General features: G+C 41.7%; 1 long non-coding RNA gene across 1 annotated transcript; it reads left to right on the plus strand.

The window, feature by feature from the left end:
- The first annotated feature begins 287 nt into the window (after positions 1 to 287).
- LOC138647249 (uncharacterized) lies at positions 288 to 118,561 on the plus strand. Its single transcript, XR_011314934.1, has 3 exons — positions 288 to 394; positions 53,759 to 53,808; positions 116,913 to 118,561. It is a non-coding gene; the product is annotated as an uncharacterized lncRNA (long non-coding RNA).
- Positions 118,562 to 144,179: the final 25,618 nt, after the last annotated feature.

Consider the following 144,179-nt stretch of genomic DNA (forward strand, 5'->3'; position numbering starts at 1 on the left):
TCTCCTTTTCCTTCCAGAGAGCCAGACATTAAACTGTTGTGATTTTGTAAGCCAAGTGGAACTTCTACAATGAGAAAATTCCTCCAGTCATTCTTCAACACACAGAAAAAAAAAAATCTTTAATAGGAGGATCCCCTGAGGCTCAGAGTTTTTAACTTGGCCAATGGTGCTGGCTTTATGTCTGTAAGTGCAGCCAATGTTCAGGCCTGGCCTGTGTCATGTGCTAGAATCCTCCCCTCCTCTCCTGCTGCTGCCTTTTCAGAAGACAGAAAAAAAATCTCCAGTTCATGTAAGGTCTGCAGTTCTCAGAGATGCACAATCTCAGTCTCCAGCAGACCATGGTCTTTTCTTAAATGCTGGAATGCCTGTCGATCATAAATGGACAGAATACATTGTAAGTACCATCCTTTAAATATCTTGTAGGTAGCTCATACTTGATAGTCATTATTTATTGGAAAGAGCTCTCTTATTATGCATGGATGATACAAAATCAGAGCGGGGCTCATTACAGAAGACTAACCCAGCCAGTGTATGAACATCAATGGAACATTGTTTCCTTAACTCATTTCCTAGCAGGTTGGCCTATAGTACAGAAATGAGCTATTTCACCACCGAGTACATCAGGGTTGATCATTATTATATTTCTGTATTCCTACTATACATAATTAATCCTAAATTTAAATATCATGTCGCGGCAGATTGAGAGTTAAAAGACTGAATTGATATGTTTTATAAGTATATATGAATAAATAAATAATATATTTTACTTTTGCCTTTACATGAACTTTACTATATGCTACATGTGCTTTTTTATCTTTCTCCTTTTATAAGATGACATTGAATCCTTGTGAGCAAACTGTGTAGGGGTGTAGAACGGTATGGTACATTGTGATACAAGTTGCATGTGGGCGTAATGCAGCAACAATGAGTCTGGGTTGTTTTTTTTTTTTGCTTATTCACTTTATGGCCATGACTTCAGAATCAAATATTTACATTTAAAACCCAAATAGCATGAAAAGAAGACACAAGCAAAAAGTCTTTAAAAGTAATTCCAAGACTTAATTGATTTAACTAACATATAGTCTATAAGTTCAGGACAAGGTTACAATCGATGGCCAATTGGCAGTTTAAAGTAGATCGATTCCGGTTCTGGTTGTTTGTGACATACAGCAGTTTGCTGATACTGTATCTTGTTCTTTAAGAAAGTATTACTTTGTGTAGGATTTTGCAATTCATTATTTCCGTCAAGAATCGGTGCAAAAATATTTCTTGCGTCAACTTGGCTTGTTTATTGTGGCAAAGGTATCAATGGGATAGTGAGATGGTATTACTCGCTGTGTATTGTTGTTTTATACCTTACAAGGGCTTCAAGGAGATCAATTGAGAACATGATGTAATATAGGGAGTGGTTGCATTGAGCAATGATGGAAATTGTAAGACCTGTGGAAATAATGTGGCAGAAATCAGAAAAATTAGGATATTTATGCTTGTCATTTTACATGAGAATTACACATATGTACACAAAAATATTTAGAATTGAGAGTCCTCAGTGGTTGATACCTTTTAATGGCTAACTGAAAAGATGGTAACAAATTGCAAGCTTTCGAGACTACACTGTAACATATGTACACAATGATCTGTGCACGTATAAGACAATTATAGCATCACGTGGACGAAATCACATTTTCAATTGAGGTCCTCATATTGATGAACGTGCTTGAAAAAAAGAGAATGATGACTTAAATCCCAATATTACAGCTCCCTCCTCTTTTCTTTGTCTGTTTAGTGTTACCGTCTGCCTTCCCCCACCCCCTTCCATCACCCACTATGTTGGAGACACCTGAATGCCGACAGAGTGATCCGTAGAGGTTCAGACTGTCTGGAATGTGGCCATGCACCCAGACTTAATGTGTAGCCATAAAGCAGACAGTGCTACAATGCCTGCCTGTGAATCCTCACATTGTACCTACATTACAAAGCGGGATTTCGCACTGCAATCATGTTGGCCACTATCTTCTATTCATCGAAAATATATATTTATATTTTTTGTTTCGGTGGGGAGATGATCGGAGATGTATAGAGACAAGTAAGAATAAAAAATGGAGCAGCACTTCCAAGGCGAAGTGAAAGAAAGATAGTGAAGACTTATTCGTGTGTCCTCATAGGGATCAACTTTCTTTTTTTATTCTTGCAAAGCCTACAAAGTGCTACCTCTTTTTTTTCTTATTCACTGGATAGTGTCCTTAGCAAGAGGCTCTTGGGGACTTTACACTAATACTTGGATACCTGCTTTCTTCATTTTTTTTATGATAGATAGATAGATAGATAGATAGATAGATAGATAGATAGATAGATAGATAGATAGATAGATAGATAGATAGATAGATAGATGGATAGATAGGTTTTAAAGTCACACTTTAACATGCAAAGCTGAGTTTAAAGCTCCCAAGCCAAAACCCAAAACCTCTGACATGCAAAACTACAAAAGATGGAGGCAACACTCCAAAGTCAGATACTGAGAAAAAAAATGATTTTAAGAAGCCCATGGGATGTTTTGGCTAAACAAGGCAGAGGTCTGTCTTTGACTGCCATTTTTAGCCAAAATGTGGCATGGGCTGATTAATATTACATTTTTCACCATTTTACTTTGAAGTGCTGCCAACATCTTTTGGAGTTTTTTGCGACATAGATAGATGGATGGATGGGTAGATATAGATATCAGAATGCAAAAATGAAGCAGCCTTGGCTCCAGCAGTAGGTGCAATCACCCAGCTATCCATCAATGTATCTTATTGCCTATATTCCAAAAAGGGAGCTGCCCTCTTTCTTGTTAAACTACATATATATCGCTAGATGGATGGGTGGATAGATAGATTTTCTTTTTATGTATATGTGCCGCTAAATTACTTTGACCCCCTAATGATCATATGAATATTGCTCCTCCAGAATCTCCTTTTGAGGTGTCTAGAATTCTTAGTTTACTGTTCGGATTTCTGTCATTAATCTCCAAACTAAATTACTGTAGTCCAGCCAGGTCTTTTGTGTCTGTGTAAAGTTAGACACAATTGGTGAAGGATCCACTTGTTTGCTTTGTCTTTACCAGCAGCATGAATAGCTCCCCTGCCTTTCTTCTTTATTGGCCTGGAGTCTGGACGACTTGGATCTTTGTTTTAGACAGACACATTTGATTGGAACATCTTTTCCTCCTTGTTGTACTAAGTACAAGTCATGTATGTATTTTTCTCTAGCACTAAGTGCTCATTTGTTGCAAGTAAGTGAGTGTTCTTGTATCTGTGTGCGTTCGTGTATCTGTGTGTGTTCTTGTATCTGTGTGTGTTCGTGTATCTGTGTGCATTCATGTATCTGTGTGTTCCTGTAAATGTGTGTGTTCGTGTATTTGTGTGTGTTCATGTATTTGTGTGTATTCCTGTATCTGTATGTGTGTTCCTTTATCTGTGTGTGTGTTCCTGTATCTGTGTGTGTGTTCCTGTATCTGTGTGTGTGTGTTCCTGTATCTGTGTGTGTGTGTTCCTGTATCTGTGTGTGTGTTCCTGTATCTGTGTGTGTGTTCCTGTATCTGTGTGTGTGTGTTCCTGTATCTGTGTGTGTGTTCCTGTATCTGTGTGTGTGTTCCTGTATTTGTGTGTGTGTTCCTGTATCTGTGTGTGTGTTCCTGTATCTGTGTGTGTTCCTGTATCTGTGTGTGTTCCTGTATCTGTTTGTGTGTTCCTGTATCTTTGTGTGTGTTCCTGTATCTGTGTGTGTTTTCCTGTATCTGTGTGTGTGTTCCTGTATCTGTGTGTGTTTTCCTGTATCTGTGTGTTGTCCTGTATCTGTGTGTGTTCCTGTATCTGTGTGTGTTCCTGTATCTGTGTGTGTTTTCCTGTATCTGTGTGTGTGTTCCTGTATCTGTGTTTGTGTTCCTGTATCTGTGTGTTGTCCTGTATCTGTGTGTGTGTTAGTGTATCTGTGTGTTAGTGTATCTGTGTGTGTGTTAGTGTATCTGTGTGTGTGTTAGTGTATCTGTGTGTGTTAGTGTATATGTGTGTTAGTGTATCTGTGTGTTAGTGTATCTGTGTGTGTGTTAGTGTATCTGTGTGTTAGTGTATCTGTGTGTGTGTTAGTGTATCTGTGTGTGTTAGTGTATATGTGTGTTAGTGTATCTGTGTGTTAGTGTATCTGTGTGTGTTTTAGTGTATCTGAGTGTGTTAGTGTATCTGTGTGTGTGTGTGTTAGTGTATCTGTGTGTGTTAGTGTATATGTGTGTTAGTGTATCTGTGTGTGTGTGTTAGTGTATCTGTGTGTGTGTGTTAATGTATCTGTGTGTGTTAGTGTATCTGTGTGTGTGTGTTAGTGTATCTGTGTGTGTGTGTTAGTGTATCTGTGTGTGTTAGTGTATCTGTGTGTGTGTGTTAGTGTATCTGTGTGTGTGTGTTAGTGTATCTGTGTGTGTGTGTTAGTGTATCTGTGTGTGTTAGTGTATATGTGTGTTAGTGTATCTGTGTGTGTTTTAGTGTATCTGTGTGTGTTAGTATATCCGTGTGTGTTTGTGTATCTGTGTATGTTCGTGTATATGTGTGTTTGTGTATCTGTGTGCATGATCATGTGCGTTTAAATGCATGTATGTGTTTTCATATATATGATTGTGTATGTTAGTGTGTATCTTTGTGTGTCTGTGTCGGTCAGTATGCAGGTAAATGCCTTTGTGTGTATATGTATGTTTGTGTCTTTAAATGTATATGTCTGATGATGTCTCTACATGTATGTGTTTACACGTGTCCACTTGCATGCATGTGCGTATCTGTATATGTATGTTTTTATCTGTGTGTATGTGCATGGATGTGTTTGTGTGTATGTCGGTGTGTTTAATGCATGTATATGTAGGTATGTTCATACACATAGGTGTGTGTATGCCCTTGTGTGTCAGTGCATGTTTATATCTGGTAGGGTATGTCCTTGTGTGTGTCTGTATATGTCTAAATTAATATGTTTGTACTTATGAATGTATGTTTTTTGTTTATGTCCATATACAGGGTGGAGCGCGGTAATTTGCTGATTTGGGAATGAAATAAAAAAATTATGATCATTACAAAAATTTATTTTATATTTTAATTATACTGAACAGTAATGGAATTTTTAAATTACATGGTTTTAAATAGTGTATCTGGCAAATGTCGACCTTCGCTATCCACACACTGCTGCATACGTTTTCTGAAGTTTTCATGAACTCTAACAAGCATGTCCACTGGTATTCTGCCAATTTCAGCTTCAATATTGTTCCTTAGGTCTTCCAAGGTGTTGGGACGGTTGATATACACCTTAGACTTCAGGTAACCCCAAAGGAAAAAATCGCATGGGGCTAAATCTGGTGAGCGTGCTGGCCAGTTCACATCTCCCCTCAAAGAGATAAGCCGTCCAGGAAACATTTGCCTCAAACAATTCATGGTAACCCTCGCTGTGTGTGCAGTGGCACCATCCTGTTGGAACCATGTATCCTCTAGTTCCATTGCCTAAAGAGCCGGCTGAAAATAATCCTGTATCATAGACAAGTACCGTTCGGAGTTCACAGTTATGGCACGACCATTATCCTGAAAAAAGTAAGGACCAATGATGCCTACTCGTGATATGGCGCACCACACAGTGACGCGGTCCGAATGCAGAGGTCTCTCGTGAACTTCTCTGGGGTTTGTTTCACTCCAGTAACGCATATTTTGTTTGTTTACACACCCACTGAGGTGAAAATGTGCCTCATCAGAAAAAAACACAATTGCGTCACGGGGTATCGTTGCTAACATGTCTTCACAAGAGGTCCGCCGTGTCAAATAGTCCCATGCTGACAAATGTTGGACCACGCACATTTTATACGGGTGAAAATTCAGTTCATCATGAAGAATCCGGTGGAGAGAACGTCTTGAAATGCCAAGAGCAAATGATTGCTTCCGAGCAGAGCGTTTCGGAGATTGCAGTACTGCTGCTCTAACTCTCTCGATGTTTTGTGGTGTTGTAATCCTTCTCTCAGGTCCCCTTCGTACACATGACACATTCCCTGCTGTTCTGAATGCATTCACCCAATTTACAATTGATTGCCATCCAGGAACACGTCCGCGTGGAGGAACAGCGAATTGTAAACGAAAAGCACGCTGCACTGCAATGATCGAGTGGGCATTTGAAAAATACGCTTCAACACAAAATGACCTCTCCTCACGTGTCCACTGCATGATGGCAACTGAAAGGCAGAGGAATACAAATCTCCCATCAGCCACTGTAAGCCACACCCACTCTCCCCTCTCTTCGACCGACAGTGCCGCCACAGCATGCAGTGCAAAAAAGCAAATTACCGCGCTCCACCCTATATATCAATGGATTGGAATGTTTTTGTATGTGTTTATATGTTTATCTGTGTGCATATGTGTATGTATAAACATGTGTGACTGTGTATATGTGTATTTGTATCCAATGGCATACTATATACCTAAAAATGTTTCATATCAACTACTTTTTAAAACTTTACTACATTTTTATTGTGCTCTATATATATGAACAGAATTCTCTTTGTCTAAAGCACTTGGTATGTACAAGGTAAGTTGATAAGACAAAAAGAAATAGAAAATCCTTGATCCAGATATAGTTTGATTTTACACACCCTCCATACCTGGTCTGATCATTGCCAGCACTATGTCTGTGCCTTGTTACACACGCATGTACTGTACCGTACTCTGGATTAGGGGACTGGGTGTATTTTGCACCATTCCGATATAATAGTGCTAATATCAGCATCTAGGAACGTTTTTCCAGATAAATAAGGTGCTACCAGATGCCGTCTTGAAGCACTTTATGGTGTCAATTTAAATATGAAGTCCTTTCATCCCCAGTCTTTTGTAAGTTCTTCCTTTATCAAATGATTACATCCAGCCAGTTTTGCTGCTCGAAGATTGAAGCAAGAGGCAAAACAGAGCCAGATGACTTTTCTTACTGCTATGATCTCATTACTCTATGCCTGCTAGGTAGAATTTAGCAAGAGAGGGAGAGATGGAGAAGACATTGGTAGAGAACACAACGACGCTATGGGACATCAGAAAGAAACCTATTGTGTCCTTGTTTGATTGTGTAGGCTGATGTATGCTATTGAATATTCATAACGAAAAGATTTAACCCACAAAATACCATTAGAACTTCACATTTTTTTCCAGGCAATGTCACACCCTAAAAATCTATTTAAATGCAACCTGTTTCGCAATGGCAAATATTTTGTTTCATTTTAATATGTGTTAAAAGCTATGGCCCATGGCCATTTTATTCACTTCTGTAAACAGCTGCTGCTTCTGGGATAAATGGATTTTCTTGCTGCTTATGAAAACGAAGTACCAAGTGCCTGAACGGTTTACGAGTTCATTACTTGGATGATTTTGATCCTGAAATGAAGTTGAGGTTGAAGACATAGACTTAGTAGACAGTGCTTGCTTTGGCAATTGCTCTTTTTGAATAATAAAAAAAAAATCCGATATAATATTATTTCCATCATCTCAAGCATAAGACGTGCCCAGATTATGATATTTTCTGATGTATTATTGTTATGGAGTCTGGAAAATAAGGAATGGAACATGGGTAAAGGTGATTCAAATATAAGTATTGAAAACGGTTCTTTACCAATAAGTATCGGCCAAACAAGTGTTCATAGGACCGCATGCTCCACGTAAACATGCCACCAATATATCAGCTAATTTGTGTGGGCTTAACAAAATTATAGATTGACAGAGCATCTAATATAAATAAGGGTGGGATTGCACGAATCACCCTCCAATCACTGGTCTCCACTCAGTGTCAATTAGTGTCCTATAACCTTAATCTACCCATTACAGGCTGTTTATCTGCCCTTGTGAAAGGACTCATAGGGTAATAAAACTCATGATTAATTATATCAATAGTTATCACTAACAATGATGATTACTTGTAATCACTTGAAATATCTCAACTGGTTTGTGGGTCAGGAAAAATTCCCTCCCCACATAATACCTACAGGGGGTCAGTGGTAGAGATGAGCGGATCAATTCCCTGGGCTCCAGTACATCGTCCAGGTCATTGGTACCTGGCCACAAGACGAGAAACCTGCAAATTTCTTACCTTCTGGTGTTCCCAGCGCGGCATCTAATTAACCAGGGCTGATATGACATCATCTTAGTGACGTGACGCACAGATGACATTGTGTCAGCCCTGACAAATCAAATGCCGCATCGGAGACGCTGGAAGGTAAGAGATTTGTGGGCCTCCGGTCTAGTCGCAAGGAACCACTGAACTGAATTCTGGACTGGAGTCGCAAGAAATAATTAGCTAAACTCTAGTCAGTGGGTTTAGTTTTGCCTTCCTCTGGATCAAAGGACTAGCTATGAGGTGAATGTGATGGGCAAAATTCTTTTTTCAAGCAAGGTAATTTTAGTCCTGAACTATGACTAAATGTCAATGAAAGAAACAGATATTTTACCTGTGTAATATTGGACAAATAAGGCTAAACTCACTAAAAAGGTAATAAGCCTCAAAGAAACCTATAACTGCTATCCAAAATATGCTACTGGGAGGTACGGAGAACACGTAAACAGAGGGTTGATGCTTCCTAACTATTCAATTCATATTGTCACCGTGTCACTGTAGTTGGGTTTCTTTGTTACACTGTTCATTGCTGACATCAGTGAGGAGAAATTTTGCAGTTGTAAGGCACAAATCAAGATGATCGTATTTATGGCATACTAGATGGAGGCCCAATGCTATCGCATCGGGAGGGTGGTAATGTCACGATGGGAGCAGGCTTTGCAGCTTTAAGAATCCCCCCCCCCCCACCCATGTGGTGCCTTTGCTGCTTTCCTTCCATTGTCATTGACATACTTTTTAGGAGGAACCATGTCGGCATTTATATTTGCTTTTTAAAGGGGTTTTCCCACGAACAAAAGTTAATTTTAAAAATTGTCTGTTTACGGCGCATAGCACATCTCCTGGGCAGGGGAGGAAGCAAAAGACAATACTGACATTACAGCCGGAGATCGCAGAGGATACATTTTGTGAGGTAAAATATTGTTTAAAAACAGTCAGTGAAATATTTTACCTGACAAAATGAATCCTCTGTGATCCCCTGCTGTAATGTCAGTATTGTCTTTTGCTTCCTCCCCTGCCCAGGAGATGTGGTATGCTCCGTACACAGATAGACACAGACAATTTTTAAAATTAACTTTCATTCATGGGAAAACCCCTTAATGTGACCGGTTTCCTCTGCCTGTACACACATCGTGAATCTGCCGCCGGGATCAGCCGAATGATTCACTGCACCTGTGCGGAATTCACGCAGGCACAGTAAATCAGACCACCGCCATCTTTGTGCAGACAGATAGCGGCAATCACATTAAAACTGTGCATGCGCTCCTCCTGTACAAAGATGGCGGTTGTCAGTGAACGTTTGTGTTTCTGTGGGGGGTGCGTATGGAATATACAGTGTGTGTGTGTGTGTACTGCGTACGGCGTATACCGTGTGTGTGTGTGTGTGTGGTGCGATGGAGTTCCGCTGGTGGTACCGCGCAAGAGGCTAGTACCACCAGCAGTTTCCATATTGAGACACCCATCACTTGGGTGTCCCAATATGACAGTCGATGAACTTCCGCGCTTGGAATTCTGGGATCCGGACACATCTGGATGGAACAGGATGTGAAGACATTACAAGGTAAATATTTATATTCCATATGTACTACAATTCTATGGCGGACAAGTAAAACTGCATTCTAGATTTGTAGACATCCAAGACAAAACGTATTGCATTGCAATGCAGCCATTGTGTCCACAAGTATGCAACCTAGTCATGTAGACCCATCTTAATGATGTTGTTTAGAAAAACCCATTTTCAAATGTTAATAAAAAAATTCATAAGGTAAAAAGTGTAGGCTCTTTGTCCAGAAACCATTTCTTTTAGAAAGACTGGACTTGGGCTACAAAGAGCATCACTCATCTGGAGGTCACTGCATACATGTATTATATGAGCAGTTCAATAAATACTCAATTTCCTCTAGGATGGCGCTGCAGGAAAATCAAAAACTTATTGTTAAACAGATTGAGATCCCAGAATGCTGTGACCCATCTATAATGTAATGACATTTCTAACTAAACTTCTACAACCCCTCCAAGCATGTCATGGCTGAGGTTAGCGCAGCAAAGCAGACAAATGGCGAAGTTCAGAATTTCCATTATTGTTCCCTGGAAATAACTCATTGTAGTGTAACCTTCAAGTTTAGTACAGAAAAGTTAAGGATTAGACTGAATTTTTTTAACACAACTAATTGAAGAATATACTTATATTACTGGTAAAATCAGATAAAATCTTTCAATTTCAGAGTCATAATCTTTAGTATACAATGGCTAAAAATGGGTGTGAGAATCAAATCTGAACACAGCAGATCTATCATAGTAACTCACATAAGGTTGTGAAAGACAACCCAGTACACCGGGATGTGTGTTGAGGCACCGCTTCAGTGGTTTTTTTATTTCATGGCTGTCGTGGTGCCACTAATCTAAGTTTCCTGCCCCAGCTGCCATCTTGCTCTGATATTGGAGCCAGTTCGGTCATTGTCCTGAAGATTTTAACCTGTTGGATCGCTTTAGTGTTTGCTGGGCTATCCAGAAGTCACAAATCAATTTAAATCTATGAGTGAGGGACTCTTCAGCGTTTGTGACTAGGGATGAGCGAATATACTCGTTACTCAAGATTTCTCGAGCATGCTCATGGGTCCTCCGAGTATTTTTTAGTGCTCGGAGTTTTAGTTTTTCTGATAGCCAGCATAAGTACATGTGGGGGTTACCTGGTTGCTAGGGAATCCCCACATGCACTTAAGCTGGCTAACAGATGTAAATCATTCAGCTGTGGCGCTAAAAACTAAAACTCTGAGCACTAAAAAATACACAAAGGACCCCCGAGCATGCTCGAGAAATCTCGAGTAACGAGTATATTCGCTCATCACTATTTGTGACCATTGCCTTTGACTTCCAGTGTATAGATTTTTCTACACCATTGCATGGAATAGTGTATTGGAAAAGAGAATAATCCTGTTAACTCTATAAAATGAGTTACTTTACTTGAATTCCATTAAAAAATAATCATAGCAAAGCAGTAGTAAATGTTGATGCGTGCAGACTAACAAAAGACTATTCTTAAACGTCTGACAATTTTTTTATGGAATTCAAATGAAGCAACTAATTTTATGAAGTTACCAGTCTTATTCTCTTTTCTCATGGACTATTTGCCTGGCTTGCAGGTTCTTTGAGTTTTCATATGCAATAGTGGAGACATCCACTTGGTGAGTAGAAGTCTTTTAATTCCATGCATGGAATAGTGCAGTTCACTATTTATTTTACTCACTTATATAGCGCCATTAATTCCATAGTGCTAGATTACCTAACACTATGTCTTTGGAGTGTGGGATGAAACTGGAGAACCTGGAGGAAACTCACCCAAACACAGAGAGAACATACAAACTCCTTGCTGATGTCCTTGGTTGGGTTTGAACCCAAGACCCCGGAGCTGTAAGGCCCATCCCTCTTTTCTTTAGATTACACTTTCTTGGTCTCTGTCTGACGCATTCGTTGTATTAATCTTGAGATTTCAAAGTTATTTGCTAAACTTTTTTAGTTTAATTGTATTCTAAAACGTACATGGGTGTGGAGTCTGGTGAAGATCTTTTTTTCTGTTGGAGGTTTTTTTTGTTAACTCAACATCTGCAATAATTTTTAAGCAAACAAGCATTTGAAACTGGAAGAGTCTGCCTCGAAAGACTCATGGACATAGAAAAATACTGACACCTGGACTCTCGTAGGACTTATGGCGAAGTAGCCACATAGTGTTTGAAGGTGGGATTAGTGGCTACGTTTTTGACAGATCAGCTTTAAAATTCTATTTTACAGATCTATAAAGACCTTACTTGATGGCTTATTATAACAATAAAGATATGTGTCCAATAGAGAGTACAGACTCAGTACCCAGGTGGACTCAGTATACCTGGCTCCTATCTAGCACAAAAACCTTAAGGGTATGTGCACACATTAACATAGTTAGTAAGGCCGAAAAAAGACATTTGTCCATCCAGTTCAGCCTATATTCCATCATAATAAATCCCCAGATCTACGTCCTTCTACAGAACCTAATTGTATGATACAATATTGTTCTGCTCCAGGAAGACATCCAGGCCTCTCTTGAACCCCTCGACTGAGTTCGTCATCACCACCTCCTCAGGCAAGCAATTCCAGATTCTCACTGCCCTAACAGTAAAGAAGCCTCTTCTATGTTGGTGGAAAAACCTTCTCTGCTCCAGACGCAAAGAATGCCCCCTTGTGCCCGTCACCTTCCTTGGTATAAACAGATCCTCAGCGAAATATTTGTATTGTCCCCTTATATACTTATACATGGTTATTAGATCGCCCCTCAGTCGTCTTTTTTCTAGACTAAATAATCCTAATTTCGCTAATCTATCTGGGTATTGTAGTTCTCCCATCCCCTTTATTAATTTTGTTGCCCTCCTTTGTACTCTCTCTAGTTCCATTATATCCTTCCTGAGCACCGGTGCCCAAAACTGGACACAGTACTCCATGTGCGGTCTAACTAGGGATTTGTACAGAGGCAGTATAATGCTCACATCATGTGTATCCAGACCTCTTTTAATGCACCCCATGATCCTGTTTGCCTTGGCAGCTGCTTCCTGGCACTGGCTGCTCCAGGTAAGTTTATCATTAACTAGGATCCCCAAGTCCTTCTCCCTGTCAGATTTACCCAGTGGTTTCCCATTCAGTGTGTAATGGTGATATTGATTCCTTCTTCCCATGTGTATAACCTTACATTTATCATTGTTAAACCTCATATGCCACCTTTCAGCCCAAGTTTCCAACTTATCCAGATCCATCTGTAGCAGAATACTATCTTCTCTTGTATTAACTGCTTTACATAGTTTTGTATCATCTGCAAATATCGATATTTTACTGTGTAAACCTTCTACCAGATCATTAATGAATATGTTGAAGAGAACAGGTCCCAATACCGACCCCTGCGGTACCCCACTGGTCACAGCGACCCAGTTAGAGACTATACCATTTATAACCACCCTCTGCTTTCTATCACTAAGCCAGTTACTAACCCATTTACACACATTTTCCCCCAGACCAAGCATTCTCATTTTGTGTACCAACCTCTTGTGCGGCACGGTATCAAACGCTTTGGAAAAATCGAGATATACCACGTCCAATGACTCACCGTGGTCCAGTCTATAGCTTACCTCTTCATAAAAACTGATTAGATTGGTTTGACAGGAGTGATTTCTCATAAACCCATGCTGATATGGAGTTAAACAGTTATTCTCATTGAGATAATCCAGAATAACATCCCTCAGAAACCCTTCAAATATTTTACCAACAATAGAGGTTAGACTTACTGGCCTATAATTTCCAGGGTCACTTTTAGAGCCCTTTTTGAATATTGGCACCACATTTGCTATGCGCCAATCCTGCGGAACAGACCCTGTCGCTATAGAGTCCCTAAAAATAAGAAATAATGGTTTATCTATTACATTACTTAGTTCTCTTAGTACTCGTGGGTGTATGCCATCCGGACCCGGAGATTTATCTATTTTGATCTTATTTAGCCGGTTTCGCACCTCTTCTTGGGTTAGATTGGTGACCCTTAATATAGGGTTTTCATTGTTTCTTGGGATTTCACCTAGCATTTCATTTTCCACCGTGAATACCGTGGAGAAGAAGGTGTTTAATATGTTAGCTTTTTCCTCGTCATCTACAACCATTCTTTCCTCACTATTTTTTAAGGGGCCTACATTTTCAGTTTTTATTCTTTTACTATTGATATAGTTGAAGAACAGTTTGGGATTAGTTTTACTCTCCTTAGCAATGTGCTTCTCTGTTTCCTTTTTGGCAGCTTTAATTAGTTTTTTAGAGCTTCAATGGTGCCATCCTGCTTTAGTAGTGCAAATGCTTTCTTTTTACTGTTAATTGCCTGTCTTACTTCTTTGTTTAGCCACATTGGGTTTTTCCTATTTCTAGTCCTTTTATTCCCACAAGGTATAAACCGCTTACACTGCCTATTTAGGATGTTCTTAAACATTTCCCATTTATTATCTGTATTCTTATTTCTGAGGATATTGTCCCAGTCTACCAGATTAAAGGCATCTCTGAGCTGGTCAAACTTTGCCTTCCTAAAGTTCAGTGTTTTTGTGACTCCCTGACAAGTCCCCCTAGTGAAAGACAGGTGAAACTGTACAATATTGTGGTCGCTATTTCCTAGATGCCCGACCACCTGCAGATTTGTTATTCTGTCAGGTCTATTAGATAGTATTAGGTCTAAAAGTGCTGCATACTCAATACATTGAGTATTTCCATTGGCTTTTTCTGCATCACAAGCATAAAAAAGGCTGCGTACAATACATCCATTTTTTGTGTTTTTTTTCACTTGTTTTTCCCCCATTATTTGAAAGAGTTAAAAACATTGTAAGGGTAGTTGCACATGACAGTTTTCTCGCCATCCCCCCCCCCCCAAAAAAAAAAAATTTCTGATCGGAGTTTGATCAGAGTGGGATCAGTTTTTCTCACAGGTGGATGAAAAAAAGTTTTACCATCTTCTCCATTTTGTCAGTCCATGAAAATTGGACCACTCGTTTCAATGAAAGAATCGGACATATGCACAGTCCCATAGAATTACATTTGAAAACCATGGAGAGCACTCGTCTGATATAATTGGTCATGGGCACAAGCTCTAGAAATGCTGAAAGAATTGAAGTGCTGCATATTTGAAAAAAATGCATTGATTGTTAAAATCTGCAAAGGAAAATGTTTTTACACTTGAAAACGTGAAAAAAAATCAATGTGTGAACAAGCCTTGAGAATTAAGGAGGATAAATCTTTTTAAGGCTATCGAGTTGCTATGTTTTTGCTCCTATTGCCCAGGTGTTAGATTATCAGAAGGGGCATTTGCAGAATAGAGTACTTTTTTATACTAATTAGTGGACATAATTAGAATTAGTAGACATGTTCTTGTAAAATAACGCATTGTTATGTTTTTTGGGAATGAAATGTGTTAGCACATGTAAAGGGAAATTGAGAAAATTTGTGGCAAGAAAAATAGTTGTGCACTATCTCTAGATGCAATGAAGCTAGAAAGTTCACATCTTGAATGGGAGGAGTTGAATGAATATGTTTAGGCTTCGTAGACGTAGGGGAACTGGAAGAATAATAGGGAGCTTGTTCATTTGCTGTATTCCGCGCATAAAATGAATCTGCTAAAGTTTATTTGCAGTGGGCCATAAAAGATTAAAATGAGCTCTTTCTGCTGCCTCAGCAGTCCTGCTCCTCGCTGTCTGTGCAAGGGACACTTGCTCTTTTATTCCCTGCAGCTTGTTTTTTTTCACTTTGTGCTTCACTGGTGCAAGGGAAACAAAGATTTCAGAACCTTCGTAATTGACGAAGGCGGACTTTTCATTTTAGATCATGGCGACTGTTTTAGGTAACGGAGTATTTCTTTGCACATATTGTGAACTTTTGCAGAGTGCTATAAGTACGTGACACATTAAATATCAAATGCAAAAATGTGTCTTCTGTTTTTATAACAGATGGCTGCTGTAAAGTGTCGTCTGTTTAAAAAAAAAAGAGCGAATGAAATGGTGCATGTTTTTTAAAATGCCATGTATTGTAGGCACAAATTGGGTTTAGCATCCATTCTGAATATTCCACTGAAGGCAGTAAAAATGGCGCTATAGGGCCACTAGAATATAGGGAAACACACCTGTCTTGGCTTAAAGCCCCCCACCATTAGACCTGGATGGGTGAATATTGATCATTCCTAATGTATAGTTATCATTTATATCATTACTTTATCACTTTGCCATGAAACACCTACATTTAACCCCTTAGCGACCGCCGATACGCCTTTTAACGGCGGCCGCTAAGGGTACTTAAACCACAGCGCCGTTAATTAACGGCGCTGTGGAAAAAGTCCATAGCGCCCCCCAGAGGCCGATTTTCTCCGGGGTCTCGGCTGCCGAGGGTAGCCGAGACCCCAGAGAACATGATTCGGGGGGTTTTTAACCCACCCCGCATTTGCGATCGCCGGTAATTAACCGTTTACCGGCGATCGCAAAAAAAAAAAAGCGATCTTTTTAATTTCTCTGTCCTCCGATGTGATCGCACATCGGAGGACAGAGAAAAGGGGTCCCAGGTGGCCCCCCAATACTCACCTAGCTCCCCCGATGCTCCTCGTGTCTCCCGGTGGGCGCCGCCATCTTCAAAATGGCGGGCGCATGCGCAGTGCGCCCGCCGGCCGGCACCGGGAGAATCTTTGGGGTCTCGGCTGCCGGGGGTAGCCGAGACCCCAAAGAGCATGATCGGGGTCGGTATTACCGACCCCTGTTTTGCGATCGCCGGTAATTAACTGTTTACCGGCGACCGCAAAAGAAAAAAAAAAAAAAGTAAAGTGTAATTCTCTGTCCTCTGATGTGATCGCACATCAGAGGACAGAGAAATAGGGGGATTCGGGGACCCTAGCATACTCACCTAGGTCCCTGGATCCTCTTGCTGCTCCTCCTGGCCGCCGGCAGCAGAACATGGCGGACGCATGCCCAGTGCGCCCGCCATCTGTCTCCATCTGCCGGCCGGCAGGAGAACAGCAGTTGGGGCTAAAATTAGGGTTAGGGGTAGGGTTAGGGTTAGGGGTAGGGTTAGGGGTAGGGTTAGGGATAGGGTTAGGGCTAGGGTTAGGGCTAGGGTTAGGGTTAGGGGTGGGGTTAGGGGTAGGGTTAGGGGTAGGGTTAGGGGTAGGGTTAGGGCTAGGGTTGGGGCTAAATTTAGGGTTAGGGTTGGGGCTAAATTTAGGGTTAGGTTTGGGGCTAAACTTAGGGTTAGGCTTCTTTCACACTTACGTCGGTACGGGGCCGTCGCAATGCGTCGGCCCGACATACCGACGCACGTTGTGAAAATTGTGCACAACGTGGGCAGCAGCTGTAGTTTTTCAACACATCCGCTGCCCAATCTATGTCCTGGGGAGGAGGGGGCGGAGTTACGGCCACGCATGCGCGGTCAGAAATGGCGGATGCGACGTACAAAAAAACGTTTCATTGAACGTTTTTTTGTGCCGACGCTCCGCCAAAACACAACTGATCCAGTGCACGACGGACGCGACGTGTGGCCATCCGTCACGATCCGTTGGCAATACAAGTCTATGGGCAAAAAACGCATCCTGCGGGCACATTTGCAGGATCCGTTTCTTGTCCAAAACGACGGATTGCGACGGATGCCAAGCGACGCAAGTGTGAAAGTAGCCTTAGGGCTAGGGTTAGGGTTGGGGCTAAAGTTAGGGCTAGGGTTGGGGCTAAAGTTAGGGTTAGAACTGGGATTAGGGTTAGGGTTTGGATTAGGGTTGGTATTAGGGTTAGGGTTGGCATTAGGGTTACGCTTGGGATTAGGGTTAGGTTTGGGATTAGGGTTAAGGTTAGGGTTGTGATTAGGGGTGTATTGGGATTAGGGTTAGGTTTGAGGTTAGGGTTGAGATTAGGATTAGGGGTGTGTTGGATTTAGGGTTTTGATTAGGGTTATGGTTAGGGTTGACATTAGGGTTGTTTTGGGGTAAGGGTTGTGATTATGGTTAGGGTTAGTGATTAGGATTATGGATGAGGTTGGGATTAGGGTTAGGGGTGTGTTGGGGTTAGGGTTGGAGCTAGAATTGGGTGGTTTCCACTGTTTAGGTACATCAGTGGGTCTCCAAACACGACAGCCAATTTTGCGCTCAAAAAGTCAAATGGTGCTCCTTCCCTTCTGAGCTCTGCCGTGCGCCCAAACAGTGGGTTACCCCCACATATGGGGCATCAGCGTACTCGGGATAAATTGGACAACAACTTCTGGGGTCCAATTTCTCTTGATACCCTTGTGAAAATAAAAACTTGGGGGCTACAAAATCTTTTTTGTGAAAAAAAAAATATTTTTTATTTTCACGACTCTGCATTCTAAACTTCTGTGAAGCACTTGGGCATTCAAAGTTCTCACCACACATCTAGATAAGTTCCTTGGGGGGTCTAGTTTCCAAAATGGGGTCACTTGTGGGGGGTTACTACAGTTTAGGTACATCAGGGGCTCTGCAATTGCAACATAATGCCCACAGACCATTCTATCAAAGTCTGCATTCCAAAAAGGCGCTCCTTCCCTTCCGAGCTCTGCCGTGCGCCCAAACAGTGGTTTACCCCCACATATGGTGAATCAGTGTACTCGGGATAAATTGGACAACAACTATTGCAGTCCAATTTCTCCTGTTACCCTTGTGAAAATAAAAACTTGGGGGCTACAATATCTTTTTTGTGGAAAAAAAAATATTTTTTATTTTCACGACTCTACATTCTAAACTTCTGTGAAGCACTTGGGCATTCAAAGTTCTCACCACACATCTAGATAAGTTCCTTGGGGGGTCTAGTTTCCAAAATGGGGTCACTTGTGGAGGGTTTCTACTGGTTAGGTACATCAGGGGCTCTGCAAACGCAACATAATACCCGCAGACCATTCTATCAAAGTCTGCATTCCAAAACGGCGCTCCTTCCTTCCGAGCTCTGCCGTGCGCCCAAACAGTGGTTTACCCCCACATATGGGGTACCAGCATACTCAGGACAAATTGGACAACAACTTTTGGGGTCCAATTTCTCGTTACCCTTGTGAAAATAAAAATTTGGTGGCTAAAAAATCTTTTTTGTGGAAAAAAAAATATTTTTTATTTTCACGGCTCTGCATTATAAACTTCTGTGAAGCACTTGGGCATTCAAGGTTCTCACCACACATCTAGATAAGTTCCATGGGGGGTCTAGTTTCCAAAATGGGGTCACTTGTGGGGGATTTCTACTCTTTAGGCACATCAGGGGCTCTCCAAACGCGACATGGCGTCCGATCTCAATTCCAGCCAATTCTACATTGAAAAAGTAAAACGGCACTCTTTCTCTTCCAAGCTCTGCGGTGCGTCCAAACAGTGGTTTACCCCCACACATTGGGTATCAGCGTACTCAGGAGAAATTGCACAACAACTTTTGTGGTCTAAATTCTCCTGTTACCCTTGTGAAAATAAAAATTTGTGGGCAAAAATATCATTTTTGTAGAAAAAATGCGATTTTTTTTTTCACGGCTCTACGTTATAAACTTCTGTGAAGCACATGGGGGTTCAAAGTGCTCGCCACACATCTAGATAAGTTCCGTAAGGGGTCTAGTTTCCAAAATGGTGTCACGTGTGGGGGGTTTCCACTGTTTAGGCACATCAGGGGCTCTCCAAACGCGACATGGCGTCCAATCTCAATTCCAGCCAATTCAACATTGAAAAAGTAAAACGGCGCTCCTTCCCTTCCAAGCTCTGCGGTGCGCCCAAACAGTGGTTTACCCTCACATATGGGGTATCGACGTATTCAGGAGAAATCGCACAACAACTTTTGTGGTCTAATTTCTCCTGTTACCCTTGTGAAAATAAGAATTTGTGGGCGAAAAGATCATTTTTGTGTAAACAAAAGCGATTTTTTATTTTCACGGCTCTACGTTATAAACTTCTGTGAAGCACTTGGGGGTTCAAAGTGCTCACCACACATCTAGATAAGTTCCTTAAGGGGTCTAGTTTCCAAAATGGTGTCACTTGTGGGGAGTTTCCACTGTTTAGGTACATCAGGGGCTCTCTAAATGTGACATGGTGTCCGATCTCAATTCCAGCCAATTCTGCATTGAAAAAGTCAAACGGCGCTCCTTCACTTCTAAGTTCTGCGGTGCGCCCTAACAGTGGTTTACCCTCACATATGGGGTATTGGCGTATTCAGGAGAAATTGCATAACAAAATTTATGGTTACATTTTTGTTTGTACACTTGTGAAAATAAAAAAAATGGTTCTGAATTAAGATGTTTGCAAAAAAAAGTTAAATGTTCATTTTTTCCTTCCACATTGTTTCAGTTCCTGTGAAGCACGTAAAGGGTTAATAAACCTCTTGAATGTGGTTTTGAGAACCTTGAGGGGTGTCACACTTCATTATTTTCTATCATATAGACCCCTCAAAATGACTTCAAATGTGATGTGGTCCCTAAAAAAAAATAGTGTTGTAAAAATGAGAAATTGCTGGTCAACTTTTAACCCTTATAACTCCCTAACAAAAAATTTTGTTTCCAAAATTGTGCTGATGTAAAGTAGACATGTGGGAAATGTTATTTATTAACTATTTTTCATGACATATCTCTCTGATTTAAGGGCATAAAAATACAAAGTTTGAAAATTGCAAAATTTTAAAAATTTTCGCCATATTTCCGTTTTTTTCATAAATAATCGCAAGTAATATCGAAGAAATGTTACCACTAACATGAAGTACAATATGTCACGAAAAAACAATCTCAGAATCAGCGGGATCCGTTGAAGCGTTCCAGAGTTATAACCTCATAAAGTGACAGTGGTCAGAATTGCAAAAATTGGCCTGGTCATTAAGTACCAAATTGGCTCTGTCACTAAGGGGTTAATGAACATCTGTCTTATTGAAGATTCTTTACAAAAGATTGAAATGGCCACTGTTTCCTTAACAACAGTATATAGTGCCAAATCTCTGACTGACCCTAAGGAGCAACCACGAAAACTGCAAAATTGCAAATGCTCATGAAATAAATCTCGATGGGATTGTATGATCCCTTCTGAAATCACTTCTGTAATTATTGTATTAACTCTAAGGAATCGTACAATAGCCACACCATAGAAAATGTGTATTTTAGCTAAAGCTGCTAAAACATAACCAATCTAGATTCCAGAATCCCATTTTCCTCATAAGCCCACAAGCAAAAATTCAGGGTTGCCCTATTGACAACTTGAATAGATAATAAGTTATGTTAATCATGTTAACTATTCTGATTACTTATTTCGGACTTGTGCTCCACAGAAACATTGCACTGTCCGCATGTCATGGTAAATTTGGGGTTCTTGGGCGACTTACTTTTTACAGTGAATCAGTAACTGTGTTTATATGTTTGTTTATTTACCAGTGTGCTGTTATTGTAGTTCTATTGAGTCCACTCATGACGGTGGCAATCCCATATGAAGTACGTGTGAACAGTATGTGATATATAATTTCTTTACTTTTTGAATCATGTTCGTGTACATATGGTGCAACATTTTTGTAGTTACCAAAGGTATTGTTTGATGACAGTTCCATTGTCTTTAAAGGGAACCTGTCACCCCGTTTTTTCAGTATGAGATAAAAATACTGTTAAATAGGGTCTGAGCTGTGCGTTACTATAGTGTATTTTGTGTACCCTGATTCCCCACCTATGCTGCCGAAATAACTTACCAAAGTCGCCGTTTTCGCCTGTCAATCAGGATGGTCTGGTCAGATGGGCGTGGTGACATCGCTGTTTCTTCCCCCAGATCTTGCATACATTTCCGTTGGTGGCATAGTGGTTTGCGCATGCCCAACTTCTGAATCCACTGCGCAGGCGAAGAAAAAACGCGCGATCTGCGCTATTTCCCTGGTGATCCGTGGGGGCGGCCATCTTCCTGAGGCCGGGCGTGCGCATATGGAGTCCTCTGCTGCCCAGGGCTTCAGGAAAATGGCCGCAGGATGCCGCGTGTGCACAGATGGAGATCGCGGCGGCCATTTTCCTGAAGCCGAGTTCGCATCTCGGCTTCAGGAAAATAGCCGCCGCGATCTCCAAGGATTAATACTTGTAAGCCATCTGTATGGGCATGCAGGTCCTATGAAGCTGAACAAAATGATACCTTGTTATCTGTGACCCAATTTCTTATTCTAAAAGAAATACACTTTTCTCTTATATGCAAATGACCTCTTCCAGGCTATGGGCGGACACTGATCTGTATGAGATATAGAAGACCGGGCACACTCTCTTGAATGCAGTGACAAGTGGTGGACACCGCGTAATGCAGTGACAAGTGGTGGACACCGCGTCCCGAGGCATATACGCCCCGTCACATTTTTGATCCTCCATATGAGGTAACCGTCGTGCCACCATTATACACGTTCTATTGCCTAACCATTACATTTGTGCCTACTGCACATATCAAGGCTAATCTATTTGAACACTGATGAAGGTCTTGACAGATCGAAATGTTTGTGATATGACTACTGTATGTATTGTACATTAAAATTCTTCACTTCATTCAAGAGAGTGTGCCCGGTCTTCTATATCACATTCTAAGGTTTGGGAACCTACCGGAGGCACCTACGTCTCTGACTGTGCTAGCAATTTTCCTGTTGTATAACTGATCTGTATGAGTCTCTGCCTCCAGAGATTATCGTAAACAAAAGGGACATTACCAGTGTGAGACAACTAACTAACACAGAACAGGAGAACTGAACTTTGTTTCCTTACAAACACATTTTTTGCTTCTTTCTGAACTCTGCTGAATTGTAAAAATATTGCACCACTGTCTGCCTGTGAGCTGGAAGCTGAAGCTGAGAGGAACCTGCACATGTCAGGTATAATAACACACAGCTGTGCAGTGAGACCAGGAGAGCAGACTGTCTGTCATTACTAGTCTCACACTTGTAACTCCCCCTTTTAATTATAATAATCCCTGGAGGCAGATTCTCATAGAAATCAGTGTCCGGTCCATAGTTCTGAACAGCTCATATACATATAAGAATAATGTTGATTTATCTGGAATAAGACATTAGATTGCAGATATCAAGGTATATTTTATTTAGCATCCTATAATCTACATGCCCATATAGACAGCTTAGCAGGATTTATGTATTTGCATTTATAATGCTATTACAGGCATTATCGGCACTGTCCCTATTGGGGCTCACAATCTAGATTCCCTATCAGTATGTTTTTGGAGTGTGGGAGGAAACTGTCATACCCAGAATGTAACAACGCAAACACAGAGATCCTTGGTGGGATTTGAACCCAGGACTCAGCACGTCAAGATTGCGGTGCTAACCACTGAGCCACCATAATGCCCAGTTAAATCCTACTGACAGATTCATTTTAAAAAAGGGAGAACTGTTTTGAGCAATGATTGTCTTCTGTTTTTTGTTATCTTGCCCAATTTCCCCAGACCATGATATAAAAAAAAGCGACTATTAAGCGATTCTCTATAGTGTTGAGCATTCCGATACCGCAAGTATCGGGTATCGGCCGATACTTGCGGTATCGGAATTCCGATACCGAGTTCCGATACTTTTGTGGTATCGGGTATCGGTATCGGATCCATAGTAATGTGTAAAATAAAGAATTAAAATATAAAATATTGATATACTTACCTCTCCGGAGGCCCCTGGACATCACCGCTGGTAACCGGCAGCCTTCTTTGTTTAAAATGAGCGCGTTTAGGGACTCCCATGACGTCACGGCTTCTGATTGGTCGTGCGCCACTCATGTGACCGCCACGCGACCAATCAGAAGCCGCGACGTCATTCTCAGGCCCTAAACTCCTCATTCTAGGAATTTAGGACCTGAGGAATGACGTCGCGGCTTCTGATTGGTCGCGTGGCGGTCACATGAGCGGCACGCGACCAATCAGAAGCCGCGACATCATTCTTAGGTCCTAAACGCGCTCATTTTAAACAAAGAAGGCTGCCGGTTACCAGCGGTGATGTCCAGGGGCCTCCGGAGAGGTAATTATATCAATATTTTTTATTTTAATTCTTTATTTTACACATTAATGTGGATCCCAGGGCCTGAAGGAGAGTTTCCTCTCCTTCAGACCCTGGGAACCATCAGGATACCTTCCGATACTTGGTGTCCCATTGACTTGTATTGGTATCGGGTATCGGTATCGGCGATATCCGATACTTTTCGGGTATCGGCCGATACTATCCGATACCGATACTTTCAAGTATCGGACGGTATCGCTCAACACTAATTCTCTACTATTCTTTCTTCAGGCGTTGAATATTTTTTTTTAGCAATGATTGTATGAGTCCTATCCTTACAAAGTGACTATAGTGGAACTTTCTTACTATTGCATTTCCTATAAATGGCCAGACTCATCTGTGAAGGATGTATTCAGGGGAATTTGATTGCTTGCTGGGGTTCCAAAGCATTAAACAATGTAAGAGTTTTTCACGTTACAAAGATGGTGAACTTTGTGTTTATTCACTTAGCAGAATGATTTTAGATCACATTATTTTTCTACAATGCAAAACCCATAAGAGCCGGAACCTCTAGAATTAGACCTTCCCCAGCAGGATTTATAATGATCATTTATGATCATATTAAGAAAAAATATCTTCTATTCAGACATCTCATCTAATCTGTATACTCTTTTGATTTTACAGAAGTATATATTTTTTTTGGTTTATTTTTGTCTGATTTTTTTTTTCTGTCGCGCTCAGTTTTCCTTTTATGAAATGACGACTCCCCAATGACAGCTTATGTCTTATTCACATGAGAGAGCTTGGTTCAATGACATCTTTCTTCGTGAACTTATTACAGATTCAAATGCATTAAATCAACACCACATTTTCAATTCTAATTGGTCTTGTGTGGAGGGTTGAAGTAGGAAAATAAGAGTTCTTTGTAGGCTGTCTGCCCTGAGTCAATTTTCCTTTGTCCTTTTTGTGTAGTTGACATGATTTAATACAAATTAATAACATAAAGCAAGTCAAATGCAATAAATGATATAGAGGGGAAAATAACTCAATACAAAAGAAGAGATATTAGTAATAGATACAACTTTTGACAAGATTGAATGGAAGCTAAGTTGACTAAGTATAATTTGGTTAAGAGGCAGCTGTAAATAAGATAACCTTTTTCCCACTATATGAACAAGTTCTCTTTATGAACATCTTATAATGCTGATATTGTATTCCTGTGGTGCATGTGATAAGATGACGTGGTATTTCATTTGTGTTTGCCAGGGACTCGTGAGACCATCTGTAGTTGTTAACCTCTAGAAGCATTTTATTTTTGGCGAACCGTTTTTGTAAACTCTCTGAGCTCATTTATCAATGTATGTTCCTGTGCCTTAATATTGGGTTGTAACCACTATACTGCATTGCAACCTGTTCTGTGTGTACCTACCCTAGAAACTATATATAATAAACGTCAAAAGGTTGGAAACAAAGAGACAGAAATGGTGGCAATCTGGTGTTAAAATTTAACACAGTCTAAGATTTCTTTGAGGTTTCAGACACCTCCAACTTTGAATTTAGAAAAATATTAACTATGTTTATGGCAAAATATGACACAGAAGAAAAAAAACGAGCAGCTGAAATAGTAAAAGTTTAACTCAGCAAAACTTTTAGCCTTTAAAAAAAAAAAAATCAGCATTTCTGTTTCTCATACAACATAGGATCTAATGTACAAATACTTGTGCATACAAAAAGTATTACTTAAAGCAACCTCTGCAGTCCCTGCTATCGTTTTATAGGGACTCTGTCACCCCAATAATCGTATCTGAGCTAAGCCCACCGGCATTAGGGGCCTATCTACAGCATTCTGTAATGCTGTAGATAAGCCTCTGATGTAACCTGAAAGATGAGAAATAAAGGTTAGATTATACTCACCCAGGGGCGGTCCCGGTGCGGTCCAGTCCCATGGGCATCGCGACTCAGGTCCAGCGCCTCCTATCTTCATTTGATGACGTCCTCTTCTTGTTTTCTTGCAGCGACTCTGGCGCAGGCATACTTTATCTGCCATGTTGAGGGCAGAGCAAAGTACTGCAGTGCGCAGGCGCCGGGAAATGTCAGAGAGGCCCGGCGCACTGAAGTACTTGGCTCTGCCCTCAACATGGCAGATAAAGTATGCCTGCGCCAGAGCCGCTGCAAGAAGACAAGAAGAGGACATCATCGAATGAAGATAGGAGGTGCTGGACCCGGATCGCGACACCCATCGGACCGGACCGCACTGGGACCGCCCCTGGGTGAGTATAATCTAACCGTTATTTCTCATCTTTCAGGTTACATCGGAGGCTTATCTACAGCACTACAGAATGCTGTAGATAAGCCTTTGATGCTGGTGGGCTTAGCTCCAATACGATTTTTGGGGTGACAGGTTCCCTTTAATGGTGGCATTTATTCCTTATTCAAAGAAAAGGTAATAAATATGTAATAGCTGGTGCTCTCACCTCTGGGATCACCACTGATCACTGGAACTGGGTTCCAGAACTCTGTTCTTCCAAGTTGTGATCAGGACTGAGTGCTTACATTTGCTTGACTTAGATGACAGAGTACTGTGCTCGACTATTTCCATAAGTCCTTTAGATAATGAATGGATTGGGAGCACATGTCTGAAATATAGCTGCACTTTTACATTTTAACAAGAGTTAGAGAAAAGTAGAACTCGGAACCTCCATTCTAGTAACTAGTGAGGGTTCTAGGAAAGGGACCCTCAGCTGCATGATTGGAGCCAGTTATATCTGTCACTGAAACTCCGGCATACAGAAAATAAATAAGAGCCGGTCTGGGACCCTAAGAATAAACAAGACGAGACTAGTGCCGAAATTGGCCAACTTATCCAATCAAGAGATCTGTCAATCTCCTGGAGCAACGCTGGGACTATATGGCCAGGGGCGGTGTCGCTATGGTTTCTGGCCAAAACATTTATTTTCTCTCAATTGGTGGAACATGATTTGGGAAGTATGAATCAGTTGACAGATTACCTTTAACACCTATTTTGCGGATAGATGATAAATGGTATTCGTGGGAAACACCCTTTGATTTGGATCTTTAAAAATAAAAGTGAACTTTTTACAGATCACTCTGGGTAAGAACTCAAGTTCTATTATTTGCTTTTTATAATCCTTGATGCCCAATGTAAATGTATATTTGTGTAACAAAATTATGAATTTGGATATGTTGAAATAGGACTCGTATCAGACATAGGGTTTAGGGCTTGTAATTCGAAAGTTGGTTTTCCAAAGAAAATAATAAACTTGCATAGAGCTCAATATCACATTGCCACCTTCTGAAATTATTATCACAGGGGACTAAAAAAGGCCAGTCTCACATGGCCACCAATCAAAGTATGAAGCTTTTGAGTTCAGGCCAGTCCAATAGTCCATACATCATGGTCCGTATTTGGCCTGTAAATGTTGTACAGGTGAAACCAGCTAAACAGAGATTTCAGGTGATTTATCTTTCCTGTGATATTGAGGAAAATAATATGCTGCCGTTAAAGGCAACCTGTCACGTGAAAAAACACTATTAACCTGAGGATATGGGGCTTATCTGCAGGCTAATGGCATTCTGAACCTGGCCAGCACTTAGAGCCCCTCTGCTGGAAGGAAATTAACTTCACTCCTCCTGGCAGCGTTCGGGTTTCAGTTATGGGGGCAGCATTCGCATGGTTTTGGTTGACGGCTGTATCCACACCCTTGACAGTGACTGACAGCTTGCACTAATGCTGTGCAAGAAGTCCAGGCACCAGGCAGGTTCAGAACGCTATTGATCTGCAGATTAACCCCATATCTGCAGGTTAGTAGTGTTTTTTAATGAGACAAGTTCCCTTTAACAGTGTTGGTAGACATTACAGAAATTTCTGTGATTACTGCAAAGATTTAAATTTGCTGAAAAATTTGCATTCAGATGTTTGGCGCAAAATTTTCAGTAACAGAAATGTCTGCAGTAAATTTGTCATGTGTGGATTAATATAAAGGAACTATTTTGTTAGTCTCGTAAAACAATTTACTGCTTACATCCCTGTATATCATTTCCATGTTTACAAGACTTCTTTGTGATGGTAGATGAGAAAGATAAAAGGGGGTTGATTGCATTTAGATTTGAATTTTCATCTTTCAGGTTTGACGTTACCTTGCCTGCACTTCCAAAATATAATTTGCATCAAATTGCACTTATGCAAGGTGTTACTGAACAAGTTCTGCATGTAAGATTTATTAAAAAATGTATCCCAAAGAAAACTGTCTTTGCTCATAGCTACCACTTTTCACCAGAGCAAGTGCATTCCATAGCCATGGAGCTGTTCCCTTACAATTTTACGAACACATATATTCTATTTGCCATTCCATTATTAAAACAAAAAAAAGCAATAATAATATATTGAAATATTGAATTGTTTATCATTGTCTATATACTAGCTCACATTCTATTGGGTACATTAAAGGCAACATTATATAAAATGTTGAAAATGATGCTGCTCCAACGTTATTAAATTACGTGGTAGTTGGCATTTTAGAAAGCAACTTTTCCACTGAGGTTAATTCAGGCAAACTTTTCCTTCTCATTTCCTGCTCTTTTCAGCTTCTTATCTTCTTCACACTGGGTTGCATATGCTTTTCTTGTCTTTGTTTAACTTCTTAATCAGCATGGATTTGCATGTGGCGGCCAGGCCTGGTGATTTCATTTAGAATACATGTGATGAGAATTAGCATACAGAGTAGGACACGTGGATTAAAAGATCATGTCATATATGCAATGGGGTCCTAGATAAAAGTGCACAGACAAAAGTGCCAGGCCCATAGACGCTTCTATCATTTCCAGAGGAGATTTGGAGAAATTATCTGCAATATGCCCGGTAATTTTGTTTTAAAAAATGAAGGACATTTCTTATGGACTCCACTATACTTCAACATCTCTTATTTTTGGACATCGCGGATATACTCAACATACCAAATTTACTTTATATTTTCTATGCAAATTTTAACCAAGGTGTGACGCTAGTCACTACTCACAGACAGGCCGTGAGGCAGAAGAGTCTGACGTTCTGGGGTCAATATTGAGAGAGTATGTAGATAACCAAGGGAAAAAGAGGAAGGTGCAAGTGAGGTCACAGTCCAGGGTCAATAACAAGAGATAACGAATCAAAAGCAGAAGGATAAGACAAAGGGATAGGAAAGGCTCTGACTAGCGGTGGATACCGCGTCTTTGCCTGCCACGCCGGCACGCTGCTCTCCCTGGGCTCCTATTTACTACCGGTTATCCGGTTTGGACATTTCCCATTCTTGCAGATTCACTCTGCTACAGTGCTGATGTAGGACACTTTTTCATGCATTCATTATCGCATATCTCTAACCCTGCATATTGTTACTGAAGGAGGCCATCTATTGTGGCCGAAACGTTTACTTTGATGACTACATTAAATCACAAGCTCTGCATAAGTTGAATGCCTGAGTTTATTTTCTCTTGATATATGGTGTGGGATCCTACTTGGGCACCTCTTCGGGTAGTGCATACGGTGTTGTTCCTTAAGACAAAGGGATAGTCAGAATACGATCCAAAGGGTCAAGCAGCAGAAGATCAGAACTTAGAGCAACAGAATCAGGCTAACACTCACCAAGAAGCACAAATTACGTCTGTCAGACAGCTCAGTTAAGTAGCTATGCAATCACGAGAACACTGAACACCTGCATAAAGTCCTGCACATCCCAGTCTCAGATTGGGCAGCAGAGCTGTCAATCAAGGTACCGATAGCTCAGCAAGCCCATCACAGTATTGGACAGCCAGGCTGTCAATCAAGACACAAACAGCTCAGCAGGACAGTTTCCATAGAACAGCATAGCAATTATTCACTTAATGGAGGAATCGTGACACAAGGGGTAACGTTTCCCCTTGCTGAGAGTGACATGTTAAGGATGCCGAGAGTGACATGTTAAGGATGCCGAGATGAGGAGACTTAAAGCTGCAATGCTCCTATGGGAAATGTGCAAATTGTCTCTTCAGAGAGGAAGAAGACTAAAACTCTAATGCCACCAATGGGAAGTAGCAATCCTAAAAGTCATAACTGCAAGTCCCTACCTTACTAATGACCTAAAGATGCATCATAGATCACATAGACTTCCTTTAAACTCATTTATTTCAGCCTTGTCAAACAGTTTCAAAATATTCTCTGAATTTTTAAAAAATGTTTGTAGAGCATTTTTTACTGTTATTTTTTGGTGTTTTTCTTTTTTCATACATTTCAAACATTCTTTGGTTACTTTTAAAGTCTTAACCCTGATGTTCTGTTCGGGTCATAGTGACCCGAACAGACTTTTTGCGGCCCTGTAGATTTTTTTCTGTAAGTATCTAAAACTTGAGATTCCTTGACTTTTCCTCATTTGGGGGGACCTACCTATGAGTATTTTTTATTTTTTTCGTTTACTTTTTGCTACACGCAAAAAGTTACACTTGTTGTGTTCGGGTCATAGTGACCCGACATCGTTTTTTACAGCTGTGAGGCCATATTTTCAGTGAAATAAAGGAGTTATAACCTCAGTTGGGTCTATTTATTGCATCTACTATTGTATATCAATTGATTTATTTCCTAAATTATTTCAATGGGGTCGTACACGCGCTCTACCGGGGGTATGCATTGAGATCTGCGCACCATAAAAATGGCTTTATATTGATTATTTTTGGTGCGCAGTCTTTTCTAAAATGTAGAGTGCATCTGGAGAGATCACTAGGTGTGCACTACACGTGTATATTATGCGCAGAACGGACTGCTCAGAACGCGCTGTCTAAGATGTTTTTTTTTGTAAAGTAAGTCTGTCTTCCTGGCTTATCTGCTTGTTTTCAGAAGGGTTCTTATCTTCTCTGCTCTTATCAGTACACATATGCTAGCCCAGACATGTTACCTTTCAGTTTCTTTGGAGAGCAGCTGTGTACATACCACTGTTCCAGGATATCTCTGTTCCAGGCAGTATCTTTGTTTTCTACAGGTATGTTGCTTGTTATGCTTTTACTAATCAATTCTATTGATAGATTGTATATTGTAAAGGAATACTTTTATTTTATTTTATTACATGTAATTAGTGTTATTACTGTGTGATACACTGCTCTACACTTAGCATGATAGATTGCTGGATATTGAGCACTGGTATGCTTTGATGAAGTATAGAAGAATGGAGTTAGAGTGTCTAAAATCAAGGTTTAATAAGCCGGGTCATAGTGACCCGGAACACTACAAGTGTATAGTAAATGCGAACAAAACAGCAGGGTTAAGAGGAGATTATGGTAAAGAAACGTAACAAAATTCATTATACCTACGGTACATAAAGTACATCATGCTTAGGAAATACAACAGTGAGACATGCACATGTCCAGTCACCTTTCCATTGATTCCCCACCGGGATACTGTAGCTGCTGGCAACATATAGATTTCTGATTAAAGGGTTTTTCCAGGACTAAGTTTTTTGGCTCATAATGAAAAATAATTAACAGAAAGTAGTTGATGGCTACCTGCCTGTTCTATGTGGTGCTGATTTAGAGCGGTAACTGACCAGTCCTGTCGGCGATTCAGCCGCTCTACCTCAACACAGCAGATTTTTCTCTGGGCTGCTCTGTCAACAGGACATGACTGCTAATGTCACGGTGGTTGACAGGCGGCTCCCCACATTTATGCAGCAGGGAGCCAGCTGTCAATCAGCATGACAAAAGTTACGCCATGACAATGGAGCAGAGCGGAAGAGAAGTCACTACTTTGTCGACATGACGTCAGGGGAAGCAGAATTGCAGGTAGGAGCGGTCAGTGACCACTCTGTGCTGGCAGAGATTGGCGCTGGGCACAACAAACAGGTAGTAGGTAATTACCTGACTGTTAGTTCTTCGGCCCATAGTGAAAAAATATAATAGTCATGGATGACCCCTTTTAAAGGACACTCATTCTTCTTATGGCCCCTAAAGGTTATAAGTGGACAGAGGTTGTGAACTTACAATCGGCAGGACAGATATTAGATGACATCATCCTGGTGGTCGCCAAATGATGGCGCTATTTTACTTTTCAACTGTTGCATGTACTGTACATCCCATACAGTGTGATACATAGAACACCTATATGCAGAGTCATAGGGGCTGGATGAGAGGTATCAATGTCCCATTGAGGCCCAGGAACATGAAACTAACACCCTGGTCACAAAGGACTGCTGTACGTATGTGGAATAATTGATCCCTTATCAGTAAATACACAGGTTAAAAATGTATTTATTGCAGAGATAAATATGAAGATCGTAGATGATTTATTTTGCTGATGTGATCTTGCTTGCGCTGCTGCTTTCCTTGCACCATCCACTGGTCACCTTGTTCTTCCATGCTGTCACCTAGATGTGATTTCGACACCATCATCAATCAGACAGATGAGCCACAACAGTTTACTTGCAGGCATTCAGCTTCTTCCAGATAAAGGTCATCCTTTTCCCACTGCATTCAGATAACCCAACCAGTCAATATAATAGAAGCAAGAAATACAAACATTGCAGAGGAGAGGATCAGACCCCTCGGTTTTTTTTTCCCGAGCAGAAGGGTTAAGTGCTGGGTCTAGTGCATTCTGGGTAACACTCTGGTGAAAGAAGGGATAGACAAGGAATAAGGTAACACCCTGCAGGGATTCTGTCTGCCAAAGAAAGGCCTGTTTATTCTGTATTTTAATGCCTAGGCTTGACCTCTGACCTCGCTGTCTTTGTGTAGCCAGGTGCAAGTTTCAGTGGAGGTTCATGCACAATTAACTCTTTAATTTCCAGAAACTCCTGCATTGCTCTTAAAAGATTTACCATTCCTGGTGGAGATTGGTGCCCTTTTATGTTCTTGACCCATGTAAAATCTGCAGGAAAATGACATGACTACATGTTGTGTGTTTTTTAAAAGGATTACTGCAATATTTTCTATTTTTCTATTAACATTTTACTGATTACATTTTTTTTTTTTTTTTACGTGATCACCTGCATGGTTGAAGATCCACACTGCCGGTCATTAGATGTAACAAAACCCACCATGTGTTCAGACAGCTACATAGGATCTGGTTCATTATGGTTTATATTATGTGTCTGAACTTCTACTTCAATAGATCGGTAATTATCATAAAAGGATCAAAGGCAAAAACACTTCTCATATTCCAGATTTCTGTTTAGTCATCGTAAAATAACCAAACAATGTATCAATCTGCGGATACAAAGCAGACGCCTTGAAACTTTTATGAAATTGAATGGAAGCACAAAGTAGATTAGAAAGTCTTGCACTGAACTTATTAGTCTTTATCTACGTAATACTGGACAAACACTTTAATGCTGAAGGATGTGGTCAGATCAGAATTTCATTTTTGGATGAAAATGTTACACTTACCTTGACCTTTTAACAGCAGTAAATTTGTATAAAAGAATCTTTCTTAAAACTGTTTGAATTTTTGATTTTTTTTTTTATCTTTATGCACTAAAAATCTTTAATTTATAAAAAATTGAATAGTTTCCACTCAAAATAAGTGCACTTTGAGTAATCACACTGCACACTGACCAATCTGATTCAGTTCGGCTTTTTGGATGACCGTTTCACAGCAAAATCACAGCATGCACTATTGTCTGCAGTATATTGGATAAGACTCGCCTATACAGGCCTATGGATCTGAAAAAAATGGGAACTTTTATGGATCATATGTTTTGCATACTATATTTATAGACACATTGCCATTATTAACACAGGAAACTATATTTGATCAGATACAGTTTAAATGCTGATGTATAAATGGAGAAGTCGCATGGATGACACTCGCATGTAAAATACAAAAGCAGGAATGATACATGGATGACAATAAAGATGAAAATCTGGTGAGTTTTATGGATAAAAAGTAGACAATTTTTCATACATTCAAAGGACCTTGACCTAAACTATGGCCCTGATCGAATAAGGGGGCATGCTGTAGTCAGATGCTCATGGTTCATTAAGAGGCGTATGCCTCTTAGTGAAATCAGGGCGTCTGACAAGAGGCATGCTCCTCTGTGCAAGCCATTAATCTTACTCCAGTCAGGGATTGGAGTAAGATTTCCTGCATAGGGAATGCCACAGCTCATCATTCATTTTAACAAGCTGTGATGTCACGCCCTCCTTCTCGCCCCAGCACCACCCGTTTCGTGTAGCTAGGTGAAAGTGGTTTGAAAACACCTGAAGTTTGAAATGCACTAAAATTTAGCGACTTTTCCAAGCAATTTATACCAGGATTCTGGTGTAGTCGATTTCATTATTTGGGGCCTATGTGTGCATGTTAATGAGCAACAGCTAAGTAGCCTAAAACTTAAGGAAACACCTATAAAAAATGGAAATGGCTGGCACATAGTTATTCAGTTTTTAGAACTTAAGCTAATGGGAAAGTGTGAACTTGTTGTAGCAGCTTGAAGGGCGCCATCTTGGATTCAACTTCAGTTTTTCAAAAGTGAAGGTAAGTGTGAGACATCAATCTTTTAGAGAGAAAGAGGACTTGAACTCTATAGCGCCACCTGTTGGAAAAAGCATATTAAATTTCCCAGAGGAGCATTGCACAGCGAATAAGCCTCCTTACCTTGACAAGCCAGAGCTGGTATGTCTCTCTCCACAAGGAGAAACTTTACCCTTTAGACCGCAATCTTTTAGAGAATTACACTAGAAAAATAGTGATAAACTTCGTGTTAATGTAACTTTATTCTTTCATGTGGCGTTGTGATGGAGTGGCCTTACCCCAAACATAACTTGGTGAGATTGTAATTATTTTTAGTGAACCGATCATTACAGAAGATCTTAACTAGTAACCAACATCAAGCAAAGAAGCCACCATTATCAACGGCCAATATTGTGTCATTACCAAACAGCACCTGATAGGGATAAAAAAAAGGTTTATCTGAAGTTGCTGTTACTCGCAGTCTGCAAATTGTCTGGGTCGTCCTTAAACTGACCAAAGACAAATAATGGCATAGGGATTTTTGTAGGTTTCCTCCCAGACTACTAAAATAAGCTGAGAGCTTAATTGGTTTGTTCTGCATATGCCTGAAATAAGGAAATTATTAAATTATTAGCCCCATTACGGAGAAGAACTAATATGAATAATAATCTTTATTTATATAGTGCCAACATATTCCACAGCGCTTTACAGTTTAAGGCTCCTTTCACACTAGCGTCGGATTCGGCCCGTCGCATTGCGTCGGGCTGAGATTCCAACGCTAGCGTTTGTTGTGCCGCACAACGGGTGCAGCGGATGCATTTCTCCGGCGCATCCGCTGCCCCATTGTAAGGTGCGGGGAGGTTGGGGCGGAGTTCCGGCCACGCATGCGCGGTCGGAAAAAGCGGTCCGTCGGCTGCAAAAAACTTTACATGTAACGTTTTTTGCTCCCGGCGGTCTGTCACAACATGGCGCAACCATCGCAAGATGGTTGCGACGTGTGTCAATACGTCGCAATGCGTCGGTAATGTAACTCTATGGGGCAAAAAGGCATCCTGCAAACAACTTTGCAGGATGCGTTTTTTCCCCTAAACGACGCATTGCGACGTATTAAAAAAAACGCCAGTGTGAAAGTAGCCTTACAGTTTCAAATGCAACAGTCATAAGTAACAACGTTAACAATACAAAAATTAAAGCAAAATAAGACGACCCTGCTCGTGAGAGCTTACAATCTACAATGAGGTGGGGGAGATACAAAGTACAGGTATGTATTTACAATGATGCATTTACAATGATGATCCAGCCATCTTCAGGGGGTGGGGAATAGATGGATATAGTGAATTGGACTGCACACGCTTACACATAAAATGACTTTGATTAGGGAACATGATAGGCCGCTCTGAACAAATATGTTTTGAGGGAGCGCCTAAAACTACACACATTGTGAATGGTTCTAATTTCTTGGGGTACAGCATTCCAGAGGATTGATGCAGTGTAGAACAAGACTTTGATTCGGGAGTGGGAGGTACGGATTAGTGCAGAGGTTAGTCAAAAGTCATTTCCAGAGCGTAGCTGTCGGCTAGGCCAATAGACAGAAATGAGGGGGTGCCACACTGTGGAGAGCTTTGTGGGTGAGAACAAGTACTTAGAATTGGATCCTATAATGAACGGGCAGCCAGTGTAATGAGTGTTGAAGAGCAGCTGCATCTGAATACCGATTAGCCAGGTAGATGACCCTGGCTGCTGCATTAAGGATAGAATGAAGAGTGGAAAGTCGAGTGAGGGGGAGGCCAGTTAATAAAGCATTAGGGTGGGTTCACATTGCGTTAACAGCAGCCTGTTCAACACGTGCATTAATGGGCTGCTGTTAATCCAAGTGCCGATTTGTCATCGCGCTAGCGCAGATAGAGCTTGCAGATGCTCTATCTGCGCTAGCAGTGATGGACCCGGGAACTCTGCAGCCCACGTCCCAGGGTCGCCCCATTGTGGGCATGCGCTAGCGATGCGTCCGACATAGGAGTTAATGGCGGCGTTAACGGACTACGTTACACCATGGTGTAATGTAGTCCATCTAACGGACGTCCATAACGAAGTGTGAACCCAGCCTAACAGTAGTCCAGGCGGGAGTGTATCAGGGCAACAGTGAGGGTTTTTGTTGTTTCCATGGTGAGAAAAGGGCGGATTCTAGAGATGTTCTTTAGGTGTAAGCGGCACAAGCAGGCAAAAGATTGCATATGGGAGGTGAAGGAGACAGCGCACCTGCTGCAGGGGTGTTATTATGGTGCCACCCACAGAGAAGTCAATGTCAGATTTAGGCAGGTTAGTAGACAGTGGGAGCAGAAGAAGTTCAGCTTTGGAGAGGTTAAGTTTCAGATAGAGAGCGGACATGATGTTGGAGACTGCGGAGAGACAGTCACTGGTGTTCTGTAGTGCAGCTGGGTTAAGGTCAGGGGCTGACGTGTATAGTTGTGTGTCATCAGCATAAAGATGGTACTGAAAGCCAAATCTGCTGTTGGTCTGTCAAATTGGGGCTATGTAAAGAGAGAAGAGAAGTGGGCCAAGCACTGAGCCCTGAGGTACCCCGACAGTGAAAGGAAGAGGGGACGAAGTGGAGCCAGCGAACGATACACTGAAGGAGCGGTCAGAAAGATAGGAAGAGAATCAGGAGAGAGCAGCATCCTTAATGCCTGGTGACTGGAGCCTAGAGGGTAAAAGATGGTGGTCAACAGTGTCAAAAGCTGCAGAGAGGTCGAGCAGAATGAGCAGAGAGTGGTCACCGTTACACTTTGCTGTCAAAAGGTCAGTGGTCACTTTAATGAGTGCAGTTTCTGTCGAGTGTAGTGGGCGGAAGCCAGACTGTGAAGGGTCTAGGAGGGAATGAGTGGAGAGGTAACGGGTAAGGTGGGAGTGGACCAGGCGCTCCAAGAGTTTAAAGATGAAAGGGAGATTGGAGAGTGGTCTGTAGTTATTTGTGGAGGATGGATGGAGAGAGGGTTTCTTTAATAGTAGAGTAATGAATGAATGAATGGTGACAATTTATAAAAATGATAAAAATAAGTATCCTGTTTCTGTTTCTTAAACATTCCACTATTGCTGACAAACTTAGATTAAACTTGTGATGCGCAGGATAATTTTTCATTATTCAATAAGAATATCATTACAAGCAAATTTTTGTTGCTACACCAAGACACAGCATGAGCAGACATATATATATATTGATATGTACATCATGACTTTTTATCTTTTATATTTGTCATCCAGTCTCTCAATACTAAACAGGGATTGTGGTGGGGTAATGCAGACGGGGTAATGCAGACATGCCTACGCAGCAAATTACTGTTGGCAATTAGGGGTTAGTATGCACAGTGTGCTGCTGAGAGATAAGCATCTGCTTGACGCCAGACAGTAATAGTGGTAATGAGCCACTTTGGAAAAAGTTCTGTCAGTTCTGAACAAGTTAACATTTTCAATGCCAGTCTGTCTGCTTTTAAAGTAGGCAAAAGTTTCACAGCGTGATGCCTTCATTTATAAATATACTCATTCATAGAATTGAAATGTGTTCTGTGCTTTGATGGTTTCTTGCCTGCAATCCTATATTTCAATTAATGATGTTATCTTTGTACATTGTGCAGCAAACACTCCTCTCTACATTTCGACAAAACTCAGTGAATTTTTAGCAGTTATTTGACACTCACCTGTTTGGAATGATAAGTTGCCTCTAGATAATTTTTATGGGTATTAATCATCTATTTTCCTATTATATATTCATATAAAATATATTACTATATACACTGCAATGTTTAGTTTCCTTGCCCGCGAAATTGTAAATTGCTGCGGAATATGCTGGCTCTAAATAATTCTTATTATTATGTTCATCGCTTGCTATTAATTATATTTATCTACATCAGTAGGGAGTTTGATCTCAGACCCACCATACTCTCAGACTATGGCCGGGATCACACTTGCGAGAAACTCACACGAGTCTCGCATCTCAACACCCGGCACTGCCCCCGATACTCGGGACCGGAGTGTGTGGCTGCATGTATTTCTATGCACCATGTATTTCTATGCAGCTGAGCGCTCTGGTCCGAGTGCCGGCGGCAATGCCGGGTATTGAGATGCGAGACTCGTGCGATTTTCTCGCAAGTGTGATCCCGGCCTAAAGAACATTTTATCCTTACCCTTCTTGTGATCAAAATTGCACAATATGACTATTTTATTTTAAGACTACATAAACCAAACACCTTTTACCCCCCCCCACAGGTTTTGGAAAAGCACCGCTGGAATAGTAGACATTACTGGTCGGTTCCCTTTACGATTATGATTAAAGGAAACCTGTCACTTGATTTATGCAGTCCAAACCATGGGCAGCATGAATCATCAGAGCTGCTCAAGGTGATTGACGGGTCTCTCACTAATAAATGAGCTGATTGATTGTCCACAGCCATGCTGATGTGATGCCAGCACTGCAGACATTAAGATCAGTGGTGGGGGAAGAAAAGCAAAGTTTATTTTTTTTAAACAAACTTCAGCCAAAATAAAGGGATTTTCTAATTCTGGAAAATCCCTTTATGTACTTGTTCTTCTGACAGATGAGAAAAAAAAATAATACTGATGCACTGTGTAATCGCTAAATGAGAATCATCAGAGTGACACTTGACATAGGGAATCTATCTTTCATGTTGTATCATGTACCGTGCCAAAGGTCCAACATAGTCTGTCAGATTAATGCTAAACGTTAGTTCATTTATTACCACCCTTAACTAATGACCAGTGTAACCAAGCATCTCACTAAGCTTCTCCCATTGAACTCATATGTTAGGCTCAATGTGTGTTAGATCCCTACCTGGATGTCCTCCAGCAATCACAGTCTCTGCTGCCAGGTGCCTCCTGCAGGCGACACTTGTGATGAAGGGAGTGGCATTGCCCATATCACTGGGTGGGGCAGGCACTGTCCTATACTGATGTGGCTTTGACTTGCTAGGGAGAATAGGATGGCTTGCTGTCTGCTGACCAGTTGCTCAGCAGATGTAATCAGCTCCCTGCTGCAGCTTAACCCCTTCCCGACCTTTGACGCATACGCTGCGTCATGAAAGTCGGTGCCATTCCGACCCATGACGCAGCATATGCGTCATGGAAAGATAGCGTCCCTGCAGATCGGGTGAAAGGGTTAACTCCCATTTCACCCGATCTGCAGGGACAGGGGGAGTGGTAGTTTAGCCCAGGGGGGGTGGCTTCACCCCCTCGTGGCTACGATCGCTCTGATTGGCTGTTGAAAGTGAAACTGCCAGTCAGAGCGATTTGTAATATTTCACCTAAAAAAATGGTGAAATATTACAATCCAGCCATGGCCGATGCTGCAATATCATCGGCCATGGCTGGACACACTAATGTGCACCCACTCCACTCCTCCGATCACCCCCCCAGCCCCCCGATCTGCGGTCTGCTCCCCTCGGTCCTGTGCTCCGCTCCCCCGTCCTCCTGCCCGCTCCCCCCGTGCTCCAATCACACCCCCCGTGCTCCAATCAAACCCCCCCGCACTCCGATCCCCCCCCGCACAGCGATCCCCCCCCCGCACAGCGATTCCCCCCCCCGTGCTCCGATCCACCCACCCGCACAGCGATCCCCCACTCCGTGCTCCAATCCACCCCCCCGTGTTCCGGTCCACCCCCTCCGTGCTCCGACGCCCCCCCCGTGCCCTGATCTCCCCCCCTTATACTTACCTGGCCTCCCGGGGACCGTCCGTCTTCTTTACTGGGCGCCGCCATCTTCCAAAATGGCGGGCGCATGTGCAGTGCGCCCGCCGAATCTGCCGGCCGGCAGATTCGTTCCAGAGTGAATTTTGATCACTGAGATAGGTTATATCTCAGTGATCAAAATAAAAAAAAAAAGTAAATGACCCCCCCCTTTGTCACCCCCATAGGTAGGGACAATAAAAAAAATATTTTTTTTTTCCCACTAAGGTTGGGGTAAGAACTAGGGTTAGGGTTAGGGTTAGGGGTAGGATTAGGGGTAGGGGTAGGGTTAGGGGTAGGGGTAGGGTTAGGGTTAGGGGTAGGGTTAGGGGTAGGGTTAGGGTTTCGGTATGTGCACACGTATTCTGTTCCTCTGCAGATTTTTCCGCTGCGGATTTGATAAATCCGCACTGCTAAACCGCTGCGGATTTATTGCGGATTTACCATGTTTTTTCTGCGCATTTCAATGCGGTTTTACAACAGCGATTTTCTATTTGAGCAGTTGTAAAACCGCTGCGGAATCCGCAGAAAGAAATGACATGCTGCGGAATGTAAACCGCTGCGTTTCCGTGCAGTTTTTCCGCAGCATGTGTACAGCGATTTTTGTTTCCCATAGGTTTGCATTGAACTGTAAACTCATGGGAAACTGCTGCGGATCCGCAGCGTTTTCCGCAGCGTGTGCACATACCTTTAGAATTAGGCTATGTGCACACGGTGCGGATTGGCCGCTGCAGATCCGCAGCAGAGTTCCATCAGGCTTACAGTACCATGTAAACATATGGAAAGCCAAATCCGCTGTGCCCATGGTGCGGAAAATACCGCGCGGGAACGCTGCGTTGTATTTTCCGCAGCATTTCAATTCTTTGTGCGGATTCCGCAGCGTTTTACACCTGTTCCTCAATAGGAATCCGCAGGTGAAATCCGGACAAAAAACACTGGAAATCCGCGGTAAATCCGCAGGTAAAACGCAGTGCCTTTTACCCGCGGATTTTTCAAAAATGGTGCTGAAAAATCTCATACGAATCCGCAACGTTGGCACATAGCCTTAGGGTTGGGTTGGAATTAGGGTTGTGGTTAGGGTTAGGGGTGTGTTGGGGTTACGGGTGTGTTGGGGTTAGGGCTGTGATTAGGGTTACGGCTACAGTTGGGATAAGGGTTAGGGGTGTGTTGGAGTTAGAATTGAGGGGTTTCCACTGTTTAGGCACATCAGGGGGTCTCCAAACGCAACATGGCGCCACCATTAATTCCAGCCAATCTTGTATTCAAAAAGTCAAATGGTGCTCCCTCACTTCCGAGCCCCGACGTGCACCCAAACAGTGGTTTACCCCCACATATGGGGTACCAGCATACTCAGGACAAACTGCGCAACAATTACTGGGGTCCAATTTCTCCTGTTACCCTTGTGAAAATAAAGAAATGCTTGCTAAAACATCATTTTTGAGGAAAGAAAAATGATTTTTTATTTTCACGGCTCTGCGTTGTAAACGTCTGTGAAGCACTTGGGGGTTCAAAGTGCTCACCACATATCTAGATAAGTTCCTTGGGGGGTCTAGTTTCTAAAATGGGGTCACTTGTGGGGGGTTTCTACTGTTTAGGCACACCAGGGGCTCTGCAAACGCAATGTGACGCCCGCCGACCATTCCATCAAAGTCTGCATTTCAAAAGTCACTACTTCCCTTCTGAGCCCCGACGTGTGCCCAAACAGTGGTTTACCCCCACACATGGGGTATCAGCGTACTCAGGAGAAACTGGACAACAACTTTTGGGGTCCAATTTCTCCTGTAACCCTTGGGAAAATAAAAAATTATGGGCTAAATAATTATTTTTGAGGAAAGAAAATGTATTTATTATTTTCACGGCTCTGCATTACAAACGTCTATGAAGCACTTGGGGGTTCAAAGTGCTCACCACACATCTAGATAAGTTCCTTTCGGGGTCTAGTTTCCAAAATGGGATCACTTGTGGGGGGTTTCTACTGTTTAGGCACATCAGGGGCTCTGCAAATGCAACGTGACGCCCGCAGAGCATTCCATCAAAGTCTGCATTTCAAAACGTCACTACTTCAATTCCGAGCCCCGGCATGTGCCCAAACAGTAGTTTACCCCCACATATGGGGTATCACCGTACTCAGGAGAAACTGGACAACAAATATTGGGGTCAAATTTCTCCTGTTACCCTTGGGAAAATAAAAAATTCTGGGCTAAATAATTATTTTTGAGGAAAGAAAACGTATTTATTATTTTCACGGCTCTGCATTATAAACTTCTATGAAGCACTTGGGGGTTCAAAGTGCTCACCACACATCTAGATAAGTTCCTTTCGGGGTCTAGTTTCCAAAATGGGGTCACTTGTGGGGGGTTTCTACTGTTAAGCCACATCAGGGGCTCTGCAAACGCAACGTGACGCCCACAGAGCATTCCATCAAAGTCTGCATTTCAAAACGTCACTACTTCACTTCCGAGCCTCGGCATGTGCCCAAACAGTGGTTTACCCCCACATATGGGGTATCAGCGTACTCAGGAGAAACTGGACAACAACTTTTGGGGTCAAATTTCTCCTGTTACCCTTTGTAAAATAAAAAATTGCAGGCTAAAAGATCATTTTTGAGAAAATAATTTTTTTTTTTTATTTTCAAGGCTCTGCGTTATAAACTTCTGTGATGCACTTGGGGGTTCAAAGTCCTCACAACACATCTAGATTAGTTCCTTTGGGGGTCTAGTTTCCAAAATGGGGTCATTTCTGGGGGATCTCCAATGTTTAGGCACACAGGGGCTCTCCAAACGTGACATGGTGTCCGCTAATGATTGGAGCTAATTTTCCATTTAAAAAGCCAAATGGCGTGCCATCCCTTCCGAGCCCTGCCGTGCGCCCAAACAGTGGTTTACCCCCACATATGGGGTATCAGCGTACTCAGGACAAACTGGACAACAATACTTGGGGTCCAATTTCTCCTATTATCCTTGGCAAAATAGGAAATTCCAGGCTAAAAAATCATTTTTGAGGAAAGAAAAATTATTTTTTATTTTCATGGCTCTGCGTTATAAACTTCTGTGAAGCACCTGGGGGTTTAAAGTGCTCAATATGCATCTAGATAAGTTCCTTGGGGGGTCTAGTTTCCAAAATGGGGTCACTTGTGGGGGAGCTCCAATGTTTAGGCACACAGGAGCTTTCCAAACGCGACATGGTGTCCGCTAACGATGGAAATAATTTTTCATTCAAAAAGTCAAATGGCGCTCCTTCCCTTCCGAGCCTTACCATGTGCCCAAACAGTGGTTTACCCCCACATATGAGGTATCGGCGTACTCAGGAGAAATTGCCCAACACATTTTAGGATCCATTTTATCCTGTTGCCCATGTGAAAATGAAAAAATTGAGGCTAAAAAATTTTTTGGTGAAAGAAAAGTACTTTTTCATTTTTACGGATCAATTTGTGAAGCACCTGGGGGTTCAAAGTGCTCACTATGCATCTAGATAAGTTCCTTGGGGCGTCTAGTTTCCAAAATGGGGTCACTTGTGGGGGAGCTCCAATTTTTAGGTACACGGGGGCTCTCCAAACGTGACATGGTGTCCGCTAAAGAGTGGAGCCAATTTTTGATTCAAAAAGTCAAATGGCGCTCCTTCCCTTCCAAGCCCTGCCGTGCGCCCAAACAGTGGTTTACCCCCACATATGAGGTATCAGCGTACTCAGGACAAATTGCACAACAACTTTCGTGGTTCAGTTTCTCCTTTTACCATTGGGAAAATAAAAAAATTGTTGCTAAAAGATAATTTTTGTGATTAAAAAGTTAAATGTTCATTTTTTCCTTCCATGTTGCTTCTGCTGCTGTGAAGCACCTGAAGGGTTAATAAACTTCTTGAATGTGGTTTTGAGTACCTTGAGGGGTGCAGTTTTTAGAATGGTGTCACTTTTGGGTATTTTCAGCCATATAGAACCCTCAAACTGACTTCAAATGTGAGGTGGTCCCTAAAAAAAATGGTTTTGGAAATTTCGTTGTAAAAATGACAAATCGCTGGTCAAATTTTAACCCTTATAACTTCCTAACAATATGCAAACTCTAGTTCAATTGGTCTAAAGGTACCGTCACACTAGACGATATCGCTAGCGATCCGTGACGTTGCAGCGTCCTGGCTAGTGATATCGTCCAGTGTGACAGGCAGCAGCGATCAGGCCCCTGCTGTGATGTCGCTGGTCGGGGAAGAAAGTCCAGAACTTTGTTTCGTCGCTGGATCTCCCGCTGACATCGCTGAATCGGCGTGTGTGACACCGATCCAGCGATGTCTTCTCTGGTAACCAGGGTAAACATCGGGTTACTAAGCGCAGGGCCGCGCTTAGTAACCCGATGTTTACCCTGGTTACCAGCGTAAAAGTAAAAAAAACAACCACTACATACTTACCTACCGCTGTCTGTCCCCGGCGCTCAGCTTCTCTGCACTCCTCCTGTACTGGCTGTGTGAGCACAGCGGCCGGAAAGCAGAGCGGTGACGTCACCGCTCTGCTTTCCGGCTGACCGACGCTCACAGCCAGTACAGGAGGAGTGCAGAGAAGCTGAGCGCCGGGGACAGACAGCGGTAGGTAAGTATGTAGTGGTTGTTTTTTTTACTTTAACGATGGTAACCAGGGTAAACATCGGGTTACTAAGCGCGGCCCTGCGCTTAGTAACCCGATGTTTACCCTGGTTACCGGCATCGTTGGTCGCTGGAGAGCTGTCTGTGTGACAGCTCTCCAGCGACCAAACAGCGACGCTGCAGCGATCCAGATCGTTGTCGGTATCGCTGCAGCGTCGCTAAGTGTGACGGTACCTTAAGAACTTGTGTCCAACTTTAGAAATCTGCTCAGTCTCAAGCCTCTACAAAAGCTCCTTTGTCCATTTCTGAACTTTAGTGGGGTATTCCATTCAGCCAGGTCCTATCCCAATATGTAGTAAGTATATTATCAAATACCTCCAGTTAGAAATGTAGTATAGTTATGATTCGCTATGTTTTTTTTTCTGAACTGATTCCTAGTCTTGATGAGGATGTATAGATTTCTATCCTCTATATCTGGCTGAATTGATCCATAGTTCTCAAAATTTAGTTGAGGATAATACTCTCAAACAATCTCTTAATCTAGATCTTCTGAAAGTCCTACAGTAATCAGTCACATGATTTAGTACTCACTTGTGACCCTGGAATAAATACCATGCTTCAAATCATAGCAAAGACATTTCTGGTAGGCAGTAATGGTTAGACACTATGAGGAATGTGTTCTCACCTGCTGAATCTGTGCCTGAGACAAAATACTCCAAACTTGTTCAGTCATTGCTCTTGTAATATGTTTGGTGTAATGGCTCTGGTCACCAATATGGCTGGGTTGATCGTCTTCATTTGTCTGAATTTTCAATTAATAAGCAATATCAAGAATTCATCACAACTTCTTTATTCTTACATAATCTTGGGTATCATTTTCATTTTGTTTGTTTTTTGACTCCAGAAGCCGATAGATCACAAGATCACAGATAAAAGCTCATCTGGTTTGAACCCAAAGAGAGTTTGATTTAACTGAAGAGTAGACAGACCTCATCTGACACTAAGAGACATTCTAGTGGGCCAAGATTTGGTACTGGAGTCAAGGTTTGGTCATCCACTAAAAGCAGCATACAACGTATTTCTACAAATTTATTGGTCCACAATTGAGGTTGTTAATCCTGCAGCTTTCCATCTGAAACTTCCTCCATCCTTATGAATAACTAATATACAGCTCTGGCAAAAATTAAAAGACCACTGCAAAATGATCAGTTTGTCTGATTTTTCTCTTTATATGTATATTTTTTAGTAAAATGTAAATTGTTATTTTATTCTATAAACTTCTGACAACATGTCTCTGAATTTCAAAGCAATACATTTTGTGTTTTTTTTTTTCTGAAAAGGAGAGATGGCCCAAATGTAAAAAAACAAAACAGTGCTTTCAGACCTCAAATAATGCAAAGAAAACAAGTTCATAATCATTTAGAAACAACAATACTAATGTTTTAAATCAGGAAGAGTTCAGAAATCAATATTTTGTGGAATAACCATGATTTTTAATCACAGCTTTCATGAATCTTGGCATGCTTTCCACCAGTCTTTCACACTGCTACTGGCGCAAAAATGTAAGGAATTTTTTGTTTGATGGCTTGTGACTATCCATCATCCTCTTGATTACATTCCAGAGGTTTTCAATGGGGTTCAGGTCTGGAGATTGGGCTGCCCATGACAGGGTTTTGATGTGGTGGTCTCTTAATTTTTGCCAAAGCTGTATAACAAGTTGACCAGTGTTGCATTTGCAGTATACTGTAGTTGATGGCTGGTGGAGCAAGACTGAGGCAAGAGTAATCAGACAAGCCATGACTTTGACTGAAGAGACAGAATGGAGGATAGAATCTCAAGACAAAAAAACGCAGACCAAGAAATTACTGAGGTCAGATACCAGGTCAGTAAAAAGCAAAGTAATTTGAACTGGCATCCAAGTCAAGAGGGATTACAGAACAGGCAAATGAAGGATCAAGCCAGGTCAGATTTAGAATAACAGCAGATATACTGTAGCTCCAGAGATGTAAAATTCTGATACAAAAAAATTTGATTTCTGAACTCTTCCTGAGTTAAAACATTAGTATTGTTGTTTCTAAATGATTATGAACTTGTTTTCTTTGCATTATTTTAGGTCTGAAAGCACTGTTTTAATTTGGACCATTTCTCCTTTTCAGAAAAAAACAAAATTTATTGCTTGGAAATTCAGAGACATGTTGTCAGAAGTTCATAGAATAAAAGAACAATTTACATTTTACTCAAAAATCTACCTATAAAGAGAAAAATCAGACAAACTGAACATTTTGCAGTGGTCTCTTAATTTTTGCCAGAGCTGAAAATTCAGATCCCTATATAGGGTTTGACCGCTTTCAAGTCGCAATCAATTTCCATTTTCGCATTTCTGTTTTTTCCTCTCCTTCTTTTCAGAGTCATAACTCATTTCTTTTTCAGTCCACATAGATACAGTGGGGCAAAAAAGTATTTAGTCAGTCAGCAATAGTGCAAGTTCCACCACTTAAAAAGATGAGAGGCGTCTGTAATTTACATCATAGGTAGACCTCAACTATGGGAGACAAACTGAGAAAAAAAAATCCAGAAAATCACATTGTCTGTTTTTTAACAAATAAAATGTTAAAAAAACAGACAATGTGATTTTCTGGATTTTTTTTTCTCAGTTTGTCTCCCATAGTTGAGGTCTACCTATGATGTAAATTACAGACGCCTCTCATCTTTTTAAGTGGTGGAACTTGCACTATTGCTGACTGACTAAATACTTTTTTGCCCCACTGTATATGAGGGCTTGTTTTTTGACACCATTCATTTTATGTCATAGTGTACTCAAATACGGGAAGAAAATTCCAAGTGCTTTGAAATTTTTACATTGTTTTTAAGGGATTGTTTTCATGGTGTACATTTCGTGGTAAAAATGCAATATGATTCTTCTCAGTAATACGATTACAGTGATCCCAAACGCGTCCTTTTTTTTGTATTATTTTAGTGGTGAAAAAAAATCAGGAGTTTGCAAAAAAAATTGTGTTGTCATTTTCTAAGACCCGTAACATATTTTTTTTCAGCCAGTGGAGCTGTGTGATTTTTTTTATTTTTTGTGGTGTGAGATGAAGCTTTTATTAGTACCATTTTCAAATAGATGTGACTTTTTGATCGCTTCTTACAGCATTTTTTGTAGAACTGCCGCAACAACGTAATTTTGATGTTATTGATTTTTTTCAGTTTATGGTGTTTACAGATCAGGGTAATTGCTATATTTTGATAGATCAGACTTTTTTGAATGCGCCAATACCACTTATGTGTATTTTTTACATGTTTTAAAATATCTTTACTCTCAATAGGGGAAAAGGGGGTGATTTGAAGTTTTAGGTTTTATTAATTTTTTTTAAACTTTTTTTTACCGCTTTTGTTAGCCCCCTTAGAGGACTTGAAGATGCAATCATCCAATCGCTTGTGCTATATACAAACAATGCCACAGCATTGTTGCATAGAGCAGAAATCACGGTCTCCTTTGAAGCCCCACCAAAGGCAATGGCAAGCATGGGGTCATCAGTTGATCCCTGACTGTCATGACAACCCATCTGTGAACCATGATCATGTCACAGGCGTGCCCAAGGGAGGAGTTAATGTCATGTGTGCACATCGGCGAGTGTTAAAAGCTGTCAGAGATTGACATTTTGCGGCATTTTGACAACAAAAAAACTCAGTTTTGGAGTTTTTATTTTTTTTTCTCTTCACAATGTTAATTAATTTGAATTTTATATTTTGCTAGGTGAAACGTTTATAAACTTAGCAATATCAAGTAGATGTATGTATGTATGTATATATGAGGTAATTCAAATTTTAAAGTTGTAATCCTTTTTTTATTTTTACAAGGGTAACAGGAGAAAATAGACCCCAAGATTTCTTGTGAAATTTCTCATGAGCATGCTTGCAAACCATATGTGGGGGGTGAGGAATGGATGTTTGGACACATGGCAGGGCTCAGAAGAGAAGGAGCATCATTTGGCTATTTGAATGCAAAATTTGCTGTAATCATTAGCGGACTCCATGCTGCCTTTGGAGAGCCCTTGATGTGCCTAAACAGTGAAGTTCCCCAGGTATAGTGAAGATTTTGACATGGGTGCTTTCCAGAAACCAGAAGTGGATGTTGCTGAGTGAAAATTGCAAAATACCGTTGTAGTGCCCAGTACATTGTAGTCACCAGTAAATTGTAGTGGCAAGCTCATGCCTCTGGAGACACGCACCTGTAAATTAGGTGGGCTGTCATCGCTATAAAAATGCCAAACATGTAGACACTAAATGTGATTTAGGCGCACTCTGGGGCTTAGAATGGAGGGGACATTTAGATTTGGGAGCACAGAATGTCCTGAATTTCTTTTTTGGGGCAAGGAGCCCAAAGCTATTGTACTACCAGTAAAGTGGAAGCCCTATGTTTCCATTAACAGATGAATGACCTGAGGTGCTTTTTTGTGGATTGAGTTGAAGCTTTTGTTGGGAACATTTTACAGATTCACATTTTAGATTCACATTTGCGGTCTATGTTGAGCACTTATATCAGGTGTGAGGGGGTGACATGCTGAACTGCTCTTCGAGGAAGACACAGGACCACGTTTGGTTAAAGACTCTTGTTGGTTTATTGCATCATAAACCAGGAACCCAAACTGGTAACAGAAAACAGCTTGTCTGGTTCAAAAGAAAGTAAAAAGTTCATACACAGTCTTGCCCAGTACTTCTGGGACAACACCTATGGCAGCTCTCACAGGAGCTTCAGTATGGAGAATTCTTTTCTCCACACAACTCAGAGAACAAAAACTGTCTGGACATTTAACTCCCTGCAGCCAGACCCTGGAGGTGGAGATATGGTGGGTAGACATCCCGCCCATCTCTGACCTATCCACCATGAAATCCAGGCCCATGTAACGACTGGATTTCTCTCAGCACACATCATGCTGGAGAAATCACTTATGACTTTCACATCACGCAGGAAAACAATCTTATGTACGACACCAGTGACCCTGTCACACAAGGTTTCCATCTAAATTTATGAGTGACGTGATTCAGATGAAACCTCCGATTGAGCCACTCACTATAATAAGGCAGCAGTTACTTTGGACTCTGTCTGGCCTCTATTCAGCCTTGTACTTCTTCTCAGAAGGGCACAAAACTATGACCGATGGCACTTTTATGCAGTCCTAAAAAGACGGACACCGCCGGATCACAGCTCAGACGGCGTCCACTGTGCCTCTATCTGCCTCATTATAGTGAATCTTCCATCATTGGCTCCTTGTCAATCACATATTTCAGAGATTTGAGATTTATATGGAAACCCCGGCGTAAGCGTTCAGCATAGAGTGCAAGATATATGTGAGCCGAGCCATACTGCAATCTTTGGGAGTCAGAATGAAAAAATCAACAGCAGGTGAAGAATTGGTCTTATTTATTCTTTATGCCATTCTTCATTCAGTACAAGTGATTACATTACTTTATTCTTTGGGTTGGTGCAATTACAGCGATACCAGATTTATATAGTTTATGCTTGGCTGCTGTCACACAGTAAAAGATACTTTTTATTGCTTTTGGAATTGTCATATTTTGAGAGCTATAATTTTTCCATATTTCAGCTGACAGGGTCATGTGTTTTTTGCGTGACAAGATAAAGTTTTTATTGGTACTATTTTAAGTCATATGACATTTTTTGATCGCTTTCTATTCTGAATTTTGGAAGGCAAAATGAACAAACACCAGCAATTCAGGAATTGTTTCTTTTATGCTGTCCCATATGTTTTAAAATTGATAGGGCAACTTTATTCTTCTGGTCAGCATGATTACAGCAATACCACATTTATATCTTTTTTTATGTTTTGGAGCTTTTACACAAAAAAACTTTTATAGAAAAAATAATTATTTTTAATAATTATAACTCTGAGAGCTATAGTTTCTTTAATTTTCCACTGACAGAGCTCTATGGTAGCTTGTTTTTTGTAGTACAAGATGACGTTTTCAGTGATACCATTTGTATTAACATTTGTCTTTTACATCACATTTTATTCCACTGTTTATTCAGGGGGTATGATGACAAAGCATAATTTTTTGCCTTGTTTTGTATTTATTTTTTATGTTGTACACTGAATGGGTTAACTAGTGGGATAGTTTTATAGGTCGGATCATTCCAAATGCAACGATACCAAATATGTCTACTTTTCTTTGTTCATTTTTGTTTTTACATCGATTTATTTATTTATTGGATTAATATTTTTTTCATTTTTGTGTTTTTTTTGTATATATTTTTTACAAATTTTAATAACTTTTTTTTTTAACTTGTTTACATTGTTCCAGGATGGGAAATCAACTTTCCCTGCTCTTGCACTGCAGAGAATTAGATCTGTGCATTACAGGCAGGAAGGAGCTGTGTCAGCTCCTACTCTGAGCACAAGCTTACAGACCACCATATTGGGTGACCCCACAGCCATCTTTCGACCTTGGGTCACCATGTAGACTATTGACACAAAGCAATCGCATTGTACAATGAGAGCAGAGAGGGAGCTCCCTCCCTCTGCGATGTCCATCTAAGTCGCTGTCACTCTTGACAGCGGCATCAGGGAGGTTAATCGGCCACAATTGGTGCTAGCACTGATTGTCGGCATTGCTGCAGGGTGTTAGCTCTCATACAGAGCTGACACCAGTGCTTTATCACTGTGGCACTCAATGTGTGCCCACTTGACTGTGAAGCAGTAAATGTATGGCGGTTTGGGAGAATGCAGCTCCCGCAGCACAGTACATATACAGCACATGTTGGGAAGGGGTTAAGGAACTTCAGCTGACCGCTTATACAGTTCGTCTGATTTCTCATACAGCAATACTTCAGTATTACTGTGTATAGCAAGAATCACAGTCTCCTATGAAGTCCATCCAATGTCTGGGTATACAGGCAGCACCATACTGGCAGGCATATGAGACTTCAGCAGGCCCCTGGTTACTATGGCAATCTATCAACTCCCCCTATTGCACCATGGAGGGTCTCATAGCCATGTGGAACGATGCGCCCCCAAACTGCACTCCTTAAATGCCACTGTCAGAGACTAAAGGGTATTCCCACCTCCCAAGATCCCACCCCGATATGTAGTAGGTGTAATGATAATATTAGGGAACACCTCAAATTAGAAATGTATTATAGTTCTTCTGATTTGCTGTGTCACTTACACCATGTGCAGGGCACTATAGAAGCTTAGGTATCATTGGTAACACCCACTCATGTAGCGACAGTTAGTTAAATATTTGTTTAGTGATCGTAATCATGGATATCTAAGGGTACCGTCACACTATACGATTTACCAACGATCACGACCAGCGATACGACCTGGCCGTGATCATTGGTACGTCGTAGTGTGGTCGCTGGAGAGCTGTCACACAGACAGCTCTCCAGCAACCAACGATGCCGAGGTCCCCGGGTAACCAGGGTAAACATCGGGTTACTAAGCGCAGGACCGCGCTTAGTAACCCGATGTTTACCCTGGTTACCAGCATAAAAAAAAACAAACACTACATACTTACATTCCGGTGTCTGTCCCTTGCCGTCTGCTTCCCGCACTCACTGACTGCCGGCCGTAAAGTGAAAGCACAGCACAGCGGTGACATCACCGCTGTGCTCTGCTTTCACTTTTCGGCCGGCAGTCAGTGAGTGCGGGAAGCAGACAGCAAGGGACCTGACGGACACCGGAATGTATGTATGTACTGTTTGTTTTTTTTACATTTACGCTGGTAACCAGGGTAAACATCGGGTTACTAAGCACGGTCCTGCGCTTAGTAACCCGATGTTTACCCTGGTTACAAGCGAATGCATCGCTAGATCGGTGTCACACACACTGATCTAGCGATGACAGCGGGAGATCCAGCGACGAAAGAATGTTCCAAACGATCTGCTACGACGTACGATTCTCAGCAGGATCCCTGATCGCTGCTTCGTGTCAGACACAGCGATATCGTATGGATATCGCTGGAACGTCACGAATCGTACCGTCGTAGCGACAAAAGTGCCACTGTGTGACGGTACCCTAAGCTAATGCATTGCCCTGCACATGGGGTAAGCGACATAGATAATCAAAAGAGCTATACTACATTTCTAATTGTAGGTTTTTGTTAATATTGTTACTATTACACCTATTACATATTCCCATAGGATCTTGAATATGAGAATGGGAAGTTCTATAAATGTAATGCCTAGATCATGGACCCATAGCTTTCTCTGGTTTTGTCTCTTTAGTGGTCAGTATGAACATGCATCTACACCACGCATGTATACCAACTAATACTCTAGTTCACTGCTTTCAGTTTTCCTTTAGGTTTTTGCATTTAGTGCACACAACGGTGTTGCCTCATCTTTTTTGAGCAGGACATTTAGCTTCCCAGAATCCCATTGCTTGGTGTCCATAATTGGGCCCCGTTCCTGCTTGGCCCTCATTCACATTAATGTCACTTTGACACATTGTAATGTTTTAAAACTGGAAGTTAGGACTGTACTGACTGGGAACACCTTGGTGCTAGTGGGATGGCTTTTAAACTTTTGTAAATTAATAGCGGTGTTTACTAAGTACCCTATGTTGTTACCATGCACTACTGCGCTGCACTCACTTATAGCAGGGCATATGTTCATTTTGTTTCTGTCTTAGGTTTTGCCTCTTCCTGATAAAATGAGTGGTTTAATGCTGTAATAGCTTAATAATTAATGCAGAATACCTTCAAACAGTACATAAACTTTATTTGCAATGATAATTAATCCTTTAAGAGTGAATTGTCATTTTACAATTATGTCCGCATCAGTCATCAGTTAACGTTGTCCTAAAATTAGAGTTGGTCACAGTCATCATTATGGGTCTTCCATCACAGCTTGATAAGAGCTGAATATATTTTACACCTCACGTCACCATTGACTAATTAAGCACTAATTTTCTACTTATTAAAGTGTAACAACAGACTCACTACTGACAGGCATTTTTAGGGCAGGTTCCCTCAATGAGGTTTTGGTGAGTTTTTCACGCTGCGCATATTTGCTGTATCAAAAACGCTTGCAGTTCCCGCAAAGTGGATGAGAGTTATACAAATCTCATGCCCACTGCTTTTTTATACTAAGCAAAATTTAACCAGTGAGTTTTTGAAATCTGCAACATGTTAATTTTCCTTGTATGCTGAGTTTTACGGTTATATACAAACTAAACACATCATCCTGGACAAGGACAGAAGCAGATGTGAACAGAGCCATAGTATTATTCTTGACATTTGTAATTAACTTGAGTTGAGCTTTCAAACACAAAAACTGAGAAAATGTAAAGTCTGAAACAAATATCCATCCTGTGCTACAAATGCTTGACTGACTAATATGTTTCTCTTTCTAGGTAAAATTCTGGTGAAAACTTGAAATACAATCAATGGCAGATTACTTGAGGTGAGCACTATACACTTTCTGTATTTCACATTTTATTTAGAGCTGGAAACAATAAATTAGCATCATAGTTTGTAAAGATGAAGAACGACTTAGGTCCATCCAGTCCGGCCTACTTTGTTGATCCAGAACAAGGCAAAGAAAAACTTGAGGCATGAGGCAAAAATCAAATTTCTTCATTTTCGGAAAAAAATCCTTACCAACTAAAAGATAAGGAATGAGAATAAATTTGTGTATTCCCCTATCCAGACATCTAGTAACAGTAAGTAACAAGGCTTCCAGGGTTTCCAGGCCCCTTTTGAACTCTTTTAGTGACCTCACAATGATAACTTCCTGCATTGTCTCTCTCCATTCTCTCACTCCATTGTCTCACTGCTTTTACTTATTCCCATGGACTATTATGGATTTCTTCATCTATACCCATGAAAACGAGTAAGCATAATACCCAGGCCCATATTCCCCACAAGGGAGTGGGCAACACTTCACATAATGCTACAACATACTAGTCCCACAGTTAATCAGACTGTGGTCAAAGAAGTGCTACATAAAAATATTAAAATGCTACATATCTTTATTACAAATATTAAAATACATACAAATACATAAATACACCATAGACAAGGTGCCTCAAACAGACCAATAGAAAATGAGGTCAACTGGGGCAAGACAATTTATCAATACACAGGGAATAATTTATATGAATATTGCACATGCTGTGGTGTTGGAAAAATGACAGTGAGACTTCTGCCAATAGGCCATAAAGAATCAATAGAATGTCAATATTCCTGTTATGTAATACCAGGGCAAAACATATAGATTGGGCCAGACCTATCAAAAGTAGATGCATATGATTCAATGCAATCTTGCCAGTAATATAATACGGCTAACACGAGACCTGGACCATAGATCTATCATAGTATAAACGCCCTCAATGTTTCATACCGTTATAGCCATAGAAACATTTAAATTCCAACCACGATCCGCCATGTGCCTATTACCTGGATCTGTGTTGCTCTCAAAAGTACTCTGCCGAGTGGCACGCTGTACCTCCTAGCCCGGACGCGCGTTTCGTGTGTTTTAATCTACACACAGCATTTTTTTCAATCTTGATACATGCGGTCATTACAGACCAATGCTGTCCAGTGGGTGAGGCTAGCGTCTCTGCCATTGTGTATGAGATTACTTGCATGGGCAGTTTTACTTGCATGGGCAGTTGTGACGGTCCGGTTATTTTTAGACCTATTGTAAAGTATGTGACTTCTTTCGGGGGTCTCTATGGCAGTTCTGTTCTTTCATAGCACATACGCACCCGCACGATTCCATCCTTTGTACCGGCAAATATGAGAACTTGGCACTTTTGGGCGTATAGCTCCCAGCAGGTTTCAAACTGAGTGGGTGGCTACCCGATGACGCATGCCCTATTATCCCGCCCCTAAATCTTAGGGGCCACACGTCTGCATAAATTGTATGATGCTCACTGTATAGACACACCCCCTAGAAGAAGCACATGTGAAACGCGCACCGGGGCTAGGAGGTACAATGTGCCACTCGGCAGAGCACTTTTGAGAGTGACACAGATCCAGGTAATAGGCACATGGTGGAGGGTGGTTGGAATTTAAATGTTTCTATGGATATAATGGTATGAAACATTGAGGGCGTTTATACTATGATAGATCTATGGTCCTGGTCTCGTGTTAGCCACATTTTGTTACTGGCAAGATTGCATTGAATCATATGCATCTACTTTTGATAGGTCTGGCCCAATCTATATGTTTTGCTCTGCTATTATATAACAGGAATATTGACATTCTATTGACTCTATCTGTCTTTATGGCCTATTGGCAGAAGCCGCACTGTCATTTTTTTTTACACCACAGCATGTGCAATATTCATATAAATTATTCCCTGTGTATTCATAAATTGTCTTGCTCCAGTTGACCTCATTTTCTTTTGGTTTGTTTGAGGCTCCTTGTCTGTGTATTTATACAGTTGTATGTATTTTAATATTTGTTATAAAGATATGTGGTATTTTAATATTTTTATGTAGCACTTCTTTGACCACAGTCTGATTAACTGTGGGACTAGTATGTTGTAATATAAAAACGAGTGTATGTGTGTATGTATTTGTATATCAATGATTTCATAATGGTTACCATGGCGACGATGATATCATAAAGGTTGCCATGGCGAAGATGATGTCATAATGGTTGCCATGGCGATGATGATGTCATAATAAGTTGCAATGGTGACGGTGATGTCATAATGGTTGCTATGGTGAAGATGATGTCATAATAGGCTGTAATGGTGACGGTTATGTCAAACTGGTTGCCATGGTGACGATGATGTCATGATAAGTTGCCATGGCGACAATGATGTCAGAATGGTTGCAATGTCAAAGATGATGTAATAATACCGGTAGGTATATGGGCACGGAGCTATGGGGTGGAGGATGTGTGATGGGTATATGGGCAAGGGACTGTCGGATGGAGGATGTGCATGGGTATATGGGCATGAGACTATGGGATGGAGAATGTGTATGATGGGTATATGGGCACGGGACTATGGGATGGAGGATGTGTATGATGGGTATATGGGCACGAGACTTTGGGATGGAGGTTATGTATGATGGGTATATAGGCACTGGACTATGGGATGGAGGATATGTGTGATGGGTGGGCACGGGACTATGGGATGTAGAATGATCATTATAATTTGTTATAACTAACCACAGTTAGTTACTATGCCTGGGCAACGCCGGACTCTTCAGCTAGTATTTAATCAAATCAAATTGCTCTAAATTGAATCTCCTGTAAGGTTCATATCTGATATTTGTTTCATCTGTTCAATGTAAGTTTCTGTTTTTCACTTGGGATGAGACGGAAGCTGAAACAGAGTGTGTAAAATGATAAGAGTAGCTGGAACTTACTGGAAGATTTTTACTTATTAAACTAATGCGAATGTCTTACAGGACTTGTAATTACATTTTCTGTTATGTCGTATTGAAATTGGCATCTTTCTTAGAGTAGAGATAGTAAAGTGATAACACCAGTAGACACCACTCTCCAACAGTCAGCTGGATGGTGCTGTATTGATGATTATGTTCAGCTGCCATCAAATTCTCGTGTGTAATCATGCCCCTCTCTTACTTGACTTGTTGCCATGGCGACAATAATGTCAGAATGGTTGCAATGTCAAAGATGATGTCATAACAAGTACAGTTATATGAAAAAGTTTGGGCACCCCTATTAATCTTAAGCTTAATGTTTTATAAAAATTGTTTTTTTTGCAACAGCTATTTCAGTTTCATATATCTAATAACTGTTGGACACAGTACTGTTTCTGCCTTGAAATGAGGTTTATTGTACTAACAGAAAATGTGCAATCTGCATTCAAACAAAATTTGACAGGTGCATAAGTATGGGCACCTTTATCATTTTCTTGTTTTAAAGACTCCTACCTACTTTTTACTGACTTACTAAAGCACTTTTTGGGGTTTTCTAACCTCATTGAGCTTTGAACTTCATAGCCAGGTGTATGCAATCATGAGAAAAGCTACTTAAAGTGGCCACTTGCAAGTTGTTCTCCTGTTTGAATCTCCTCTGAAGAGTGGCATCATGGGCTCCTCAAAACAACTGTCTAATGATCTGAAAACAAAGATTATTGAACATACTGTAGTTGTTCAGGGGAAGGATACAAAAAGCTGTCTCAGAGATTTAACCTGTCAATTTCCACTGTGAGGAACATAGAAAGGAAATGGAAGAACACAGGTATAGTTCTTGTTAAGGCCCGAAGTGGCAGGCCAAGAAAAACATCAGAAAGGCAGAGAAGAAGAATGGTGAGATCAGTCAAGGACAATCCTCAGACCACCTCCAGAGAGCTGCAGCATCAACTTGCTGCAGATGGTGTCACTGTGCATCGGTCAACTATACAACGCACTTTGCACAAGGAGAAGCTGTATGGGAGAGTGATGCAAAAGAAGCCGTTTCTGCAAGCACGCCACAAACAGAGTCGGCTGAGGTATGCAAAAGCACATTTGGAGAAGCCAATTTCTTTTTGGAAGAAGGTCCTGTGGACTGATGAAACCAAGATTGAGTTGTTTGGTCATACAAAAAGGCGTTATGCATGTGGTCAAAAAACACAGCATTCCAAGAAAAACACTTGCTACCCACAGTAAAATTTGCTGGAGGTTCCATCATGCTTTGTGGCTGTGTGGCCAATACCTGCATCGGGAATCTTGTTAAAGTTGAGGGATGTATGGATTCCTCTCAGTGTCAGCAGATTCTTGACAATAATGTTCATGAATCAGTGACAAAGTTGAAGTTACGCAGTTAATGGATCTTTCAGCAAGACAATGATCCAAAACACCGCTCCAAATCTACTCAGACATTCATGCAGAGGAACAATTACACTGTTCTGGAATGGCCATCCCAGTCCCCAGACCTGAATATCATTGAACATCTGTGGGATCATTTGAAGAGGGCTGTCCATGCTCGGCGACCATCAAACTTAACTGAACTGGAATTGTTTTGTAAAGAGGAATGGTCAAAAATACTTTCATCCAGGATCCAGGAACTCATTAAAAGCTACAGGAAGTGATTATAGGCTGTTATTTTTGCAAACGGAGGATCTACTAAATATTAATGTCACTTTTCTTGCGGGGTGCCCATACTTATGCACCTGTCAAATTTTATTTGAATGCAGATTTCACATTTTCTGTTAGTACAATAAAACTCATTTCAAGGCAGAAACATTACTGTGTCCAACAGTTATTAGATGTATGAAACTGAAATAGCTGTTGCCAAAAAAAACAATTTTTATAAAACATTAAGCTTAAGATTAATAGGGGTGCCCAAACTTTTTCATATAACTGTACATGGGCATGGAACTATGGGATGGAGGATGTGTGATGGGTAAATGGGCAAGGGACTATGGGATGGAGGATGTGTATGATGGGTATATGGGCACGGGACTATGGGATGGAGGATATGTATGATCGGTGGGCACGGGACTATGGGATGTAGGATAATCATTATAATTGGTTATAACTAACCACAGTTAGTTACTATGCCTGGGCAACGCCGGACTCTTCAGCTAGTATTTAATCAAATCAAATTGCTCTAAATTGAATCTCCTGTAAGGTTCGTATCTGATATTTGTTTCATCTGTTCAATGTAAGTTTCTGTTTTTCACTTGGGATGAGACGGAAGCTGAAACAGAGTGTGTAAAATGATAAGAATAACTGGAACTTACTGGAAGATTTTTACTTATTAAACTAATGCGAATGTCTTACATGACTTGTAATTACATTTTCTGCAATGTCATATTGAAATTGGCATCTTTCTTAGAGTAGAGATAGTAAAGTGATAACACCAGTAGACACCACTCTCCAACAGTCAGCTGGATGGTGCTGTATTGATGATTATGTTCAGCTGCAATCACAGGCTCGCGTGTAATCATGCCCCTCTCTTACTTGACTTGTTGCCCGCTTGGCACAGCTAAAGCTGAACTTACACACCAAGTTGGCCATTAATCACGTGAGCATTATCACAACAGATAATGTGATTACATCCATGGCTAGTCACCACTGCAGAACCTCCCAGAAGACCATTGCAGAGCCATCCATAACAGTAATATACCTTTGCTTTCAGTCATCTTGGAGAACTACTAGAGCTTATCAAAAAGGTATCGTTAAACTATTTAACATGATATTAGTTATCAAATGACATAACCTCTGCAGACAGGTTCCCTTTAAGCTTCAAAGTGCTGCAAGTGTGCAACAGCAATGTTGTTGTGCACCAATGTCATTTACATGGCACAGTGCTGCTCATTAAACAGGTGGTCCGAAAAACAAAGTAATTTTCATCCTTTATCTCTATCTACAGTATTTGCTGCCATAATGTTAATTATATTCTAATATAAAGCAACCAAAGAAATGACAGTTCGCTCTCATCTACTCAGATCAGCTTTAATGAGTCGGCAGCAGAGCACACTGTCAGTGCACTCTGTCAGAATACCTGGTGTGCAGAGACCAGTGCTGCCCCAGAAAATGTTACGTGTGGGGGCGGGGCTCGTTTCTGCACGCCGCCCAGGATTCTGACAACGTGCACTGAACGTGTGTTTTCTTGCCAGCTCGTTACTGCTGCTCTGAGCTGGGGAGAGAAAGTGTGTATCCCATTCAGGGATTCTTAAACAAATCTTCAGCACAAAGGAAGTGCAGTTAGGGAGGATAAGGACATATTTAATTTGAGTAGATTAGAAAATAGTTTAGATTATGGCATTAATTAGACAGGAATTTTAGATGAATGTTATTGTGTATTTTGGACCACCCCTTTAAGAATAAATAGTGGTCATGCCTCAGTCAGCTGCTATTTCTTAAACTATAGCTGATTGGTATAGGTGTCACAAGTCAGACCCCCAGTGACAGGATGTTGCTGGCATTTTTTTTCCAATACCTGTAAAATAATGCCTAAAGCTGGATGTATGGTAATTCTTAGTTCAGCTATATACTAATAGCCTCTTTAGAGAGGAAGAGGACAGGAGCTGTAGTGCCACCTATTGAAAGTAGCAATCCTAAAAATCAATATCGACCCTTTTATGAGTCTTGACCCATGAATTAGGAAGCCAAACCAGACACTCAATTTACAGACATGTTTTCGGGCTGTTTGCCCCTCCTCAGTGCAAAACAAGAGGTCTGATATGGCTGGATGAGAGGCCTCTGATAAGGTCTAAGGCAATAATAATAATAATTTTATTTTATAGTGCCACCATATTCCGCAGCACTTTACATTTTAGAGGGGACTTGTAAAGACAATAAAAGACATTACAGAATAACAATAATCACATAAACAACAGATACTAAGAGGAATAAGGGCCCTGCTCGCAAGCTTACAATCTATGAAGATTTAGAGGAGACACGAAAGGTGGATGGTAACAATTGCTTTCAATGTTCGGACCAGCCATATTGTAAGAAATCGGGTGTTCATGTAATGCTGCATGAATCGGTTATCAACCAGTATGTATAAAAGTACAAACACAGAGGGCTATTAAGTGCATAAAGCATGTGAGAACATGATACGAGGAACCTGGTTATGAAGAAAATTATGAATGGGCCACACAGGGATAGTTAGGTTAATGCGTTGAGGCGGTAGGCCAGTCTGAAGAAATGTGTTTTTAGGGCATGCTTAAAACTGTGAGTATTGGGAATTAATCAAATTATCCTGGGTAGTGCATTCCAAAGAATTGGTGCAGCACGCGAGAAGTCTTGGAGATGGGAGTGGGAGGTTCTGATTATAAAGAAAGTTAACCTTAGGACATTAGCAGAACGGGGGGCACGGGTAGGGTGGTAGACTGAGATGAGGAAGGAGATGTAGGGTGGTGCTGAGTCGTGGAGCGGTTTGTGGGTGAGAGTGATAAGTTTAGATTGAACTCTGGAGTGGATAGGTAACCAGTGCAATATCTGGCACAAGGTAGAGGGATCGGTGTTGAAAGTAAGAAAAGGTCAAATTCTAGAAATGTTTTTGAGGTGCAGATTACAAGAGCATGCAAGTGATTGGATATGGGGGGGGGGGGGTGAACGAAAGCTCTGTATCAAGTATGATCCCAAGACAGTGGGCATGTTCTGGGGAGTAATGGTAGAACCACACACGGAAATGGCAATGTTGGGCATAGGTAGATTATTAGAGGGAGGAAACACAAGGAGTTAAGTTTTTGACAAGTTCAGGCACTAAAATATATACTTATTATTTTTATAATACAGAAATTCTGCCTGTATTTACTGAATGCACAACATTTCTTGGCCAGAACATACTGGAATATTTAGATGCAAAAGTAATAACATTCTGAATTGCTGCTTTGGAACCATGTTAAAGCTACTTGAAGCCATTTCTCTACTATGCACATGATTCATAGAAGCAATTTGCAGTGTAGTCCGATTATACTTTTCCAAGGGGAGCCCTGATTTATTGCTCACGATAATTAATTTGCTCTCCTATAGCTCCAGATATTCAGAACTACATTAGTTCATACAGTTTATAAAGACATAATTAAAAAAATATTGTGTTTAAAGAATAGAGGGGATATAGGGGGAAGAACAGAAATATTTTTGATGTTTTTTTAAATGGCAGAAGTAATAATCTAGGTAAATCTACCTTCCACCCTGGGACTGAAAGGTGACTATACTTTCTTATGCAAGGTTACCCTTTCTGCCTACTCTGACCAGATCTATGGATCTATCTCTTATGCTTCCAAGATGGCTGTAGCAGTGGCATTGGGGATGTCATAATAAGTTTAAATCACACCTACCTTGCCTTACCTATCTCACAGCACAGGAAAGACCGAAGAATGGTGGTTTAGACTCACCCCTGCACTCCTCATTACAACCATCTTGGAAGCAGGAGGAATAGAACACAGATCTGAGCAGAGGAGGCAGAGAAAGGAAACATAGGGCACCAATTGGAGTAACTAAACATGTGAAATGGACCAAAACGGGGCACAAGAGTTAAGAATCAGTTTTATGACATACTCTATAGCGTAGACAGTATTATCTGATGACTTAAATAATTATTATGTGTGATAATTAGCAGTGAAAAGTTAATATTCACTTAGAAGAATGACTTCTATTTCTTTAGGATCCAAGATATATCGTTTCTCGTTGCGGAGAGTGACATGATAAGCATGTCGAGGTGAGGAGACTTAAAGCCGCAATGCTCCTCTGGGAAATATGCAAATTGTCTTTTCAGAGAGAAAGAGGACTAGAACTCTAGTGCCACCTATTGGAAGTAGCAATCCTAACAGTCAATGTCGACTCTTTAACGAGCCTTGTCACATGACTTAGGATAATAACCAAACCTTTTCTATTTCTTTATTAATGTTTGGGGGAAATTAAGATACTGGTCACTCATATACAGAAGGCATGTACATATAAAGTCTGCATATATATGTGTGTGTAAGTAAATGTAACTTTTCTTTGCATCTGTGTAGTCTGGGGATAAAAATTGGGGTAGGTCTCAAAATGCAATCTTTTTGCACTTATAATGGAAGTTTATCAGCAATGTTCTAGTTGTGCAACTTGCTTAGTCGCAGCGCATTTGCATCCACACCTTTTAAACTTTTTACTATGTATGGTAGTATCGTGTGACCACCAGTCCAGAACATTATGCTCATCTGTGTTAACAGGATGTCCGTCTCTGACTTCCTGTCAACATCACCTATCAAAACACTCCTGGCAGCTCTCAAGCTCCTGCCTTGCCCACCAAGCTACAACCCCTTGTTTTTCTGCAAGTCTTTTTCTGTTGCTTAAAGGGGTTGTCCACTACTTGGACCACTAACCACTTCTCAATCACTATGTTTCCCCCAAGTAAAAAAAAAAAGCTGTACTCACCTCTGGTGCCGGTGTTGTTCCATTGGTGTTGGCGCTGGTCTCCCAGGGCTTGCATCACATTGTTGTCACACGATTCTTGTGGCCAATCAGCAATTGATTTCCTACAGACAGATATCACTTACATCCAAAGGAGGTGAGAATGCTGCTGTGCTGTCATGAGAGCCCCAGAAGAGCCCTGGTACAGCATCGGCATCAGAGCTGGGTATAGCTGTTATTACTTTATTTGGAGAAAGCATAATGATTGAGAATAGGTTGTCCTAGTAGTGGATATTCCCTTTAAAGGAAACCTATCACCTCCAAAATACTATTTACCTGCTGATATATTGGTAATCTTCAGGAATATAGCAGTTAAATAATATCTAGTAGGCTCACAGAAGTAGCAGCTACAGGGAGAAAATTAACTTATTATCCTCCCTGCAGCCGCTTTTTTTCTTCCAGTCATAGTGGTGGTGCTGGGGGTTGTTACAGTCACCGCACTATGATTGATAACATGAACTCCAGTGTATGTGTGTGCAGAGCAAGAAGACCATCACTGTTCCAGGCAGTGAATACAGCACGATCACTGTGTAGTGTTTGTAGTGTTTGTATAACCTGTCCCTGCACCAATGACAGGGAGATACAGGGAAAATAAAAATATTTTTTCTCTCTGCAGCTCCTGCTCTAGATAACCACTACACAGGAATTAGAAAAATGCTATTTACCTGCAGTTTAACCCTATATCTGCAGGCAATATCCATTTGTTATTCATGCGAGAAATGGGTTGAATTAAAGGAACCATTTTAGAGGGGGAGAAAGAATCAATAAGGAAAACAACCAAGTAAAACAACTATAGGGAAGATATATAGTCTAGTCTCTACATTGCTTATGTTGTACAATATAGATTAAAAATGGTGTGCTGCTTTAAATTTAACAGAAACCGCTACTAGTGAGTTGTTGTTAATTTAACCCTGCATTTTATGCTTACGCTCAAGACAGTTTAACAGTCTCATACTCTTTAAAAACTGCATCTAGATGCAAGAAATGTTAAATATTTCTTGAAACTTTTTCCTCCTTAGGTCAAAAGAAATAAACATGTGTATTACAAAATGTATAATTTCAATAATTTTGTGGGAGAAATACTTCATTTTCTGGAACAATTTTAAGAGTGCTAACACTTTTGGCCATATGTAACCCAACCAGTAGTTTTATATATTTTTTTTCACATTGATATAAAGAATCATATTGTCTCTTCATTTAGCCTAATCTCCTTCTCTAAGGCTACTTTCACACTAGCGTTTTTTTAAATCCGTCACAATGCGTCGTTTTGCAGAAAAAACGCATCCTGCAAAAGTGCTTGCAGAATGCGTTTTTTCCCCATACACTTCTATTGACGACGCATTTGCGACGGATTTGCACACTTTGCATCCGTCTTGCGACGAATGCGTCGTGCTTTGGCGGACCGTCGGTAGAAAAAAAACCTACATGTAACGTTTTTTTCTCCCGACGGACCGCTTTTTCCGACCGCGCATGCGCGGCCGGAACTCCGCCCCCACCTCCCCGCACCTTACAATGGGGCAGCGGATGCGCCGGAAAAATGCATCCGCTGCCTCCATCGTGCAATGCAGCAAACGCTAGCGTCGGAATCTCTCCCCGACGCATTGCGATGGGGAGATTCCGACGCTAGTGTGAAAGAAGCCTAAGCCACATAATAATGTAGTCACTTGCTCACAGTGAACCTCATTAACCGTTATGGGCATGACCTGCTGTTGTAACAGTTCTTGAGTGAAATGCATACTTTCCTCCCTGCATCCTCCAGCCCGATACTGTGCAAATTCCACGGATGTGCAATAATCTGCTCATTTGAAATCACAAAATATTCCAGCCGATTCGTTAGCAACAGAAAATCTTCCTTCCTTTGATATATTGTAGAAAGTGGTTTTCTGATGTTCCTGACATGCCGTACGAAAGCCTTCAATAATGAACTGATCTTATCGCCCTGTCAGGTTGGCTGGCCTGTTCAGCATCCGCCCCCCTCCATCCCTAATCCTCTTCCCAATTAATCCCATACGCCCCTCTCAGAACATTATCTGACTGCTCGCAGCGAGGAAGCTGGCTTTATCTCATCAATGCAGTTCCACTTCATAATATATTCACTGGGAAAAGAGATGGGAGGAATTTAGAAGAGGGGGTGTATTGTTCATTAAAAAGAAAAAAAATACAGTTAAGGGATTAGTTTCAAGTATGAAAATTAGAATGAACACGGAAAGTCGTCCATTTCTCAATTAATAGGGCTTGTTCAATAATGAATTTTATGAAATAACAGATGCTTTTTACCGCTAATCACTTATTGTGACAAAAAGAGAATGTATGTTGCTTTTGTAACACGGATTGTAAAAATGAAGCAGAATTGTTAAGTGGAACTCTATTCCATTTTTCACAACTTATTCTTTTATGATAAATTCCTATTGGGAATGATCACATGGATACAAAAATCAGACACCGCATACGACATAGAACCAAATACATAATTTATCAGATTTTTAACATACCGTACTCTACTTCAAAAATCCTTAAAGGGAACCTGTCACCCCGGTTTTTCAGTACGAGATAAAAATACTGTTAAATAGGGCCTGAGCTGTGCGTTACTATAGTGTATTTTGTGTACCCTGATTCCACCCCTAAGCTGCCGAAATAACTTACCAAAGTCGCTGTTTTTGCCTGTCAATCAGGCTGGTCAGGTCAGATGGGCGTGGCGACATCGCTGGTTCTTCCCCCAGATCTTGCATATAATTCCGTTGGTGGTGTAGTGGATAGCGCATGCCCATCTTCTGAATCCACTGGGCAGTAGAAGAAAAAACGCGCGATCGGCGCTATTTCCCTGGTGATCTGTGGGAGCGGCCATCTTCCTGAGGCCGCGCGTGCGCATATGGAGTCCTCTGCTGCCCGGGGCTCAGGAAAATGGCCGTGGGATGCCACGCGTGCGCAGATGGAGATCGCGGCGGCCATTTTCCTGAAGTTGAGATGCGAACTCGGCTTCAGGAAAATGGCCGCCGCGATCTCCATCTGCGCACGCGCGGCATACCGCGGCCATTTTCCTGAAGCCCCAGGCAGCAGAGGAGTCCATATGCGCACGCACGGCCTCAGGAAGATGGCCGCCCCACAGATCACCAGGGAAATAGCGCCGATCGCGCGGTTTTTCTTCTCCTGCCCAGTGGATTCAGAAGATGGGCATGCAAAAACCACTACGCCACCAACGGAAATATATGCAAGATCTGGGGGAAGATACAGCGATGTCGCCACGCCCATCTGACCTGACCAGCCTGATTGACAGGCGAAAACGGCGACTTTGGTAAGTTATTTTGGCAGCATAGGTGGGGAATCAGGGTACACAAAATACACTATAGTAACGCACAGCTCAGGCCCTATTTAACAGTATTTTTATCTCATACTGAAAAAACGGGGTGACAGGTTCCCTTTAATTACCGTCTTTGAATGAAAGAAGTCTTATTACCAATAGCAAATGGTCAATAAATCAATGAGCATTCTATGTAGACAGGGACCCTTCTGTTATGGTAACATACAGCCATGCATCCAAGGTGGCATTTGGACAGGGGTTATTTTGAATCAACTAGACTTTTTGGCATTTGTACTTTGGTTTTAATTGGCAATTTTTTTTAAAACTGTGTCGAACCTGAGTAACCTGGACCCATTAGAGGTATTGCTTTTGAAAGTTCACCTTCCATCAATGAAGAATGTTCAGTTTAGTTGTACATAACCATTGACAGAAATTAAAATGTATATAATATAATCTAAAGTGGGTACGGAAAGTATTCAGACCCCGTTAAATTTTTCACTCTTGCAGCCATTTGGTAAATTCAAAAAAGTTATTTTTTTTTCTCATTAATGTACACTCTACAGCCCATCTTGACTTAAAAATACAGAAATGTAGTAATTTTTGCAAATTTATTAAAAATGAAAAACTGAAATATCACATTGTCATTCAGACCCTTTGCTCAGTACTGAGTAGAAGCACCCTTTTGAGCTAGTACAGCCATGAGTCTTCTTGGGAATGATGCAACAACTTTTTTCACACCTGGATTTGGGGATCCTCTGCTATTCTTCCTTGCAGATCCTCTCCAGTTCCATCAGGTTGGATGGTGAACATTGGTGGACAGGCATTTTCAGGTCTCTCCAGTGATACTCAATTGCGTTTAGGTCAGAGCTCTGGCTTGGCCAGTCAAGAACTGTCAGAGAATTCTTCTGAAGCCGCTCCTTTGTTATTTTAGCTGTGTGTTTAGGTTCATTGTCTTGTTGGAAGGTGAACCTTTGGCCAAGTCTGAGGTTTTCATCCAGGATATCTTTGTACTTGACTCCATTCATGTTTCCTTCAATGACAACCAGTCGTCCTGTCCTTGCACCTGAAAACACCCCCATAGCATGATGCTGCCACCACCATGTTTCACTGTTGGGATTGTATTGGGCAGGTGATGAGCAGTGCCTGGTTTTCTCCACACATACCGCTTAGAATTATCTCCAAAAAGGTCTATCTTTGTCTCATCAGACCAGAGAATCTTATTTCTCATAGTCTGGGAGTCCTTCATGTGTTTGTTAGCAATCTCAATGCGGGCTTTCATATGTCTTGCACTGAGAAGAAGCTTCCGTCGAGCCACTCTGCCATAAAGGCCCGACTGGTGGAGGGCTGTAGTGATAGTTGACTTTGTGGAACTTTCTTCCACCTCCCTACTGCATCTCTGGAGCTCAGCCACAGTGATCTTGGGGTTCTTTACCTCTCTCACCAAGGCTCTTCTCCCATGATTACTCAGTTGGGCTGGATGGTCAGGTCTGGGAAGACTTCTGGTGGTCCCAAACTTCTACCATTTAAGGATTATGGAAGCCACTGTGCTCTTAGGAACCTTAAGTACTGTATAAATTCTTTTGTAACTTTGGCCAAATCTGTGTCTTGCCACAATTCTGTCTCTGAGCTCCTTGGCCAGTTCCTTTGACCTCATGATTCTCATTTGGTCTAACATGCACTGTGAGCTGTGATGTCTTATCAGTTTAATTAAACACAGCTGAACTCCAATGAAGGAGTAGAACCATCTCAAGGAGGATCACAAGGAAATGGACAGAATGTGACTTAAATATGAGTGTCTGAGGAAAGGGTCTGAATACTTATGACCATATGATATTTCAGTTTTTCTTTTTTTAATACATTTTCAAAAATGTCTACATTTCTGTTTTTTTTCCCATCAAGATGGGGTGCGGAGTGTACATTAATGTGAAAAAAAAATAAACTTTTTTCAATTTACCAAATAGCTGCAATGAAACAGAGTGAAAAATGTAAAGGGGTCTGAATACTTTCCGTACCCACTAATATGTCAATTATTCTGCCTTTTACTGTATATAAAATAATGCTGCCATATACTGTAAACATAATAATACCATACACTGCTTGCTTTAGTCATAAGAAATGAAAAGATGGGTTATAAATAATCTAGTGATAATGCCTAATTGGTCAAGAAAGGTTGAACTTGATAGTCCTACCTCGTATATATATTTTTACAAATAATATAACTATTATATTTTTACAGTACTGTTGATCCCATAGTGCTGTAGATGTGAAGAGGGTTTACCTACAATACACATGAGTTATAATGCACAAACTACCAGTTAAATATGGACAGAGAAAGGGAGAGGTCCATCCCTTAAGGAGCTTACATTCTACATGGTAATTGGAAAAGAGACACCAGGTTGGGTGGGTTACAGCAGCACGATGGTAGTGAGGTGACAGCGAGGTCATTGCAGGTTGTAGGCTTTCCTGTAGACATGAGTTTTCAGGTTGTGTCTGATGGTTTCAAATGTGGGAGACAATTGGAGGTGATACGGTACTGAATTTCAAGGGATAGGGGATAGGAGATGCTCGGGTTAAATCTTGAAGGTGATTGGGCGAGGAATGTACAAGAGCAGAGGAGATGAGGAGGTCTTTTGAGGACCAGAGATTACCTGTGGGGAAGATATCAGGAGATAAGATTGGAGATATCTGGAGGATCCCGATTAAGGGCAGCCTTGTAAATCATTAATAGTAGTTTAGACTTGACTTGTTGGAGAATTAATAGCCAGTGAAGAGATTGGCTGAGGGGAGAGTCAGAGAAGAAGCGAGAGGAGAGGTGAATTAATCAACCACAGATGAGGATGGATTGGAGAGGTGCAAAAATGTTAGTTTGGATATACTATATCTACTTTCACGATATAACTACATAATATACCTGTTATGTATAAATATCTCTATGTATAAAATACAGAAAAAAGGTGAAAAAGCAGTACAAAACTAGTTATAGGGTGCAAAGCTTCCCAGGCATGTACCAATCCCAGTAAATATAGCCACAAAAATTGGAAGCAGCACACCATAGTCAAATCACGTGCAGTTTAATTGCCCATCTGGCGACATTTTGGTCCCTTTTTTGGGACCGAAATGTCGCCAGATAGGCAATTAAACTTCACGTGATTTGACTCTATTATGGTGTGCTGCTTCCAATTTTTGTGGATATATGTATAAAATACTCTATATCTCGTTTACACCTCTGGTATTGTACACATAATATCACTACAGTACAGTATGAATTAATGATGCCGCTATACTGCTATGGCTACAGCCACATGTATGTAGGATAGGCGTCTAAAGGAAGTAATGTAAGAAGTCTGACAGCTTTTTCTATTGTTTTCCAGTCCTTCTTTCAGCGGTCATATCCCCTCATCCATTCCTATAATAGCTCTTATTTTTCTGTGTCCTGGTCTAAAGGTACCGTCACATTTAGCGACGCTGCAGCGATCTAGACAACGATCCCGATCGCTGCAGCATCGCTGTGTGGTCGCTGGAGAGCTGTCACACAGACAGCTCTCCAGCGACCAACTATGCGAAGTCCCCTGGTAACCAGGGTAAACATCGGGTTACTAAGCGCAGAGACGCGCTTAGTAACCCGATGTTTACCCTGGTTACCAGTGCTAATGTAAAAAAAAAAAAACACTACATACTCACATTCTGGTATCTGTCCCCCGGCGCTCTGCTTCCTGCACTGACTGTGAGTGCCGGCTGGCCGTAAAGCACAGCGGTGACGTCATCGCTGTAATCTGCTTTATGGCTGGCCGGCGCTGACAGTGCAGAAAACCAGAACGCCGGGGGACGCGACAGACACCGGAATGTGAGTATGTAGTGTTTGTTTTTTTTTACATTTACACTGGTAACCAGGGTAAACATCGGGTTACTAAGCGCGGCCCTGTGCTTAGTAACCCGATGTTTACCCTGGTTACCAGTGAAGACATCGCTGAATCGGCGTCACACACGCCAATTCAGCGATGTCTGCAGGAGATCCAGCGACGAAATAAAGTTCTGGACTTTCTGTCCGACCAACGATGTCACAGCAGGATCCAGATCGCTGCTGCCTGTCAAACTGAACGATATCGCTAGCCAGGACGCTGCAACATCACGGATCGCTAGCGATATCGTTGTGAAGATGGTCAGTGTGAAGATACCTTAACAGTTGGCTCTGGCTGTTGTAACCTACTATAGAGGAGAGTGGGGGATACAGAATTTGTCTTGTCAGATAGGAATTGTGATCCATAATTTTGTAAAAGGGAGGGGGATGTCTTATCTTGCATCCTTCCTCCCTACAAATACCACTGGAAAAAGTTGGGGCAATTATTTTGGTAGGAAAAGTGAAATGAATTGGCGGAAAACAATGAAATCAAGAACACAAGAAATGCTCCATATAATGCCAAATAGCTGTGTTCAAAATCAGAAAAATGGATTGGCAGCGTCCAGCTGCTGTCTCACCTAAAGTTGTTACAAGGACCTAACAGAAGTAGCTGCATTTGTATGAAAGGGCACTTTGCAGGGTAGCCTGGCACTCCGTAATTATCATCAAAAATTGACCTATTGTTTAACCTTCGTCAGGCTGCATAATTTTACAATGTTAACAGGCTGCAGAGGTACAATTGTACCTTCATATATATTTTATTGAAATTTGGCCAATATATTCTGGACCAAAACTGCAGAGATGTCACGAAATTTCAGCCCTCTACGGCCCGAAAAAAAAGTTATGGCAAATTTTAAAACGGAATAGTTACAATTGTACCTACTCAACCGGACGAAGGTTAAATCAGGATTTTATGTTTAATCTTTTTTTTTTTAAAGAAAAAAACATTTTTGGGTATTTTCTTTTATTTTCCATATCAATAGCTAGCTAGTTAAAAAAAAAATCAGGAATCTTGCAATTTTTACACTGCCACTAAGTCTAAAATTAGGCCCATACTACTTGTTCTATACAGATCACTTTTCAACAGCCACATGGACATAGACAGCTATAGAACGGCTCTGACTCAGCTTCTATTGGAGAGATACAGTACCTTGTAATCATTCCAATAATAATAATAATAATAATAATAATAACCAGGGAAGAGTCATCTGTACAAAACACGGTCTCCTTGTGCAAAGTCCATAGACAGTGAGCTGCCTATCACAGGAGGGGGTGTGGGACCAGGGCTCACTCAACCAACTAGTCACAGCAATGATAAGCTACTGGTGTTAAACCGATCACTGTAAGCTAACAAAACCCCAGAGCTTGATAAGAGAGGCATCTCTGAAATCTGTGTTAACCCCTACAACATGCTGTCTCAGATAACGCAGCAAAAACCTGCTGATAGATTCCCTTTAATGAGGGAGATGGGTATTGGACTATTACTAGTTTGATACTAATGACCTAAAAAAAAAATCTAAAAAAGGCAATCCCATTAAAAATTGATATTGTAGTTAGGCATTTGTTGCTAGAGTCTACTTTTTATGGCTTATTTCCAGAAAACTTTAAAGCTATTAAATATGATATTAAGAATAATAATGATCTAAATAAGAAAGGAATTTTAACTGCTTGATTTTCCGTGCTGGAGACTACTCCCTTTTTATCATATGAAACGTAGAAGCAAAATTGACAATATTAACAGTGAAATGGTCGCTACCCTCCTCTCTGTTGAGCCCAATGAAGCACAGTCCATTGTCCTGTGGTTTGGGATGTGGTCATCTCTGTCTCTGGGGCTCAGAAGCTTCAGGTTATACCACTGAAAATGAATTACTGTTCAAACTAATATGACTTCTTCAATGAATGATAGGAATAAGGTTAAGTAACTTCGCATTTAAAACCATTAAAAATTCCTAAATACCTTGCTGTGGGAAACTGGAATTTTAACATTTGCTATGTCTTAGGAAATTAAAAAAAGCCAAGTCTCTAAAATGTAACACAAAGAGCCTATTTACAGAGTCTTAAAATATACACCCAGGCTTCTGACCCAGTAGGGAGCTTCCCCTGTAACTAGATTTTTGGCTTGGATGTGTAAAGTTAAATAGGGGCAGGACGCTCTTATGAGAAATTAGTAGCGCCTGTGTCTGAACTAAAATAACAGTTAAAATATAACCTTCAACCACATAGTAATTTTGTGTAGCTGACATGGCACATTTGAAGATAAAAGTGACATTTATTGCTTTTATTGAGGAAAACCAGAGACATATTATCTTCAGGGCTCCGCTGTTGTTTAGTTACATCTCTGGGATGGGATTTCATATCACTCCTTTAATATATTTCACATATACAGTAAGTGTTAACATTAACGATAACGCAGAGCGCAGCACAATGATTTCATTATGAGAGGTCTGGATGTGGCAATGGCTGCTGAGAAGAAAGACTTTTTACTATAATAGCTAAAACACTTATATTAATAAATACAAGTTCTATACATGATTTCAATATCATGTTTAATATATACAATTAGCGACCAATTAAATGGACCATAAGCCATGGGATGATTTCCAAAATTAAGCCCTCCTCCTTGATCACTGCTTTGCCATGTAGTATCTATGATCCACACTGCCTTTCTCTTCTAGCATTGACAACTGAGTATTACAATTATATCATATTAATTTATTTTAAAAAATCAGACAAATGTATATTTGCTCAATAATAATAAAAATAATCTTTATTTTATATAGCGCTAACATATTCCGCAGCGCTTTACAGTTTGCACACATTATCATCGCTGTCCCCGATGGGGCTCACAATCTAAAATCCCTATCAGTATGTCTTTGGAATGTGGGAGGAAACCGGAGAACCTGGAGGAAACCCACGCAAACATGGGGAAAACATACAAACTCCTTGCAGATGTTGTCCTTGGTGGGATTAGAACCCAGGACTCCAGCGCTGCAAGGCTGCAGTGCTATCCATAAATATTTTATTGAGATACACAATTACACAAATAACATAGTAACATAGTAACATAGTTATTAAGGTTGAATGAAGACTTTAAGTCCATCTAGTACAACCCATAGCCTAACCTAACATGCCCTAACATGTTGATCCAGAGGAAGGCAAAAAAAAACCCATGTGGCAAGAGTAAGCTCCACTTTGGGGAAAAAAATTCCTTCCCGACTCCACATACGGCAATCAGACTAGTTCCCTGGATCAACGCCCTATCAAGGAATCTAGTATATATACCCTGCAACATTATACTTTTCCAGAAAGGTATCCAGTCCCCTCTTAAATTTAAGCAATGAATCACTCATTACAACATCATACGGCAGAGAGTTCCATAGTCTCACTGCTCTTACAGTAAAGAATCCGCATTTGTTATTATGCTTAAACCTTCTTTTCTCCAGATGTAGAGGATGCCCCCTTGTCCCTGTTTCAGGTCTATGATTAAAAAGATCATCAGAAAGGTCTTTGTACTGTCCCCTCATATATTTATACATTAACATAAGATCACCCCTTAGTCTTCGTTTTTCCAAACTAAATAGCCCCAAGTGTAATAACCTATCTTGGTATTGCAGATCCCCCAGTCCTCTAATAATCTTGGTCACTCTTCTCTGCACCCGCTCTAGTTCAGCTATGTCTTTCTTATTCACCGGAGACCAGAACTGTGCACAGTATTCTAAGTGTGGTCGAACTAGTGACTTGCATAGAGGTAAAATTATGTTCTCCTCATGAGCATCTATGCCTCTTTTAATGCATCCCATTATTTTATTTGCCTTTGTAGCAGCTGCCTGACACTGGCCACTGAATATGAGTTTGTTATCCACCCAAACTCCCAGGTCTTTTTCATTGATGGTTTTGCCCAAAGTTAATACTAAAAACAAAGAACTAAGAAAGGAAGAGGAAGCAGATGAGAGACACAAACTAATTAAAATGATATTACAATACCAAGGGTATCCATCAGATGGCAGATACTACCTAGGAGTAATGATAATATCTACACTACCGTTCAAAAGTTTAGGGTCACTTAGAAATTTCCTTATTTTTGAAAGAAAAGCACAGTTTTTTCCAATGAAGCTAACATTAAATGATTCAGAAATACACTCTATACATTGTTAATGTGGTAAATGACTATTCTAGCTGCAAATGTCTGGTTTGTAATGCAATATAGAGGCCCATTTCCAACAACCATCACTCCAGTGTTCTTATGGTACTTTGTGTTTGCTAACTGTGTAATAAGGCTAATGGATGGTTAGAATACCCTTGAAAACCCATGTGCAAGTATGTTAGCACAGCTGAAAGTAGTTTGGCTGATTAGAGCACCTATAAACCTGACCTTCCTTTGAGCTAGTTGAGAATCTGGAGCATTACATTTATTGGTTCTATTAAACTCTCAAAATGACCAGAAAAAAATAACTTTCATGTGAAACTCGACAGTCTATTCTTGCTCTTAGAAATGAAGGCTATTCCATGCGAGAAGTTGCCAAAAAACTGAAAATTCCCTACAACGGTGTGTACTACTCCCTTCAGAGGAGAGCACAAACAGGCTCTAACCAGAGTAGAAAGAGAAGTGGGAGGCCCCGCTGCACAACTGAGCAACAAGACAAGTACATTAGAGTCTGTAGTTTGTGAAATCAATGCTTCACAGGTCCTCAACTGGCAGCTTCAGTAAATAGTACACGCAAAACGCCAGTGTCAATGTCTACAGTGAAGACGCGACTCTGGGATGCTGGCCTTCAGGGCAGAGTGGCAAAGAAAAAACCATATCTGAGACTGGCTAAAAAAAGGAAAAGATTATATGGGCAAAAAAACAGACATTGGACAGAGGAAGATTGGAAAAAAGTGTTATGGACAGACGAATCCAAGTTTGAGGTGTTTGGATCACACAGAAGAATATTTGTGAGACTCAGAACAACTGAAAAGATGCTGGAAGAGTGCCTGATGCCATCTGTCAAGCATGGTGGAGGTAATGTGATGGTCTGGGGTTGCTTTGGTGCTGGTAAAGTGGGAGATTTGTACAAGGTAAAAGGGATTTTGAATAAGGAAAGGTATTACTCCATTTTGCAACACCATGCCATACCCTGTGGACAGCACTTGATTGGAGCCAATTTCATCCTGCAACAGGACAATGACCCAAAGCACACCTCCAATATTATGCAAGAACTATTTAGGGAAGAAGCAGGCATCTGGTATTCTATCTGTAATGGAGTGGCCAGCGCAGTCACCAGATCTCAACCCCATTGAGCTGTTGTTGGATCAGCTTGACCGTATGGTTGCAAAAAGTGCCCATCAAGCCAAACCAACTTGTGGGAGGGGCTTCTAGAAGCATGGGGTGAAATTTCTCCAGATTAAGTCAGCAAATTTACTGCTAGAATGCCAAAGGTCTGCAATGTTGTAATTGCTGCCAAGGGAGCATTCTTTGACGAAAGCAAAGTTTGAAGGAGAAAATTATTATTTCAAATAAAATTCTTGTTTTCGAACCTTGTCAATGTCTGGACTAGATTTTTCAATTCATTTGGCAGCTCATTTGATTAATAAAAGTATGAGTTTTCACGGAAAACACAAAATTGTCTGGGTGACCCTAAACTTTTGAACGGTAGTGTATTTATAGGCACATGTACATGCAGGTATGTATATTCACAAAGTTAATTACAATGCAACTTTACATGTTAGATATACAGAGATTTGGTGCAATGTAATGGACAAAAATAGAATCAATAAATCAATAGTGAACAAATAAAAATACATTATCAGACGCACCCCAAAAATTTGATAGCCTGTGTCACCACATTGTCTTTCACCTCAGACCCCGACACGCGTTAAGATTCCACTTCTTCTGGGGGAGTATTACAATTGTCCTTTTCAAAAGGCCGTGACCCAACATAATGACAGTGACTGTCTATCATACTAGTAAAAACATCCTCTTGAGAACAAGAATATAAATTTTATGTATACTTTTTATAAATGCTCTGATTTAGTGACATCTTTTCTAACTGTACATGTTTTCTTTTCTTCGTCATCTGGCCCTGACCATCATAATGATTTCTCCTGACAATTGCAGAGTTTACTGCCAAGACATCTATAACGTCTTGCTTCTTCAGCCATCCTCAGCTTCTATAGCGACAGAAATAAATTCAGACCTGAAATAAGATTTCAAAACATTTTCAGACCCCTGTCTCCTTATTTGGAGATCAGACCTTTAAAAAAAATTCATGATTTCATGGCATGAGCTGACACATTGAGTTTTCTTAAAATCTTCTGGCAAATGGCAAAATCAAACGGGGGAACAAATTAACCAAGCTATTAGGAAACATTGATTCTTTTTTTGAAAGACTTAAAGACTTAAAGACTTAGCAAATAGAGCCAAAGATTTGCTTTAACTGTAGAAAATACATGGACCGCAAATCCAAAAATGATACATTGATTTATTGCAGCTAAGCAAAACTTACTTCTAAAGCAGATAGATGAAGCTGCAACCCATAATGAGGTCCTGGTTATGGGGGACTTTAACTACCCGGATATTAACTGGGAAACAGAAACCTGTGAAACCCATAAAGGCAACAGGTTTCTGCTAATAACCAAGAAAAATTATCTTTCACAATTGGTGCAGAATCCAACCAGAGGAGCAGCACTTTTAGACCTAATACTATCTAATAGACCTGACAGAATAACAAATCTGCAGGTGGTCGGGCATCTAGGAAATAGCGACCACAATATTGTGCAGTTTCACCTGTCTTTCACTAGGGGGACTTGTCAGGGAGTCACAAAAACACTGAACTTTAGGAAGGCAAAGTTTGACCAGCTTAGAGATGCCCTTAAACTGGTAGACTGGGACAATATCCTCAGAACTAATAATACAGATAATAAATGGGAAATGTTTAAGAACATCCTAAATAGGCAGTGTAAGCGGTTTATACCTTGTGGGAATAAAAGGACTAGAAATAGGAAAAACCCAATGTGGCTAAACAAAGAAGTAAGACAGGCAATTAACAGTAAAAAGAAAGCATTTGCACTACTAAAGCAGGATGGCACCATTGAAGCTCTAAAAAACTATAGGGAGAAAAATACTTTATCTAAAAAACTAATTAAAGCTGCCAAAAAGGAAACAGAGAAGCACATTGCTAAGGAGAGTAAAACTAATCCCAAACTGTTCTTCAACTATATCAATAGTAAAAGAATAAAAACTGAAAATGTAGGCCCCTTAAAAAATAGTGAGGAAAGAATGGTTGTAGATGACGAGGAAAAAGCTAACATATTAAACACCTTCTTCTCCACGGTATTCACGGTGGAAAATGAAATGCTAGGTGAAATCCCAAGAAACAATGAAAACCCTATATTAAGGGTCACCAATCTAACCCAAGAAGAGGTGCGAAACCAGCTAAATAAGATTAAAATAGATAAATCTCCGGGTCCGGATGGCATACACCCACGAGTACTAAGAGAACTAAGTAATGTAATAGATAAACCATTATTTCTTATTTTTAGGGACTCTATAGCGACAGGGTCTGTTCCGCAGGATTGGCGCATAGCAAATGTGGTGCCAATATTCAAAAAGGGCTCTAAAAGTGAACCTGGAAATTATAGGCCAGTAAGTCTAACCTCTATTGTTGGTAAAATATTTGAAGGGTTTCTGAGGGATGTTATTCTGGATTATCTCAATGAGAATAACTGTTTAACTCCATATCAGCATGGGTTTATGAGAAATCGCTCCTGTCAAACCAATCTAATCAGTTTTTATGAAGAGGTAAGCTATAGGCTGGACCACGGTGAGTCATTGGACGTGGTATATCTCGATTTTTCCAAAGCGTTTGATACCGTGCCGCACAAGAGGTTGGTACACAAAATGAGAATGCTTGGTCTGGGGGAAATTGTGTGTAAATGGGTTAGTAACTGGCTTAGTGATAGAAAGCAGAGGGTGGTTATAAATGGTATAGTCTCTAACTGGGTCGCTGTGACCAGTGGGGTACCGCAGGGGTCAGTATTGGGACCTGTTCTCTTCAACATATTCATTAATGATCTGGTAGAAGGTTTACACAGTAAAATATCGATATTTGCAGATGATACAAAACTATGTAAAGCAGTTAATACAAGAGAAGATAGTATTCTGCTACAGATGGATCTGGATAAGTTGGAAACTTGGGCTGAAAGGTGGCAGATGAGGTTTAACAATGATAAATGTAAGGTTATACACATGGGAAGAAGGAATCAATGTCACCATTACACACTGAATGGGAAACCACTGGGTAAATCTGACAGGGAGAAGGACTTGGGGATCCTAGTTAATGATAAACTTACCTGGAGCAGCCAGTGCCAGGCAGCAGCTGCCAAGGCAAACAGGATCATGGGGTGCATTAAAAGAGGTCTGGATACACATGATGAGAGCATTATACTGCCTCTGTACAAATCCCTAGTTAGACCGCACATGGAGTACTGTGTCCAGTTTTGGGCACCGGTGCTCAGGAAGGATATAATGGAACTAGAGAGAGTACAAAGGAGGGCAACAAAATTAATAAAGGGGATGGGAGAACTACAATACCCAGATAGATTAGCGAAATTAGGATTATTTAGTCTAGAAAAAAGACGACTGAGGGGCGATCTAATAACCATGTATAAGTATATAAGGGGACAATACAAATATCTCACTGAGGATCTGTTTATACCAAGGAAGGTGACGGGCACAAGGGGGCATTCTTTGCGTCTGGAGGAGAGAAGGTTTTTCCACCAACATAGAAGAGGATTCTTTACTGTTAGGGCAGTGAGAATCTGGAATTGCTTGCCTGAGGAGGTGGTGATGGCGAACTCAGTCGAGGGGTTCAAGAGAGGCCTGGATGTCTTCCTGGAGCAGAACAATATTGTATCATACAATTAGGTTCTGTAGAAGGACGTAGATCTGGGGATTTATTATGATGGAATATAGGCTGAACTGGATGGACAAATGTCTTTTTTCGGCCTTACTAACTATGTTACTATGTTACTATGTTACTATGTTACTATGTTAACAAAAAAGAACACAAGGTTCTTAGTTTAACATTCTGATCAGACTATGAAGCCCACTGCCATGTCAGGGTGAACATCTCAGTGAGTCCCTGACCTAAAAGGTGCGGTGTTATGTGTCAAGTTTCAACCAATGTTAATGCAGCAGTGCACCTGCATGGGGGGCAACCTGGTACCCCACAGCACAAAGATTCCCAAACTGTAACATTCAATAGATGTAGGAAACTAAGTGACTAGCTTGTTAGGGGACAGTTTAAAAAAAGTCAAGACTGATTATTTTACGGCACTCATCCCTCCTCATAACTAAGTGTGTACATTGGTCCTACTTTAAATTTATGTGTGTCCAGGCAAATATGATGTTTGCATTCTCCACAATAGTTTATATCCTATCAGTGTCATCTTTTTGTTTCTCTGGGTTCTGTTATGTTTAGAAAATTAAACAATTTTAAAGATCAATTGTATTCACTGAGCAAAGACGAGTGATGTACTAAATGCCTTAATCACATGAAGGAAATAAATAGTAGGCATTAAACATCCCTCTCATTTGCAGGGTAATTTAGTAAAGATTGAATTATAAACCTATGTCAGTGTGAGACTAATTATTATTCCAGCAGAGGCGCTAGGACACTTGGGTATCAATGAAGGAAACAAACTATCTTTATTCTTACAATAATTTCTTAGTCTCTTCACAAATGATTTGCTTTGTTTTTACAATGATAAACATTTTATTGATGATTTCTAGTATTTGTAGCTATACACTGAATGCATTGTGTAGCTGAGGACATAAGTGAGATCTTACAGCAGCCAGTGAGGCCTTGAAAAAGAATCATTGTACATGAAATGGCCATCCACAGGATGAGTGATAAATGAATGATAGCTGACGGTCTGGCTAATGAGACCCTCTATTAATCCTCAGAATGGGAGGAAATAATTCCTTTATGGGAATGAAGCATTCCGAGTATGTGTAGTCATTGCGCAAATAAAGAGAACCCGTCAAATACTATTAATCTGCAGATATAGCGTTAATCTATAGGGTAACAGCATTACAAAGCTGTCCGGCCGACGTACTGAAAGTGTGACTACCAACATAAAGCAAACTTTATTCCTCCTGCAAGCCGCCAGCTTTCAGTCATAGAGACATGCGCGGAGCAGCTACAACCACTACTCGGTGCACAGTGAATGGCGGCTGTAAGCACATCCCAGCCGTGTGACCAACAGCTTGCTCTGCAGCACATCTGTGCAGAGAGAGCTGTGATTCAAAGGGACGGGTGTGCTCACAGCAGCCGTTCACTGTGTAATAAATGGTGACTGAAGCCGCTATGGACGCCCCTGGAGGAAAAAAAGTTAATTTCCTCATGGCGGCTCATGGGAGGAAAAAAAGTTCATTTTCTCCCAGTAGCTGTGACATCATTGCAAAGATAATAACCTGCAGATTAACCCTAAAACTGCAAGTTAACAGTGTTTTGGGACATAAGTTTTTTTTTTCACTATTTATAACACATTTAGACAGTGGATAGTTAATGTAGCCATCACAACACATAGTCATTAATACAATATGTATTGCATCCCTTTAAAGGTGGCCAGCATTATGCCTCATGGGGGTCATTAATATGGATGCTAGCAAGGATGTTATAATCTCCATGACTAATTAAAATGCACAACTATTATATTATGATACAAGATGACAAGCTATATAATATATATTTTATGCTGCATGCCAAAATCCATAATATTGCAGTAGAACTTTTATCCCAAAATAAATATAGTAATAGAATATAACCTAATGCAATTGTGCCAATTAATGAGAGGAACATTTTCAAAGCCACCTGTAACTATTGGCAATTGTTCCCTTGGCAGTAAAACAAGTAACCATAGCAAAGTTTAAAAAAATGAACTTTTAATGTCAATTCTAAATATCATATGTGTAGTGTCACAATGGCCAGAGATAACAACCGAAATTCATACAGATCATGCTGGAAAATCCAGTCTGATGAAAGCTATAAGCTTTAAATCTAACGGAAGTTCCAGCAAATTAGCTGTCATGTACAGACTATGTATGGCTATGTAAGGGAAGTGGTATTATTATTGTTCCTTTTTCTCCCCTACCCCTGTTTGCACTTTGCCTTTAATTAATGTGTTCATGTATTATGTGATACTGCTACATTATGTAAATGTATTATCACTGTCTATATTGAGTACTGCTACGCATAAAGCGTGTTACTCATGTTATATTTATATATGCCACATGTACACCACTGTTGTTAGGGAAAGTAAGCGCCCCGGGCCGGTATAGTGTTAGGGGAGTAGTATCTAAAGTTGGCCACTAGATTGGGGCATCATAGATGTAAGGTATAGCATAGGGAATAATTAGGATAGGAGGGGCACGATGGGGATAAAATAGTGAGAGCTTCCTGCTTTAGTTCAGTTGGGGTCTGGGTGCCCGCACAGCACACAGAGGGCTGGCTGGCCCAGGGCACATCGTGCCCCGTAACGTTCTTCTAGGAAGAATGGACCCAGCAGTAGTATCCAGGGGGCCAAAACTAACAACAGAGAGAACAGCAACTACAGGAACAGCAGAGCAGTAATAGTGAGACTACAGCTGCTGGACAGAAGAAGGCCGAGCAAAGTGGGAGAAAGTGCGCCAAGATGTGGCAGGTTTTTGCATGGGTCGCCATTCTCAGGACCGGGCGAAACAGCAGGGAATGCCCCCACGAAAGGCAGAAATACTGGACATTGAGGATCATATAGTATGGACCGTCCCGAACGCAGGCTTAGCGACAGGCAAGGGTCAGAGACACCGATGCCCGATGCTGTATCAGTGTGTGCCCTGGATGACAAGTTGATGTGTAAAGATGTTGAAGTTGAAGTGAAACTGGACTGTGACTATTCTTGGAATCGTCTGCAGAGGTAACTGACCCGTACCGTGAAATCCTGATGGCGTAGAGGACCAGCGTCGATACTTTAAAGGGACCAGCAGGTGATACAGTGATTACTGTTGGCCATGTCTGCCTCCCTGGCCCCGGACCCTCACAGCTATACCGGACACAAGTCCTGTCACCTAGTCATAGGCCTGAGATCTGCCCATATGGGAATACATTAAATTTAATGAAGCAGAAAATCTGTTGTTCCTTTGTTCATATGTCCTCATCATGTCCCAGTGTGACAGAACACAATACGCTACTATGATTGAACCTGAGAGCTGTATAATGTAGAATTTTTTTTTTGTTTTACCTTATATAAACCAGTCATTGGGCTGAAGGCCAAGATCAGGCTGAAAGGACCCCTTTCTGCCTTTTGCAGACAAAAATAGTTAGGAATTGCATCGTAAACCGCAACCCTCTGGTGCCAAGATTAACTCAGCAACTTAAACCCACTTCAATTCATATTCAGTTTATATTGCTGCAGGCTCAGTGTACATGAACTTAAGTAGAAAAGTAGGGCTCCAGCACATTTATTGGTAATATTTCACAAATATATTTATCTTTATTAGTTATTCCTTAAAGAAGCACTCCCATCAAAATTTTTATTCTCTTAATATATTGCAATCATAATAGTATATTGCACTGAGTGCTTACAATTGCTCATTTTGCCTTTCTACCAAGCTAATTCGTCTCTATTCTTTGCTGTATGTAGAAACAGGAAGTCTCTTGTCCCCTGCATTTATCATTCCCTTTTTTAGCTCCTCACCCAGCTGCTGCTCCTCCCTGGACTTTTGCAGTCAGTTATGACTCTTACAGTGAAAATTAACCTTCTATTTCTACATAAAGCTTAGAAGGATTCAGCTGGTCAGTTGTTAATCATGTGATGTCATAGACCTGATGGAAAAGAGAAAAAATAACTGGGTAGAAAGGCAAAATAATCAATTGTAAGCACTCAGTGCTATTTAATATTATGACTGCAATATATTAATAGGGAACAAATTTTGATGGCAGTGCTTAAGAACATGAGACAAAACAGGACAAATGAGTGTTTTGGTTTCTGCATTAGTTCATGTAATCGCTATTGGTATTAATCTAATATATAATTGCCTAGAATACTACTTCCTGCAATTTGTGCCAACTTCCGTGGCTTTGTCCGGAGCTAATGTCCGGAGCTAATGTCCGGAGCTAATGTCCGGAGCTAATGTCCAGAGATAAGTGACGTCAACAGTGTCCAGTGTCTGATTGGTTGCCGCCTGCTGCAAGCGACCAATCAGAAACGTGCCGTACTGTGACACACTCCGCCCGCCATTTTGGTGTGATTTTTGAATTTTTACCTCACAGCAAGTTTCTACTGCGTGGAGGCGGGCCCAGTGACGTTGCTCTTCAAGCTCCTGCCGAATTTCGTCAAAAAAATGATAATACCATTTACCAAAACTATATATATTTAGTTGTGAAGTGGTTCAGTGACATTTTCACACCAATTTTGAACTTTTGTTTGGTGTTTTCTCCATATACTGCCTATTATTTTTGTTCTTTCTTACTATTATTTATTAATTGTATTATTCTTACATTTGAATAAATAAAGTATATATGGATTCTAGACTCCCGATTCTTTAGAATCGGGCTGCCATCTAGTCACATATAATCTAACAACTGGTGATGTTATTCTTCATTATTAGCACCTTTCCAAGTGTTTGATTAAATATGTATTTTCTATTGACAGCTGCTTCAAAGGGAACCTGTCACCAGAGTTTTTCCACCTAATCTGAGAGCAGAATGATGTAGAAACAGAGACTCCAATTCCAATGATATGTCACTTGCTGGGCTGCTTGATGCAGTTTTGATATAATCAAGCTTTTCTCAGCAGATTATCACTAGAGGACTAGTAACCCTTCTGCCATGTAGTCCTCCAGCTCTGTATAACCCCTCCCTCACCACTGATAAGCAGATTTCTGTGTACACTGAACATAGGCAAAAAAAATGGTAATCAGCGGTGTGGATGGGGTTATACAGATATCAGCAGTCAGAGAACTGGAGAATGGCAGCAGATCAACCACTTATTTTATCAAAATTACAACACGCACCCAAGTAAGGCTGGTTTCACACTTGCGTAGGGCAGAGGTGCGGAGGACTGCGTAGTTCCTCTGTTAAGCCCCACCCACTGCCACACCTCTTCCATTCAGCTCCGCCTATGTCAGCATGCGTCCTGGGTACCTATCTTTAACATTGGGTATGCAGGCCATGCAAATGTGTGCGGATGCCTCTGCATGCGTCATTTTGACACTGTGCTGAACCATGTAAAAACCCAACATGTTGCATTTTGTTGCAGTCGGCGCATTGCATTCTCCTCCCAGAGGTAAACCGCCGGCCGACATGTCCGCTGACAACTTTCTCATAGAGGACTCCTGTGCATGGCCAGCTTTCTCTCCAGGAAGTCTGACTGTGGATACCTAATTTCTATTACAGCAACAATAAAAGTTGATAAGGTACAAATGACAAATGGCACAAATGCGATACATGCACTCCGGTAAATGCGCTGTAAAGGTACCGTCACACTAAGCGACGCTGCAGCGATACCGACAACGATCCGGATCGCTGCAGCGTCGCTGTTTGGTCGCTGGAGAGCTGTCACACAGACAGCTCCCAGCGACCAACGATGCCGGTAACCAGGGTAAACATCGGGTTACTAAGCGCAGGGCCGCGCTTAGTAACCCGATGTTTACCCTGTTTAACATCGTTAAAGTAAAAAAAACAACCACTACATACTTGCCTACCGCTGTCTGTCCTCGGCGCTCTGCTTCTCTGGTCTGGCTGTGAGCACAGCGGCCGGAAAGCAGAGCGGTGACGTCACCGCTCTGCTTTCCGGCTGCCCGGCTTGTTACTTGTTACGGCTTGTTACTCTGATCCTCACTATCTACAGATTACGTCTTAATGTGAGAATTACAGGCATTTAGCACTTAAAAACTTTATCATTTCTGTTGTCAATAGGGCTCTTGTTATCTTAAGATACTTTGATCTTCATTGATGGAAATTTGATTTTGAAAAACTTAAAGTAGTGAAAACAAGTTATCTTAGATGCAGAGGCTAGATATTAAGTTGGTGAACTATTACAACCCCTGGCAAAAATTATGGAATCACCGGCCTTGGAGGATGTTCATTCAGTTGTTTAATTTTGTAGAATAAAAGCAGATCACAGACAAGGCACAAAACTAAAGTCATTTCAAATGGCAACTTTCTGGCTTTAAGAAACACTAAAAGAAATCAAGAACAAAAAATGTGGTAGTCAGTAATGGTTACTTTTTTTTTAACAAAGCTTAGGGGAAAAATTATGGAATCACTCAATTCTGAGGAAAAAATTATGGACTCACCCTGTAAATTTTCAGATCCAAAAATAACACCTGCATCAAATTAGATCTGCTCGTTAGTCTGCATCTAAAAAGGAATGATCACACCTTGGAAAGCTGTTGCACCAAGTGGACTGACATGAATCATGGCTCCAACACGTGAGATGTCAATTGAAACAAAGGAGAAGATTATCAAACTCTTAAAAGAGGGTAAATCATCACGCAATGTTGCAATAGATGTTGGTTGTTCACAGTCAGCTGTGTCTAAAATCTGGACCAAATACAAACAACATGGGAAGGTTGTTAAAGGCAAACATACTAGTAGACCAAGGAAGACATCAAAGTGTCAAGACCGGAAACTTCAAGCAATATGTCTCCAAAACAGGAAATGCACAACAAAACAAATGAAGAATGAATAGGTGGAAACTGGAGTCAATGTCTGTGACCGAACTGTAAGAAACTGCCTAAAGGAAATGGGATTTACATACAGAAGAGCTAAATGACAGCCATCATTAACACCTAAACAGAAAAAAAAGGTTACAATGGGCTAAGGAAAAGCAGTTGTGGACTGTGGATGAAAGTCATATTCAGTGATGAATCACGAATCTGCATTGGGCAAGGTGATGATGCTGGAACTTTAGTTTGGTGCCGTTCCAATGAGATTTATAAAGATGACTGCCTGAAGAGCACATGCAAATTTCCACAGTCATTGATGATATGGGGCTGCATGTCAGGTAAAGGCACTGGGAGATGGCTGTCATTACATCTTCAATAAATGCACAAGTTTGTGTTGATATTTTGAACACTTTTCTTATCCCATCAATTAAAAGGATGTTTGGGGTGATGAAATCATTTATCAAGATGATAATGCATTGTGCCATAGAGCAAACATTGTGATAACATTCCTTGAAAAAAGACACAAAAGGTCAATGTCATGGCCTGCAAATAGTCCGGATCTCAATCCAATTGAAAATCTCTGGTGGAAGTTGAAGAAAATGGTCCATGACAAGGCTCCAACCTGCAAAGCTGATCTGGCAACAGCAATCAGAGAAAGTCGGAGCCAGATTGATGAAGAGTACTGTTTGACACTCATTAAGTCCATGCCTCAGAGACTGCAAGCTGTATAAAATCCAGAGGTGGTGCAACAAAATACTAGTGATGTTTTTGGAGTGTTTTTTTGTTTGTTTGTTTTTCATGATTCCATAATTTTTTCCTCAGAATTGAGTGATTCCATAATTTTTTCCATATGCTTGGTTAAAAAAAAGTAACCATCACTAACCACCAAATTTGTTGTTCTTGATTTCTTTTAGTGTTTCTTAAAGTCAGAAAGTTGCCATTTGAAATTACTTTAATTTTTTGCCATGTCTGTGATCTGCTTTTTTTCTACAAAATTAAACAACTGAATGAACATCTTCCAAGGCCGGTGATTCCATAATTTTTGCCAGGGGTTGTATAGCTGAAATGGATTGACAGTGCACATGCTGGACCACTGCTTCATGCAGTTAATATGGGACTGCACTTGGCTTTTTCTGGCAGCCATGTAGAAGACGGACGAAGCGGTGGTTGGGTATCCGTCACGCCTCTCCATATTGTAACCAGGATACAAGTTCCGTGGCTGGAATGAAAATTCTCTGATCTGCCGATCAGTCAGGTCTCATTGGTGGGACACTGGCCACAAGAAATCACCTGTCCTATAGGTAACTCCTTTAAGTGTTCTAGCTATGTAGCATTCCTCCGTGTCAATGTTGGTCTAATCCCGATAATTTCTTTCAACAGTTCAACAGGAATTCATTAGGACAGGAATGAGTCCTTCCTTCCATTCCTTCTTCCTTCCTTTCTCTTTCTCTCTCTTTCTCTGTGATATACAACCATGTTTGCTGTATACATTTACTAAACCCAAATCGCCTGCCCATCATTAACTTTTGTGGGCCGACAGCCAGTTCTGGCCTTGTCTTGTCCTTGGTTGCCCTGTCAGTAGACATCTGTCTGATAATCTAGTTAGGAATGCAGCTGTTTATATGGAGTCCATATGCGTTCTTTTCACACGGTTCATGGCATTTTAACCGTTGCTCTAAATCTACTGAACTGAAGAGCAGATGTTTCCTGTCTAACATCATAGCATATTTAATATAGATATAAAACCTCCTGCCTGAATTCGCTGCACACATCATAGGCGCAGGTGATGTAAAACACACCAAACCAAACACTTCAGAATACTGCATGCACCCCATGGTCTCAAACCCACACGTCTCCGCAATCAGATTCATTTATTGCCGGTAGTGTTGGGATCTCTCGGTCATTTCAAAAACATTTAGAACATTGCTCAGTGACATCTGTGGTCCATATAGATGGATACAGGCTGTTGTTTCTCTAGAGAGACATTGATATAAAATAAAAACCCGTATAAAGCATCTTTTTAATATGACAGAACTTTTTAGAAGACTTCCACTGAGAGCTGTAATGAAGACTGATGGAAGTAATGTTGTCAAAACCATTAGTAATGGTGAGAAGAATAGGGTTCCAATTGCACAGTTTATGAGATGTCTGGAAATAGCTGAGCAATGCACTCGGCTTTCTCTGGCAGTTCCATAGACAAGAAATGGAGCCGGTGCTCATGCTGGACCCACTCTCTATTCAACCAGAGCCAATTTCCAGATCATTTGGAGGTCCTATCAGTCAGCTCCCCAATATAAAGTAACCCCTATTCTGTTGATATGGATAAGGGTTAACTATCAAACTTGTGAAAACATCTTTTAAGAACACCAAACAGATGTAAGCAGATTACTCGGATGCACCAGTGCAGACAATGAGGAGACAGTGGTACTTAGCCAACACTATTTAACTAACGCAAAAAGGAAAATCTATGCTAAGTATATATACAAGTAAGCACTATATGGTGGGTAACATGTAACAGGGTCAATACAGTATATTATAACACAGCAATATGGCGAAATACAATATTTGTGCAATGTTCTATAACATATTCAGTTCTTGTTACCTAGCAGTTAAACGATCGTTGATGCCCTTCACGTCAATCTCATGGGCATCACTCTCAGTCCTAGGCCCTTCTCTGTCATCACTATAAACACCTCTGCTCGTTACATTAGCCCTAGCAGAGGTCACTGGTATTTTCCAGCTAGGCCGCAAGTCCTAGACAGGCGAGTCACTGGGTATACATTGTGCTTGTCGCACTGGCCATCTCCATTTCCTGAAGCATGGCCCAAGCCCACACCCTGTTCTGTACATCTGTGCTGGAAGTAATGGCCAAAAGAAATGGTCCTCTGCTAATGCTGGAACATCTCCCAAGCCTTGTTCCGATCTGGTCATGGACTTATACTGGTGCTGCTTATGGATCTTCTACTGGCGCAGGGTCCAAATCTTCTACTGACACTGGGTAAGGATCTTCTACTGACTCTGGTCATAGACTTCTACTGACTCTGGAGGCAGACCTGATGGTCTGGTCACAGACTTCTAGTGGCACAAGGCCTGAATCTTCCTCACAGCTCAGGCCTTCTCCAGCATAGGAGTTATTTTGTAGGCTTTATATGTACTTTACTCCCATTTGACTGATTGACTCCTTTGGTCATCTCTGGCATCTGACTGCTCTCGGATCCTTCTGGTGATGGTGGCTGTAAGCCCACCTAATAGCCACACAAGCTGTCCTGGTACAGGTTTAGATGCCAATTGCCTCTTCTCAGCCTAGCCAGGCCTTTTATGATTACTAACTGCTACACCTAATCTGGTGTCGTCTTCAAAACTCTTACTCTGGTAACATAGGTTCTCACTAATTGGTTCCTACTAGAGTTGAGCGACCTTGACCTTTTTAGAGTCGAGCCGGGTTTTGCGAAACCCGACTATGTCCAAAGTCGGGTCGAGTGAAATCGGCCGATTATGACGTAAAGTCGGGATCGACCGAAACACGAAACCCAATGCAAGTCAATGGGGCAGCATAGTCGGCAGTGAGTGGGGGCCAGGAAAACACCTAGAGTGCCCATTTTAATGTCAAAACCATCCATTCTTCTTAATGAAGCTTGTCAAGCGTAATTTACCTTATAATAATTGGAAGGCATTTAAAATTGGGGGTCATTTGGCTAAAGTTGTGGGGGGTAGGGCTGGTTCAAGTAATTAGTGGGCCCAGGAAATCTGGACCACGTCACGGCAGTGGAGCAGGGAGAGGTAAGTATTTCAACTTTGCAAGTGCTGTGAACCTGAGCAAGCAGGGGGGGCCCACTCGTTGGCATTGGCACTGGCACAGGGCCCCTCAAAGTACAGCGGTGTGTTTGCACGGCGGGGGCGCCTCCCACCGGCAGCAACACTTTTGCGTACTATGAGAGGCCCTGTGCCAGTGACGTCGCCAACTAGTATTCCTCCCCCCACCTGATGAAGGAACCTGCACTTTCATCTGCACCTTCCTCTTTGTCCCCGTGTAAGGTGGTATGGTATGCGGGAAGAGCAACCTGACTTTCAGCAGGGTCACAATGTTGTTGTGTAGCGTGCACGGGGAATGTTGCGTTATGGGTCAATGTACCAGCAGACTCATCTATCACTGGCTGGGCAATGGGCACGATGAAGTGGAAACACAGATATAGGCCCAAAGAAGAAAGTGGGCTAAATGCAGTTCAAAATTGGTAACACAGGAATAACCAGGGGGCATTGCAGTGGAGGACAACTGGAATGAGAGGCTGACACAGAGAGTAGGGCCAAATCAGTAAGTAGTCGAAATGCAGTTCAAAATTGGCAACCGTAGTAAACAGGCGGCACAGCTTTGTTCAGTGGAGGAGAACAGCAAGGAGTGGCAGACACCGATAGTAGGCCCCAACCCAACTAGTAGGCCAAATGCAGTTTAACATTAACAACTACTTAACGAGAGGCTGAAAATGGAATTTCAGGACAGGAAACCAGGAGAACAGCAAGGAGCGGCAGACACCGATAGTAGGCCCCAAACCAACTAGTACGCCAAATGCAGTTGTTCCATTTAACCACAATTTAATGAGAGCCTGAAGATAGAAGCTCAGGAAAGGCAACCTGGTGAAAACCTTGGAGTGTAACACAACCTGTCTCTACACCCCATACCAAATTTGTAGGCCTAATGCAGCGTAGTTTCCACCAACTACTAAACGAGAGCCGGAAGATCGAAGCTCATGAAAGGCAACCCGGGGAACACCTTGGAGTGTAACACAACCTCTCTCTACACCACGAAAGGGCTGATTCTTAGGAAGGAAGGCTGTTGTAAATAAGCATTGCGCGTCCGAGGGTGATTATATTCTTATTCGGTATCTACTCACCCTCGGACGCGCCATGCTTCTTGATTTGTAATTAATGTTTATTTGCAATGTGCTTTTGACTTACTCAATTATTTTTTTAATTATTGATTTTATTAAATTAATAGTTTAACATCTTATTGGAAATAATTTAAAGGAGACGCGACAGGACAACACTCGGTGGATGCCATATCTGTGTTAACAACTCCAAAAAACTTTCAGTTAACTTCTTGCAGGAGAAAGAAATTGTAGCTGTTGGACCTTTGTAGTACAGTTCCAGATATTTGTTGTGTGTTTGTTTTGATTGTTAAAATGTCTGCATTTGAGATCTCAACACGATCTTATTTTTTATAATCAAATTAATTTTTTAAATATTTTATTAGGTTGGTTCAAGGGGTACACGGGCCGCAGTAGACAGGTCAGTGGAGGCCTAGTGGAAGGAGGGACCGCAGATGCGCCACTGTTTCACCCATACACAATTAGTAGGCCTAATGCAGCGTAGTTTCCAACAGCTACTAAACGAGAGCCGGAAGATCGAAGCTCAGGAAAGGCAACCTGGGGAACACCTTGGAGTGTAACACAACCTCTCTCTACACCACGGAAGGGCTGATTCTTAGGAAGGAAGGCTGTTGTAAATAAGCATTGCGCGTCCGAGGGTGATTATATTCTTATTCAGTATCTACTCACCCTCGGACGCGCCATGCTTCTTGATTTGTAATTAATGTTTATTTGCAATGTGCTTTTGACTTACTCAATTATTTTTTTAATTATTGATTTTATTAAATTAATAGTTTAACATCTTATTGGAAATAATTTAAAGGAGACGCGACAGGACAACACTCGGTGGATGCCATATCTGTGTTAACAACTCCAAAAAACTTTCAGTTAACTTCTTGCAGGAGAAAGAAATTGTAGCTGTTGGACCTTTGTAGTACAGTTCCAGATATTTGTTGTGTGTTTGTTTTGATTGTTAAAATGTCTGCATTTGAGATCTCAACACGATCTTATTTTTTATAATCAAATTAATTTTTTAAATATTTTATTAGGTTGGTTCAAGGGGTACACGGGCCGCAGTAGACAGGTCACTGGAGGCCTAGTGGAAGGAGGGACCGCAGATGCGCCACTGTTTCACCCATACACAATTAGTAGGCCTAATGCAGCGTAGTTTCCAACAGCTACTAAACGAGAGCCGGAAGATCGAAGCTCAGGAAAGGCAACCTGGGGAACACCTTGGAGTGTAACACAACCTCTCTCTACACCACGGAAGGGCTGATTCTTAGGAAGGAAGGCTGTTGTAAATAAGCATTGCGCGTCCGAGGGTGATTATATTCTTATTCGGTATCTACTCACCCTCGGACGCGCCATGCTTCTTGATTTGTAATTAATGTTTATTTGCAATGTGCTTTTGACTTACTCAATTATTTTTTTAATTATTGATTTTATTAAATTAATAGTTTAACATCTTATTGGAAATAATTTAAAGGAGACGCGACAGGACAACACTCGGTGGATGCCATATCTGTGTTAACAACTCCAAAAAACTTTCAGTTAACTTCTTGCAGGAGAAAGAAATTGTAGCTGTTGGACCTTTGTAGTACAGTTCCAGATATTTGTTGTGTGTTTGTTTTGATTGTTAAAATGTCTGCATTTGAGATCTCAACACGATCTTATTTTTTATAATCAAATTAATTTTTTAAATATTTTATTAGGTTGGTTCAAGGGGTACACGGGCAGCAATAGACAGGTCAGTGGAGGCCTAGTGGAAGGAGTGACGGCAGACAGGCATCAAAGGCCTAACATTGGGCTGGCTGTAGGCAAGTTAAAATTGGTTCCAGGGGAACACGGCCATCAGTGGCCTGGTCAGTGTAGTTGTAGTTGAAAGAACGGGACGCAGACAGGCTTCGAAGGCCTAACATAATAACATAGGGCTGGCTGTAGGCAAGTTAAAATTGGTTCCAGGGGAACACGGCCATCAGTGGCCTGGTCAGTGTAGTTGTAGTTGAAAGAACGGGACGCAGACAGGCTTCGAAGGCCTAACATAACAAACTTGGGCTGGCTGTAGGCACTTTTAAATTTGTTCCAGGGGTACATGGGCAGCAGTGTATGGTCAGTGGAAGTCTAGTGGAAGGAGTGACCGCAGACAGGCTTCCAAGGCCTAACATAACAAACTTGGGCTGGCTGTAGGCACTTTTAAATTGGTTCCAGGGGTACACGGGCAGCAGTGGTCTGGTCTGTGGAAGTCTAGTGGAAGGAGTGACCGCAGACAGGCTTCGAAGGCCTAACATAACAAACTTGGGCTGGCTGTAGGCACTTTTAAATTGGTTCCAGGGGTACACGGGCAGCAGTGGTCTGGTCAGTGGAAGTCTAGTGGAAGGAGTGACCGCAGACAGGCTTCCAAGGCCTAACATAACAAACTTGGGCTGGCTGTAGGCACTTTTAAATTGGTTCCAGGGGTACACGGGCAGCAGTGGTCTGGTCAGTGGAAGTCTAGTGGAAGGAGTGACCGCAGACAGGCTTCCAAGGCCTAACATAACAAACTTGGGCTGGCTGTAGGCACTTTTAAATTGGTTCCAGGGGTACACGGGCAGCAGTGGTCTTGTCTGTGGAAGTCTAGTGGAAGGAGTGACCGCAGACAGGCTTCGAAGGCCTAACATAACAAACTTGGGCTGGCTGTAGGCACTTTTAAATTGGTTCCAGGGGTACACGGGCAGCAGTGGTCTGGTCAGTGGAAGTCTAGTGGAAGGAGTGACCGCAGACAGGCTTCCAAGGCCTAACATAACAAACTTGGGCTGGCTGTAGGCACTTTTAAATTGGTTCCAGGGGTACACGGGCAGCAGTGGTCTGGTCTGTGGAAGTCTAGTGGAAGGAGTGACCGCAGACAGGCTTCGAAGGCCTAACATAACAAACTTGGGCTGGCTGTAGGCACTTTTAAATTGGTTCCAGGGGTACACGGGCAGCAGTGGTCTGGTCAGTGGAAGTCTAGTGGAAGGAGTGACCGCAGACAGGCTTCCAAGGCCTAACATAACAAACTTGGGCTGGCTGTAGGCACTTTTAAATTGGTTCCAGGGGTACACGGGCAGCAGTGGTCTGGTCTGTGGAAGTCTAGTGGAAGGAGTGACCGCAGACAGGCTTCGAAGGCCTAACATAACAAACTTGGGCTGGCTGTAGGCACTTTTAAATTGGTTCCAGGGGTACACGGGCAGCAGTGGTCTGGTCAGTGGAAGTCTAGTGGAAGGAGTGACCGCAGACAGGCTTCGAAGGCCTAACATAACAAACTTGGGCTGGCTGTAGGCACTTTTAAATTGGTTGCAGGGGTACACGGGCAGCAGTGGTCTGGTCAGTGGAAGTCTAGTGGAAGGAGTGACCGCAGACAGGCTTCGAAGGCCTAACATAACAAAATTGGGCTGGCTGTAGGCACTTTAAATTGGTTCCAGGGGTACATGGGCAGCAGTGTATGGTCAGTGGAAGTCTAGTGGAAGGAGTGACCGCAGACAGGCTTCCAAGGCCTAACATAACAAAATTGGGCTGACTGTAGGCACTTTTAAATTGGTTCCAGGGTAACACGGCCAGCAGTGGCCTGGTCAGTGTAGTAGTTGTAGAAAGAAGGGACCGCAGACAGGCTTCGAAGGCCTAACATAACAAAAATGTCAAAACAATGGTATTGTCAGTGCCAGGCATTGAAGGATGTCAGCGCCTAGACTACACATTGGTGAAGCTGTGAGAGATAATTTTGCTAGTGGTAGAGCACTGTTTGAGCTGGGGGGGGAACTGTCTTGTGGCCGGCGGTACAGGCACAGGGCCCCTCATATTACAACGGTGTGTCTGACGTTGGGTGCGCACCACCACCGCCAGAGACACTTTATTGTACTATGAGGGACCCAGTGGCAGTGCCGTCGACCAAAAGCGGCCACACCCACCTCTTCAGACAAACAGCACTCTCAAGGGTCCAAGCGCAAAGTGGCGATAGCACGGCCCCGTGTGGGGAGTTTGGCCATTTCGTGAGGTGGAAACATGTCGTATGCTGGACAATCAGGTGAAGAAAATTACGAGATTGGAAAAGTCATTCAGAATAGTCCACAGGCAAGACCTTTTCATAGGAAAGCTAGGTGTCAGCCGGGCAGGGTGGGGCAAAAGATTTTGAAATCCAGTTGTGGTTCATTTTAATGAAGGTTAGATCATCTACATTTTGGGTAGCCAGACGAGTCCTTTTTTCTGTTAGTATTGAACCTGCAGCACTGAATACTCTTTCTGATAGGACACTAGCTGCCGGGCAAGCAAGCTCCTGCAATGCATATTCTGCCAATTCTGGCCAGGTGTCTAATTTGGATGCCCAGTAATCAAATGGGAATGACGGTTGAGGGAGAACGTCGATAAGGGATGAAAAATAGTTTGTAACCATACTGGACAAATGTTGTCTCCTGTCACTTTGAATTGATGCTGCAGTACCTGTCCTGTCTGCGGTCATAGAAAAATCACTCCACAACCTGGTCAGAAAACCCCTCTGGCCAACGCCACTTCTGATTTCTGCCCCTCTAACACCTCTGGTCTGCTGGCCCCTGGAGCTCGTGTGAGAACGATCACGGGCGCTGTGTGCAGGGAATGCCAGAAGCAAACGGTCAACAAGAGTTGATTGTTTTGTTGCTAATATTAGTTCCAAGTTCTCATGTGGCATAATATTTTGCAATTTGCCTTTATAGTGAGGATCAAGGAGGCAGGCCAACCAGTAATCGTCATCGTTCATCATTTTTGTAATGCGTGTGTCCCTTTTGAGGATACGCAAGGCATAATCCGCCATGTGGGCCAAAGTTCCCGTTGTCAAATCTGCGGTTGTGCTTGGTTGAGGGGCAGTTGCAGGCAAATCTACGTCACTTGTGTCCCTCAAAAAACCAGAACCCGGCCTTGCCACGCCACCAATTTCCCGTGCCCCCGGGAAAGCTTCCTCATTAAAAATATACTCATCCCCATCATCCTCCTCATCCTCCACCTCCTCTTCGCCCGGTACCTCGTCATGTACACTGCCCTGACCAGACAATCGCTGACTGTCATCAAGGCTTTCCTCTTCCTCTGGTGCAGACGCCTGATCCTTTATGTGCATCAAACTTTGCATCAGCAGACGCATTAGGGGGATGCTCATGCTTATTATGGCGTTGTCTGCACTAACCAGCCGTGTGCATTCCTCAAAACACTGAAGGACTTGACACATGTCTTGAATCTTCGACCACTGCACACCTGACAACTCCATGTCTGCCATCCTACTGCCTGCCCGTGTATGTGTATCCTCCCACAAAAACATAACAGCCCGCCTCTGTTCGCACAGTCTCTGAAGCATGTGCAGTGTTGAGTTCCACCTTGTTGCAACGTCTATGATTAGGCGATGCTGGGGAAGGTTCAAAGAACGCTGATAGGTCTGCATACGGCTGAAGTGTACAGGCGAACGGCGGATATGTGCGCAAAGTCCACGCACTTTGAGGAGCAGGTCGGATAACCCCGGATAACTTTTCAGGAAGCACTGCACCACCAGGTTTAAGGTGTGAGCCAGGCAAGGAATGTGTTTCAGTTGGGAAAGGGAGATGGCAGCCATGAAATTCCTTCCGTTATCACTCACTACCTTGCCTGCCTCAAGATCTACAGTGCCCAGCCACGACTGCGTTTCTTGCTGCAAGAACTCGGACAGAACTTCCGCGGTGTGTCTATTGTCGCCCAAACACTTCATAGCCAATACAGCCTGCTGACGTTTGCCAGTAGCTGCCCCATAATGGGAGACCTGGTGTGCAACAGTGGCAGGTGCGGATGGAGTGTTTGTGCGACTGCGGTCTGTGGACGAGCTCTTGCTTCTGCAGGAGGACGAGGAGGAGGAGGAGGAGGAGGGGGTGCGAACGGCTACAGACAACTGTTTACTAGACCGTGGGCTAGGCAGAACTGTCCCAAACTTGCTGTCCCCTGTGGACCCTGAATCCACCACATTTACCCAGTGTGCCGTGATGGACACGTAACGTCCCTGGCCATGCCTACTGGTCCATGCATCTGTTGTCAGGTGCACCTTTGTGCTCACAGATTGCCTGAGTGCATGGACGATGCGCTCTTTAACATGCTGGTGGAGGGCTGGGATGGCTTTTCTGGAAAAAAAGTGTCGACTGGGTAGCTCGTAGCGTGGTACAGCGTAGTCCATCAGGTCTTTGAAAGCTTCGCTTTCAACTAACCGGTAGGGCATCATCTCTAACGAGATTAGTCTAGCTATGTGGGCGTTCAAACCCTGTGTACGCGGATGCGAGGCTAAGTATTTCCTTTTTCTAACCATAGTCTCATGTAGGGTGAGCTGGACTGGAGAGCTGGAGATCGTGGAACTAGTGGGGGTGCCGGTGGACATGGCAGACTGAGAGACGGTGGGAGATGGTATTGTTGCCGCCGGTGCCCTAGATGCAGTGTTTCCTACTACGAAACTGGTGATTCCCTGACCCTGACTGCTTTGGCCTGGCAAAGATACCTGCACAGATACAGCAGGTGGTGCGCTAAATGGTGGTCCTACACTGCCGGAAGGGATGTTGCGTTGATGACTAGCTTCATTGGCCGAGGGTGCAACAACCTTAAGGGACGTTTGGTAGTTAGTCCAAGCTTTCAAATGCATGGTGGTTAAATGTCTATGCATGCAACTAGTATTGAGACTTTTCAGATTCTGACCTCTGCTTAAGGAAGTAGAACATTTTTGACAGATGACTTTGCGCTGATCAATTGGATGTTGTTTAAAAAAATGCCAGACTGCACTCTTTCTAGCATCGGATACCTTTTCAGGCATTGCAGACTGAGCTTTAACCGGATGGCCACGCTGTCCTCCACCAGGTTTTGGCTTTGCCACGCGTTTTGGGCAAGATACGGGCCCGGCAGATGGAACCTGTGGCGATGTTGATGCCTGCTGCGGCCCCTCCTCCTCCTCTGCTTCAGAACTGCTGCCGCCTGCACCCTGTTCCCCCAATGGCTGCCAATCGGGGTCAAGAACTGGGTCATCTAATAACTCTTCTTGTACCTCCTGCGCAACTTCGTCTGTGTCACCGTGTCGTTTGGTGGTATAGCGTTCGTGATGGGGCAACATAGTCTCATCAGGGTCTGATTCTTGATCAGCACCCTGCGAGGGCAATGTTGTGGTCTGAGTCAAAGGACCAGCATAGTAGTCTGGCTGTGGCTGTGCGTCAGTGCACTCCATGTCAGATTCAACTTGTAATGGGCATGGACTGTTAACTGCTTCACTTTCTAAGCCAGGGACGGTATGTGTAAAGAGCTCCATGGAGTAACCCGTTGTGTCGCCTGCTGCATTCTTCTCTGTTGTTGTTTTTGCTGAAGAGGACAAGGAAGTGACTTGTCCCTGACCGTGAACATCCACTAACGACGCGCTGCTTTTACTTTTACCAGTTTCACGAGAGGAGGCAAAAGAGCTAGAGGCTGAGTCAGCAAGATAAGCCAAAACTTGCTCTTGGTGCTCCGGCTTTAAAAGCGGTTTTCCTAATCCCAGAAAAGGGAGCGTTCGAGGCCTTGTGTAGCCGGACGACGAACCTGGCTCCACAGCTCCAGACTTAGGTGCAATATTTTTTTCCCCACGACCACCTGATGCTCCACCACTACCACTACCCTCATTACCAGCTGACAATGAACGCCCCCGGCCACGACCTCTTCCACTAGACTTCCTCATTGTTTTAAAAACGTAACCAAACTAACGTTATTTGTTGCAGTCACACAACTTACACGGTGAGCTATAACTTCAGTATGATTTAGCTACCCCTTTACAGGTTGGTGAGACCACAGCGAAAATCAGGCCCAATGTTACACACTCTGTTTTTGGTGGCTGCAAATTAGAGAGATGCCCCACACGCAGGACTGTCACTGAAGCACAAATGTTAATATTAATGTCACACTATTATTTTTTTTTTATTTTTTTTTTTTTCAGGAACACTTTAGAAACACCAAAAAAAAAAAAAAATAGATTTTTGCAGGGAGAATTTAGAAAACAAATGTAACAAACTATATGCTTTCTATGGGCCACTGAGTGAGAGATGACGCACACAGGAATCAGGAGTGGCACACAAGCCCAGAGGCCAATATTTTTCTACCAATGATTGATGGAGTTATTTTCTCTGGTAGATTTTGGAACCCAAATCAAGGAAAAAAAATATAGGCTTTCTATGGACCACAATTGGAGAGAGAGAGAGAGAGAGAGAGAGAGAGAGAGAGAGATGGCACACCCAGGAGTCAAGACTGGCACACAAGCAGAAAGGCCAATATTAATCTCCCATTTTTTGGGGGGGTTTGTTTTTTTTTTTTTTTTTTTTTTCAGGGAGACTTTAGAAAAAAAAATAATAAAAAAAATATGATTTTATCAGGAAGAATTTAGAAACCAAATAAAATAAAATGATTTTTTCAGGGAGAATTTATAAAACAAATAAAAACAAAAATAGGCGTTCTATGGCCCACTGACTGAGAGATGACGCACACAGGAGTCAGGAGTGGCACACAAGCCCAGAGGCCAATATTTTTCTACCAATGATTGATGTAGTTATTTTCTCTGGTAGATTTTGGAACCCAAATCAAGGAAAAAAAATATAGGCTTTCTATGGACCACAATTGGAGAGAGAGAGAGAGAGAGAGAGAGAGATGGCACACCCAGGAGTCAAGACTGGCACACAAGCAGAAAGGCCAATATTAATCTCCCACTGTTTTTTTTGGTTGTTTTTTTTTTTTTTTTTTTCAGGGAGACTTTAGAAAAAAAAATAATAAAAAAAATATGATTTTATCAGGAAGAATTTAGAAACCAAATAAAATAAAATGATTTTTTCAGGAAGAATTTATAAAACAAATAAAACCAAAAATAGGCGTTCTATGGCCCACTGACTGAGAGATGACGCACACAGGAGTCAAGACTGGCACACAAGCAGAAAGGCCAATATTAATCTCCCACTGTTTTTTTTTTTTTTTTTTCAGGGAGACTTTAGAAAAAAAAATAATAAAAAAAATATGATTTTATCAGGAAGAATTTAGAAACCAAATAAAATAAAATGATTTTTTCAGGGAGAATTTATAAAACTAATAAAACAAAAAATAGGCGTTCTATGGCCCACTGAGTGAGAGATGACGCACACAGGAGTCAAGACTGGCACACAAGCAGAAAGGCCAATATTAATCCCCCACTGTTTTTTTTTTTTTTTTTTTTTTTTTGTTTTGTTTTTTTCAGGGAGACTTTAGAAAAAAAAATAATAAAAAAAATATGATTTTATCAGGAAGAATTTAGAAACCAAAAAACCAAAAAAAAAAAAAATAGGCTTTCTATGGCCCACTATTTGTGAGAGAGATGGGACGCTCAGGACTGGCACAGATGGCACGCTCAGGACTGGCACAGAAGCCCAGAGGCCAATATTAATCTCCCTTTTTTTCTGGGAGAATTTATAAAACCAAAAAAATATTTAAATAGGCTTTCTATGGCCCACTATTTGTGAGAGAGATGGCACGCTCAGGACTGGCACAGATGGCACGCTCACAACTGGCACACAAGCCCAGAGGCCAATATTAATCTCCCTTTTTTTCAGGGAGAATTTATAAAACCAAAAAAAAAATTAAATAGGCTTTCTATGGCCCACTATTTGTGAGAGAGATGGCACGCTCAGGACTGGCACAGATGGCACGCTCACAACTGGCACACAAGCCCAGAGGCCAATATTAATCTCCCTTTTTTTCTGGGAGAATTTATAAAACCAAAAAAATATTTAAATAGGCTTTCTATGGCCCACTATTTGTGAGAGAGATGGCACGCTCAGGACTGGCACAGATGGCACGCTCAGGACTGGCACAGAAGCCCAGAGGCCAATATTAATCTCCCTTTTTTTCTGGGAGAATTTATAAAACCAAAAAAATATTTAAATAGGCTTTCTATGGCCCACTATTTGTGAGAGAGATGGCACGCTCAGGACTGGCACAGATGGCACGCTCACAACTGGCACACAAGCCCAGAGGCCAATATTAATCTCCCTTTTTTTCAGGGAGAATTTATAAAACCAAAAAAAAAATTAAATAGGCTTTCTATGGCCCACTATTTGTGAGAGAGATGGCACGCTCAGGACTGGCACAGATGGCACGCTCACAACTGGCACACAAGCCCAGAGGCCAATATTAATCTCCCTTTTTTCAGGGAAAATTTATAAAACCAAAAAAAAAATTAAATAGGCTTTCTATGGCCCACTATTTGTGAGAGAGATGGCACGCTCACAACTGGCACAGATGGCACGCTCACAACTGGCACACAAGCCCATAGGCCAATATTAATCTCCCTTTTTTCAGGGAAAATTTATAAAACCAAAAAAAAAATTAAATAGGCTTTCTATGGCCCACTATTTGTGAGAGAGATGGCACGCTCAGGACTGGCACAGATGGCACGCTCACAACTGGCACACAACCCCAGAGGCCAATATTAATCTCCCTTTTTTTCAGGGAGAATTTATAAAACAAAAAAAAAAAATTAAATAGGCTTTCTATGGCCCACTATTTGTGAGAGAGATGGCACGCTCAGGGCTGGCACAGATGGCACGCTCACAACTGGCACACAAGCCCAGAGGCCAATATTAATCTCCCTTTTTTCAGGGAAAATTTATAAAACCCAAAAAAAAATTAAATAGGCTTTCTATGGCCCACTATTTGTGAGAGAGATGGCACACTCAGGACTGGCACACAAGCCCAAAGGCTAATATTAATCTCCCACTGTATTTTTATCAGGGAGAATTTATACACCCCACAAAAAAAAATACAGAAAAATGAAAAGGCTTTCTATGGCCCACTATGTGAGAGAGATGGCACACACAGGGATGGCACTCTAGCAGAAATGCCAAATTGCCAATCTTAATCTCCCACCAAAAAAAAAAAAAAACAGGGAATGTCCTACAATTACTATCTCCCTGCCTGCAGTAATCTCAGCCAGGTATGGCAGGCAGCAATAAGGAGTGGACTGATGCACAAATGAAATAAAAAGTGTGGACAAACAAAAAAGATAGCTGTGCAGAAAGGAAGGAACAAGAGGATTTGTGCTTTGAAAAAAGCAGTTGGTTTGCACAGCGGCGTACACACAGCAATGCAGCTATCAGGGAGCCTTCTAGGGCAGCCCAATGAGCTACAGCGCTGAGGGGGAAAAAAAAAAAAAAAACTTCCACTGTCCCTGCACACCGAGGGTGGTGTTGGACAGTGCAAATCGCTGCAGCACAAGCGGTTTTGTGGTTAATGGACCCTGCCTAACGCTATCCCTGCTTCTGACAAAGCGGCAGCAACCTCTCCCTAAGCTCAGATCAGCAGCAGTAAGATGGCGGTCGGCGGGAACGCCTCTTTATAGCCCCTGTGACGTCGCAGACAGCAAGCCAATCACTGCAATGCCCTTCTCAAAGATGGTGGGGACCAGGACCTATGTCATCACGCTGCCCACACTCTGCGTTTACCTTCATTGGCTGAGAAATGGCGCTTTTCGCGTCATTGAAACGTGACTTTGGCGCGAAAGTCGCGTACCGCATGGCCGACCCCGCACAGGGGTCGGATCGGGTTTCATGAAACCCCGACTTAGCCAAAAGTCGGCGACTTTTGAAAATGTTCGACCCGTTTCGCTCAACCCTAGTTCCTACTACTGTAATTCTTTCTTTACTTTCACTTTTATCTCTATTTTTAATTCATATCATGTTCTATAATCCTTTAAAAGGGGTCGTCCTCATTCATCTTTTATCACCCCACAGGCTTAGTTCTACATAAAATAATAAACTAAGCATTACTTACTCGACCTGGATTCAGCACTGCCTCTTTGCCCCTGCATGAGTCTCTGTTGATTGGTTGCAAACAGCAAAGCAGCCAGTGACTTAGTTCAGCATATGAGTGGCACAAACCACTGAGCTCAGTGTTTAGCTGTTGTCAGTTCTTCAGCCAATCAACAGAAACAGGGACAGTGGCAGAGAGGCAGTGCTGGACCCAGGGAAGATAAGGGAAGCTCGCTTTGCTATGTTACACTTAAAGAGAATCTTTCACCAGGTTTTCCCTACCTCATCTGAGAGCAGCATAATGTAGTCAAAGAGACCCTGAATCCAATAATGTATCCCTCAGTTTACTGGGTTGTGACACAATCAGAGTTCTTAGATGTGGCAGAGATGAGAAAGTTAACCCCTCCCACACTACAGCTTTCTGTGTTCATTGCCATTATTGACAGTGAAATACTTATCAGAGGAGGGGACAGTGGTCTTTTTAGCATGCACATGAACATCTGTCCAGCAGTGATAATCTCTTGGTGATAAAGGACTCATTATAACTAAACAGCACACAGCTCGATAGGTGACAAATCACTGAATTCAGTGTTTGAACCCCTACGTAGCGCTGTCCTCAGATTACGTAGCAAAAACTTGCTTACAGATTTCTTTTAACTTAATCTATGAGTAAAAATAGGTAAAAGTGGACAACCCCTATAACTCCTTCCCACTACACAGAGTACGTCATGCAGCAGGTGCTGGTGAATGGAGCAGGCTCAGAAATCCAAGTTATACTTACCGGCATCCGTATATAGCAGCAGTGATTGGAACTGAGCTACGATCGCTGCTGTTAATGCTTAAATACTGCTGCCAGTGGCATTAAGAAAGCATGGTACCAAGGTGCCCATTGCCCTTTCCCCTGCAATGCTATAATGGGATGTTGATGGGTTTTAATGGTAACAGTGGCCGGCAGAAGACCTCGATGGCTCCGATTTTAGTACTGCTGTAGTGCTCAGACTATGGAAATTGTAGGATTTTACCTATAGGAGACTCCGATTGTGATTTTTACCAGTACACTGTAATACAGTTGCTATATTGTATCACATAGAAAAAATGATCACACGATTGCAAGTACAGGTCCTCTAAGGGGGGTAAAAGGAAGAAGATTTTACAAATATCAAAAGCATAAAAAGAAAAACAATTGTACTGACCTGAAGAGTAATGATTGCACGACATGTGTGCCGCATAATAAAGGCCGTAAAATCAAAACCCTAAAATCAATGTTGCATTTTTTTTTGCCACTTTAATTTTATTTTCCTTTTTCCAGTACATTATATGAGAAAAATAATTGTGGCATTCAAAATTGCAACTTGTCCTGCAAAGGCAAGCTGTATTGATGGAAAAAAAAAGTTATGGCAAAGGAGAGGAAAAAACGTAAGTGTAAAAACAAAATTTGGTCATGTCTGGAAAGGGTTAATGATCGTGAAGTCAAATCAACAGATTTTCACAGGTCAAACCGTTCTTTTACATGGACTGCACTAGTTATTACAAAGAACCCGTTATATCACCGTCCTCTGCACCTGGTCACCCACCATGGCGTGCGGATAGGGGCCTCCTCCCAATTCTCATACATCATCTGTCTGCGGGATAAGAATGAGATAAAAGTTTAAACACAAATATGAAGTCCTTGTGTTCTCCCATATGATAAGCTGCTGCCAGAAGTGTCTTTCTCCAGTCTTCACATTGAAAACACCAGCTAAGCGTTCCTGTGTATGGGGGAGTCAGGAGACATAACTATTGGGACAATCAGCATTCAGCTTTGTAGGAAGCTTAGATTTTCATTAAATATTGCAAATTTCCAGAACAAATCTCAGAAAGGCTACGTTCACATGACCGTATTTCTGGTCTGAGTACTGTCCATTAGGGTTGAACGACTTTTACTTTTTTAGGGTCGAGTCGGGTTTCGCAAAACCCGACTATTTCAAAAGTCGAGTCGAGTGAAATCGGCCGATTATGGCGAAAAGTCGGGGATCGACCGAAACACGAAACCCAGTGCAAAGTCAATGGGAAATCTATTTTTTCTCTCTCTCTCTCTCTCTCTCTCTGTCTCTCTCCTATGTCCCTGAACAGAAAAGCTGGTGTTACACATTGCAAATCGCTACAGCGCACAAGCGACAAGATGGCGATAGGCGTCCACGCCCCTAAGACCTATGTCATCACTCTGCCCACGCTGCTTCATTGGCTGAAAAAATAGCGCCAAACACGTCATACGAAACGTGACTTTGGTGCGAAGATCGCCGACCACATGGCCGATCCCACACTAGGATCAGGTCGGGTTTCATCAAACCCAACTTTGCCAAAAGTCGGCGACTTTTGAATTTGTCCGATCCGTTTCGCTCAAGCCTACTGTCCATCGAAAAAATATGGAGAGCACTCAGACCAATGCTATTCAATATGTCTGTTCAGATGACCACTATTGCACACAGATCAAGTATTCCCATCCAAAATATCGCAGCTTGCACTATTCTCTTCCTTATTTTGGAAGATTCTTGCCTAATTATAGCTATGGAAAAAAAATCATAGGATCCCATACAGTACAACCATATGGCATCTGTTATTTCGGCATGCATTGACATCTTATAATAGGGAATTGTATTTGGTCTTGTAAATTTAATTCACTGCTGATACCATGACAAAACACATGAAAAAAATCAGCCATTTTTTTGTCTGGATGGAATGCTGTTTTTTATACTCTTGTGTGAACTTAGCGCTTAAACTTGAACAAAAGCAAATAAGAGGCCTAGATTCCAATACTCCAAGAAAAAACTGAAAAGGAGCACTCACCATCCGGAATTAGTTTTCAAGCTTTATTGTGGCATAAAATCATTAGCAGGGTCTTACAGGAGAGCATAAGTGTCACAAGACGATGGACCGTTTCGCGCCGATGCGCTTCTACAGGTCTGAGGTACGACTGGGAGGAGGGGAACTTTATGCGAACAAGACCCTACAAAGTTGCCGCCCCCAACCCAGCCACAATAAAGCTTGAAAACTAATTCCGGATGGTGAGTGCTCCTTTTCAGTTTATTCTTGGAGTATTGGAATAAAGACTTTATTGTTTTCACAAGGAGCACCCGTACCCGAATTTCTGGCAATTTAAACGCAAGACATGAGGTTTCCACCCAGCATCTCTACTATGTAACCGGCGGTGAGTGCGGATTTTTTTCTCTTATTTTAAGAGGCCTAGATTGATGGCACTTCCATCAAATAAATTCAACCTATAAACAAAATGAAGTCTTATGCCAGGTATAAAAGCATAATGAAATCTTTATTAATACACACATAAAATTATTTAAAAAAATGCATATATTCTTTTGGGGGAGGATACAAATAGAAAATTGACTGCATTCACAGGATGTACTAAAAATGTTCCCTATTTTTGGTCAATCATGTAAACATATAGACTCAACTACTGATATAAAAAAAAGAAAATTTTTAGTACATCTTCTGAATGCAGTAAATTTCGTATTTGTATCCACCCCCAGAAAGAATATATGTATTTTTTAAAATAACTTTGTGTGTATTAATAAAGATTTTATTATACTTTTATACCTGGCGTAAGACTTGCTTGTGTTTATAGGTTGAAATTAGCCCTTAAACTTGTTTGCGCCTCAAATAGCTGAATGAAGAAATGGTAATGTTATATCATTTTTTACTTGGCGTAGCCTATGGTTTTTAGACAGATATATTAATTAAAAAAAGTCAAATAAAATAGAGAATGGTGGAATATTACTGCCATGCCTGCCTACCTAAGAAATAAATGTATATACCAGCTTTATTGCACTGAAAATTCAGAGTGAGTTACTGGACCTGCGCATCTCTTACACTTTTTAATCACATTTACTAACGCAAAATTCTGATATTGTGAAAAATCAATGGAAATCTGCACATGCATATGATATGGATATACAGTACAGACTAAAACTTTATACACACTCTCATTTAAAGATTTTTCTGTATTTTCATTACTATGAAAATTGTACATTCACACTGAAGGCATCAAAACAATGAATTAACACATGTGGAATTATAAACTTAACAAAAAAGTGTGAAACAACTGAAACTACATCTTATATTCTAGGTTCTTCAAAGTAGCCACCTATTGCTTTGATGACTGCTTTGCACACTCTTGGCAATCTCTTGACGAGCTTCAAGAGGTAGCCACTGGGAATGGTCTTCCAACAATCTTGAAGGAGTTCCCAGAGATGCTTAGCACTTGTTGGCCCTTTTGCCTTCACTCTGCAGTCCAGCTCACTCCAAATCATCTCGATTGGGTTCAGGTCTGGTGACTGTGGAGGCTAGGTCATCTGGCGTAGCACCCCATCACTCTCCTTCTTGGTCAAATAGCCCTTACACAGCCTGGAGGTGTGTTTGGGGTGATTGTTCTGTTGAAAAAAAAATGATGGTCCAACTAAACGCAAAACGGAAGGAATAGCATGCCGCTGCAAGATGCACTGGTAGCCATGCTGGTTCAGTATGCCTTCAATTTTGAATAAATCCCCAACAGTGTCACCAGCAAAGCACCCCCACACCATCACACCTCCTCCTCCATGCTTCACGGTGGGAACCAGGCATGTAGAGTCCATCCGTTCACCTTTTCTGCGTCACAAAAAGACACGGTGGTTGGAACCAAAGATCTCAAATTTGGACTCATCAGACCAAAGCACAGATTTCCACTGGTCTAATGTCCATTCCTTGCATTCTTTAGCTCAAACAAGTTTCTTCTGCTTATTGCCTGTCCTTAGCAGTGGTTTCCTAGCAGCTATTTTACCATGAAGGCCTGCTGCACAACGTCTCCTCTTAACAGTTGTTGTAGAGATGTGTCTGCTGCTAGAACTCTGTGTGGCATTGACCTGGTCTCTAATCTGAGCTGCTGTTAACCTGCGATTTCTGAGGCTGGTGACTCGGATAAACCTATCCTCAGAAGCAGAGGTGACTTTTGGTCTTCCTTTCCTGGGGCGGTCCTCATGTGAGCCAGTTTCTTTGTAGCGCTTGATGGTTTTGCCACTGCACTTGGGGACACTTTCAAAGTTTTCCCAATTTTTCGGACTGACTGACCTTCATTTCTTAAAGTAATGATGGCCACTCGTTTTTCTTTACTTAGCTGCTTTTTCTTGCCATAATACAAATTCTCACAGTCTATTCAGTAGGACTATCAGCTGTGTATCCACCAGACTTCTGCACAACACAACTGATGGTCCCAACCCCATTTATAAGGCAAGAAATCCCACTTATTAAACCTGACTGGGAACACCGTTGAATTGAAAACCATTACCTCTTTAAGCTCATCAAGAGAATGCCAAGAGTGTGCAAAGCAGTCATCAAAGCAAAAGGTGGCTACTTTGAAGAACCTAGAATATAAGACATAATTTCAGTTGTTTCACGCTTTTTTGTTAGGTATATAATTCCACATGTGTTAATTCATAGTTTTGATGCCTTCAGTGTGAATGTACAATTTTCATAGTCATGAAAATACAGAAAAATCTTTAAATGAGGTGTATCCAAACTTTTGGTCTGTACTGTATTTCATTTTCAGACCTCAGGACAATCAAATATTTTAAATAAATTTAGTATAATTGACTCTAAAAAGTGTTTTTAAACAAATGTATGAAACACCATTTTTATAGGTGTGGGTCAATGTGTTCAGCTCCCAATTAAAAAAATCTGAAGTTGATTATATTTAATAAATCTTGGAATCATAACAATTTCCACTATTTGATGTGTTAAAAATTGTTTCCTGTGCTGAGATAATCTTATAAATGTGCCCCGACTGTGTATTGGCTGTGTCTGACCGTACAGGAACATGGTGTGATCATACCACAGCTCCTGGACAGGGGAGGAAGCAAAAGAAAGTATACAGACAGGACAGAAGGGGATCACAGCTGATTCTGTGAGATAAAGCATTTCTCTACCTGTTTTAAAAAAAATGTTTTACCCCTTTAATACATGGGAGGTATGGATTATTAAAAGGAATATGTTGAAAAAAAATTGGCTACAAGTGATGAAACAAAAAAAGAAGCATCCCATCTGATATATTTTTGAATAATTTTAATATCCATATCATGTACTGTATATTTTTTTCTGGCAGTATATCTCTGGAAAATAAGTGAATTTGTTCTTATACTGAAAGCATGAGTGAATTTAGGTCAGATGAAAGAATTCCTGCAGAAACATCGCTTTTCTGCTCCAGTTCCCTCACTCGGCCACTGGACGCAGAGCTAACGCCGTCACTTAAATTATGTCCTTTCCATCATCGCTGGTACATAGGCCACCGGAGAGAGACCGCAGAGACAGCAAAAGTCCCCGCGGGTGTGTGAGAGAGGGAGGGTAGCATTTCCTCGCCTCCTAACCCTGACAATGCGCATTAGGATTCCTGTAACTGTAAAGAGAAATTTCATGTAGGTTTTCACCCCAACGCTTGCGGCAAACAAATCGCTCGGTTTATTTATGTTCTGGTCTCGCCCTCTGTCCTCGGCCTACTCCTATGACGCAGTAGATGGAAGAGCGTTGGATATCTGCACATGTTCATATTAATGTATTGTTTTATTAATATAATGATATTGTGTGTAAATGATAGGACAGACAAAACGAGGAGAGGTTACCCATAACGTCCAATCTTATTAGTTGTTAGTGCTACCAATGATCTTGGTTTTTTGTTAGACTGGTACAAAAAGGAGAGGGCCCTGCTCTTGTGGGCTTACAGCAGTGTTCCCCAAGTCTGGTCCTCAAGAGCAACCAACAGGTCATGTTTTCAGGATTTACTTAGTATTGCACAGGTGATAATTTCACCACTTGCACAGGCAATAATTTCATCACCTGTGCATACTAAGGAAATCCTGAAAACATGACCTGTTGGTGGCTCTTGAGGACCGGAGTTGGGGAACACTGGATTACAGTCTACAGGGTAGTGAAGACGGAAACAGTAAGATGGCAGGTTGCGGGGGCTCCGATGGTGGTGAGATAGATCATTGAAGGCTGTAAGCTTTCTTCCTTTTCAAGTTCCAGCTCAAAATTTGGAATGTTGTAGATAATCGAATATGTTGTGGCACAGAATTACAAAAGAGGGGAATACTCAGAAGAAATTTTGGAATGGATTGGCTGAGGAACGTATAAGTATGGAGGAGAAAAGGTCTTGGGGGGACCAGAGAGTACGTGTTGGAAGATGTCAGGAGAATAGTTTGAAGCTATATGGATGAGACAGATTATTGGCAGCTTTGGCTACTTATTGATGTGCAATAAACGGTGAGTTAGATTCTGTTCATATCTGTCCTACTGGCTCCATTCCAAGCCTAGAAGGCTAAGTTCCCATGAGTTTTTAACACTTTAACCCCTTCATGACCTTGTGATTTTCCATTTTTATGTTTTTTTTTTTACTCCCCTTCTTCCCAAAGCCTTAACTCTTTTATTTTTCCATGAATATGGCCTTGTGAGGGTTTGTTTTTTGAAGGACGAGTTCTATATTTGAACAGCACCATTGATTTTACTGTATACTGTATGGGAAAAAATAAAAATTCCAAGTGCTTGGAAATTGCAAAAATAGTGCAACTCCATAAAAGTTTTTTTCTTCTTTTCTTACCGTGTTCACTAAGTGCTAAAACTGACCTGCCATTATGATTCTCCAGGTCGTTATGAGTTCACCAATAACAACATGTATAGGTTCTATTTTATTTATGTGATGAAAAAAATCCAAAGTTTGTAAACAAGAAAAAAATGGTGCCCTTATCCAAGACCTGTAGCGTCTCCTTTTTTCGAGATCTGGGGCTGGGTGAGGGCTTACATTTGTGTGCTTAGCTGACATTTTGTAATTATACCATTTTGGGGTAGATGCGATGTTTTGATCACTTGTTACGCTTTATTGCAATATTGAAGTGACCAAAAAAATTTAATTCTGGCATTTTGATTTTTTTTCTCATTATGCCGTTTACTTATCATATTTATTATTTTTATATTGTGATAGATCGGACATTTCTGAATGCAGCAATACCAAATATGTGTATTTTTAATATTGTTCTATTTTGAATGGTGCAAAAGGGGGTGATTTGAATTTTTATATTTTTTTAAAAACATTTTTTTCCTACTTGCTTCAATAGTCTTTTTAGGAGACTCAAAGCTGCAATCTTCTAATCGCTTGTGCTACACATAGTCGGGTTTCAGTCCTGCTATGTGTAGCAAAAATCATGATCTGTCAGGCAAACCTATCAGCGCGATCATGTAAAATGCCGCTTTCAGAGATTGACAGCCTCATTTAACATGCTATCAGCTGTGGGTGGATGGCAATTCCACCCGCGGCTGTTAGAGGCACATAGCTGGTCAGATCAGTTGTCATGTGCCAGAAAAGATGCGGACTCAGCACTGGAGCCTGCATCAAAGAGGATACACATAGCTATACGTCATAGGTTGTTAGGGAGTTAAAAAACGCAGCCTCTAATTGTTCAACAAAATTAATGTGATTTAAAGTAATCTCATTCCCACTGTGTGCTTTTTTTATGCAGTGTAAACTGACTTGTGGTGCGTGTTTCAAACATTTAATTTTCTTGTGCGAATACCCGTTTTATGTTGGATTTTCCAGCCTAGACTTGCATTAGATGCAGAAAATCTGAAGATAAAAAAATGCATGTAATCCGCACATTACTCTATCAATAAAGCTTTGTCAAAGAAAATAGCAAGAAGTATCAAAAACAAAGGAGCTTTATTTAAAACATGAAATACCAACAAGAGACATAAAAGTCAAAAACACAATAAAAAAACATATAAAAATAATGTCATGTAATTGCATTGTATCAGAATTTGGACCGAGTAAGGTACTTGTGGGGCTCTGATTTGCCAGCCTGAACCTAAGAGTAGAAAATAAATTGAATGTTTATTTCTGGGTAGTTTTATATAATTAACCTTTGACAAAACAGAAGTCCTGGGTCAAAAGCAATGAGTAATGTGCACCATAGAATAAAAAAGCAGTGTGGTTTGGGGAATGTCAGAGTGTGTTGGATTCTGGTGCTGGATAATGTCAGTGGTCTTTATGGCGATGATTTAGACCTAGACCTTCCATCCTAATTGTATGTGACATTTGTTTAACCATGGTAAAAGATGCAGCTCACAACTATGAGGCAGGAATGGAAATGTTGTATCTCAGTTTTCTGTGACTTTATCCTTGCACCTCTGGTTCTCTTGAAGCGCCAGTCGATCTGCAGCTTTATTTCTGGAATCAGGTCAATGTTAATCCCTTCTATGATTTAGAGCTCAAAATTTGGAGTGCTCTGACTTTAATCCAGCGATTAATGATGTAAACTGTAACTCTGGGCATAGACTATATACATTGACTTACTGTATACGTGTTATGTACAGATGCGTGCTTTCTAATCGTATATGTGTTATGTACAGATGAGTGCTTTCTAATCGTATATGTGTTATGTACAGATGTGTGCTTTCTAATCGTATATGTGTTATGTACAGATGTGTGCTTTCTAATCGTATATGTGTTATGTACAGGTGTGTGCTTTCTAATCGTATATGTGTTATGTACAGGTGTGTGCTTTCTAATCGTATATGTGTTATGTACAGATGTGTGCTTTCTAATCGCATATGTGTTATGTACAGATGCGTGCTTTCTAATCGCATATGTGTTATGTACAGATGCGTGCTTTCTAATCGCATATGTGTTATGTACAGATGCGTGCTCTCTAATCGTATATGTGTTATGTACAGATGTGTGCTTTCTAATCGTATATGTGTTATGTACAGATGCGTGCTTTCTAATCGTATATGTGTTATGTACAGATGCGTGCTTTCTAATCGTATATGTGTTATGTACAGATGAGTGCTTTCTAATCGTATATGTGTTATGTACAGATGCGTGCTTTCTAATCGCATATGTGTTATGTACAGATGCGTGCTCTCTAATCGTATATGTGTTATGTACAGATGCGTGCTTTCTAATCGTATATGTGTTATGTACAGATGCGTGCTTTCTAATCGTATATGTGTTATGTACAGATGCGTGCTTTCTAATCGTATATGTGTTATGTACAGATGAGTGCTTTCTAATCGTATATGTGTTATGTACAGATGTGTGCTTTCTAATCGTATATGTGTTATGTACAGATGTGTGCTTTCTAATCGTATATGTGTTATGTACAGGTGTGTGCTTTCTAATCGTATATGTGTTATGTACAGGTGTGTGCTTTCTAATCGTATATGTGTTATGTACAGATGTGTGCTTTCTAATCGTATATGTGTTATGTACAGATGTGTGCTTTCTAATCGTATATGTGTTATGTACAGATGTGTGCTTTCTAATCGTATATGTGTTATGTACAGATGTGTGCTTTCTAATCGTATATGTGTTATGTACAGATGTGTGCTTTCTAATCGTATATGTGTTATGTACAGATGTGTGCTTTCTAATCGTATATGTGTTATGTACAGATGTGTGCTTTCTAATCGTATATGTGTTATGTACAGATGTGTGCTTTCTAATCGTATATGTGTTATGTACAGATGTGTGCTTTCTAATCGTATATGTGTTATGTACAGATGCGTGCTTTCTAATCGTATATGTGTTATGTACAGATGTGTGCTTTCTAATCGTATATGTGTTATGTACAGATGTGTGCTTTCTAATCGTATATGTGTTATGTACAGATGTGTGCTTTCTAATCGCATATGTGTTATGTACAGATGTGTGCTTTCTAATCGCATATGTGTTATGTACAGATGCGTGCTTTCTAATCGCATATGTGTTATGTACAGATGCGTGCTTTCTAATCGTATATGTGTTATGTACAGGTGTGTGCTTTCTAATCGTATATGTGTTATGTACAGATGTGTGCTTTCTAATCGTATATGTGTTATGTACAGATGTGTGCTTTCTAATCGCATATGTGTTATGTACAGATGCGTGCTTTCTAATCGCATATGTGTTATGTACAGATGCGTGCTTTCTAATCGTATATGTGTTATGTACAGGTGTGTGCTTTCTAATCGTATATGTGTTATGTACAGATGTGTGCTTTCTAATCGTATATGTGTTATGTACAGATGTGTGCTTTCTAATCTGGCCTGTTAAATTGAGATGTACGGTACCAACATGAGTGGCAAGAGGTGATCAGATTTGCTGCACTCTGGTGTGAATATATTCCCTTTTTTTTAAAGCTGAAGTGGTATCTTAAGGAAAAACACAAAGAGACAATCACATATACAGAACATAGCCACCTAAACATAATGTCTGCTAATGGAAATCCAGATTATATAAACGATTAGTTCTGCAGATTACGCTTTCCCAAGGGTGAATTTATCATTAGGCACTGATGCCTGTACCTGTCCGTGACATAGACACAATGGATTTCGCCATTCAACACAAGGAGCATTTCAAAGAAAAATCTAATTTTATAGAGATTTACTGCCGGTGCCTTTGATGTTACTATGAAGCATCTACAGATTTTTAAAGAGGGTTGTCCTATCCACATGATAGGTGATAACTTGCTGACTACTGCCAATCGCAGAATGGGGAATTTTTATCTTCAATGGGGAACTTTATAAAGAGGCATGTCAGAATCCTGATCGCTGCTCCATTCTTCCTCTGTAGGCTATGTGCACACGTTCCGGATTGTTCTCATTTTTTTAGCGGTTTTCCACTGCAAAAACGCTTAAAAAATGCTTGCATTAAGCATCCTATCATTTTTAATGCATTCTGCAATTTTTGTGAACATGTTGGTTTTTTTCCCACGATAAAAACGCATAGCGGAAAAAAACGCAGCATGTTCATTAATTTTGCGGATTTTTCACAGATTTGCCGCTATGTTATTGCATTGGGAAGCTCCAGAAAAAAAACGCACAAAAACACAAAAAAATCGTAAAAAATACGCGTGCGGATTTCCTGCGAAAGTAGTCCGGATTTGCTTAGGAAAATTCTGCACACTTTCCTGAACGTGGGCACATAGCTTTAGGGTTGATGGAAAAAGCCAAGCGCAGCCCCACAAAGATGAACAAAGTAGCAGTGGAGCATGCGTACTGCCACTCTATTCTAATGGGAATAAAAGTTCCCCATTCTGCCTATCGGTGCAGGTCTCAGTGGTTGGACCCCCACAGATCAACAAGTTATCCCTTAAGGTACCGTCACACTAGACGATATCGCTAGCGATCCGTGACGTTGCAGCGTCCTCGCTAGCGATATCGTCCAGTGTGACAGGCAGCAGCGATCAGAATCCTGCTGTGCTGTCGCTGGTCGGGGAAGAAAGTCCAGAACTTTATTTGGTCGCTGGACTCCCCGCAGACATCGCTGAATCGGCGTGTGTGACACCGATTCAGCGATGTCTTCACTGGTAACCAGGGTAAACATCGGGTAACTAAGCGCAGGGCCGCGCTTAGTAACCCGATGTTTACCCTGGTTACCAGCGTAAAAAAACAAACAGTACATACTTACATTCAGCTGTCTGTCCCTTGCCGTCTGCTTCCTGCACTGACTGCTGGCCGCAAAGTGAAAGTGAAAGCACAGCACAGTGGTGAGTCACACAGCGGTGACTCACCGCTGTGGCTGTGCTCTGCTTTCACTTTACGGCCAGCAGTCAGTGCAGGAACCAGACGGCAAGGGACAGACAGCTGAATGTAAGTATGTACTGTTTGTTTTTTTACGCTGGTAACCAGGGTAAACATCGGGTTACTAAGCGCGGCCCTGCGCTTAGTTACCCGATGTTTACCCTGGTTACCGGGGACCTCGGGATCGTTGGTCGCTGGAGAGCTGTCTGTGTGACAGCTCTCCAGCGACCAAACAGCGACGCTGCAGCGATCCGGATCGTTGTCGGTATCGCTGCAGCGTCGCTAAGTGTGACGGTACCTTTATCCTGGGTGGGAATGTCCCAGTCAAAGTCCTGACTTAAATCCCATTGAGAATCTGTGGCAAAACTTGAAAATTGTTATTCACAGACGCCTCCATCCAATGTCACTGAACTAGTTTGCAAAGCAGAATGGGCAAAAGCTTTAGCCTCTAGATGTGCAACGCTGATAGAGACATACCTCAAAAGACTTGAAGCAGTAATTGCAGGGAAAGGTATTTAGGAAACTGCTTGGTGGTATCAGCCTCCAATGCCAGGTCTTCTAAGATTTAAGTTTGTGAGTGTAATGTGATAAAATATGGAAAAGTTCACAGGGTATATATACTTTTTCAAGGCACTGTACATAACAGAAGGAGTGACTGACTTTACTGGGACCACAGCACAACCAAAGAGCTGCTGTAAAGTCCAAGCCTGAGACTACTAAACATGACAAATAGGAACATAAGTGTGAGACATTTCAGAAGTTTTAACTACAGATATTCAAATTGCCTCTTCTGAGAAAAAGAAGGACTTAAACTCTATCGCGCCACCTGTTGGAAGTAGCGATCCTACAAGTGACAATCAACCCTTTAACGAGTCGTGCAATATGACATAGGATAAAAGCCAAATAGTATCTCAATTCGCAGACACGGTGTTTCGGGCTGATGGCCCTCGTCAGTGTGAAGCATGAGAACTAATTTGGCTAGGTGAGAGGCTCTGGACTGGGGTTGTAAGAATCTCATAACATGTATGTTATACCACACATCACCAAGTAAAAGCCAAGGGGCTTTCTTGTATACTACGTGCTCGCTATGTGTCTTAGTCTGGGTTCAGATGGGCATATTTATAATCCATATACAGACCACAATGCACAGATGGACCAGGGTTTCTTGACCAGAACCTACAGCTTCTTATGTGCCTAAGCACCTGTCAGTTCTGGTTAGGAGACACGCGGTCTGCCCAGGCATTGCAGGCCATATAGGGGGTCTTATTATTGGAATCTAGATGAACATTCTGACATTACGGTATGACAGCCATGGCAAATCCCTCCAGCTTCCATTCACTTAATATGAATTGATCTAAGTTGCATTAATATTATTGGAATGATAAAACTATGTGATGGAATTCCACATTTGTAATATATTAGTTTAGATTCAGCAAAGGTACAATGTCTTATAAGACATTACTGATTTTCTCCTTTAACACCTGATATATGTGTCTGTTCACACACAATGGTTCTGGGATTGTTGCAAAAAAAGATAGAATTTCTCGGCTCTACAGAATTCTGTTTTAACAAAAATAACTATTTTCTTCTGTGTTTTTCCTGCAGAACATCCATCTTGACATCCTGCCAGCTGTTCTACGAGCTTGCTGATTACTCATCCTTCTGTAATTACCTCAGCTGACTACAGGGTATCAATTAAATAAATCTTTCAGCAAGTCTTGGGAACGGGTTAATCCTGGAGTCTACAGCACAAAGGATATAAAAAGCATATTTCTATGTCTGTCGAAAATATATCATTTGGATCATAAGTGCTTGCCTTGGACACAATTCAATGGCAGCTAGCTTTTGTTTGGATGCTGTTCAAGTTAATGGATGCCATATGCCTGTCATGATGAACATTCAACGCTGTCGGTGAGTTTGGTATATCAAGGCAAACCATCGATCGTTGACTGTACATCACGGCAAGACTGATGACTGCTGGTTTTGTCTCCCATCTTTCCTTATGGATTCTTTACTCCACAGCATATTGACCATTTTCTGGAAATTTTTCTTCTTGGCTTGACAGTGCCCGATTTGACCATAAAAATGCAATTATTTATTAAGTGATGACAGTTATATATCTATGAAGAACACAACTTAGGGTGGGAATACTAATGCTGAGTAAATATAGTGATGTTTCAAGGGGTTGTCTCAAGAAACAATCCTTTATTTACACCAGAATTTAGAAATGCCCAACCATCAGTAGTTATTGCTGGGGCCATGATGCCGCTACTGTATAGAATATCTAGCATCATGTGGCAGCCATTCATGGCCAGGTACACGTGAGCAAGAGCTGCTCAGTTTTTCAGGACGTGTACTAAAGTGGGCGAACTATCCTCCAGTCTCCATGACTTATTTTAGAAGTGATCTAGCATGTGTACAGGCATCGCCTAAGTGAAGCAACCCCTCTAAGCCTTTGTTCCCATCTGTTTTCTTCATTTTTGTTGCTCTACTTCCTTCATTTTCTTCTCCTCTAAGGAAGTGCCACCAATAGCATCTGATGGGCCCCATTGCCTATAATGGTTCCATCAAGTTTCCACCATGCTGTTTTTTAACTGGACAATATAGTGCAACATGCTGAGCTATTTTGCCCAGCATTTTTCATGAAATCTATGATGGAGCCTTCATAGCAGAGGCTAAGATGAATGTAATATTAGCACATTGTTAGACTTTTTTTTATCATTATTGTACAACCTGTTGAACATCTATGCTCTTTGCATGGCTAAGAAAGAAAATGAGACACATTGTTATAATTTTTGGCATCCCTGAGATAATCACCTTTGATGGATGATGAATATAGGGATTCATGTTCATTCCACTCACTTGTGAAAGCATTCACTGTATGTCCTCCATGTTCCTACGCAATTGAGTTTTGGATGTTTTTTCATTCACTAAATCTAACTTCCATATTCAAGTTGGTATTACCAGTTTTAATTTTTCTTAGTGCTTGTTATAACCCATGAGAAAATTATCTGTAAAAAGCTGCTTGTGTTCAAGAAAAGCAAATGGAAGGTCACAATTAACATTCATTGCTGTCGGTGGGTTGAGTTAGAAGAATAAGCTCGCTGAACGATGAATGCAACTGTGTCCCTTTTTTACAGGAGCTATGGTTTTGGATATGGATTCAAAGATCTGAAACAAAAATTGCCAACCCGAACTTTTTTACATATGTATGTAATGTAGTGCACTGTAATTGTATTAAAATATTTACTGATCATTGTCTTCCCTGGCTTCTATTGGTGCAGTTGGAACGCCTGCCAGGGCCATGGGGTACTCGACACCAGGTCCGGTACTTAAAGGAATGTGTCAAGGCGGCGGTGACTTGGTCCGTGGCCCTGGGCGCCCAAGTAAAAGAGACGGTCTTTAAAGGGGTTTGTAAAATAATAACAGTTTGTGACCCCACCTGTGGTATTCGGTCAGGGGTGACCTACGCTGCTTAAAGGGGGCAGCTGGGGTGATGTTATGGCAGCTGGAATGGTATGGCTTCCCGCAGGTGAAGCTGGGTCCCCAGGGCTCCCGATGTAGTTGGGACAGGTGGTAGGTAGTGTGGAAAGAAACAGAGGACACAGGTTTGCAGTCTCCTTACCTTTTTACTGATGAATTCAGGCAGCCACAGTCCAGGGTACCGGATTACATGTACAGGTATGGTCTGACCGCCTTGGAAATTAATATGGAATGCCCTTTACCAGGTGGGGTTGTAAGCCATCCTACTAGTCTTGCGTTGTAGTCCCTTGCTGCCTTAGGCCTCACACAAGGTCCTCAGATTTTCTCTCTGTCCCCCTTGTTGGTAGGACACTACCCATACGACAGGTAACTTGAGCCTTTTTTACAGGATCTCTATCATGACCTGGGCTCTATCTGCTACTGTGATCTAGGGTGTCAATGGTGGACAGGTAACTTGCAATCAGATGTCCACCGGTTTCTCCCGTGGGGCATAGATTTACCCCCACAACCTCGGTCTTCCGGCTACCAGTATCTGTGCTCAGCATGGATGAAACCCAGTCACAGCTTCTCTCTCCAGTTCTCAAGTTTCCTTTGCTCCTTTCCCTCCTTCACTGTCTCTACAAACTCTTCTGTTCTCTGTCCTTCTAGGAGCTTCAGCACCTCTCGTGGCTGCACGGCCCCCTTTTTCTCTCTCTGACTATCACTGTCTCCATTCTCTACATTCTGTCCCTCTGACAGAGTGTCTAACTTCTCTCCAGACCAGTACAGACCAAACGTTTGGACACACCTTCTCATTTAAAGATTTTTCTGTATTTTCATGACTATGAAAATTGTACTATGGAGAAGAAAAATAGCAGCAACACTTCAAATGTTTGTGATAAATAACCTTAGTCCTTTATTTCTCAACGAGTTACATGGACAAGGTAATGTGGGCAGGACAAGTGCAGGTTATGCAGGCAAAAAAGACAGGACGGTCGTTTTGTGTTGTTCACGCTTCCACGGGTTCATTAACCTACGTTTAAAGGAATGTTTTTATAACTCTATTATAGTCCACAAATAGTATATCCATAACCAAATGTTGGGCGTTAGTACTTTAAGAAATACTTATATCACACAAGAATTACCTCATGGATGTAACCAAGGTAAAAAAATACAATTAGATTAAAGATAAAAACATAATTTTTATTAATAATAATATTAAAAACACCGTAACAAAGAAAGGTGCTGTAATTAAAAGAGGGACGTTATTCACAGCATTCCATAGGGATAATACATTCAGTGACACCAAAAATACCACAATTCATTGGTTAGCTGCAAAAACTAGTGTGTGGCTATAATATTAAGTGTAATGCTCAGGCTTCAAAATGTGTCTGGATAAAAAAGGTTAATTAACCACTAATTTAATGCTAACAATAAATATATGGAGTGGGAGAAAAGTTCACTGTGTAAAGTGCAAAAATAAAAGGAAAACCATGCCAAACTCCAGTCAAAAAACAAAAAGAAATAGGTGAAAAAAATGGCTGCTATAAAAATATACCAAGTGAAAATTCCAGCACTTTTCTTTGTTACGGTGTTTTTAATATTATTAATAAAAATAGTTTTTATCTTTAATCTAATTGTACTTCTTTTTTACGTTGGTTACATCCATGAGGTAATTGTTTAAAGGAATCTGTCAGTAGGATTAGCCCTCCTATGCCATCTATATGGGCATGTAGGCCATTGGAAGCTGAATAAAATTATATCATGATATCTGCAATCTGGTGTCTTATTCCAGAGAAATCCACATTTTTCTGATATGTAAATGACCTCTTCCAGACTATGGGAAGGATGTTGCTTTGAAGATACAAAAATAGAGATAGATTAAAAAATTTATTTTAATTATACTTCTACTAGATAAAAAATGCTAATGATAGGTTTCCATACGATGGTAAAAAGCTCAACAATAAATTTATCTCGCTCTTTAGTGTGAAATATGAAAAACAAGTATAAAATCTTGTCTCTTGTATAAACCAATACCTACTACAGCCACATTGATACATATTGCAAACATACATTTATATATACAGAATTGTGCCACATTTTAACCGGATGTGGAAAAAATGCTACAAAGTGAGAATGCTTTAAAGAAATTGAAGTGTTAAAGGTTTATTTTTATTAGTTAACAAAATGCAAAGTGAATGAACAAAGGGGAAATCTAAATCAAATAAATATTCAGTATGACTGCCTTTTGCCTTCAAAACATCATCAGATCTTCTAGATACACTAGCACACAGTTTTTGATGGACCTCAGTATGTGGTTGTTCCAAACATGACTGGTATAAATTCTTCTGTCTTTTCATATAATCTCAGACAGATTCGATAGTGCTGAGATAAGAGCTCTGTCGAGTCCACATGATCACATCCAGGACTCCTTGTTCTTTATCCTAAAGTTCTTAATGACATTTGCCGTATGTTTGGGGTCATTGTCTCACTGCAAAATAAATTTGGAGTCAATCAGATGTTTCATTGATGGTATTACATGATGGATCAGCATCTGCCTGTATTTCTCAGTACTGAGAACACCACTTATCCTGATCAAATCCTCAACTTCATTTGGTGAAATGCAGCCCAAAACTTGCAAGGAACCTCCAGACTTTCACTATTATCTGCAGACATTCTTGTACCGCTCTAAAGCTTTTCAGAAAGTAAACTGCATTCTGCTATAGCCAAATGTTTCACATTTTGATCCATCAGCCCAAAGCACCTGCTGCCATTTTATGTGCACCCCAGTTTCTATGTTTTTGTGCATTCTTGAGTCACTTACAAACTCACTTACAAACTCACTTACCCAGATAGATTAGCGAAATTAGGATTATTTAGTCTAGAAAAAAGACGACTGAGGGGCGATCTAATAACCATGTATAAGTATATAAGGGGACAATACAAATATCTCGCTGAGGATCTGTTTATACCAAGGAAGGTGACGGGCACAAGGGGGCATTCTTTGCGTCTGGAGGAGAGAAGGTTTTTCCACCAACATAGAAGAGGATTCTTTACTGTTAGGGCAGTGAGAATCTGGAATTGCTTGCCTGAGGAGGTGGTGATGGCGAACTCAGTCGAGGGGTTCAAGAGAGGCCTGGATGTCTTCCTGGAGCAGAACAATATTGTATCATACAATTATTAGGTTCTGTAGAAGGACGTAGATCTGGGTATTTATTATGATGGAATATAGGCTGAACTGGATGGACAAATGTCTTTTTTCGGCCTTACTAACTATGTTACTATGTTACTATGTAATGCAGCAATTCTTCAACAAAGACCACGTCTGGCCAGACATCTCGGAACAGTAGGGTGTAGCTAGTTGCTGCCAGTTCTGAGCTGATGGTACTGCTAATTTTGAAGAGAAATAAGCATCACATAGATCTCATCCAAGTTTCTTTGGCTAACCACTGAATTTATCGTCCTCAATTCTGCCTATGTTTTTAAAGTTTTTCAAAAGAGCTTAAACAGCACAGCCTGCTTAGAAATGGTGCCATGTTATATGACCTTAACATAAAACTGACTTCCAAAATCTCAACTTCGCAGCAGATTTTGGTTGTTCTGCACCTATTTTTTTAGCCTCCTACACAACTGTTCCAGTTAACGACTATGTTTCAAGCTACATATGGAAATGATAACCATTATCAACAGTTTTGCATAATTGGTTACTCATAGACATGGACTGATAAATTTGCAAAGGATAGAGTTCCAGTCGAATTGCCTGAAATTTTAATTTGAACATTTTGAGATTGGTTCGCAAGAAAACTGTCCCACGCCATTTCCCACACTGCTGTGGCATCATTTAGGCAAATGTCATTTTACGTTGCCATGCAATTTTGACTTCTAGTGGATTATCATTCATTGGATAATGGTGGTCAGAAACTGGGTCATTAGAGATTGGCAGTGCGAAGCAGAGCACAGTTTGTACAGCAGAGATGTTTCCCATCTCCAGAGTCACTGGCTATATCTGTTCTATAGAATGTAAGCTCTTATGATCAGCTGGGTCCTCTCTTTAACTCCTTGTGGTCATCAAGATTCTCTCTCTCCTTTTCCCTAGTATATTTTTATGAACAATTACAAGCTTTCCAGTATTGAAATTCTTGAGAATTTGTGAGGAAAATTCAGCAGTTAGCGAATTCAAATTTAAAAGATCGACTTATCTCTAGTTACTCATAGATTTGACTACAATCTCACAATTCTACAAAATCTGTTTGTGCAGATATACCTAGAAGAATTGATACTGTTGTGAAGACAAACAGAGGCCATGCCAGATATTCATCTTATTTACATTTCTCTTTGGTTCATTTACTTTGCATTTTGTTAATTGATGAATTAAGCTATTAACACTTCAAGTTTGTGTTTAAAGGCCCCTTCACACTTAGCGACGCTGCAGCGATACCGACAACGATCCGGATCGCTGCAGCGTCGCTGTTTGGTCGCTGGAGAGCTGTCACACAGACCGCTCTCCAGCGACCAACGATGCCGGTAACCAGGGTAAACATCGGGTGACTAAGCGCGGGGCCGCGCTTAGTAACCCGATGTTTACCCTGGTTACCATGCTAAAAGTAAAAAAAAACAAACACTAGATACTTACCTACCGCTGTCTGTCCTCCAGCGCTGCGCTCTGCTTCTCTGCTCTCCTCTTGTACTGTCTGGGAGCCGGAAAGCAGAGCGGTGACGTCACCGCTCTGCTTTCCGGCTCACAGCCAGTACAGGAGGAGTGCAGAGCGCAGCGCTGGAGGACAGACGGCTGTAGGTAAGTATCTAGTGTTTGTTTTTTTTTACTTTTAGCATGGTAACCAGGGTAAACATCGGGTTACTAAGCGCGGCCCCGCGCTTAGTTACCCGATGTTTACCCTGGTTACCAGTGAAGACATCGCTGGATCGGTGTCACACACGCCGATCCAGCGATGTCAGCAGGGAGTCCAGCGACGAAATAAAGTTCTGGACTTTCCTCAGCGACGAACGATCTCCCAGCAGGGGCCTGATCGTTGGTCGCTGTCACACATAACGATTTCATTAACGATATCGTTGCTACGTCACAAATAGCAACGATATCGTTAACAATATCGTTATGTGTGAAGGTGACTTAACACTTTTGCAAAGTACTGTATATTGAAACAATAATCTTTGTACCAAACCTGAGACCCCTTTTTTATAAGTTGGTGTGGAGACCCACTGCAAAAGGTAACTTCAAATCTGGTGGAATCAACATGACCATTTAAAATTTTACATTTATTTTAGTGGGATCTTAACAAATTACAAAGTGATTGCCCTCGCATACAAATGAATGGGGTGTGCCATGCATGCATGCACACTTCACTATTTCTGACAGCATTTGAAAGGGTCCCTTTCTCAAGACATTTTTGGTATATTCTTTTGATTTGCCATAAATGTTCTAGATAGGTACACGCTTAAAGGGAATCTGTCACCTACTTTTTCGTATATAAGCTGCTGCAACCGCCATTAGGGGCTTATCTACAGCATTCTGTAATGCTGTAGATAAGCCCCCGATGTAACCTGAAAAATAAGAAAAACAAGTTATATTATACTCACCCAGGGGCGGTCCGGTCCTATAGGCATTACGGTCTGGGTCTGGCACCTCCCATCTTCATGCGATGATGTCCTCTTCCTTGCTTTCTGTCGCGGGCTCCTGCGCAGGCATACTTTCTCTGCCCTGTTGAGGGCAGAGCAAAGTACTGCAGTGTGCCCTCAACAAGGCAGATGAAGTACGCCTGCGCAAGAGCCGTGACAGGAAGCAAGGAAAAGCACGTCATCACATGAAGATGGGAGGCGCCGGACCCTGACCACGATGCCCATTCGACCAGATTGCACCAGACCGCCCCCCAGGTGAGTATAATCTAACTTGTTTTTCTTATCTTTCAGGTCACATTGGGGGCTTATCTTCAGCATTACAGAATGCTATAGATAAGCCCCTAATGGTGGTGTCCGCAGCTTGTATGCGAAAAAGTAGGTAGATTCCCTTTAATGCGTGTATTCATTTGTACAACCTTCATTTGTACAACACCAAAATTTAGGAAGCTGGGCAAAATGTGAAAAAAAACAAGAATGCAATGAGTTGGAAATCTCTTTTAGCCATATTTTATTCACAGTAGAACATAGGTGAGACCATGAATATTAGACATATTTCCATTTCATTAGAAAAAAAATAACTCGGTCAGAAATTCGTGACAGCAACACATCTCAAAAAAGATGGGACAAGGTTAACAAAATGCTGAAAAAGCAATTGCTCCTAATAAAAAAAAAACAGCTGTATGGTCAATTTTCAACAAGTCACATGACTGTATAAAAAGAGTATGTTAGAGAGGCGGAGTCTCATGAAAGCAAAGGTAGTCAGGGGTTCACCAATCTCTGAAAAAATGTGTCTAAAAATTGGGAAACAATTTCAGAAAAAATGTTTCTCCACATAAGATTACAAAGACTTTGAAAATCCCATCATGTACAGTACATAACATAATGTAAAGATTAGTGATGAGCGAATATACTCGTTACTCGAGATTTCTCGAGCACGCTCGGATGACCTCTGAGCATTTTTTAGTGTTCGGAGATTTAGTTTTCCTCACCTCAGCTGAATGATTTACATCTGTTATCCAGCATAAGTACATGTGGGGGTTGCCTGGTTTCTAGGGACTCCCCACATGTAATTAAGCTGGCTAAAAGATGTAAATCATTCAGCTGAGGTGAGGAAAACTAAATCTCCGAACACTAAAAAATACGCGGAGGTCACCCGAGCGTGCTCGGGAATTCTTGAGTAACGAGCATATTCGATCATCACTAGTAAAGATTCAAATTCTGGAGAAATCCATGTTCATAAAAAACAAGACTGATGGTCAATGTTGGATTCTTGTGATTAATGAGCCCCCAGGCAGCACTGCATTGAAAGCATGCATGATTCAGTGGTTAAAATCACTGCAACAGCTCAGGAATATCCCAGGAATCATAATCTGTGACTAGAGTGCAATGCACAAATTCACATTTAAGTTCTATCCTGCAAAGAAGAAGCTATATACCAATACTCAGTAAGACTGCCATCTTTAGTGGGCCAAAGCTCACTTAAAATTGACTGGGAAAAAATGGAAAACTTTTGTGGTCAGAATAATTACAATTTGAATATGTTTATGGAAACCAAGAATGTTGTGTCATGCGAACTCCAGAGGAGAGAGACCAAAGAGCTTGTTTAGCACACAGTTGCTTCTGTGATGCATTAGTGTCATTAGCATGCACAGCTTACTCATGTTGCAAGGCACTATAGACATAAAAGGAGATAAACTCATGGTGTGGCCACCATCTTCCCCTGACCTCAACCCTATAGAAAACCTTTGGAGTATCATCCAGCACAAGAGGGTGGGAGGCAGTTCACATCAAAACAGCAGCTCGGGGAAGCTATTCTGGCTTCATGCAAAGACGTACAAGCAGAAACTCTCCAAAAACTCAAGAATGCAAGAATTTTGAAGGTGATATCAAAGAAGGGGTCCTATGTTAACATGTAACTTGGCCTGTTAGGATGTTTTGGAGTTAAGGTACCTTCACACATAACGATATCGTTAATGATATCGTTGCTTTTTGTGATGTAGCAACAATATCGTTAAGGAAATCGTTATGTGTGACAGCGACCAACGATCAGGCCCCTGCTGGGAGATCGTTGGTCACTGAGGAAAGTCCAGCTCTTTATTTTGTCGCTGCACCTCCCGCAGACATCGCTGGATCGGCGTGTGTGACGCCGATCCAGCGATGTCTTCACTGGTAACCAGGGTAAACATCGGGTTAATAAGCGCAGGGCCGCGCTTAGTAACCCGATGTTTACCATGGTTACCAGCGTAAACGTTAAAAACACAAACACTACATACTTACCTTCAGCTGTCTGTCCCCGACGCTGTGCTTCTCTGCACTCCTCCTGCATCCTGTGTCAGCGCCGGCCAGCCGGAAAGCACAGCGGTGACGTCACCACTCTGCTTTCCGGCTGACCGGCGCTGACAGTGCAGAGGAAAGCACAGCGCCGGAGGACAGACAGCTGAAGGTAAGTATGTAGTGTTTGTTTTTTTAACGTTTACGCTGGTAACCATGGTAAACATCGGGTTACTAAGCGCGGCCATGGGCTTAGTAACCCGATGTTTACCCTGGTTACCGGGGACCTCGGGATCGTTGGTCGCTGGAGAGATGTCTGTGTGACAGCTCTCCAGCGACCAAACAGCGACGCTGCAGCGATCGACATCATTGTCGGTATCGCTGCAGCGTCACTCAGTGTGAAGGTACCTTAAAATAGCTTTTTTGTTCAGTGAATGTCTCCTAATGCTGCAAATTCCACAAATGACCATTTTCAGTTTTTTAAAACATATCAAATGTTTAGAAATTCTACTGTGCCTAATAATTTGGAACAGTGCATTTTGAGTTTTTATTCATTTTGGAGATTATACTGTTATCATTGGGAAGTTTCTTCAGTAAAATTCGATGTGTACTCGAACGGGTGATGGCTTTTATTAGACTAAAGGTACCGTCACATTAAGCGATGCTGCAGCGATCTAGACAACGATGCCGATCGCTGCAGCGTCGCTGTGTGGTCGCTGGAGAGCTGTCACACAGACAGCTCTCCAGCAACCAACGATCCCGAAGTCCCCGGGTAACCAGGGTAAACATCGGGTTACTAAGCGCAGGGCCGTGCTTAGTAACCCGATGTTTACCCTGGTTACCATTGTAAAAGTAAAAAAAAAAACACTACATACTTACATTCCTGTCGCGTCCCCCGGCCTCAGCTTCCCTGCTCTGTGTAAGCGCGCTTGCCGGAAAGCAGAGCGGTGACGTCACCGCTGTGCTTTGCTTTACAGCCGGCCGGTGCTGACACTGGGGGACGCAGGGAAGCTGACGCTGAGGAACGTGACAGGAATGTAAGTATGTAGTGGTTTTTTTTACTTTTACAATGGTAACTAGGGTAAACATCGGGTTACTAAGTGCGGACCTGCGCTTAGTAACCCGATGTTTACCCTGTTTACCAGTGAAGACATCGCTGAATCGGCGTCGCACACGCCGATTCAGTGATGTCAGCGGGAGAGCCAGCGACCAAAGAAAGTCCTGGACTTTCCCCAGCGACCAACGATCTCCCAGCAGGGGCCTGATCGTTGGTCGCTGTCACACATAACGATTTCGTTAACGATATCGTTGCTATATCACAAAAAGCAACGATATCGTTAACGATATCATTATGTGTGACGGTACCTTGACTGTCATTTGCACCGACCATTTAGGAAAATCCGAGAAAAATGTCATCTGCATAATAATTTTGAACACAGTGTATATGTTGTATGTATTGCTGGTCGCCATCAGCACATTGGATGTATGTAATATTGTAAATATTTGTTTATTTAAGTGTTTTGTCATTATTTAAATTATGTGGGCGGTCTAAGGATGGTGATTGGTTGTTGTGAACCCACTTCCTATATAAGGCCGCCATTACTGTTGTATTGTATGCTTGATAAAGACCTTTATGGTTGAAACGTTGCATCTGGCACAATAAAGAATTTTTGATATTTCACCTGGATTGGATGCTGTCCTTCACTTCTTTTTTGTGGTATGTATTTCTCCATTGGGTCCAGTGGAACTAGGACGTGCATCCCCGGATTTGTTGTGCTGTCGGCCATTCTCTAGTGTAAAGAATTGGACAACAATCATCTCCCAAAACTTCAGCAATTGATCTACTCACTTCGTAGAAGTTTTGTACCAGCTGTTGTAAATAAAAAGAGGCAATGATACACAATGGTACACATGGCAGCATCCCTACATTTTTGAGATATGTTTCAGCCATCAATTTCTAAATTAGTATTTTTGTTCTAATAGAATGGAAAATGTTGAACGTTCACCTTCTGATCTGTGGTCAATGTTCCATTGTGAATAAAATATAGCTAGAACAGATTTGTAAATCATTGCATTCTTGTTTTGTTTAAGTTTTTCACAGCGTCCCAACTTTTTTGGAATTGGGATTGCATATAAATATATTGTTATTCTGTGATTCATCCATGCAGAAATAGCACAATGGAAAACTAAGATATATTTTTTAAGGATTTTGCTTGGACAAGCAAATGTGGCTTCCTTTTCGCATAAGCACAACCACATGTGTCCACAGGTTTTGTGCTATATTCCAGCTCACCTCTATTCACTTGAATGAAACAGAATGGAATGGCCAGCTAAATACTGTAGCCAAGAGTTGCATGGTTTCTGGAAGAAAGTTGACACTTTTTTCTGTTCATGTAGAATATCTTTCATTTTGGCTTGAACCTCAATCAACATTGAGCCCAGGCACCACTGTGATAAAACCGGGACCACAGTAGAACAAAGAAGGTCTTATCCAGAGATAAACATTGTCACATGGAAGAGGTGGAACAGGCTGAAATCGTTCCAGGGAGACTGTCATTCGCAATGGCCAGTATCGGTTTCATCTTTCAGTCTGCAGACAACTATATGGATTTTCTTAATGTGGTTACATCATCCTAGTGATGTCATGCTGCCTTGTGGTTGTCATGATCTCCAATTTCTTCATAACATAAGAATTTGTTAAGAAAATATAATCCTTGTGACATCATTTATGTAGGAAAATATCTGTAGGGGCAAAGGGCATGTGACTCCCTCTTATAAAACCACAATGATGGCTGTTGTTTTAATAACAAAGGGACAACTACAGAACCACTTTCAATACTTTGCTAACTGTTTTTATCTGGGCATGATGGCTTGTGTTGGAACATACTTTATGGAATATAAAACAGTTTTTTAATCCTGTTTTACTTATGAAAATACACTTCTATGTGCAGGGTCATAAATGGGGCAATATGGGCTCAAATCAGTTAGTGGACAAGTATTATCAATCTCTCAAATGCTCAGAAAAATGTCTTAGTCACCTGGAAACATTACATAGATGACCGTGTGTATCTATGGAGAGGGAACTTATCAGATTCTGCCTCCTTGTCAAATAGTTGCAATAACTAAATAAAACTACCGTAATTGCAACATCTGATTTTCTTCTAAGAAGATAATAGTTTATTTTTTTTTAATGTTGTCATTTCTAAAGAGAAGAAATATTCAAGCATCAAAGCCTGCCATAAACATTTGATGGCTGTTGGCTGATTTAGTTTTGGCGATTGTTTGGCCAGCAGTCATCTTGACCAGCTCTCCTAGACACAGAAGCACTTGTTCGGCCATGCACTCCTTTGTTCCCTATGAGAGAGTCAGACATGTCCAGCGGCGGCTTATCTTTGAATAAATTGTACAGAATCAAATATACCGGGCCGATATTTGCCACTGATCATAAAATAGACTTGTTGTTTGAACCTGTCAATATTGGCAGGTTTGGCAGATATTGCAACATTGTGTATAAAGGGCTTAAGATCAATTTCAAACCGCAGACACACATGAGAGCTACATTGTAAGAATTTGGATTGAAAGTATTCCTAAGGGCAAAAGTCAACTGAAATTGCTCTAGAAGACTTACAATGTGAAATGATCAAAAATAAAGTTTTGGAAAACATTTATGAAAAAAAGATATCAACCTAGCTATAGAAAAAAGCATCTAGAATCCTATAGTAAAAGCTTTGAAAAGTCACAAAACTTAAGCACAACTCAGAGTGTAGTGAAATATGTATAGGTATGAATGTATGTCTAGCAGTAATTTAACATTTTAACATCTGTCATGAGACTGCAGGTCTGACAGGGAGTCACAGCATATGTTATCCCGAGAAGGCAGTCTCCTGTCTCCAATCTCGGCAGGGGGCCTTGCTAAGAACCAGGAAGGGGAAACGTTTCACACCTTCTGGCTCTTTTGAAGAGAGATGTCAATTAAAGGCTGACACTACCTATCTATGAGAAAAGTTACTCAAAGAATTTCAGAGAAAATAATATATTAATTGGTGGAGTGGCTATGGTCCAGTCACAAACCAGAAATTATAATATTAACGTGAGAGGCTGGTCTAGAAATTAGATCTCCAGGTTGACGCTATATATTAGGCCTACACAGAAAGAAAGATGTTCGCATGTGGGGGCAGCCTGGAAGCTGATGTGATCCAATACATATTTCTCCCTCCCCCAGGGACAGAGAATCAGAATGCAAAGTTTGATATTTCTGTAAGTTTTCTCAATTTTATTTTGTAACTGTTTCGCATATTTGTATGTCACTTTTTATTTCCATATTTTTGTACTATTTTTATTGTAAGCACTGTACCTTTTCAATTAAAGCTTAAAACTCGTATGCTTTAAAGAATCCATAGCCTTAAAGTGTCTGATTCATATGATTGGCAGACAGTAGTAGTAATATTTCTGGGACTCATCGCCCGTGTGTTCAGTGAGTGGTGGCAGCGTGTATGAGCGGGTGTGTGGACTGTGTCGGGATGTGATTTATGCTCCCATTGCAGCATAGGGCAGACGTTGAATGCTGGACTGAGTGAGAGGAGATAGATTAACCCTTGCAAGATTAACCCTTGCAGGCGCAACCCCAAGTCACATGCTAAGAAGCGGGTACGTGGCAAATTGGTGGCAGAGCGGTGGGATAGAATTATTTCTATTAGAGCATTAGTGCATGGTTTACGCAATTATTCCCTGTACTAAAGAATTGGTATTCTTGCGAGGAGCGCACCAGTTCTACAAGGTTCAACTCAGTGCTTACTTAGACATACTTGCAAACAGTTTCCCTTCCCCGTTTTTCTTTTCTATCTTTTATTTGGCAAAGGCTGTTCATCGATATGGCAGCCCAGTACAAGAAGCAGAGTAAAGAGATTCTGACTGTCCTCTGTGAACAGAGAGGAATAGATACGGCCGACAAATCCAAGTCACGTGCTGAGCAGCGGGTACGTGACACAGAGTTTCTCACAAAATGGGCGGAGCTGAGGTGAGACGCCACAGCTCGCCTAATTTATGATTACACAAGAAATCTCACTCTAGTAAGTGACTGGAGTGAGATTTCTGGAATAGCGCATTCATGCACAGACTACAGTCACTCAATGAAAGGTAGCCCTGCCCCCACCGATGACATGCTCTTCTCATTTAGTCCAATTCTGGCTCCCAGATTGGAAGTAGCAGAGCCTGCATGATAACAGAGAATTATATAATGCACACAGAGATGTGCTCACACAAGCAGTTTAGACAAGTAAAGTATATTACAAAACCGATGATTAGGAAGAGTTAAGGCATATGAAAGGTGGTCAAATATTAAATCAAATCCCCTTAAACACTCATTGCAAATTAAATTAAAATGTAGGGTTATTAGCAACATTTACAAAGAGACCTCTGAACTTTTTGGACCATTCTCTTGTCAACCCAAGAAAAATAATATTAACCCCTTCATGACCCAGCCTATTTTGACCTTAAAGACCTTGCCGTTTTTTGCAATTCTGACCAGTGTCCCTTTATGAGGTAATAACTCAGGAACGCTTCAACGGATCCTAGCGGTTCTGAGATTGTTTTTTCGTGACATATTGGGCTTCATGTTAGTGGTAAATTTAGGTCAATAAATTCTGCGTTTATTTGTGATAAAAACAGGAATTTGGCGAAAATTTTGAAAATTTCGCAATTTTCACATTTTGAATTTTTATTCTGTTAAACCAGAGAGATATGTGACACAAAATAGTTGATAAATAACATTTCCCACATGTTTACTTTACATCAGCACAATTTTGGAAACAAAATTTTTTTTTGTTAGGAAGTTATAAGGGTTAAAATTTGACCAGCGATTTGTCATTTTTACAACGAAATTTACAAAACCATTTTTTTAGGGACCACCTCACATTTGAAGTCAGTTTGAGGGGTCTATATGGCTGAAAATACCCAAAAGTGACACCATTCTAAAAACTGCACCCCTCAAGGTACTCAAAACCACATTCAAGAAGTTTATTAACCCTTCAAGTGCTTCACAGCAGCAGAAGCAACATGGAAGGAAAAAATGAACATTTAACTTTTTAGTCACAAAAATTATCTTTTAGCAACAATTTTTTTATTTTCCCAATGGTAAAAGGAGAAACTGAACCACGAAAGTTGTTGTGCAATTTGTCCTGAGTACGCTGATACCTCATATGTGGGGGTAAACCACTGTTTGGGCGCACGGCAGGGCTTGGAAGGGAAGGAGCGCCATTTGACTTTTTGAATCAAAAATTGGCTCCACTCTTTAGCGGACACCATGTCACGTTTGGAGAGCCCCCGTGTGCCTAAAAATTGGAGCTCCCCCACAAGTGACCCCATTTTGGAAACTAGATGCCCCAAGGAACTTATCTAGGTGCATAGTGAGCACTTTGAACCCCCAGGTGCTTCACAAATTGATCCGTAAAAATGAAAAAGTACTTTTTTTTCACAAAAAAATTATTTTAGCCTCAATTTTTTCATTTTCACATGGGCAACAGGATAAAATGGATCCTAAAATTTGTTGGGCAATTTCTCCTGAGTACGCCGATACCTCATATGTGGGGGTAAACCACTGTTTGGGCACATGGTAAGGCTTGGAAGGGAGCGCCATTTGACTTTTTGAATGAAAAATTATTTCCATCGTTAGCGGACACCATGTCGCGTTTGGAGAGCTCCTGTGTGCCTAAACATTGGCGCTCCCCCACAAGTGACCCCATTTTGGAAACTAGACCCCCCAAGGAACTTATTTAGATGCCTAGTGAGCATTTTAAACCCTCAGGTGCTTCACAAATTGATCTGTAAAAATGAAAAAGTACTTTTTTTTCACAAAAAAATTCTTTTCGCCTCAATTTTTTCATTTTCACATGGGCAGTAGGATAAAATGGATCATAAAATTTGTTGGGCAATTTCTCCCGAGTACGCCGATACCTCATATGTGGGGGTAAACCACTGTTTGGGCACTCGGCAGGGCTCGGAAGGGAAGGCGCGCCATTTGACTTTTTGAATGGAAAATTAGCTCCAATTGTTAGCGGACACCATGTCGCGTTTGGAGAGCCCCTGTGTGCCTATGCATTGGAGCTCCCCCACAAGTGACCCCATTTTGGAAACTAGACCCCCAAGGAACTTACCTAGATGCATATTGAGCACTTTAAACCCCCAGGTGTTTCACAGAAGTTTATAACGCAGAGCCATGAAAATAAAAAATAATTTTTCTTTCATCAAAAATGATTTTTTAGCCTGGAATTTCCTATTTTGCCAAGGATAATAGGAGAAATTGGACCCCAAATATTGTTGTCCAGTTTGTCCTGAGTACGCTGATACCCCATATGTGGGGGTAAACCACTGTTTGGGCGCACGGCAGGGCTCGGAAGGGATGGCACGCCATTTGGCTTTTTAAATGGAAAATTAGCTCCAATCATTAGCGGACACCATGTCACGTTTGGAGAGCCCCTGTGTGCCTAAACATTGGAGATCCCCCAGAAATGACCCCATTTTGGAAACTAGACCCCCAAAGGAACTAATCTAGATGTGTGGTGAGGACTTTGAACCCCCAAGTGCTTCACAGAAGTTTATAACGCAGAGCCATTAAAATAAAAAAAAAAAATTATTTTCTCAAAAATGATCTTTTAGCCTGCAATTTTTTATTTTACAGTGGGTAACAGGAGAAATTTGACCCCAAAAGTTGTTGTCCAGTTTCTCCAGAGTACGCTGATACCCTATATGTGGGGGTAAACAACTGTTTGGGCACATGCCGGGGCTCGGAAGTGAAGTAGTGACATTTTGAAATGCAGACTTTGATGGAATGCTCTGTGGGCGTCACGTTGCGTTTGCAGAGCCCCTGATGTGGCTTAACAGTAGAAACCCCCCACAAGTGACCCCATTTTGGAAACTAGACCCCGAAAGGAACTTATCTAGATGTGTGGTGAGCACTTTGAACCCCCAAGTGCTTCATAGAAGTTTATAATGCAGAGTCGTGAAAATAATAAATACGTTTTCTTTCCTCAAAAATAATTATTTAGCCCAGAATTTTTTATTTTCCCAAGGGTAACAGGAGAAATTGGATCCGAAAAGTTGTTGTCCAGTTTCTCCTGAGTACGCTGATACCCCATATGTGGGGGTAAACTACTGTTTGGGCACATGCCGGGGCTCGGAATTGAAGTAGTGACGTTTTGAAATGCAGACTTTGATGGAATGCTCTGCGGGCGTCACGTTGCGTTTGCAGAGCCCCTGATGTGCCTTAACAGTAGAAACCCCCCACAAGTGACCCCATTTTGGAAACTAGACCCTGAAAGGAACTTATCTAGATGTGTGGTGAGCACTTTGAACCCCCAAGTGCTTCATAGAAGTTTATAATGCAGAGCCGTGAAAATAATAAATACGTTTTCTTTCCTCAAAAATAATTATTTAGCCCAGAATTTTTTATTTTCCCAAGGGTTACAGGAGAAATTGGACCCCAAAAGTTGTTGTCCATTTTCTCCTGAGTACGCCGATACCCCATGTGTGGGGGTAAACCACTGTTTGGGCACACGTCGGGGCTCAGAAGGGAAGTAGTGACTTTTGAAATGCAGACTTTGATGGAATGGTCTGCGGGCGTCACATTGCGTTTGCAGAGCCCCTGGTGTGCCTAAACAGTAGAAACCCCCCACAAGTGACCCCATTTTAGAAACTAGACCCCGAAAGGAACTTATCTAGATATGTGGTGAGCACTTTGAACCCCCAAGTGCTTCACAGATGTTTACAACGCAGAGCCGTGAAAATAAAAAATCATTTTTCTTTCCTCACAAATGATGTTTTAGCAAGCATTTCTTTATTTTCACAAGGGTAACAGGAGAAATTGGACCCCAGTAATTGTTGCGCAGTTTGTCCTGAGTATGCTGGTACCCCATATGTGGGGGTACACCACTGTTTGGGTGCACGTCGGGGCTCGGAAGTGAGGGAGCACCATTTGACTTTTTGAATACAAGATTGGCTGGAATTAATGGTGGCGCCATGTTGCGTTTGGAGACCCCCTGATGTGCCTAAACAGTGGAAACCCCTCAATTCTAACTCCAACACACCCCTAACCCTTATCCCAACTGTAGCCGTAACCCTAATCACAACCCTAACCCCAACACACCCGTAACCCCAACACACCCCTAACCCTAACCACAACCCTAATTCCAACCCAACCCTAGCCCTAAGGCTATGTGCCAACGTTGCGGATTCGTATGAGATTTTTCAGCACCATTTTTGAAAAATCTGCGGGTAAAAGGCACTGCGCTTTACCTGCAGATTTACCGCGGATTGCCAGTGTTTTTTGTCCGGATTTCACCTGCGGATTCCTATTGAGGAACAGGTGTAAAACGCTGCTGAATCCGCACAAAGAATTGACATGCTGCGGAAAATACAACGCAGCGTTCCCGCGTGGTATTTTCCGCACCATGGGCACAGCGGATTTGGCTTTCCATATGTTTACATGGTACTGTAAACCTGATGGAACACTGCTGCGAATCCGCAGCGGCCAATCCGCACCGTGTGCACATAGCCTAATTCTAAAGGTATGTGCACACGCTGCGGAAAACGCTGCGGATCCGCAGCAGTTTCCCATGAGTTTACAGTTCAATGCAAACCTATGGAAAACAAAAATCGCTGTACACATGCTGCGGAAAAACTGCACGGAAACACAGCGGTTTACATTCCGCAGCATGTCACTTCTTTCTGCGGATTCCGCAGCGGTTTTACAACTGCTCAAATAGAAAATCGCTGTTGTAAAACCGCATTGAAATGCGCAGAAAAAACATGGTAAATCCGCCATAAATCCGCAGCGGTTTAGCACTGCGGATTTATCAAATCCGCAGCGGAAAAATCCGCAGAGGACCAGAATACGTGTGCACATACCGAAACCCTAACCCTAACCCTAACCCTACCCCTAACCCTAACCCTACCCCTAACCCTAACCCTACCCCTAACCCTACCCCTAACCCTAACCCTACCCCTAACCCTACCCCTAACCCTAACCCTAACCCTAACCCTAGTTCTTACCCCAACCTCACTGCACATGCGCCCGCCATTTTGGAAGATGGCGGCGCCCAGGAAAGAAGACGGACGGTCCCCGGGAGGCCAGGTAAGTATAAGGGGGGGAGATCAGGGCACGGGGGGGGGGGCGTCGGAGCACGGGGGGGGGTGGACCGGAACACGGGGGGGTGGATTGGAGCACGGAGTGGGGGATCGCTGTGCGGGCAGGTGGATCGGAGCATGGGGGGGGGCGATCGGAGTGCGGGGGTGGGGATCGGAGTGCGGGGGGGTTTGATTGGAGCGCGGGGGGTGTGATTGGAGCACGGGGGGAGCGGGCAGGAGGACGGGGGAGCGGAGCACAGGACCGAGGGGAGCAGACCGCAGATCGGGGGGCTGGGGGGGCGATCGGAGGAGTGTAGTGGGTGCACATTAGTGTGTCCAGCCATGGCCGATGATATTGCAGCATCGGCCATGGCTGGATTGTAATATTTCACCATTTTTTTAGGTGAAATATTACAAATCGCTCTGATTGGCAGTTTCACTTTCAACAGCCAATCAGAGCGATCGTAGCCACGAGGGGGTGAAGCCACCCCCCTTGGACTAAACTACCACTCCCCCTGTCCCTGCAGATCGGGTGAAATGGGAGTTAACCCTTTCACCCGATCTGCAGGGACGCGATCTTTCCATGACGCATATGCTGCGTCATGGGTCAGAATGGCACCGACTTTCATGACGCAGCGTATGCGTCAAAGGTCGGGAAGGGGTTAAGCTGGAGGCCATTGCCCATGTGGATTCCTCAGGAAATGCTGTCAGAGACCAGAATCTGGCTATACATTGTATTTGCAGCTCGTCAACAACGTAAAGTGAAAAAGATTGGATATCTGAAATCCAACTGCCCAATCATCATCTGCCCTGACATCTGCCATCATGTGGGATACAGGAAGCACCCATAAAATTTAGATGCTCATCTGGTTCCAATGAAATCAGTTTGTTGGGTCAAGTTATAAATCTAATATAAATAGTGATCATTCTTCATTCTCTCTCCGATGAATTCCTAGCATGCTGAAACTATTCCATGCACTGGAATTGAATCTAATAAAGAGAATGCTAATATCGCCATTCAGTCTTAATATTTCCACTGTTTCCATTACTAATGGCAAATATATTACTGAACTATATATTGTATAGCATTTGATTAAAACAAGGTATAAGGAATCTATTGCAACATTATCATATGGATAACAGTACGGGCGTTATGTGATACAAAAAAAAAACTTCCCCCTAAGAGAAATAGGCCTGGCTTGTCCCATTTTTTATTGAATAGAAAAATTAATTTATGTAAAGTACATAGTGGATGGAAAGCTCCAGACTGCATGGAAATGAGATGTCAGGATTTAATCTCATAAAGAAGAAACGGGATGGATTATAAGCTTTGGTGCTGCAATACTGTGTCCCACTTAGTAAAATATATTTGCAAGAGAGAGAAAAAGAACACTGAGAATGAGAGATGACCTGAATGCACTTATTTGTATGATAGTTTGCCAAGGTCAGCACCTCTTTAATGTTTACAATCCTAGGGAAACACTGAACACTACAGTAATTTACACTCCTTTGTTACTAAAGTACTGGGTATACTGGGTGGATTGGGGATTCCCGAGAATACACAGTTGAAAAGCTTATTGCAAACAAAACACAACAGATGATACTGCACGTTATCAGTCTGAAAAATGAGAACAAAATATTTTCTTATATGATACATAAAGAACAAGAAAATGTAATATTTGCAATTAGGGTTGAGCGAAACGGGTCGTTCATTTTCAAAAGTCGCCGACTTTTGGCAAAGTCGGGTTTCATGAAACCCGATCCGACCCCTGTGCGGGGTCGGCCATGCGGTACGCGACTTTCGCGCCAAAGTCGCGTTTCAATGACGCGAAAAGCGCCATTTCTCAGCCAATGAAGGTAAACGCAGAGTGTGGGCAGCGTGATGACATAGGTCCTGGTCCCCACCATCTTAGAGAAGGGCATTGCATTGATTGGCTTGCTGTCTGCGGCGTCACAGGGGCTATAAAGGGGCGTTCCCGCCGACCGCCATGTTACTGCTGCTGATCTGAGATTAGGTAGAGGTTGCTGCCGCTTCGTCAGAAGCAGGGATAGTGTTAGGCAGGGTCCATTAACTTGCTTGTGCTGTAGCGATTTCCACTGCCCAACACCACCTTCGGTGTGCAGGGACAGTGGAAGCTACATTTTTTTTTTTTTCCCCTCAGCGCTGTAGCTCATTGGGCTGCCCTAGAAGGCTCCCTGATAGCTGCATTGCTGTGTGTACGCCGCTGTGCAAACCAACTGCTTTTTTCAAAGCACAAATCCTCTTGTTCCTTCCTTTCTGCACAGCTATCTTGTTTGTTTGTACACACTTTTTATTTAATTTGTGCATCAGTCCACTCCTTATTGCTGCCTGCCATACCTGGCTGAGATTACTGCAGGGAGATAGTAATTGAAGGACACTCCCTGTTGTTTTTTTTTTTTTTGTGGGAGATTAAGATTGACATTTCTGCTAGAGTGCCATCCCTGTCTGTGTCATCTCTCACTCAGTGGGCCATAGAAAGCCTATTTATTTTTTTGCTTGATTTGGGTTATAAAATCTACCTGAAAAAATCACTACATCAATCAGTGGGAGAAAAATATTGGCCTCAGGGCTTGTGTGCCACTCTTGACTCCTGTGTGCATCATCACTCACTCAGTGGGCCATAGAAAGCCCATTTTTTTTTTTTTTGCTTTATTTGGGTTCTAAATTCTACCTGAAAAAATCATTAAATCAATCAGTGGGAGATTAATATTGGCCTTTGGGCTTGTGTGCCAGTCCTAAGCGTGCCATCTCTCTCTCTCTCAGATAGTGGGCCATAGAAAGCCTATTTATTTATTTTTTTTTTATTGGGTTTATAAATTTTCCCTGGAAAAAAAAAAAAAAAGTGGGAGATTAATATTGGCCTCTGGGCTTGTGTGCCAGTCCTGAGCGTGCCATCTCTCTCACAAATAGTGGGCCATAGAAAGCCTATTTATTTATTTTTTTTTGGTTTTATAAATTCTCCCTTAAAAAAAAAGGGAGATTAATATTGGCCTTTGGGCTTGTGTGCCAGTCCTAAGCGTGCCATCTCTCTCTGTCTCTCAGATAGTGGGCCATAGAAAGCCTATTTATTATTTTTTTTATTGGGTTTATAAATTTTCCCTGGAACAAAAAAAAAAAAAGTGGGAGATAAATATTGGCCTCTGGGCTTGTGTGCCACTCCTGACTCCTGTGTGCGTCATCTCTCACTCAGTGGGCCATAGAAAGCCTTTTTTTTTTATTTGTTTTCTAAATTCTCCCTGAAAAAAATCATTTTATTTTCTTTGGTTTCTAAATTCTTCCTGAAAAAATCATTTTATTCTATTTTTTTTTCTCCTAAAGTCTCCCTGAAAAAAAAAAAAAAAAACAAATCAGTGGGAGATTAATATTGCCCTTTCTGCTTGTGTGCCAGTCTTGACTCCTGGGTGTGCCATCTCTCTCTCTCTCTCCAATTGTGGGCCATAGAAAGCCTATTATTTTTTTTAGCTTGATTTGGGTTCCAAAATCTACCTGAAAAAATCACTACATCAATCAGTGGGAGATAAATATTGGCCTCTGGGCTTGTGTGCCACTCCTGACTCCTGTGTGCGTCATCTCTCACTCAGTGGGCCATAGAAAGCCTTTTTTTGTTTTATTTGTTTTCTAAATTCTCCCTGAAAAAATCATTTTATTTTCTTTGGTTTCTAAATTCTTCCTGAAAAAATCATTTTATTCTATTATTTTTTTTTCCTAAAGTCTCCCTTAAAAAAAAAAAAATCAAAAATCAGTGGGAGATTAATATTTACATTTGTGCTTCAGTGACAGTCCTGCGTGTGTGGCATCTCTCTCATTTGTTGCCACCAACAACAGAGTGTGTAACATTGTGCCTGATTTTCGTTGTGGTCTCACTCACCTGTAAAGGGGTAGCTAAATCATACTGAAGTTATAGCTCACCGTGTAATTTGTGTGACAGCAACAAATAACGTTAGTTTGTTTACGTTTTTAAAACAATGAGGAAGTATGGTGGAAGAGGTCGTGGCCGGGGGCGTTCATTGTCAGCTGGTAATGAGGGTAGTGGTAGTGGTGGAGCATCAGCTGGTCGTGGGAAAAAAAATATTGCACCTAAGTCTGGAGCTGTGGAGCCAGGTTCGTCGTCTGGCTACACAAGGCCTCGAACGCTCCCTTTTCTGGGAGTAGGAAAACCGCTTTTAAAGCCGGAGCAGCAAGAGCAAGTTTTGGCTTATCTTGCTGACTCAGCCTCTAGCTCTTTTGCCTCCTCTCGTGAAACTGGTAAATGTCAAAGCAGCGCGTCGTTAGTGGATGTTCACGGTCAGGGACAAGTCGCTTCCTTGTCCTCTTCAGCAAAAACAACAACAGAGAAGAATGCAGCAGGCGACACAACGGGTTACTCCATGGAGCTCTTTACACATACCGTCCCTGGCTTAGAAAGTGAAGCAGTTAACAGTCCATGCCCATTACAAGTTGAATCTGACATGGAGTGCACTGATGCACAGCCACAGCCAGACTACTATGCTGGTCCTTTGACTCAGACCACAACATTGCCCTCGCAGGGTGCTGATCAAGAATCAGACCCTGATGAGACTATGTTGCCCCATCACGAACGCTATACCACCGACCGACACGGTGACACAGACGAAGTTGCACACGAGCTACAAGAAGAGGTAATAGATGACCCAGTTCTTGACCCCGAATGGCAGCCATTGGGGGAATAGGGTGCAGGCGGCAGCAGTTCTGAAGTGGAGGAGGAGGGGCCGCAGCAGGCATCAACATCGCAACAGGTTCCATCTGCCGGGCCCGTATCTTGCCCAAAACGCGTGGCAAAGCCAAAACCTGTTGGAGGACAGCGTGGCCATCCGGTTAAAGCTCAGTCTGCAATGCCTGAAAAGGTATCTGATGCTAGAAAGAGTGCAGTCTGGCATTTTTTTAAACAACATCCAATTGATCAGCGCAAAGTCATCTGTCAAAAATGTTCAACTACCTTAAGCAGAGGACAGAATCTGAAAAGTCTCAATACAAGTTGCATGCATAGACATTTAACCACCATGCATTTGCAAGCCTGGACTAACTACCAAACGTCCCTTAAGGTTGTAGCACCCTCGGCCAATGAAGCTAGTCAGCAACGCAACATCCCTTCCGGCAGTGTAGGGCCACCATTTTCCGCACCACCTGCAGTATCTGTGCAGGTTTCTTTGCCAGGCCAAAGCAGTCAGGGTCAGGGAATCACCAGTTTCGTAGTAGGAAACACTGCATCTAGGGCACCGGTGGCAACAATACCATCTCCCACCGTCTCTCAGTCTGCCATGTCCACCGGCACCCCCGCTAGTTCCACGATCTCCAGCTCTCCAGTCCAGCTCACCCTACATGAGACTATGGTTAGAAAAAGGAAGTACTTAGCCTCGCATCCGCGTACACAGGGTTTGAACGCACACATAGCTAGACTAATCTCGTTAGAGATGATGCCCTACCGGTTAGTTGAAAGCGAAGCTTTCAAAGCCCTGATGGACTACGCTGTACCACGCTACGAGCTACCCAGTCGACACTTTTTTTCCAGAAAAGCCATCCCAGCCCTCCACCAGCATGTTAAAGAGCGCATCGTCCATGCACTCAGGCAATCTGTGAGCACAAAGGTGCACCTGACAACAGATGCATGGACCAGTAGGCATGGCCAGGGACGTTACGTGTCCATCACAGCACACTGGGTAAATGTGGTGGATGCAGGGTCCACAGGGGACAGCAAGTTTGGGACAGTTCTGCCTAGCCCACGGTCTAGGAAACAATTGGCTGTAGCCGTTCGCACCCCCTCCTCCTCCTCTTCGTCCTCCTGCATAAGCGAGAGCTCGTCCACAGACCGCAGTCGCACAACCACTCCATCCGCAGCTGCGACTGTTGCACACCAGGTCTCCCATTATGGGGCAGCTACTGGCAAACGTCAGCAGGCTGTATTGGCTATGAAGTGTTTGGGCGACAACAGACACACCGCGGAAGTTCTGTCCGAGTTCTTGCAGAAAGAAACGCAGTCGTGGCTGGGCACTGTAGATCTTGAGGCAGGCAAGGTAGTGAGTGATAACGGAAGGAATTTCATGGCTGCCATCTCCCTTTCCCAACTGAAACACATTCCTTGCCTGGCTCACACCTTAAACCTGGTGGTGCAGTGCTTCCTGAAAAGTTATCCGGGGTTATCCGACCTGCTCCTCAAAGTGCGTGGACTTTGCTCACATATCCGCCGTTCGCCCGTACACTCCAGCCGTATGCAGACCTATCAGCGTTCTTTGAACCTTCCCCAGCATCGCCTAATCATAGACGTTGCAACAAGGTGGAACTCAACACTGCACATGCTTCAGACACTGTGTGAACAGAGGTGGGCTGTTATGTTTTTGTGGGAGGATACACATACACGGGCAGGCAGTAGGATGGCAGACATGGAGTTGTCAGGTGTGCAGTGGTCGAAGATTCAAGACATGTGTCAAGTCCTTCAGTGTTTTGAGGAATGCACACGGCTGGTTAGTGCAGACAACGCCATAATAAGCATGAGCATCCCCCTAATGCGTCTGCTGATGCAAAGTTTGACGCACATAAAGGATCAGGCGTCTGCAGCTGAGGAAGAGGAAAGCCTTGATGACAGTCAGCCATTGTCTGGCCAGGGCAGTGTACAGGACGAGGTAGCGGGCGAAGAGGAGGAGGAGGACGAGGAGGATGATGGGGATGATTATATTTTTAATGAGGAAGCTTTTCCGGGGCCACTGGAAATTGGTGGCGCGGCAAGGCCGGGTTCTGGTTTTTTGAGGGACACAAGTGACGTGGATTTGCCTGAAACTGCCCCTCAACCAAGCACAACCGCAGATTTGAGAACTGGAACTTTGGCCCACATGGCGGATTATGCCTTACGTATCCTCAAAAGGGACACACGCATAACTAAAATGATGAATGATGACGATTACTGGTTGGCCTGCCTCCTTGATCCTCGCTATAAAGGCAAATTGCAAAATATAATGCCACATGAGAACTTGGAACTAATATTAGCAACCAAACAATCAACTCTTGTTGACCGTTTGCTTCTGGCATTCCCTGCACACAGCGCCCGTGATCGTTCTCACACGAGCTGCAGGGGCCAGCAGACCAGAGGAGTTAGAGGGGCAGAAATCAGAAGTGGTGTTGGCCAGAGGGGTTTTCTGACCAGGTTGTGGAGTGATTTTGCTATGACCGCAGACAGGACAGGTACTGCAGCATCAATTCAAAGTGACAGGAGACAACATTTGTCCAGTATGGTTACAAACTATTTTTCATCCCTTATCGATGTTCTCCCTCAACCGTCATTCCCATTTGATTACTGGGCATCAAAATTAGACACCTGGCCAGAATTGGCAGAATATGCATTGCAGGAGCTTGCT

Source organism: Ranitomeya imitator, chromosome 8, assembly GCF_032444005.1.
Source record: "Ranitomeya imitator isolate aRanImi1 chromosome 8, aRanImi1.pri, whole genome shotgun sequence".
NCBI classification, from domain to species: Eukaryota; Metazoa; Chordata; class Amphibia; order Anura; family Dendrobatidae; genus Ranitomeya; species Ranitomeya imitator.